Source organism: Sus scrofa, chromosome 9 (assembly GCF_000003025.6).
Source record: "Sus scrofa isolate TJ Tabasco breed Duroc chromosome 9, Sscrofa11.1, whole genome shotgun sequence".
NCBI classification, from domain to species: domain Eukaryota; kingdom Metazoa; phylum Chordata; class Mammalia; order Artiodactyla; family Suidae; genus Sus; species Sus scrofa.
Window position 1 is genome coordinate 129,263,063 of NC_010451.4, and position 144,179 is coordinate 129,407,241.

A 144,179-nucleotide genomic window follows, 5' to 3' on the forward strand; every position below is an offset into this window, starting at 1 on the left:
TCCACAGGTTGCTGGGTCCAGGCCGTGGAAGCTGGATTCCTGCTGGCTACTGGGGAGAGATCAGCGTTTGCTCAACACCATGGAGTTGGTAAGGAAAAAATGTTTTTCCTGTTGAGTCTTACTCCAGAGTACTTCCAACAAGGGGAGTACTACAGAAAACAATCACTGTGCAGTGACAGGACACCAGACACTGGACAGAAAAACGCAAACTGACACATCCTCCTGCCAGGGAGGGGTACCCAGGTCCTTTAATTACTCTCTGCCACCTTGCTTCCCTTCTCGCACCTCCGTGCTCTCGTCCTCTGTGGGCACTGTATCGGAAAAGCAGCTGCAGGCTAAAGAAGCCACCGGCCCCCACGCCCGGGGGAGGCTTGGGTTCCCTACCTGATGCAGAACAGGTGTGATGTCCACGCCAAGCCTCGGCTCCACCACCCCGCCAAGAGAAAAACACAAACTTCAAATACTCTTATCTTTTTTATTCTGTCATCATTTAGGTTTGTTCAGAACATGAGAGTAGGCATGAAAGGAAAAATAACTGCATGTTGAAATGCAATCTGTCTAACATATATGAAACTGTGCCGTTATCTCGTAGGGGGAAAAAACACATTCAAAAGTTAATTTGATATTAACGATTAAGACCAAGACCAAGTAAGCCATGTAGAAGGTTTAAGTGCAAGTTGTGTTTTCATTCCAATGAGTTTACAGAAATGCTGGCGTGATGAGTACAATCTGAAATAGTCAAATCCTCGAAGTCTTCTGCGCTAGTATTGAAATAAATGCTAACAGGTCAGCAGAGTTTCAGTGGCTTTCAATTTCCTGTTTGATCTCAGAAATGTAAGGATGGTCTTTGCCATGAGCTACTTCCATGATGGCGATGGCCTAGGGGAGAGAGGAAGAGGGTTGAGAGCCCGAAGCCAGCCCCTCGCCCTCCCCCGGCTAACTGGGATTCCGGCCGGACTTCTCGGCTTGAAGGCACAGGATGCAAACCGGCGTTCAGTGCCTGTGCTCTCCTCCTGAGTCCGGCTTTTTTTTTTTTTTCAAAAACAAAAACCCAAAGAAAGCAATACTGTCTCATAGCCGACTAGTCCCCGCTCTCTATGGTTGAGGAAAACATTATTCAGGGGCTGAAGAAATAAAAGAAACACTGATTTAGGGACAAACCCTTTTGATTGCAGTTTACATGGCTAATGTGTAACTAAACTTTTCCCCCCTTTCAAATGTGTATGCTTACCTCTTAATGCATATTACTGAAAAACTTAAAAATAGGCACGAAGTTCAGGTAAGGAATCCAGAGAGAATATATTTAATAAGGTTTAAGTGGAAGAGATGCCGGTGGCTCTATTACTTTCTAGCTGGGTAACCTCTGGCCATTTACTTAACGACTGGATGCCTCATTTTCCTCATCTGTGAAACAGAACTCATGCAAACCTCTCAGAGTTGTTAGTACGTATCCAGTGTTTTAGGACAGCGCCTGGCATATAGGAGTTATATATCTAATGGAATCCATAATAATTTATTTTGCTCTTTTGTATTCAACTATATTATTCACAGACTGAAAAAAATTATTCTCACTCCTCCCAAACAGGGAATCGTGGAGGGCCTGTGACTCTGGCCTTGCTTTCTATTATACCATTCTCTTGCTAGATCTCCAACCAACGGGAATGCCCACGTAGAGGAATCACCTGTAGGAAATGTCTCCTCTCATCCCCTGCCTTCGTTTCACGACTCCTATTCCCTCCTCGGATCTACTCTGGCCTCCAATGATCTGCATTGAATTACTTACCAGCACTTTGCAATGGTGAGCTAATTGGTCAATTTTCTTGCAACCTCACTAAGGCAATAAATGGTATCTTAGAAGACAAGTTCCATGGTTTAAAAATAGAAAAAAAATTTTTTTTTGTCTTTTGGAGGTTCCCAGGCTAGGGGTCCAATTGGAGCTACAGCTGCCAGCCTACACCACAGCCACAGCCATGTCAGATAGGAGCTGCATCTGCGACCGACACCAAAGTTCACAGTAATACCAGATCCTTAACCCACTGAGCGAGGGTAGGAATCGAACACACGTCCTCATGAACGTATGGGTTCATTAACTGCTGAGCCATGATGGAACTCCAAAAAACAGAAAATTTTAGTTTTATTTATTTATTCATTTTGGCAGTACACAAGGCACATGGAAGTTCCTGAGCCAGGGATCAAACCTGTGAGGCAACAAGGACTCGAGCCGCGGCAATGACAATGCCAAATCCTTAACCCACTGAGCCACTCCAGAAAATTATATTTTTTAAAAATACTTTATTTATGTGTATATTTTTTCTGAAAATTGTATTCTTAACTCCTACTTCTAGGCTGGGTGGGCCCTGGCCCTTCCCTCTGGGATGCGGGACTTGACTCCATCTACCCGAGTAATCTCTGGGGAAGGTGTGGGGATCTGCAGAGGTGGGCATCCAGGCTCGTCCATGGTGCCAACTTTCACAAACACTCCCTTACAGGGGTAACAGACTGTCTCAAAGATTCTATTTTATTAACTTTTGGCTCCCACATAAAGAACAGCCGTTCCAAAGATGATATTTTATCAACTATTGCCTCCTATATAAAGAGCAACAAGAACCAATACTCAGGATGGTTAACCAGGCTTCTGTGAAGGTGAGGGGCAGGGCCAGGCCCACGGGGCAGCTGCAAACGCTGCGCCCAGGGTCCTGGTTCACCCTATGGGTTAGTCACAGTGTGAAGCATCCAACTCGGAAAGACCCCACGTGACTGAGAGCCCTACCTACCACGTGCCCTTGGCACGTGGCTTAACCTGTTCAAATCTCAACATACTCATCAGGAAAGCCTGTGTCGTTTTTCATGAGAATTAAAAGAAGGCCACATGCTCTGTAAGTGTCCTCAAAGAATGCTGACAATGATACTAGGTCCATTTCAGAAGCTGCAAATGCATCCTCCTCACGCTGAGAGACACGCCAGATCCACCTGCTGTGATGCCACAACCAGGCAGCATGAATCTGCAAACCCTCAAGGGCAAAAATGTGGGGAATTCCCTTACCAAGGTCTCCTGGCCTATCCGTGGCCTCTGTCCACGTCCACGGACGAGGGCAGTACCCCCTTCTCCACGGCCGTGAGCCTGGACTGTCTGAGCAGGACACAAACCTGTCAAAGGCTCCATTACTTCCTTCCACCCGCTCCCACTCCCATGGCTGGAAGGCAGCCAAGAGCGGGTCACCACCCACTACCGCGTCCGTCCCCCCTCCCCGTCCTGTAGAGAGAGTGTGAGAAGGCCGTCGGGCACCAGGCGTCCTACCTCATGGCACACACGTACCTTCCTCAGGGCTCTCTCCCCAGCAGCTTTGTTCTCCAGGCCCATGTACAGCCTTCCTAGCTTCAGCCACATGGAGGCCACGTTCAAGGAGTACAGCGGATAGTGCTTACTAGAAAGCGAAGAGACAACAGGCCGCCTCGTCAACAGCCGCCCAGCCTGTGGCCACCGAGCTGATGGCCACATCTCCCAGCAGCCAGGCTTCTCCCAACCCCGGCAGGCTCTGAGTGGAGGGCGTGGATGGTTCAACCCCATCTAACCATCGCGGAGACACTTCATTTCTTTTTCTTTCTTTTTACGGCTGTACCTGTGGCATATGGAAGTTCCCAGGCTAGGCTTCAAACTGGAGCTGCAGCTGCCAGCCCACGCCACAGCCTCGGCAAGGCAGGATCCAAGCCGCATCTGTGACCTACGATGCAGCTTGTGGCAAGGCCGGATCCTTAACCCACTGAACAAGGCCAGGGATCGAACCTGCATCCTCATGGACCCTATGTTGGGTTCTTAATCCACAGAGCCACAACGGGGACCCCAAGGGATGCAGTTCATTTCATGGAGTTTCTGTGTTTCTGAAAAATGACATAAAGACTAGAGGGGAGATCCTATGGGGAAAAAAACATGTATAAACACAACATTCAATATGAGCCCCAGATTCTTGAGTTTTAGGTGCACCCATCGTAGGGCATTGGGAAAACATCTTTTAAAGTAAATTTCCTATTTATGAGGATATCAGGCCTATCCACTATTTAAAAACCAGTGTACTTAGACACACACACACACACACACACCAGTGTCTCAAGACCCCAGCTTTCAGTCACACTCTGATGTCAGTTGGTCTAGCAAAATTATAAGCTCTCTGAAGGCAGGAACACACCTGCTATTTCTTCGATATTCTTCCTCTAGTGTCCAAGAGAGGGCTTTGGAGACAGTAGGTATTCTCTCTCTGGTTTTAACTGAAGGCTGACTGATGGAGCCTGACTAGGAAAGAGCTGTCTCCCTAGGAATAGAGAGGCTGTGTGTGTGTGTGCCTACGAGTGTGTGTGTATAGGAGGTGTTTATTTACAGCCTGGTCTGTTCTACCTGCTCCAGCGTCAAAGTCCATCCCAAAGAGACACCTTCTAGCTGTATTCCTGGCTTGGGGGCAGGGGGCAGCATGTGCCCTGGAGGAGTCCTGGGCCAGTGGTCAGAGGAGGCCAGGGCTGGGCTTACAGGAGGGGCTCCCTAGGTCAATGGAGGATCCAGCAGGGCTTGCCAAAACCACAAGGCTCATTCTCATTCTCTCTCTCACTACAGATCTCACCGAGGGCCTTGTGCAAGGACCAGAGTCCTTCCTCACCCTCTTAGGAAGGACAGGCTTGGCCATTATCTCCCAAGTACCACAGTCTGTTTCTAGGAGCCGATTTTCCGAGCTCGCTTCCCCATGGGCTCCCCCTGCTGGCTAAACAGGGCACTGAGGGGTAAGTGGGGGCTGACTGACTAAAGGGAATTGAAGCTACACAGACACTATACAGTCCCCAGCCTCAGGACTTGAAGGAATGCTGAAGGCTTCTCAAGAGCACTGGTTGCTTCTGGAGCACGGAGATTTCAGGTCCAATGCCCAGAGAGTCTGTAAATGCATAATGTAAATGTGTTTAACAAGTGCCCCAGTGGTCTGATCTAAGCCAACCTGGACCTGAAGTGGCTCATCAGAGCCTCCTTCTGTCACTTTAAGGTTTACTAACCTTCTTGACAGGAAACGTCCCCATCGTTAACATTTATTATTACTACAAGTTAAATTCCAACGCACTGGAGTTCCCTGGTGGCCTAGTGGTTAAGAATCTGGCATTGTTACGGCTGTGGCTTGGGTCACTGCTTTGGTGCAGGTTCAATCCCTAGCTTGGGAACTTTCACATGCTATGGGAGTGCTCCCCCCAAAAAAAAGGTAATCTAAAAAAAAAAATGCAACTTATTCAAATATAGGAAAGGATACTAAATAACCACAGACAATACACAGGTCCCAGAGTCTCCCTGAGTGCAGCAAAGTATAGCACGCTGAGTGTAGCAAAGTGCAGCACATTTTGCAAAAGACGGAAGAAGGGGATTAAAAAAAGCAAGTTTTCTGAGACTACTATCTACTGCTAAGTGCCATTTAACTGGGACGGTATGGGAAGGAAAAGGAACAAACTGGTGGCTTTTTAATACGGATGTGAATTAACTACCACAGACAGAGCACCCTGCATGGGTCCTGAGAGGGATCCTGCCCCAACAGCGTCTGCATCACAACCTGCCTCCCTGGGTGTCTCTTCTGGGTGGTGGAGGGCACAGGCTGGGCTCCGAGGAAGCACCCTGCCCCTGCACCTCCAGACGTGGTGCAAAGAAGAGAAAGCTGCTCCTGGCAGCTCCAACACGGGTGGGGCCGAAGACAGAAGAGCTAAGGGGCATTCGAAGCCACCGAATTCCGTGCTATGATAATGGGAAGAGCCACTGCAATCACCTGTAGGGCTGGATGATTTTCTGTCCGTACCGCAGAGCTCCCTCCCAGTCCTGCATGTACAAGCAGACGCCCATGGCCTGGTACATCATGTGCAGCATGTACACGTTACTGTCCTCAAACACGCAGCTCATCTTCTCCTGGCTGAGCTCGCAGATCTCCAGCAGCTCACTAGGGGGTGCTCTGGAGTCAAGGAAAGAACAGGCCAAACCGCTGGGCTAGGAGGCTTCGCAGGGCTGCAACGCCCAGAAACAAGGAGTCACTATTTTCTCTACTCCAGCCCTACCCTAACCTTCTGAAAAAGCAAATTATGCAGAGCTGAGCGAAAGTGAAAAGAGTCACATTTTTCTTGAAGGAAAAAAAAAAAAAAAAAAAAAAAACACAGGAAAAACTGGAGACCTCAGCTGTTCAGCACAACTAAAGAATTTTAGCCACAGGGAACAGAGTCTCCCTCCAGCTGTAAACGCTGATTCAAATCACAAATCTTCAATCTTCTGCTTAACTTTAAATCCTCACCCAAGCTGAGAACGTTAGCTAAAGCATTTTTAAGGAAGACGTTCAGACCATGGGAAAGCCCTTTTTTATACTCAGAAAAAAAGGGGTGTCTTTCTCCAATTTCCTCCACTGGTTTTACTTTTTCCTCCAGTACGAATCCAGGGCCTTTGCAATATGCGAGAAAATGCTATAGGGTAGCAATTAAGCCCATGGGTTGTGGTAGTGGACCTGGGGCAAAATCCTGGACCTGTCCTGCTCCACTGCGTCCCTTTGCTGCCTCTGGGCTGTTTCCAGCTGCTGCAGGAGCGCCCGTGTGAGGGTGAGGCAACACAACAGGAGCCACATCCCTGCCCTAAGGAAGACACCCGAACAACGAGGCTCTTCAAGGAACTGCTCTCCAGGTCACGACAGCAACATCTTCCACCAAGAAGAGCTCCTGACCCAACTAGTCCAACAGGGAGAAACAGGACAAGGTCAGCTGAAAGAAGACAAGGTCAGCGGACTCCAAGTCCTGGGTGGCCAGTAGGTCCTTCGTACTCAGCCTCTGAAACCCATCCTTCTCCTCCTCTCCCCCTGCCACTCCCCGTGCACGCCCTGCAGGGAGGGCGGTGGTGAAGGATATACTTGTAGTGCTTGGCCCTCCGGAACTCCTCGATGACGTTGCGTGCGTATCTGACCATGTCGCGGATGGCTTCTGCTTTCGGGGGATCGTTGAGCTTCCGGATTTCCACCTTGGCCTTGTCCTGAGGGAAACAACCGCAGGGGACGTCCCACGGCCCCCATCCTGATGGGGGAACGTCTCCCACCGCACCCTGTCCCCATGCAGGGGGAGAGGCCGGCCCAGTCTCAAGTCACAAAAGCATGAAGGGAAATGGAAGGAGTGGATCTAAGAGAAATTCAATACGCGTGACCTTCTTCCAAAAACGTGACTTTTCTCGACACCCCTTCTTTAGGCAGGACACCTGGAATGTGTCTGCTCTGGCAGATATGTGTGTTCACACATCTATGAAATCAGGAGAGTGGACTGAGGAGCGGGGCAGGGGCACCATCCGGGCAAGGCCAGGGAAAATTCTGTAGGTTCTGGTGAAAAGGGCTGAAAGCCTGAAAATGTGCTTTCTTGGGTGCTTTCTCCCCTCCCTCTCTTCTGAACAGCCGTTTCTTTTCAAGACATGGCCCTCTGGCAAGTCCTCTCCTATTTCCACAACGGGATGGAAAGGTTTTCACGCCTCCGAGGATCAGGCTGGAACAGAGACCTGGTCTAACTGGACTCCCTCAGGCTGTGCCAGCCGGTAAGGTGGGTTTAAAAGCTTAAAAACACGACAGGAGGGGGCACCCCAAATCAGATGGGGGGGGACATCCCAAGTCAGACAGGGGTGCTCGCTTGGCACAGGGTCCCGAGAGAGGACAGTGAGCCCCTGTGCTGCGCTGGGCGCTTACCTTGTCTTTGGTGGTGCACTCCTGGCACTCACAGGTAAAGAAATAGGAATCCCTCAGTCGGTCGTTCCGATCTTCCGTTGGGTACAGGAGGTCAATGTAACTGGTAAAAACCTATGGGGTCCAACACGGTGACACGGCGCCAGTTTGCTACAGGCCAACTTGAGCCTTGCCCTCCTGAGGGCTCTGCAAACATTCCTGGTGGTGACCTTGCAAGGACCACAGCTCAGGAAACACGCGGACCTCCCTGGGCACCCACCAGTGTGGCCCACCTCCTCGTGGTGGGGAGAAAGGGCTTCTCCTCCCACTTTCTCTGGAATCAAGGAGTCCCTGCAATGGAGCACTGGAAGGTGAAAGCACCCCGCCCCCTCCTCCCCGGGGAGCGAGCCGTGGATCTGGTCCAGGAGTTGATGCCCTTGTCCGGCCCACAGACGCAAAGGCCCCCCTGGGCGGAGAGTCCACTCGTCCTTCAGACGGGCCCTGAGCTGTCTCCTGCTGGCCTCAGTTTAGCGCCTTTATTTCACAACCCAGGATGGCTCAGCTGCGCTGTCCAGTGGGCAGAGGGGGAGCTCGCTCACACACACACACATACATACACGTTTCTGTGTATCCTGCCATTCTGCCAGCCACTGGCAGTGGAGCAGGATGCTCAGCTCGGTGGGCCAGGCCAGGCCAGCGTAGGGAGGATACAGCTCCCAGGACACCAGCGTGCTGATGCCTTAACCCAGTGGGGCCAGAGAACTTGGAGAAGTCATAGCTCTGGGCTCATCAAGTTCTCCCGTCTTTGCTTTTTCCTAGTGGGGTCCGTGGCTGAGCCTCGGAGCATATGGAGGAGGCCGGCGTTTAACTGTTCATTATCTACTCACTGGGACGGCTCTCGCCGCTCATCCCACACCATCAGGCAAATGTCTGACCGAACAGATGGATGTCCCAAAGCCGTCACCGTGCCAGGAACCTCGGGCACGGGCAGGCAGGAGGGGTGGGGACCCACACTGGCTGGGTGCTTGCAGGCGCCAGGAGCTCTCCCTGACTCAAAGGGCAATGGCCTCGCGGCTCACCGGACACCCTGGGGAATGGCCTCTTCCTCTTCGAAAGGCAGGTCACCCCCCCAACAGTGACTTCCCCGAAAGGAGGAGACTGCATTTCAGATGTGCGATGGGAGGTGGGCAAAGCTACAGGAGCAAGCCCCGCCCTGCCTCAGCACCGCAGCCCCTCACCCCTTAGAAACGACTGACGGGCTCCCAGTGCAACAGACAGAAGGGCCCAGAAGATGGCGACAGAGGCCGCTCAGTGTCACCGCTCTGGGGCCAGGCGGAGCCCGTCTGGGGGACAAACTGCTCCGGGCAGCCCCCCAGCACTGGGGCCTGGTGACTTGGGTCAACTGACAGCCACTGGCTGTTTTAGCAAAAGAGGCATCAGGCAGCCTACACAGGACATCTGGAAATCAAGACATCCCCGACCCAACGCAGGACGTCCTCCTCCGGAGGCATCTCCCAAGAGGCGGAAGCACACCAGGCTCGGGGTCCCAGTGCCCAATGCCAGCAACGCAGGTCTTTAACATTCCGCACAAGTGTCATTACGCCGTAAAGATCCTAAACATCCAGACACGCGACTTAAAACAGCATTGAAGGGTATTAAACCGAAGCGTATCTAGAGTAAGTGAGCACATTCCCTAAAAATTCATGCGTCTTGCTAGGGATTCAGGATTTACTTTAAGAGCCTATAGCACACATCTGGCAAGGCCTGGCCAGCTTTCTCAGACCACATAAGGTGGTCGTGGATGCACAGCACAGGAAAGGAGGAGCCGCTGAGCAGGTGACAGAACACCTGGTTCTCTCCATGTCCCCAAGTTAGGGATGGAAGCTAACAGTGGCCTTTAGGCCACAGACCACCTCTACCTGCCCCACCAGTGTGTACACCTGGCCATATGCCTTCCATTCCTGGGCGTGAACTCTCTCAAGTTCAGATGTGGAATTGATACGATGCGAAAGATTTGGAGTTGAAACTTTCTAGCTATTGCTGGCTTGCTTTTCCCTTTTAGGGGGAGGAAAAACAGGCCAAAATTCAGGAATCGAAAATAAAGCTCTGCAGTGCCCATCGTGGCGCAGCAGAAACAAATCCGACCAGGAACCATGAGGTTGTGGGTTCGATCCTTGGCCTCGCTCAGTGGGTTAAGGGTCTGTGGTGTAGGTTGCAGGCTCGGCTCAGATCTGGTGTGGCTGTGGCTGTGGTAGAGGCTGGCAGCTATAGCGCCGATTAGACCCCCTAGCCTGGGAACCTCCACATGCCATGGGCGCAGCCCCAAAAAGAAAAAGCCAAAAACCAAAAACACCTCAAACTCAACTATTTGGTAACAGGAATAAACAGACGCTAAGGCTTTTATTTTGGTCATTTTGGCAGTCTCATTTCTGAGCAACTTTACTCAAATTTATTCTTCCCTGGTTTTTTTTCCTTGGCCGCAGATGGGCCAGGGGGAGCGCCAAATGGAAGCCGGAAGTGCGGGCTTCAGGCCACAGGTTGGGAATCTGGTCCTTAACCCGGGAGCACCCACCGCCACAGCCACCTGCAGCCACACACTCACCTCCTCTCCAGGGTGGATTTCCTGTACGGCTCTGACTTCTGCCAGGGTCCCCTTGTAGGTCACAATGACATTGGGACAACAACTATGATTCATCAGTGCAACACTGTCAATCAGAAGAGAAAACCCATTGTTGTCAGGCAGGTAGGCAGACTGTGCAGGCAGCTCCTTGGCTACTTGCTTGCTAAGTTACAGAAAACCGGATGTTTGCAGGCTATCAAAAAAAATAAATCAAAGGGGTGGCCATCACAGTCTAAGAGGCTGTTCTGTATGCACCTGTAACAATATTAATACCTGAAATTCCAACAACACTGACCGTGAAATCTGCGTTCAGAAAGGTGCATCTTTGCCCCAAAACAAAAAAAAACACCACATGTTGGGAGGGACCAACAACAAACCCCACAAAAATTGCTCCTGTTGGATGTGGCACCTACAGCCAACTGCTCCTCCACTGGACACTGTACAAGACAGACGGGCTGTCGCTGCCAGGCGGCTCTGGACATCAGCGGCTGGTTCCTAACACGCCTCCCTTAGATGTGGAGAAATCACTGCTGTGGGGACGCCGCCTTCCTGCGAGGGTGTGTGATCCCCCAGAGACTCCGAGGAGCCTGTCTGAGTCTCTGCACCTCAATCTCCTCATCTGGAAAATTGGGCCATCGCCGCCTCCTGCTGCTGGAGGGCTGCTTTACTGGGAGAGCGGGGACAGAGAGAGGAGCCGACGCCAGGGCTTTGAGCGTTCTGATTATATCCAGGTCAAAGTTCCGAGAACAGAAATTTCTAAACTACAGGGGGACAGTGCTTGATCTCTGAAAATGCTGCCTTTGAAATCACAATGCTGATGTGATTTCAGCCCAAGAGATTCTTCTCCCCAATTATAACTGCCTAGAAACTGGGGCTCACATGGGCACTCCCATCTGTATGCACTGCAGCTCTGGGGGCCAGTGTCACGTGCCTGAAACCTCAAGAAGCAAAACCCCTCTCCTGGTTGCTCCGAATACAAAAAAGCAACTGGGCTGGGAAGCCTTAAGCAGGGGAGCTGCCCCAAGCGTGCCGGGTACGTGTCGGGTACCAGGAGGAGCTGCTAGGTCTGGGTGAGGGGCGGGGCTGGCCTCGGGTCAGGCCCCCACGCAGCGGCTTCCCTGTCTTGTCCTTGGGGAGGGGCACCTCTGCCCTGCTTCCCAGCAAGGGGTGCCCAGGGATTTGGACCCTAGGAATCTGATAGACAAACGTACCGGAAGCTGTTTCTAATGGAGAAGCAGGTTTCTAGAAGGTCTATGCAGGAGAACCCCTGGGCTGTCTCTCTAAGGCAGGTGGGGGCTGCAGGAGGCAGAAGACGGGACCCAGCTCCCGCTCTTGGCAACCACTGGACCGGGTGAAACCTCACACACCAGCACCCGCCTTGCTTGCCGCCCCTCAGATGCTAAGAGCAGAGACATTCCAGAGCTCATTTCCGGTGTCTTGAGGGGGTCAAGACGAGCCTTCTAAAGAGGAACGAGTCGCCTGTTCCCTCTTCCCTTTCCCAAGGGCAAAGGTCCGAGAGCACCTCTCCGCAGGCCCCTTCTTTCCTTGCGATGGGAGCTCAAACCGCAAAGGACACCCTTTTGGCCACCAGGACAGGGACACTACAGGAACATACGTCTTGTGTCTCCGGTTCAAGAAAGCCTGTGATGACTGCCCAGGAGACAAGGACCGGAAGAGATGTTTCTTGCCCTTTCGGGCCCGTGCCATGCACAGAGCTGGCAGCGGCAGACAGGCATGGAGGGCTCATGTGCCATCCGCGGCCACCGCCTGGGTGTTAAGGGTTTGCAACTGCTTCAGCCTAGAGGCAGAGGCTCCTGGAGGGGATACTCAGCAGCATCACTTTAGAGGAAGCTCATCTACAGTGAGGACAGATTCAGACAGGGCGTGCAGGAAGGGCTTCTCTGCTCCATCTGGGAAGTCTGGGCTGGGTGGCAGGGGACTGAGGCGTCGCGAGACTACCCCTTCCATCAAAGAGACAATGGCAAAGCTGCTCCTGGCATTCCATTAGTCAGAGCTATAACCATCTCCGCTGTCAACTGGCTAACTTTTTTTTTTTTTTTTTTTTGTCTTTTTAGGGCCGCACCTGCGGCATACGGAGGTTCCCAGGCTAGGGGTCGAATCACAGCTGTAGCCCACGGCCTACACCACAGCCACAGCAATGCCGGAACTTAACCCACTGAGTGAGTCCTCATGGTTCCCAGTCGGATTCGTTTCTGCTGAGCCATGACAGGACTCCGTTTTAAAAAAAAATTTTTTTAACCTTTCTTCAATTAGTGTATTCCCGAGTGAAGAAAACTCCCACCGTTCTTTGATATTCTTCCCCAGTTCACCACTTCAGCATATTTTACCCCCCAAACTGTGTTGTTTCTATACCGGTATTTTTCAAAAAGGACAGATGGAGAAGCAGCTCATAGAGTGTAAGTCCACAGCCAATTCTTGGTTGGCGATTAACGTTTCACTCGGAGTGTAAGAAACCCAAAGACTTCCAGGACCACAGATACGCAAAGAAGCAAATTTCTCAGCAGGGCCTGGGCTGCTCCTTCTATGCATACTCTAAAATACCCTTTCATAACAGCTCCCTACCTAGCAGGACTTAAGCAACTGTTCTCTTAACTAGGACCTTCAGATCCTTAAATGCAGGGGAAATATTTTGAAATCTGGGAGAATTTATAAAAGAGGACTTAATTCACTTGGAGATTCATGTCTGCCACATGCAGTGAGGGAGGTTATTTCAAAATCACACACACAAAAATTCAAATTAGTGTTAAGTAAAAAGAAAAGAAGTCAGACTCAGCCTACTCAGGAAATATTGCTGATCCCAAATGAGAAAGCTCCTCGTCTTCAATTGTGAAGCCGTTACAGTTCACCTGCACAGAGAAAGCGGGGAGAGGGAGGGGAAAAAAAAAATGAGCTCATGCTTCTCCCTGGAGAGAAATCACTGCTTTACTTTTGAACTTTACCAAATTAACTAGGAAGACGTTCTGGTTTAGCGATTTGAAACCCTTCCTTTTGGCCAAGGTCTCCTATGTTCGAACCCAACTCACCCATCGGTCTCCTGTATAAACAAATATCAGAAGAGCCTTCAGGGCTGAAGCATCCTTAGTCTAGGATGCCCTGAGATCACAATGGACCCCTAAGGCTCCAAGGATGGCGTCTGCAGATCAGCCTGGGAGCGAGGACACTTGCGCTCTAATGCCAGTTATGCCCGAGACCTTGAGCCCAGCCCTGTGTCCCTCTGCCCTTGGTTTTCTTCCATTAAAGAAGAAGTCACCTAATCCAGTACCCAGCTCATAAGGTGAGGTGGCTGATATGAAAGCCTTTACACAGCTAAGCCAACAGCTGTCCATCCCCTTGAGGCAGGGGGGCAAGGCCCTGAAGCTAAGGGGCTGGGAACTTCCTTTCATGTCTCAGCCACATCAACCACTGGCCACTTTCTCATCGCTGAAAAGAAACAGTACGCTGAGAAACACCAAGGGCAGCTCTCGCTGGCCGGGAAGTCTAACTTAGAGCTGGTAGGCCGAAAACGAGGACTCCACACGCCCAATTTTAGGTTGTTCCATAAACTCATTCTTTCCACATTCAGTGGGGACGCTTCCATGCTGGGCACCATGCACAGGAGGAGAGACAGGCCAAAGGCGGTGCCCTCCGGGATACCCAGTCTGTTGGGAGACAGTTTGCTGCGTGTCATTCATTTGTGTCCAAACCTTCACAGCTGGAAGGGGACTCTGTCTCTTTACTTTTCAGATGATGAAACGGAGGTCACAGAGGGGCAGTGACTTGCCCAAAGCCAGCGGCGAAGGCTCAGAGCCCGGCTCATCCCCCGCTGCGTGAGGCTGTCTGTGAAGCTATGAAGCAGACCTGCGGAAGCCCATGGGCCGCCACCAGGCTCTTCCACACCAGACACACCACGTAGGTGCATTTCAGGCCAGCGGATGGGCTTTTTAACACTAGCATCTGCTGACCACTCACTCTGTGCTAGGCACCTGGGTGCTGCGTATTTACCCTCTCATAAACCTGTGACTCTGGCATAACCCATTTTACAGATGTGAAAACTGAGGCTCAAGGTGATCTCTGATTAAGTAACTCACTCAAGGCCATATAACTAATAAAGGGCAGAACAGGAGTCAAAATTCAAACTACACAACCCAATAGCAAAGCCTTCAGAAACACAGAAAGTGTCTCTTACATTACACTATATTTCTTCTAAAATTGTTCTACCCCTGATTCTTTTTTTTTTTTCCTGGCTACACCCATGGCATATGAAAGTTCCCAGGCCAGGAACTACATCTGAGTCACAGCTGTGACCTATGCCAGGCCTGGCCAGGGATCGAACCTGCATCTCTGCAGTGACCTGAGCCATTGCAGTGGGATTCTTAACCCACTGTGCCACAAGAGGAACTCCTGATCTCTGATTCTTACTGGGGCAATTTTACTTAGAATTCAGAGCCACTGTCGAAGGCTTGAAAATCTTGGTATAAGAAGAGCAAAAGATTTGATGGGTTTGTGTGACTTGCAGTTTTTATAATTTAAAACAATTTTTTTTTTTTTTGCTCTTTTAGGGCCACTCTTGCGGCATATGGAGGTTCCCAGTCTAGGAGTCCAATCGGAACTGCAGCCACCAGCCTATGCCACAGCCACAGCAATGCAGGATCCAAGCCTACACCACAGCTCACGGCAACGCCAGATCCTTAACCCATTGAGCAAGGCCAGGGATCGAACCTGAATCCTCATGGTTGCTAGTTGGGTGCGCTAACCAGTGAGCCAGAACAGGAACTCCAGTTTTTATAATTAAACACATTTACAATCAGTGTATACAATTCTCAACCTAAAAAGAGATGACTGCAGTTTAGTAGAACAATATGTAGGCTTTGAAATCCTGAGGTGTTGGGCATTTTTATGCAGAAGACTTATCACACTTTTTTTTTTTTTGTCTTTTGTTGTTGTTGTTGTTGTTGTTGTTGTTGCTATTTCTTGGGCCGCTCCCACGTCATGTGGAGGTTCCCAGGCTAGGGGTCGAATCGGAGCTGTAGCCATCAGCCTACGCCAGAGCCACAGCAACGCAGGATCCGAGCCGCGTCTGCAAACTACACCACAGCTCACGGCAACGCCGGATCGTTAACCCACTGAGCAAGGGCAGGGACCGAACCTGCAACCTCATGGTTCCTAGTCGGATTCGTTAACCACTGCGCCACGACGGGAACTCCCCTTATCACACTATTTTTTGTGCCAACTTCAGGTCCTCTAACCTATTCTGCCATTAGGACGTCAACCAACATTACATTAAGAATAAATGCAGATTTTCATTCATTCAATAAAAGTTACTGGAGCATTGGTGTTCCCATCAAGGTGCAGCGGAAACGAATCCAACTAGGAACCACAAGGTTGTGGATTCAATCTCTGGCCTTGCTCAGTGGGTTACAGATCCGGTGATGCCTTGAGCTGTGCAGGTCACAGACTTGGCTTGGATCCCAAGTGGCTGTGACATAGGCCGATGGCTACAGCTCCAATTAGACCCCTAGCCTGGGAATCTCCATATGCCACGGGGGGGGGGGGGGCCTAAAAAAAAAAAAAAAAAGGTTACTGGAGCCTGAACTATGCATCCTGCACTTTACAAGGAACTGAATGCCCTATGTCCAGTCTCCGACTGGATACTAACGTTGCTCGGCAAGTGTCTGGGACCCACGAGACAACCACAAATGTCTGCAAAGTGCAAGAATGAGAACTGAGCAAAGTTCACAACTGATCTAGGATCGGCAGCTCCTGACTAGCTTTGAGGGGGGTGGGTATGACACTTGCTCCTTTGCTCCGTAAGCTCTTCCTCTGCATGGTCCTCAACTAGACAGTCTACGACTGCAACTTCCTTCGGGCTGGAATGTCCCATGGCCACTGGTCCCTTTATTCCCTGTGCCGCCCTCCTCTTACTGTGGAGGAAACAGTATGTTTCTTCGCCGCAAAGAAAGGCTCCTATAAGCACAACGGTCATCACTGTTCCCTTCCGGGAGACGCGGATGCCGTTTAAGCCAAACCGCATGGCAATCTGCCTGCTGTCTTTCTCCCCTTCTAAAATATCCCTAGAGAAGAAAAGTGAACTTGCGTGCTCAGGAAGATGCATGGGCCATGGTCCCTTTTTTTTTTTTCCCCAAGTCAAATCAGGCGTAAGTGCCCTGCTGAAGCTATTCTCATAATTAGCATTTAGACTAGATGTAGGCTGCACACCAAAAATACATTTCCTAACCCTGCATATGTTCCCAGTGATTAAAATGCACCTCAGTGCTGTTGAAGGAGTCCAGCCACCTTCTGCTGCCAGCTGCGGCTGGGCCCCAAGTTAACCCCCAACACGCTCCCTTGAGCCCGAGAGAGGAGAGGGCACAGAGGCTGGGCCAGCGGACAGGCAGTGGGTGTGTGTTGCGGGGCAGAGGGGGGGAGCTGAGAGGCAGGACTGGAAGGTGGCTTGGGGCTGGAACAGGACTTTCCAGTTCTGCTTCAGAGTTTCCTTTGGGGATACTGTATGTCCCTGTTCAAGTTTATATATGAAAAAAGATATGTATGTGCATCAGTGGGTATGCACACAATCTCAGAATGGACGCTGTGATCTGAAAAATGGAAAGTCTTTAAAGGAATTAATTACCTAGAGTTATAGATGTGTGTGAGTGTGAGAGAGAGAGGGAGAGAGTGTGAGTGTGAGTGTGTGTGTATCTCTAGCTCCTAGATTTTCTGAGTCAGTCCAAATTTCAAGGACTCTGAGTCATCTTCACCACAAATACACTTCTTTCTGCCTGTGACGTCAAGCGCTTTGATTTGTGCTTATGAAAATAGGATCCCATATTTCCTATGTCAACAGAGAAGTCCTAGCAGCATGCATTACCGTGTTGGAAAAAAAGTTAAGCAGTGAAAAGCCAGCAGTGAAAAGATGCCTTATATTTCTTCCATCTCTCTTGCGTCCTCATATAACCATGCCTCATCTAATCCAGAAAAAAAGACTCATCTATCTGGTTTTTTCCAAAATGTGAGAGAAGTCAACTCCTCACTCCCCTCTCCTGTCACTCAAACCCACTGCCTTAGGACATCAGGAAAATAAGCTGTAATCTTAGGATGATATAATGAAAATCGGGACGGCTTCTCATTACTTACACTTCCGCACGCGTAACTTGAGCCCAGTTTTCCTTTCACCAAAAACAGCCTTTTTTTCCTGATTCTGACAGTCACGTAACAGCCTATATCCATAAAGCCCACCAAGGAATTCATCAGACTGCTAACAGTGGTTCTCTCGGGGGAACTGGAGTGGCTGGAGGAAGTGATGAAGACTCCTTTCTTCATATGCACATTTTTTAAAGTGGGAGAATTGTGTGTGCTTTTTATCTTTTCTTTTGAATGTTTTAAGTTATACATGCTCGATACAGAAAACCCAGAAACAAAAAATATCCCACAAAAAAAGGAAAAATTTTCCACAACTCAGAATATAACCAACAGTGAACGTTCACTTAAACTTTTAATTATACATATGCAAATTTTCGTACTATACATCTTCCCTTGCTTTTACACTTTTTGTCTTTTTGCCATTTCTAGGGCCACACCTGCGACATATGGAGATTCCCAGGCTGGGGTCTAATCGGAGCTGTAGCCTCCAGCCTCCGCCAGAGCCACAGCAACACCAGATCCGAGCCGTGTCTGCAACCTACACCATAGCTCACAGCAACACCGGATCCTCAACCCACTGATCGAGGCCAGGGATCGAACCCGCAACCTCATGGTTCCTAGTCAGATTCATTAACCACTGCGCCACGACGGGAACTCCCCTGCACTTATTGTTATGTCATCGTTTTCTCCATCTTTAGACATTCTTGAAATATAACTTATAAAGGCTACATAACCTTCCATTATAAGCCTAAGCCATAATTTACGAAACTCCTAACTGCTAACCATTTATAATATGTATTTCCTTTTCTTTTTCTCTTTTTTATTTTTTAAATTAATTAATTTTTTTTTTTTTTTGCCTTTTTTTGTTTTTTAAGGGCCACACCTGCGGCACATGGAAGGTCCCAGGCTAAGGGTCGAATCGGAGCTACAGCCGCTGGCCTACATCACAGCCACAGCCACACCAGATCGGAGCCGCATCTGTGACGCCACGGCTGACGGCAATGCCAGATCCTTAACCCACTGAGCGAGGCCAGGGATCAAACCCAAGTCCTCGCAGATACTAACTGGATTTGTTAGTCCTCAGCCACAACGTGAACTCCCTCTCTCTTTTCTTAAATAAATAATTTGCATGTCAATCTCTGTCCATAATCTCTGATGACTTCCTTCAGAGAGATTCCTAAAAATGGAATTACGGGATCAGAGGGTACGTAAGTGCTCCCTCTGTTCTAAGACAAAAATGTATAAGGATCCACCAAAGCTCTTTGCTCTGTCGAGACATGGGAGGCTCTGGCAGGGGGATGTGGTTACTTGCACCCACGCAACAATATTCCAGTAATTCTCCCTCTGGGAAGGTCACCTTCAACTCCATGTTCCGCTCGCAGGGAAAAACGCAAGAGTCTGTTGGGGGAGAAATCCGACCTAGGAAGTCCGGTCAGTAAGAGCCACCCTCCCAGGAACAGGATGGCTGATGCAGCCAGGCGGCATGCAGCGCAAGGCTTCTCCTGCACTGGCCATGCCCCACCCAGCCTTGGCCTTTCCAAAGGGCTGGTGGCCAGCTCCCTATCGAATTTAAGCTGCATTTGTCTAAAAGGCTCTCTGATTTTTTTTTTTTTTTTTCGTTAGTAGTATCTGGTTTTAGTAAACCTAGGCTTCTCTAAATAGGACTTCTTAGCAACCATCCAGAAAAGACTTCCTGCACCTAGGCTTCTCTCTGTGGTGACTGTCCTTGCTGGGGCCATCAGAGGGCCTCCTTCCTGGGGACATCTGTATTTGCCTCTGCTTTATTAATACAGTGTTGGTAAGCAGTGAAAAACAAACAAAACGAAATAAAACAAAACCCACCACTACTGTCAGAAGGGAAGGTTTAAGAGAAGAAGAGTCAAATTTGATGTCATAACCTCAAATGGTCCTTTCCACGCATAGAGGTTCCACGATGCCATGATTCTGGGGTCTGGCTGTTTTCATAAACTCTTTCTGCAGCAAGAGGCAGGATGAATGTCCTATGCTCCACCTGTTTGTGAGGCCCAGTACAGATGGGCTCTGATCTGCTCAAGGTCACCCAGCAAGGTTACCAGACACCAGGTCAAGAACCATGTTATCAAGCAGATGCCATCCTTCCACTTCTGCTCATCTTTGCTGACTATGCGCTGGGGAGAGGCCCTTGGGCAGGGAAAGGCTAGACCAAGTGTCACCTGACGCTCGCATGCTTACCTGTGCAAAGAGTACCACCAGGCTATCGCTGTCGGGGAATTCGAGGTGCTTGGAGTAAAAGTGATGCAGAGCAGCAATGTCACTCTGAATCAAGTCCCTCTTCTCATTGTCTAACTTATCCAGATCTGTGAGTAAACAAACCATTATTCACCAGGTAGAAAACTCTGGACTTCCAACTATATCCTTCTGGCACTGCCAAGGGCATGGAGCAGAAGCAAAAAATATGCGGAGCCCCCAGGAAATAGTCTCCTCCTTGCTTGGTCTAAGCGAGAAATCTAAGGGCAAGAAAAGCATGCCATCTCTCTCTTCCCCTCCTCTGCCAACTGGAAGTCACTCTGGACATGGAATTACAGCTGACCACTGGCAATGAGGTCGGGAATGAATGGCAATGACTGATAACCAGCCTGTCAGTCAGGGACCCCCCCACCACCACCACCACCAATTGGTCTCCGTGTCTGTGCCATGATCGAGGAAGTGGCAGCCCCTGATTTAATGCCTTTCAGTAAGGACATCAGCTGTTTACAGAACCGCAATTGAGCAAAGATCCAAAAATATTCAGCATGCCAGGAGAGCCAGCAGGAGACAACTCGGGATGTAATAATTCATCCTGCAAGTTTCTACTTCCTCTTAATTATTTCCTAGCAATCCCATCAACTCGGAAAACAAAACAAAACGAACTTGGAGTTATTTTTCAAAACAGCACACTCGTCAAAATAAAAAGGTAAAAACTGACCACTGTAAAACCCCGCCCCACCACTAAGACTCCGTATATTCGCCTTCCTTTCTTCGGTCGGGTCTAATCCACATGGAACGTGTGGCCAGGGTAGCACCTCACCCAGACACAGAAAGACTTACGTGATTCAAACTCCTTCACGGCCAACAACTTCTCGGAAGGGGTTCTCTCCGGGTGGATTTTCTAGTAAGTGGGGAAGAAATCACACAGACACAGATTTCAACAACTGGTGCAAAAAGCAGTGCTCTCACTTTCACGCTGACACAAGGGAAAAAGCAACAATTCTCAACAAAGTAAAGACAGCTGGCCAAGGAGTCTGCCACTGGGGCTCTGAGAGGGTGTGCCCACCTTCCGGATCCAAGACTCTTTTGAAAAGCGTTTAGAAGCACCTGCCTCATTCCTGACACCCAGATAATGCTATGCACACAGTAGGCTCAAAAATGCTTGTTACAGGGAAGAACAGTGGCTAGGAAACAACTTTTCGGACCCTGACTTAAAAGGGCTGCATCTACAGCTAAGCCATCCCATTTATTAGTTCTCCTTCTAAAAAGGAACAAAATCAAACCCCCATCCATTTCACACTTTCTTTAAGCATAGGCGAAAATGATCTCAAATTCTGGGGTTTCAAAAAGAACACCTTCGGTGGTATCCGTGAGCCCAGATTCACTTGAAACGTGTTGCCGGCTTTGTTCTAGACACCCCAAGAGGAGCTGACAATAGTAAACCCGCCAGGCTTTGAGGACATGAATAAACTTGGTGTTGACAAGAGTTCAAACGCAGAGCTCAAGAGCTGGCCCAAGGCCGTGTCTTTGTAATCCGGCTATTCAATTTGGGGATACAGGTGGTCCAGCCAGGCACGCGCCCCTCCCTAGTGAACATGTTACACTTCCCCTTGGTAGTTGGGTAGCTGGTCTCCCTGAATCCTTTGCAAGCAACTAGCATGCAAACGGTCTGGTTTTTTTTTAATCATCAAGTCCTAGAGAGATCAAAAGATGGCCAGGTAACTTTTCATTTAATAGACTGTTCGTAGTAGTAGTAATTACAATAGAAGTTGAATGAAACTGGTATAAACTCATCAGAGCATTCAGACAACCCTCCTGGTGCCGAAACACCTCAAGAGTTCTTGTTTGGGAGCAGAAATCTCCCATTCACAGGATCCGTTTCTCTAAGATCTGTCAGTCATTTTGCCTGGGGAAACTCTTCATTCAGGCAAGGGCACCAGTTTCTTCTGAATTCTTCACCACAGCTCTTTGAATCATGTCAGGTGGTAGGGGTAAGAGAGAACCAGCAGACTGGTCCTCCCGAGATCTTACAGATGGAATCTGATGGCCTATGTGCCACCTCACCCGTTTCCTCCTACCCTTTCCTTCCGTCCAAGGACTCGGCATATATTTAAATTGTTACTAAGGCTCCAAAAGCTAACCTCCTCCAGGGAAAGCAATTCTGATGTTTCGGTCTTGCCCTACAGGCAAGCCTTGAATGCCTTCGGTTACCCGGAGCTGGTGAAGTGGCATTTCAGCAAGCACCTGACCCGAGCCGAACAGAACGGAACGATGATCTCAGAGGTCGGAAATGTCCGCCTTCTGTTTACGATGCTGAGGCTCCTAACTCAGTCCAGGGACAGATCTGAGCTAATCGCAACTATGGCACCTGGTTTAGATTTTTTTTTTTTTTTTTTTAAGAAATAGAGAATTTTAACGGAGGGAGGTGGGGTGGAGGAAGCGATCAAGATGAGGAAAATGAAATTTCAGCTTTAAAAGATTTCCAGCACAGAGGCCCTGCCACCAGCTTATCGCTAGCTGGCAGCCCGGGCAGCCTGTTTCACCAGGTCACAGGGACACGTCCTATAGGGCTTTTCCTCCCCTCCTTGCAGTGTGGTCCTGTGCTGATCTGGCATCTACGAGCATGCAGTCGGTAAGGACTGACCGAACGAGGGGAAAGGCTGGCCGGCCCTGGCTTCTTCTCTGGAGGGAACGGTCGATGGCTCTCAGGGTCCCCGCCCTCCCCTCCTCTCCACGGGCCTTGTCTCGTATGTACTCTTCCTTCTCCTTCTCCTCGCGTATGCCATGCTTGTCCCTCCACCCCACTCCCCGCCTGCTGAGCCAGGGCAGGTAAAGGACACAGAGAGGAACAGGGCACCGCACAGGACGGGGGGCGGGGGCACGCACTGTGTGTCAGGAGGAAAAGAGGGCACATCCCAAAGCATCCACGGCCAGCCTGGGTCCCTAGGTCACTCAAATTTACTGTTCCGTTTTCACACGGTAGTTTTCATTTAAAAATATGTATTTTTCATAAAAAATAGAAAACCTATGTACTTTTTCCCAAAAAAGCATCAAAAATAGAAAAACTACAAGCCCAGAATTTCGTTGTTGTGTCTCTGTTCCTGGCCTGGGATAAGCGACATCCTCGCTGCACAGGGCAAACAAACCAGCTGATGACGCCTGCAGGGTCGTTCGCGCCCCTGTCCGAACGGATGAGATGGGAAATGGGGGTCCCCAAACGCTTGGTGAGAGATGACCACCAGGGGTCACGTGCTCATCCTTCTGACCTTTAAGAAAAAATAAAATAAAACCCACTTGAACAAGATCCCAGTTCCTCACCTGTTTGGCCAGAATTCTTGCCGTCAGCCTTACAGTCTCTGAGGGATTCCAGTTTTCCCCGAAAACAACCATGGGAGAACATTCCAGCTTGTGCATGGGCCAGTCTTCTTTCTGGGAAAGTTAAAAATATATATACATGTTACACACACACACACACAGAGCAATCAAGTTCAAGAAGAGAGGATACAGTAAGTCCTCTTCATCAAGGTCAGGTGAAATATGTTTCCTTTTGGAAGACACGGTGATGCTCACAAAAGCTAGAGCTGAAAACATCCTTTAAGACAGACGTGGTGGTATCACCTTGACCCGGGCCTGGCAAGACTGTTGGCAAGAGGAAATCTCCTCTGTGGTGTTCCACCGGGCATCTGGTATCTCGCATCCCCTCATTATTCCTAACAACACATACACCTTTCCATTATCTGCGGATGCTGTCGAGTCATAGGGCGAGCGACTTGGGTACGGGCCACGGATGTGGCTCTGCTCCCTACGGTTCTGTTCTGGCTCTGTTCTCGCATCGGGGTAAATAACTGAGAGGTGGCCTAGTGCCCTTCACAGGCGATACAAATGAAACACAAAAGGGCTTTGGCAAGGGCCCTCAGAGCCTGCCCAGGGCAACTCTTGGGAGTATTTAGGAATGCAGACTTCCTAGAGACATTTTGATAAAAGAGGAAAGCTGGACTCCTTTCTATCGGCTGCCTTGATGTTTTCTGCCCCAGGCTGAGGGAGGAGAAGCACACGGGGTGCCGTGGAGGCCAGGGAAGAAGGCCCTGAGGGCTGGGGCGTAAAGGATGATGCTGATGCTGGTGACAGGTTAGCACGAGGTGACTGGGACCTGGCTGGACAGTATGAGCTCTGATGAAAACCAGGTGTGGTGGGAGGGCTGAGAGGCCGCCAGGAGCGGACTCAGTGGCACACATTCTTTGCCCTGGTGGACCTGGGTACCGCGGAGTTCTTCCTTCTGCCTTTCCTGCCTCACAAAATGGCCCGTCTGTTCTTCCAGATGCTCAGGCCAGATCCCGGCCCCCGCCAAGTCCTCCTGGGCTCCTTCCTCTCCCTCACACTCCACAGTCACCTCTCCCGTGAATCCATCCTGTCTGCCTTCAGAACATGTCAGCACTGGAGTTTCCAGTGTGGCTCAGTGGAAACCAATCTGACTAGCATCCATGAGGACGCAGGTTGGATCCCTGGCCTCGCTCAGTGGGTTAAGGATCCAGCGTTGCCGTGAGTTTCAGTGTCAGTCACAGACGTGGCTCAGATCTGGCATTGCTGTGGCATAGACCAGCAGCTACAACTCTGATTTGACCCCAGCCTAGCCTGGGAACCTCCATATGCTGCAGGTGCGGCCCTAAAATAAATAAATAAGTAAACAAATATTAAAAAAAAAAAGAACACATCAGCATCTGATCCCTTCTCACCCCCTACCTTTCTACTCTGTGGCTGACCTGACACCCGCTTCCCGTGGCTGCCCCCTCTCCTTGTACCCAGACACCTGCTCCTGTGCCTGCTCCCCAAGGGCTATGCCCCTGAGCAGCCAGAGTGATCAATTCTGCAAGACCCAGCTCAGAGCCTTCTCAGCCCAGCACAAAAAGCAGAGTCTTAGAGATGACCCACGAGGCCACACGTGGCAGGAGTCCCCTCCGCCACTCTGAGCTCATCACCCCTACCTCGAGCCCCTGCCCCAGTCCACACATGGCTGAGAGGTCTCCTTGCTGCTCCCTGGACAGACCGAGCTTGCTCCTACCTCGAGACCTCTTGCACTTGCTGCATTTCCTGGCCAGACGCCTCGTCCCCCAGACCCTCGCCTCGTTCCCTCCCGCCCGTCTCCATGTCTGGGCTCACACGTTGCCTTCTCAAGATACCTGCCGTGAGGTGCCGTCAAAGCAGCACGTCCCCGTCAGCCCCCTTCCTTGCTGTATGTTTCTTCTTAGCACCTCTACCACCCGGCATACGACACACTAATCAGCTTTTTGGTTGCCCATGTTGGCCCCGCCCCTGCTGAAATAAAGGGGCTTAACAGTCTGTTTTGAGGATGCCCGTGACCCCAGAACCTAGAACAGTGCCTGGCATTGACTAGGCAGCCAATAAAGTCGCTAAATGAGTGAAGCTGTCTCTGTCCGCCTGCCCCCACTCCAAGAAGGGAGGACACACGTTAGTCAGCGATGCGATGCAGAGTCCGGAGCACAGACCCTTGGCTCAAGTTCCATGCCAAGATGTTCTGCTGAGTTAAGTAACACTGTGCTGACCAGAACTAAGAGCAGGAAGAGAAAGAAATGACAAGATATGCACAGGGGAGAAGTGAGATCTGTTTTTAGCCAAAGCCTAAAATGAGAGCACAGTGATAAGGCAACAAGGCAGGAACAGGTGGGTCCTGCTCCCATCAGACAAACAAGCTCCCTCCCCAAATGCAAAGCAAAAAGGGAAAGACAAAGAGAGCTTCTGGCCTTGGGATGTCCAAGGGAGGTGAGGTCCACCAGCTGGGGACAGCTGGATACAGGTGACAAAAAGAACACATCTCCACTGTGACCCCAGGAATGCTAAGAAAAGGCCTTTGCAGGGCCTTGATGATGCTGTTTTCTGAACCGTAGGTAGTGTCTTTGGTGTTTGACAATGAGATCTGGGAGTAAAGTTTAATGTTAACTTTCCTTCCTTTCTTTTTCTTCTTCTTTTTTTATGGCTTTATAGGGCTGCACATGTGGCATATGGAAGTTCCCAGGCTAGAGGTCGAATCAGAGCTGCAGCTGCCAGCTTTCCCTAGAACCACAGCAATGCCAGATCTGAGCCGTGTCTGGCACGGCTACTCCACAGCTCAGGGCAACGCTGGATCCTTAACCCACTGAGCGAGGCCAGGGATCGAACCTGAGTCTTAAAGGATACTAGTCGGATTCATTACTGCTGAGCCACAATGGGAACGCTTAACATTTCTTAATATGATTAATGCATTATTACGATTTATTCCTAGAATTAACAGTGACTTAATGTGAATATAAGTAACACCCAATGTTGACATGCACTGATGCTAACGTCCTCGAAGGGAAGGGGACCTAACCACAGGACAGGCTCTGGGGGCAGAGCAGAGAGCTGTCAAGTAAGAGGACACTGGTCTGGGGCTCGGGGAAACCTGCATTCTTCACCCGCCCTCTGCAGCGGAGCAGCTATGTGACGCCAGGCAGGCCTCTTAATCCCTCTGCATCTGCATCCTTGGCTGTCAATAACATGATCCTTGAGTTACTTAGCAGGTCCAGAAGTCTAAGTCTATGATTTTACACCTTCCAGCAGTGATAATCAGACACAAAGCTTCAAGACTGCCCACAAACACAGGACCTTCAGAAGGCATAACGAGGCATTTGGGCAACCACAAAGGGCCGTCCTGAGGCTCCAATAAATGAGAGAACCCCAAGAAGCACTCAGACCAGTGCCTGGCACACAGTGCGCTCTCAACAAACGCCGGTGACTGCTCATTTACTGCTTCCTTCATTCCTTCACTGAGCCTGCAACGGACCCCGAGACAGACATGGGAGATGGCATCTCTGACTTCAAGTAGTTTATGACTACATCAGAACCCAAGGTCAAAGCAAGGGCATCTAGGATGTGATACAGTCACACACAGAGCAGGGAGGTCAGAGAACCGGCTAAGTTCAAGAAGTGCAGAATCACATAAGCTCCATCGAGGGTGACTTAACCAGGTAAGAAGTTTTCACCTGCTGTCAGAAGGTGGAAACGACAGAGATGTACCACAAGGCACTACTCGCCTTTAATTCTTTTTCTTTCTCTTTTTTTTTGGCCAGGTCTGCGGCCTGTGGAAATTCCTGGGCCAGGGATCGAAGCCATGCCAAAGCAGTGACCCAAGCCACTGGAGTGACAAAGCCAGATCCTTAATCCGCGGAGCCCTCAGGGAATTCTTCGACTTTCATTCTTCAACAGCAACAACAACAACAACAAAAGTTGAGGGGAGAGGAGCCTGCAGTAGAAGTGTCAGCTGGGTTTGAGCACAGCCTGATGCACTTCCTCTGTCACAGACATGGTCCACACACCTTAGAGAACCTGGCAGGGGCAATTTGCCCCAATTTTGCCTAGAAGAAATTATAAACAATCAGATTGGACAAAACTGAAACCAAAAAAAAATTAAGCTAACCTAACAGATAGGAATAAGGGTTACCATGAATAGCGGTTTTTTTTTTTTGCTTTGTGCTTTGTTTTTTAGTATTGGCAGTTCCACTATACACAGAATGGTTCTATAACTATACGCTTTTAAAAATGTTTTCTCCCATTTCCTCAAACTTTTTCTACTAGTGTTCTTCAAATTCAAGCTGTTATTCCTTCCCTGATTGCAACCTTTAAAAATTTAATGTAAACCTCAGATGGATCCCATTTTCCAGGAAAGTAATACACAAATAAATGCACAGGAAAGATTCAAAAGGACATATGCCAAAGCATTACCAGTGATTTTCTCTGGAAGGATAAATTTATAAATTATGGATACTCTTTCTGTTCTTCTTTCAGTCTGTACTTTGACTGAGCATGGATTATTTGTGCAATAAATTTAAAGAATAAAATCCATGCAGCAGTAAGATAAGGGAACTTCTGGTACCTTTTTAAAGTTCTGGTTCACTTTCAGCCCATGTAATAATGGTTCTGCATGACTCTCCTTTCTCTGCATGGACAAACACACCTAAAGAGGGAGAAAGAGCCGCAAAATGGCCTCATGGTGCACCTGCATTTCCAGCACTGGAAGAAAAGAGTGACTGTTGTGTCATCCAGTTTTCTGCTGAGCAAATGATACATTGTCTCCCTGCATAAAGAGACGGGACTGTTGTTGTGAAGTCCCCTGTTCGGACTCTTGCATTTGGTGTTTCTCTTGCTCTGAGCTTTCAACCCAGACCAGGTCCACTTTTACACATGCTGTGTGATTTTCTGAACTGTGGAGCAGTATGCCTTGGTGATTTCTTCAAATGTGCAACGGTAAGAAAATGGCACAGATTTCTGCTCTCCACGACCCTTCTCTGCGAGAGGAAGAGGGCAAAAGGAAATCGGGGCTCAGTGACCCCCTTACACAAAGATGACGGACACTGCGGAAACTGTCCCCATCCCAGGCACATCTGCTTTGTTTCCTGTTTCTGTAAAAGAGGGATGGGATGCACTCATTTATTCTTATACACCTTTTCCTAGGGGTCATGTTAAACACGCAGAAAAAAGAGTGGCTCTGTGGAAGGTGCTTCCTGTGTCTGCGATAAGAGAGCAAAGTGAACTTACCCGGGACTAAACCTACGACTCTGGTCCCATTCACTCATCACCCAAACGACAACTGGCCACGGGAGGATTTCTTAGACATCCTGTACACTTCGGTTACTTTCTAATCAATGATGAAAGTCAAGAATATTCTCGAGTCTTTGATCACATGCTCCTCACACGTGCTTTGGAAAATCTCCATCAGGATAGGCTCCTTCCCACTTTCAAAAGCACACTCCTAGTCCCATCGCCTCCATTCATAAAACATATCATCTTCTTCTATTTCTTGATGTTGGGAAATAATACTCCAGAAAGTTCGACTCCACAATGCTTCCCCTATGAAATAACTTGAAAAACAAAAAAAACAAAAAAAAACCCACTCTTCCTCTTCAAACGTGTCACGATTTAATGAAAAAGTCTAAGTGGGTGACTAATACACTTAGCTTCCCAGGCATGTTTATAAAAATAAATATAGTTCATTAAAACTCGCAGGTGACACACCAAGCCTAACTAAAAAGGAATTCTTCTTTCTTTTATATTTCCTCTCATTACCTTTTCATGCATCATCAATTAAAATCTTTCCTCTGGCAGGATCCCACTGAGTCAAGGAAGCCAACAGGAGAGGAAAGGGGACAAGACAGAGCCAAATTTTATAACATAAAGCATGACCCTAAAGCCCTGCAATCAGAGAGGAGGGCTCGCGAGGACCCACAGAGAGCCGAGGATCTCCCGAGATGCTGTGTTCCGTGGAAGGACAACCCAGGGAGGAATGCAGGCCTTAGGCTCTTGCAGAGGTTTCTGGAAAGACAAGAGCACTAGCAGGGGTCTTCCCTTTCACCTCCACGAAAGGCCACTTCTCCTAGAGGGTCCTCAGGCCCCCTAGCACGGTGCTGGAAAAGGGGCAAAGGCCACCGCCGGCCGTCTGCGGCTGTGTGACCGTGGGTGGGTTACCCGACCTCCGTGGGTGCCGTTTTCTTATCGATGGGTGACCTCCTTTCCAGCCCCCGCCCCCATCTGCTGTGTGGTACTGGTGGCCCCCTGGGGACTCCCGGCGGGAGGGGTCTGCCTTTAAAGGAGGCCCAGCTAAGGACCAGCGGCTGAGGGCCGTGTCTCAGGCAGAGAATCGCTCAATCACCTTCCCCGTCTCACCGCTGCGCTCACTTGTGCCACGTTTCATCCTGTAACACAGCTTCCACCTTGCTCCCATCCAAGCACTCCCTCGGGTGAACCCCTGAACACGTTATTTTTTTCATTTTTGGCGAGTCCATGGCAAATGGAGTTCCCAGGCCAAGGATCAGACGCAAGTTGCAGCTTCAGCAATGCCAGATCCTTTGATCCGCTGTGCTGGGCTGAGGCTCGAAGCTGCATCCTGGTGCTGCAGACACCGTGCCAATCCCGTTGCATCACAACAGGGACACTCCTGAATACATTTTTACGTGGAGCAAATGCCAGGTTCCTCCCTGAGGATTTTAAGACGGAAGCCCTGGTACAGCCAGTTATTTCTAGGCACATACTTTGACTAAAACTTTATGACCCTTCTGCCTTATTATCAAACAATGCCCTGCACTTGTTAAGTTCTTCGGTGCTAAAGGGTGAAAAACCTCAATGGTGATGAGCCTCCGCCTTCAACAGAGGAGACGGATGAAACAAAAATGAAACTTACAGGTCACATCCAGCCTCACCTCCAGAAGTGAGTGGCTTCAGGAACTGTGGTATCACTTGTCCTCGAGAAGGAGACTTTGGTCCGAGACACTTTACAGAGCATAAAATAACTGACCTGCAGAAGCACTCTCTAGGACCGAAGGTGCCCTGGCCCACGAACTGGGTGGGGGGCAGGGAAGACTGCTCATCACAAGGCTGGACACGGCAAGCTTGGCCCAGACCTTTTACGTGACTTAGGATTCCAGAAGCAGACCCCCCATCCCGGGGTTCCCTGCTACAAGCCATCTCATTATGATCGGACCTGTGCAATTCGTCTACAGGAGGAGAATGTATAGGCTGTCGAGCTGCTTGATGTAAAGCAGTAATGAAGGGGCATTCTGGGAGTTCCCGTCGTGGTTCAGTGGTTAACGAATAGACTAGGAACCATGAGGTGTGGGTTTGATCCCTGGCCTTGCTCAGAGGGTTGAGGATCCGGTGTTGCCATGAGCTGTGGTGTAGGCTGCAGACACGTCTTGGATCCCGCATTGCTGTGGCTCTGGCGTAGGTCGGCGGCTACAGCTCCGATTCGACCCCTAGCCTGGGAACCTCCATATGCCACGGGAGCGGCCCAAGAAATGGCAAAAAGACCAAAAGGGGGGGGGGCATTCTGTTCGCGCAGGTTGATGTCCTTGGTAACTGTGAACCTCCCAAGGCACAGCACCCATCACTGTGAGTCTGCAAATCTGGGAGACTAGGTCCTAACAGCAAGAGACCCACAATGGCCACCCTGAGACCCCAACCTGGACCATGACTCCTCAAAACAGTGCCACTTGGAAGACAGCTCAGTAGCACACTCGGAGACCCAGGGGCAGCTCGGCATCTCACTGATTCCCATGTTCTAGAGTATGCAGAGTTTACAATTCCGAGAATTAAGACTCACCCATAACAAGCATGACTCAGCGCACACCACTGGGGAGCTCAAGTTCTTAGAATCCATCTATTCTCTGAGGTGAAAAACAAACCTTCAATAAAGTATGCTGTGTGCTTTATTCTCTGCATAAAGCTAAGCTTCAGTGCAGCCTCAATTGCTGTACTGATATTATTTGTAAGCCCTCACACCTGCGCCTAGCATCACGGATAGTATAGAACTGTCACATATCCATCACATCATTTGGTCCTTACAAGGCATCACGATAGAACCACTGTCCTCGTTGACATTTAAAGAAACCGAGACTGCGATTTCCTCTGAATTGAAGAGCTCGTCAGATGCAGAGCTGGGCTATGTCCTCAGTCTTCTGGGTTATAATATAATACTCTGACCCCATGACATTTACTAGTTTGCCTCTTTAAAGAACCAGAACATAATGAGTTACTTTTTCGAGAAGGGTTTAACTTAAACATAGAAACAGCTAACTTATCAGGCCTGGAACCAAATCATGCCATTCCCAGGGCTCACTGCTCTCTTAAATTGCACAGCAACCTAGCCACGGAATTCTCTACCCACGATCGACAGGAGCAAAGTATGATCCTCTTCTTCAAAAGCAGCCAGAGTTCCCTTTGTGGCTCAGTGGTAACAAATCCGACTAGTATCCATGAGGACGTGGGTTCGATCCCTGGCCCCACTCAGTGGATCTGGTGTTGCTATGAGCTGCAAGGTAGGTCACAGTCACAGCTCAGATCCTGAGCTGCCGTGGCTGTGGCATAGGCCGGCAGCTTCAACTCCTAGCATAGGAGCCTCCACATGCTGCAAGTGAGGCCCTAAAAAAGCAAAAGCAGCCACACTCCCTGAAGGACAAGCCCATCGCCATCCTCGCTGCCCCACAGGCTGACAGCCTCGGGAAGCCTGCCGTGGAGACACAGGGTGGTGGACATGCACGTGGCCTGCAAAGCTACGGCGGCTGTTCCCATGCCAATGGCTCGGCCTATGCTTCCTACTGGCCAGGGGTGCCTGTGACAGGAGCCCCAGTGGTCAGATGAGACACTGGAGCTTAGCCACCTCTCCCACTGGTAACAACGCCCCGAGACCAGATGCACAGAAAGAAGACAGGAAACAATGAAACCTGGGTAATGAGAGGTGGACCCCGGCTGGGGCGGGAAGAACATCAGGTCTGGGAAGAACAGCAAATAAGAGGTGCAGATACGGACAAACCCTGTCACTTAGAGCCACCATTTAATGGCATGAGCATTTCTAAGGAGTGTTAGCAGGTTTTCCTTTTTAAAATAGACTGGAGTTCCCTGGTGGCCTAGCAGCTAAGGATTTAGCACTGTCACTGCTGTGGTAATGGGTGGTTCTATCCCCAGGAAATTCCACATGCCAGGGGCATGGTCAAAACTTAAAAATAAAATAAAAATTAAAATAGACTGGGCAGGGTATACAGAGATTGACGATCCTATTCCCCCAAATTCAAATTGTTGGAATATGGGGAGTTCCCGTTGCGGCTCATCAGAAACGAATGTGACTAGTGTCCATGAGGATGCAGGTTCAATCCCTGGCCTTGCTCCGTGGGTTAAGGATCTGGTGTTGCCATGAGCTGTGGTGGAGGCTGGCAGCTACAGCTCCATTTCGACTCCTAGCCTGGAAACTTCTATCTGCTACAGGTGTGGCACTAAGAAGACAAAAAAAACAAAAAACAAAAAACAAAAAACCGAATTGTTGGAACATGGAACGCATTTTCTGTAAAATACCAGGAACATTTTGTAGACCTACATAGTCAAATAGAAAAGGTGGGAAATTCCACTCCTTGACCCTCAATGGGTCCACCAAGAGCCCCTCACACTCCCCCTGAGCTTCCCATCCCGGGGTTACAGGACTCCCCTGAGACGTATCCCTCAAGCCAGCTGGCCTGTGGCTTATATGCATCCCGCCTCCCCAACGCGTTCAGCCCCAACCGCTGCTGAGGCACCACCCCTAGGTCTCCAGGTCCAAGTTCAGGGAAGCCTCCCCCACCCTCTGGCTATACACGAGCTGCGCCAGGGGCTCACCTAAGTCTAGCTGGAATCAGACTGGGTTAGAACAGCCTGAGGGTGACATGTGCCCTGCAAGAGGAATATATACATATAAAGACCAGCGAGAGCAAAGATTAAAATGCTTTAAGGACAGCATTTAAACACTTTCCATTGGTCATCTCTGCATGTTCCATCTGTTGCTGGCAGCCTGGAGGGCAGACCATCGACCTTGGCCATACACCTGCTGGTACCCAACATGGCTCTCTTTGGGTCTTTCCCACTTCACCAGTGCCTCATTTCTGATCCCATAGGTGGCCCCGAAATGATACTGCCCGTCCCTGGTTGCCCGTCGGTTCCAGGCCAGCAGACAGGGGATCCAGCCTCATCCTACGCCACAACGAGGGTTTCCAGCCCTGGCTGCAGGAGGGCACGGGGACGCCCTGACAAGGAAGAGAAGGCCCCTGGGGTCTCTCGATCTTCAGAGGAAACGAGGCCCTCCCTGCCAGGTGGCCCAACACCTACCTGACACTCCACATTGCAGTAAAATGCCTGCTTGCATCTTCCACATTTGGACAATCCTTCTTTCCTTAAAAACAGAAAGGGCACTGTAGTGGCGAGAGGCAGAGAAACGTGAAGCTGCACAATTTTATCATGCAATAGCAACAGCCATCTGGTCTGAAAGCAGAGCCAAGAGTCACCTTACCTTGCTCTCCCACTGATAAGTGGCATTTTCCCAAAGGAGAGTTTGACCAGATTCAACCCTTGAGTAGTGAGTGAGGCAAAGGTACACGTGCTAACATTTACCAACCCCGACAGGGTGAAGGGCACTTTCCAAAGAGACCAATGACATACCCTTTGACTCATCAGCCTGGCCTGGGACACTACAGCTGTGAACGTCACCTGTGCTATTATTCATTCGTCGGGGGTGAGCCAAAGGCTCTTATGTCCTGATTTTCTCACCTGCTAAAAAGGGACAGAAATAAACAAAGTCATCCTGGAAGCTGGAGCCTGTAAAGACGGAGGATGAAGGTCCACCTACTTCAGTGAAAACGCAATGTGAGTGACAGCCTCTAGGATTTAGAGATGCCAGTGATGCCGAAGAGAGCATGGAGCACATCAGTAATGCTAATGAGATCTGGAAGGCTACGTTTGAACACAGTGCAGCCCACAACAAGGACCTTCTGCATAGTCCAGGGAACCGTAGTTAAGAGCTTATAATAATCCATGAGGGACAAGAACCCAAAAAAGACTAGTTACAGATGCATCTGTATAACTGAATCACTTGGCTGTATACCTAAAAACTAACACAACGTAAACCAGCTACACTTTAATTTTTGAAAGAGAGAAGAAAAAGGAAAAAAATGCAACTCAGCAAGTGGGAACAGATTCTTGAATAAACTATTACTGGATCTGACTGGAACACATCTCCACCTCGCCCGTGTACTACTGAGCGATTCTTCTGCCTCGTCACAATTCCCTCAGTCCTCCCCGTTCACTGCCACAGAGCCCACGGATATCGCTGTTGCCAAACTGTTAGGTGTTGGTGCACTGGTTGACCAACCCGAGTTTTTCCAAAAACTGTGAAGCCAGTGAAATAAACCACCGATGACAGAACTCCTAAAACAAATTTTTGAGGTTGGGGGGAGAACCCCATGATTCAATCAGAGCACTCTCTGCAAAGCGGATTCTCACCCACCGTGCCGAAGCCAGTCTGCTGACTTAGAGAAATGCTGATGCCGTGAAGGGCATGCCCGCTGCTGCCAGGGCTGCCCCCAGCACTGCAGCGGTGCCCCGTCATGCCCAACCCCCGTCTTCTGCAGTGCACCCGGGGAGCTGCTGTCTTATGACATACACACGATCACGCTGCAGCGTCCGCCTCTGCTCTTTGTCAGCGAGTGGCAGTCACCACACTCCTCCCACGGAATCAGGAAAATGTTCCAAGAATGCTACTGTTGGAACAAAACAGACGGCCTTGCAGTTTTCATGACAGCACTTGGATTCCAAGAAGCAGACTGAAGAATGTGTGGGAGAAAAACGCATCTTGCAGTTGAGGTATAAATAAATATTCCAAGTTTGCACATCTCCGTGGTTCAAAAAGGAACCCACTAATTTGGCTGAGTGGAGTCTCTGGCCTGAAATCCCCTCGGAGGGTGCATCTGGGCGAGAGGCACGGTCCCTGCTCTCCTGCGTTTTATGCTAAGGGGGAAAGGACGGATGATGCGCCCAGCAACAACTGTGAAGTGACTGGTGGGCAAGCGTGAAGTGCACCGACCGCGAAGAAATGCCAAGGGGATGGAAGACAGAGACGGGCAAAGCCAAGGAGGGAACTTCGAAAATTCTCTCCAAAAAGAAGTGCCTTTGGAACGGGACAAGGGAAGGGGAGGCACCACCATTACAACAGCCCCCCCAAGACAGCCACTTGCTAACGCAGGGTTTGCAGGGGGAGAACCACGTAACTCAGAATTTCACTGAAGCTACCAACTCTCTCCAACCACCCATCGTCTGCCCAGATCCCGAGCAACCACAGAAAATTCTGTGTAATCTCAAGGGTCATGAGCCCCTTAAGTCTACACATGGACCAGTGAAGAGCCTCTGAAACCAGAATTAAGGACCCCTGACAAAAAAGATTAGGAAATTATCACAAAAATGTCTTGATGAGCCCTATACCACACCCAAAAAAGCAAGGATTAAATAGAGAACTCTTCTTGCACATGTGCCAGCAGTAAAGCTAATACTGAACCAAGGTTTATTTTCAGCCTCAAGGTAGCACCTCAGGGAAGAGAAAAAGCAATTGGGTCCTGCTGAGCTCAGGAAGAGCTCCAGTGGGATTTCAGCAAAATAATAAGTCCCTGGAGGCCGGGCTTCATTCAGCAAGTCACCAAGTCCACAGCCACCAACCAGGATCACCAGGGAGAATGCGCTAACCTGTCAGACTGGTCATCAGTAATTCCTACTACCAACCCCGGTTCTTTGCCAGCTGTGGTCAGTAGACGGCCAAAGGTCTGGAGACCCTTGCGGGAGGTCCATGAGGTGAAAAAACTATTTCCAGAACGAAACTACTGCTCTCCTATCTTGACGTCTGGGCTCCACGTCCAGGGTGTGAGGTGCCTCAAGGGTGAAACCTGGGATGCTTTAGTGCAAATCAGAGCAGTGGCACCAAGCAGTCCCAGCAGTCCTCACCCCCGCACACTCCCAGGAGCGGGGGAAAAGCCAGTTTCACTTGACAATACCCCGAATGAAGCGGGAACCAATACTGACGTCGCTAAATCTGGACTCTTTGGTTTTTTTTTTTTTTTTTTTTTGTCTCTGTCTTTTCTTGGGCCGCACCCACGGCAGGTGGAGGTCCCAGGCTAGGGGTCTAATCGGAGCTGTAGCCACCAACCTACACCACAGCCACAGCAACGCCAGATCCAAGCCCCGTCTGCGACCTACACCACAGCTCATGGCAACGCCGGATCCTTAACCCACTGGGCAAGGCCAGGGATTGAACTCGCGACCTCATGGTTCCACGTCGGATTCGTTAACCACTGCGCCACAACGGGAACTGCGGAATGTATCTTTTTTGACATCGTGTAACGAGATGGGAGGAAGGCAGGAACTGTGCTCCCACCGAAGGATGGCGGTTGTCTCACGGAAGATCACCTGCAGCTGTAAACGGAACCAGCCACGGTTGTCTTGAAGTACCGCTTTTACTTTAGACAAACTGGTCGCTCAGACTCGCGTGTTTGCAGATACATTATGGGAATGAATGACGCGAGCCCATTACGTCAAGGAAAACAATTGGTATTATCTGCGGCTGATGATAAATGTGGGCTTCTGAGCCCGAATGAGAATTCTGGAACATACATAATCTGCCACCCTGAGCTCAACAATCTCTCATCTGAAGAGACTGGTGGTGGGATTAGCAACTGTGATGCTTTGATATGGTTTGATGAAATCAAGTTTTAGAAAGTCTGTATCATTTACTGAGCCAATGTTTTCCAAATGACTAGTGTAGGATATTTGAAAAATTATACATGGCTAAAGGAATCAAAGTGCAAGACAGACTAAAGAATTTTAATAGAGCACATAAGTTCACAAAAACGGCTTCAGATTGCACGTTACCACTAACTTTTGAGACAAAATTACTTATTGAGTTCTGGTGTTGAATTGAAGAATACCCCCAATTGGCTGAGAAGGCTATTAAAATACTCCTCTCCTTCCAATCACATATCTGAGGCCAGATTTTCTCCGCATACTTCAACCAAAACACCGTAATACCCCAGACTGAATTCAGAAGCATATCTGAAAATCCCCTTGTCTTCTGCAATGCAGGCATTAAAACCATTTCAAAAACTGTAAAACCACACTGTTCTAATTCCTTTGTTTTGGAAAACAGGCCTCTTTAAAAAAAAAAAAAAAAGTTACATTAACAGGAATGGTTGTCATTTAAAATGAAATACCTTATAACAGTCTATTTTTAACTTTGAATACAGTAAATACTGATAAATACTACACCCCAGGTGAACAAAAAAAGCTCTTTGGAGTTGTCAATTTTTAAGGGTAGAGAAGGGTCCTAAGACCAAATAGTTCGGAAGTTACCGATCTTGCTTAATAATTCCACGACTCTATGAAGACGTTATCATTCCCATTTTTCAAATGAAGATAGTGAGGATTCCAGAGGTGAAACATCTCACCCACTGTGGTCATTTGCTAAGCAGGGAGCAGAATCAGAATTCACACATCAAGGTACGTATTTTGTCTCTTATGCTGCAAAAAAGTCCTTCCTTGAGTACTGTGACATTATCAAGGAGGACACACTACACGAAACAAAAATAATCTATGTGTCTGAAGAATACAACAGTAATAACGAGGCATAAGCGAAGGCCTTCTTGACTCTGGTCCTACCCCGTCACTGCTCCTGGGCTGCAAAGATGCAGCGGGACGCATCCGGGCGAAAAGGAGACCTGGGGAGGGAGCATGACCACAAAAGAGGGTCTCAACCAACTATGACAGAGGCGTCAATGTCACCTGAGGCGGACTGGAGTGAAAATAAGGACTGATTTTGTGTTCCGCCTGTGCAGAGAAGGTCCCTCTGTCTCATTCAGTGTGGTAAATCCAGATGTTCCTCAGACACTGGGCCCGTCCCGGGGGGGCGCGTCCTCTGGGAACTGGGTGAAAAGAGAACACGGCCGCTCTCGCCCACAACAGAAAAGCCTGGCCTGGTTCGGAGGCGCATTTTGCTGGATAAAGATGCTCATGGGCTCATCTACCTGGCTGGGTGCGAATGTTCTTAGCCAAGAGTCTCCTGAGCCAGGCTGCCTTCAGAGGAGCAACGGAGAGAAGCCAAGCCAGTGGCTGACCGTGAAGGGCCTAAGAATCTACTTTGATCTACTTTGGTAATTTGTAGATGAAGCGGGTAGGATGGGCGAAGAGAGGGTGGTTAAAATTACCCAGGTATGTGATTCGTACCTTCCCACAGCTTGGCCTGGGGAGAGACGTTTCCTAAGTCTCATGGCTGAAAGCCAAACTAAAATTTGCTGAAGCTGGTACCCGCCCTGCCTGTGAATGTACCTGAAGGAGAAAGGAGACAGATCCTGCGAGTGTTGGACTCTTGCTGACTGAGAAGTGTAGCCAGAGAGACACTTCACATGGGATATCCATTTCAACGGGAGGACTACACAGGGCTTTCTCAAGCCACTCTGCTCGGGCAGCAGACACAGCTGTCAGTCGTTCATGTGCAAAGCAACCTGATCTGCATCATCCAGGAGGCTGGGGGAAAGACGGCAAAATAAAGAAAACTGCCCTCAAAGATTAAGGTCACGGAGAGGGTGAAATGAGGACGTGAAATAACCAAAAGGAAAGGAACCAAAGACGTGGACGGTGAATCACTTGTAACCTCCCTGAATGGTTCTCAACCTCGGCAGCCTGTGCCTGCATGGGCTGGGCTTGGCAATTCTCTTCAGGTTGGTCTGTGCTGGGACTTTCAGTGAACGACCCAGCAGATCTAATGCGCCTCCAGAAAGCAGAGCCACCAGCCTCAGCCTAGGCTCACCCCTTTGGGCTGAGTGGTTTTTTGTGCACAGAATTTGCTGAAGACTCTTCTCTGCAAGGAGACGTAACAATGTAACTCTTCCTACAAATGACTGGCTTGCACAGGCTCTAGCAGGCTGTGTAGCTATCCGGAGGGACGATGAAGGTTTAGGTCAGAAGAAAGTGACAGACACGGCATTTTCTGACTGTGCCAAGAAAGTATTCTTAGATCCCAGGTGCAAATTGTGCAAAAGCAAGCCTCAGCCTTCTTCTACCTCCTCCGGATGGCGGCTTCACAATGTAGGATGAATAGCTCCCTACCCCAAATCCTTTTTCCTTTCTGGCGCTCAAGATGCTGTGTGATCTTAGGAAAACTATCCATCGTTTCTGAACCTGTTTTCCCCACAGGTAGTGGGGAAAGGGTTTCCACTGCATAGGTTTGTTATGAAAATTAAATGAGAAAATAGGTATGAAGCGTAGCTAGCACGACTACATTTTTAATTAGCCTTCATTTTTTTGTGTGTATTTTTAAGTGAGGTCAACTCCTGAAATCTTTTCAGGACAGTCTCACTCAGACTTAGATTTAGAGGATTTGTTTCTAAAGCCTTTGTTTTACGGGCAAATTTCCACCCTGCTGTGAATGGAAGGGCTCTTTGAACTTAAGAAATTGTTCCATCCACAAAGGGAGGAAAGAGACGTTACAGGAAAATGCAAGTATCTGGTTATCAGTAACTGGAACGGAACTTTGAAGACACGCTCCCATCATTTTCTACTGGAGGAGACACACGCAGTGATTAATTTTCTTGCTTTTAAAATTCGGGCGCCGTGAAGATCAACAAGTTAGGGTTGTAATTAACAACTCCTGCTAGTTAACGCGTCGCCGCAGGTGCTGTGGGTCTAGATAAAAAGGATTTGATCCTGTAAGCTCCCTCCTTTCTGCTGCTGAAATGAATGCTTCGTGGGTTTTCCCCATGAAAGAGAAATGATACTGGCATGGAGGGGGTTTGCCATAACAATTACTTTTAACTAACGGTGACAGAAGAAGTGACAAGTAGGCGCTGTGGAACAGAGGCAGCCCCAGCGAAACGACAAAGAGAAAAGGAAAAAAGCCCCAGCGGCGCAATATAACTTCACCGTGGGTTGAAATAAGACAATCAGAAACAAAGTTAGCCTCCCACCCAGAGAGAGTGGTTACACTGGCAAATTCCTATTTGAGAGAAATAAAAATTGGAGGAATGGTGGCCGAACCCTATTGTAACCCTGGTCAGGGGACAAGGATAATACTAAGGGTATGGGTTTTTGTGTAACCGTCAAAGATGCTCCACGTAGCACTTTAATCCACAATGTAACAGTGAAACGCGACCACGTACTGCGGATGCTTCTTCCCAGAGCAGGGGCGGCTCTTCCCCCTTGGCACCCGGCTTTGTTCTGAGGCTTGTTAAAAGTTAGAGCCCGGGGCCTCCAGGGGAGGCAGGAAATATTTAGGGCAGGAAGGTAGCAACTAATAGGTTTTCCCAAATATTGGGAGAGGAGCTGTGATTTACAAGGAGAAAGCTGGGCTTGGCTGTCAGCCCTCCGTGGTTGGCCTTGCCGTAAAATGAGGACATGGGACCACAAAAGGTACAAAGTGTCCGTTGTCAGAAGAATGAGGTCTGAGGAGCGACGCAGTTAACAATACAGCGTTGTGCGCTGCAAAGGGGCTGAGAGGAGAGCTCCAGCCTTCTTGCCACACAGAAAAAAGTGTCCCATGTGAGGCGCTGGATGTGTTAACTTCGTCATCAGGACACAGCGTCCATGTGTGTCAGATTACCGCGCTGTACATTTAAATGTTCGCAATCATGTTTGGCAATTATTCCTCAACAAAGCTAAAAAAAAATCTTGCAGACCTGACTCTGTACATCACTGATTCATGAAAAGTCAAGCCCAGCAATGCAAACACCACGATGACGACGCCACCAATTCGGGATTGGTTTTAATGCAGGCTGCAGATGAGATGAAATTTACCTCTGCCTTAAGAGAAAAATGCATGGGGCTAATGGGTAGAGGAGAGAACTACGCAGGCTGCAGAAGAGTGAACATCATCACTCGTTTAAGCCTTTAGACAAACACCTACACAACCAAACCTTCTCCTGCAGGCCTGTCAAATCCCTAACAGCCGGGGCCTGCCGGGAGAACAGATGTATGTGCTTTTAAATTTAACATTCTTCTCTGAAACTCTTTCTATCTTAACTTTTGTGGGAGATCAGGACTGACACTTCCTTGCCGCCTGTCTTTAACTTCTCTGATGCCTACCGATTGGGAAGCTCACAAGGAAAGAAACGATGGATGTGTTTTTAACCCAGTTTTCTCAAAAGAGAACCGACAAGAAGTAAGAGCCACTATTTCCTGCAAGGGTACAATAAAGGACAGGTGTTATGGCCAGTAAGGAAGATGACATGAGCTTCTCCTATGACTGCTGTTGCCCGACCGTCCACAACACCTAGGTAATTACCTGGCAAGGAAACAGATAAAATCTAAGGTTATACAAATGTAATTACTGAAAAACTGAAAATGCTGCTAACTTCATTCTGTGCACAGAGTAGAAATGAACCATGTAAAAATACCCTTATAACCTAATGCCAAACAGGAGTTCTGGAACACTGTCCGGCCCTTTGCAGCCCAACACCGAGTATCATCGTCCTGCACAAGAAGCACGTGGCCTGTTCTCTACCTTACCAAAAAATGCACCTTAATTGGTTACAGAAGAATTTTTTTTTTTTTTTTTTTTTTTTTTAGGGCTGTCTCCGAGGCATATAGAGGTTCCCAGGCCAGGGGTCAAATCAGAGCTACAACTGCCACGTATGCCACAGACATGCCAGATCTGAGCCACATCTGCAACCCACACCACAGCTCACAGCAACACTGGATCCTTAACCCACAGAGCAAGGCCAGGGATTGAACCCATATCCTCATGGATACTAGTCAGATTCACTTCCGCTGCGCCACAACAGTAACCCTGGGTACAGAAGAATTTTAAGAGGTGGCACTCTCATCCGCTTGGGTTTATGTTCCTACAGACAAACAATAAAAAAGCGAGCTGCCAATTTCCTTAGGTGAATTATCCCAATTTGGGACTTGACTTGGGTCACGCAAACTTAGCTGTCGTTGGATCAGATTCTTTCAATCTTTATTGATTTCATTTGCATTTCTCCACGAAGAACCCTTTTAATACTAAAAAAACCTGTCCAGGAGGCAGGAAAGAAATATGTTAATCGACTTCAGCCAGGTAATTTCTAAACAAAAGGCATTATTTCTTCTGTGCAAAGTTCTGCACTAGGCTCGGGAGGAATGACATTTTTGTGAAAAAGAAAAAAAAAAAAAAACGAGCTATTTGGGGAATTGAGCCCTACCTTCCTAAGGCTGGTAAATATAAATCTCAGGCAAAATGATTCCGCAGCCAAATGGTCCAGATGACACTGAATGGAGAGCAGGAAGCTACTCCTGGGACTGAGCTGTTTAAAGACACAGACGGGAGGCTGCTTACCGAGGATGCTGTCATATCTCGGAATCCCCAGGGTTAGAGCATGGTGCCCTTAATACTAGGATGCTCGATACATGTAAACAGTACACTTGCAGAATAAGTATTAAGTAGTAACTAAATAAAATGAAGAGTTTTGTGGACTGGCATCTCGAAGAAGCAGCATCATAAAAGAGTTGAGGGCGTTCCTTTGTGGCCCAGCAGTTAAGGATCCGGCACCGGTACTGAGATGGGGAGATGGTTCAGGTCGCCACTGTGGTGGTGCCGGTAAGAACTTCTGCATGCTGTGGGCACAGCCGAAAAAAAGACAGAGAGAGGGAGATGCAATGTGAGCTGATCTCTCTTGAGGCCAGACTTCGGGTAGAAGCCCTTACCCGGGATGGAGACAGAGGTTAAGGAACAGAATAACGCACAGAAAAGCAATCCGGGTTATGAAGAGACAAAGGGAAGAATGACGAAGGGCAGAGCACCTTACTGAGTGCTGCAAAGGCCACTCAGCTTGTGTTTAGGGCTTAAGTGAAAAGGCAGCGGGGGGGATGAGGCTAGACGGGGCGGGAAGGGCACTTAGCAGGGAGGACCTGGATTCTGTCCTGAAGAAAACAGGGATCCATGAAGGAGTCCATGAGTATTTATAAGGATTCATTTTTTCAGAACAAACAGAGCTGTATCATACATAGATAGGTGACAAGCCCTGTCCCAAGAGCTGCTAGTAAAAATAAGATGCAAAAATGAGACTACTTTATGCATATTTACTGAGGTAATGGAGAGAGCCAGGCCTCAGGCTCAGTGCTGGGGCTAACATCTGCTTCTTGCATTCAGCGAGCACGTCTGACAAAGGAGGTGTGCACGAGGTGCTATGGGTGCAAAGGTGTGTGTGTGTGTGTGTGTGTGTGTGTGTGTATTATGCACGTACCACTGCAAGTAATTTGGGGCTGCAGTGGAGCTACCTCTGCAGAGCGAGCTGGCTCCAAACATCACCCCTGATGCCCAGCCCTGGGGCCTGGCCAGCAGGCAGCCCTGAGCCTACAGCGGGGGTCCATCAGGGCTGTTCCCTGGAAGTTCACAGAAAGCAAAGGTGCCTGCTTTACCCCCCTCTGTACCTAGAAAATATCCAGTGGTTGGGTGTCGTGGGAGGCCTGATCATGAGCTGAAATCAATTAAATACTGAGTGAAAGAAGTAAACTGTTTCTAAATCTCTGCTTCTATGTGAGCCTCAACATTTTTACGATGGGGGGAAAAAAAAACCAAAAAACAAAGGTCTTTATTTTTTTTTTTTTAAGTGGTATTTAGAAATATTTAGTCAGGCATAGGTATAGGTGAAATTCCATCAACTTCCCAAAAAACACCTACCCAGAGTGCTGCCATCTTAACCCAAGGCAGGAGCGCTACAATTTCACTCAATCTAAACATTATCTGATCCAAGTTCTCCCTCCGTGTGCCTAAGTCAAGAGCCAGGGTGTCTTCTGGGTCAGCAGAGTTCTTCTCTACGACATACTCGGATTATGAGTATTCATTCAACTAATAAAAGAAAAAGCATATACTCAACCCTCAACCTTAAAGCCTCAACAACAAACTGCTGAGATGACAAAGTTCAAGGCACTACAGTGTCAACTAAAAATTGTCACTCATCACCTGGCACGACAGGAATGAAGTCACTGGCCGCTGCAGCCACGGACCTTCAACACACGGTGACAGCTCAGGAGCGAGGCATGCATGCGGGGCTCTGGGAAGAACTGGCAGAACAGGCCTTCGGATGGTCAAGAGATTTTGCAGGAGGCTTTCAGAGCCCAGAGGCGTGCCTCTTCTCCCATCTCGAAAAGCACTGAAATCATTCATGGAGACACGTGTTCCTCACGATGAGCAGCAACCTTCTGCCAAAACGTGTGCCTGATGGCACTGTACCCCTCACCCAAATCACAGACACCAACCTCCCCACCCGCCTCTGTGGAGGGAGCGGTTCCTCGGAGCCCTCTAAGGGGCTGGCTTCCGGCCTAGAGGCCTTATTTTGCCCCAATGAAACTGAACTTGAAACTCTCACGTTGTATTTTGTTTTTTTTTTCTTTTTCAGTCGACAGGGGGTAAAATGATGACAAAAACCTACGAGAACATAAGCTCTGTGCTGGCAGTGATTTTTTTGATCCTTTTCTTTAGAGCTGTTTCCAGTAAGTTGAGAACACAGAGCATGCGCCATAAATAGAAATACTTGCTGAATACATTAAGAACAGAACCCCTGCTCTCAGGGAGTTTATCCTCTGCTGGGAACGAAAGGTCTCTTGCCGTGGATTTTTTTTTTTTTTCTTTTTGTCTTTTTGCCATTTCTTGGGCCGCTCCCAAGGCATATGGAGGTTCCCAGGCTAGGGATCGAATCAGAGCTACAGTTGTCGGCCTACACCACAGCCACAGCAACATCAATCCCAACCACATCTTCGACCTATACCACACTCACGGAAACACCGGATCCTTAACCCACTGAGCGAAGCCGGGGATCAAACCCGAAACCTCATGGTTCCTAGTCGGATTCGATAACCACTGAGCCACAATGGGAACTCCGCCTCCCCCTTTTTTTTGGCCATGGAGGTTTTAAGAACACGGGGGCTATATCAATGTGGACAGCAATCACCACTCTGATACAGATTTGTGCAACTGAGGGGCAAGAGATTTTTCAGGGGGCACACGGGCACGTGTTTCCTACACACACAAAAGCATTGGGAGTTCCCATTGTGGTGCAGTGGAAACGAATCAGACTAGTGTCCACGAGGATGTGGGTTCGATCCCTGGCAACGCTAAGTGGGTCGGGGATCCAGCACTGCCGTGAGCTGTGGTGTAGATGGCAGATGCGGCTTGGATCCCACGTTGCTGAGGCTGTGGTGTAGGCCGGAAGCTGCAGCTCTGGTTCGAGCCCTAACCTGGGAACTTCCATATCCGGTGGGTGCGGCCCTAAAGAGAAAGAGAGAAAAAAAAAAAAAAAAAAAAGACAAATAGCAGCAGGGTGAGGAAAATCAACAAAATGCCAGCCCAAGAACCCACATCCCTTGAGGAGTCTTTCCTGGTCCTCACGGACTGAAGAGGAAAAGCTCTCCCGTCCAAGACCTTGTCATTTTGTCACAGACGGCAACATCATCCCTTTCGAGTGCCTGGATATAAAATCCTTGACATTTTTATACGGCTCTGATGAAAAACCTGCAGCTCGTTGGTCAGCCAGATATTTTTTCTACCTCTCTTCCCCCAGATACGCCTGTCTTCAGGCCTGGGTATGAAGTCCGCTTCTCGGTGAGTGAGCGGTCCCTGTTCTTCCTCTCGTCCAGGGCAACTCCGTTCCCTGGGCACTGACCCGCCTAGCCCATCCGAGGAAACCTGCAGATACACACGGGTGTCTTAGCACAGCATTCATTTTGGTTTCTAGGGACTTACAAACTTGCCAAAAATAAGCACTGATGGGTTCTCGGATCCACTCCTCTAAAAAGCTACTCCAATCCACTTTGATAATGTACATGCGATATTTCCACTCAGTCATCGGAAACCTCCTACTTTGTCCCTAAGATTTTATGTTAATCAGTTGGCACAGGGAGTTTCAGGGTATTTTCACATTTTTGATTGAAGAAAAAGCTGAGACACACAGCTGGATTCTCAGTAAATGCATGGACTAGAAAGATAAGTTGTTTCCTGAACCCTCGAGACTTTGGGGCATTATTTTCCCGCTAAATTGCATATTTCTGTCCTTCAGAGAAGTCTAGAAGAGATCTGATTTCCTTCTGTTCTATTGTGTTGGTGTGAACGCCTTTGCAATTGAAAAGGAGGCCTCTGAGGGTGGTAGGAACAGAGTCAGCAGAAGTTACACAAAGTGAGGTGTGTGGCTTTGTGACTGGTTAGCACGCCCGCCCGTGCTAATGAGGCCAAGGTCATGGGTTCAGCCCCTGAAAAGGCAGCTACTTCAGTTAATTCCCTGCCGGAGGACTGCACCCCTAAACTACCACAGATTTGCTAGAAATCCAGAGAGGTGACCCTTGGGGATGCGAGTGGGAGGGTGATGGTGACACAGAGAGGCTGAGGATGCAAATCAAATCCCTTAAGAGAGGCCAGAGACCTCAGGCCCCCAAACTGGCAGCTCTTCAGAGGACTGCTCCAGAAACACCTGCTGCCAGGCTGACCAGAAGAGGGCTCAAAAAGTCTGCGGCTGGTCAAGTACAATCAGGGTGCTCTGTTCCAGGTCTGTCTGGTTCCCTGGGGGGGGGGGGGGGTGATCTGGACAGACATATTCCCACGTTCAAAGTCAAGGAGGCAAACCCAGAGAGGGGCTGCTCCTGAGAGCAACAGGAAATGGGAACGCAGAATCAATAACACAGGAGAAATTCGTTTAAATCAAATTGGCCTTGCACAGATCAGATGAAAGCATGCCTTGAACTGAGAAATATGACTACTTCACTCTGCATCTGATGACCAGAGGAAAAAAAGGTGTGTGCGTGTGTGTGTGTGTGTGTGTGTGTGTGTGTGTGGTGGGAGTGACTTTAGTTATTGATGACTCTGGTTATATAAGGGATATTTGTAATTACTGATTGTCTTTTTGGGAAGCAGAAATAAAATGGCATAAAATCCTAATTATTTTTGCATTTTCTTCATAGTGACAAGAAAAGGAAATGGGATATTAACCTCAGGCAAAAGAGCTAAGTCTCAAACTCCCAAATCAGGTTGAAACTTTCTTTGCAATTCTCTATTTCAAGTTCTGTAACAGCCAACTTTGCTGTCCCAGGTTCACACCAATTTTGAGACCTCCTGAAGACCCGTTGCTGCCCAACTACAGCCCCGAGCGCTGGATCTTCCCAAAGAAATTTAAGACATTTCTGAGCATCTTTTAAAAAATCTTCTGACAGTGTACCATCTGCCTGTTCTGCAGGAACCCTACCCGGTAGCCTGCACTTGAATAGCTGCACCATCAATGGTTTCCAAACCGCACCCATGTAACCAGGCACAGAACAAAGTTCTGAAAAACGGGTAGGTTTAAGAAAAAAAAGAGGGGGGGTTATACTCTCAAGATGCCCTACCAGAGGGCACAGAAACAAATTCTTCCCATGTAGCTATAAAGACTAAGCTGGCAAACTTGACTCAGTCCAAGCATATTTAAAAATATCCCGAACCCACAAAAGGACCAAAGCCTCCTATTTCTTTTTACATTGTATCAGGGATTAATGGGTAATACAAAAGAATACATGGAATTCTTATGTAAATTCCAAAGCACTGCAATCAAAATATCTCTGAACCCCTCGCAGTGTGAGATATAAATCCAAGACCACGGACTCAATTTATTTGTTGAACTTGTAAGAAGCAATGCTTTAATTTATCGAATTATCTCCTGGGAGAGGGGGAAGCAAAAGAAAAGAGATGATAAAAATTGCACTCGCTCGAGGCAAAATCAGAGGTGAATTAAGTCCTGGTGTCCCGGTGTGAACCACACAGTAGAGTCAGGTCAAAGGGGGCAGGGAAGGAAAAACCACACTCAGAAGAGAAAGACACGGTTCCCTCCATGAAGGTCACAGAGACTGGCCCTTAGAAGCCGCTCGATAAATATCTGACCCCCCAACACGGGAAACAACCTAACCCACCCTACAGAACAGGGTTTCTCCTACAGAAAATGAAGTAAGGTCCCCTCAACACAAGCCATCCTTGGGAGGCTCAAAATAAAAAAGGATCTGGAAATGCCTTATGAGCTGCGAAGAGCAACATGATTGAAAGGAATGCCATTTTATACCAGATTTTCAAATTTTTTTGATTGCGCGGATTCTGTGCAATTGCTTTGGGGAGGGAAAGGTGTTAGACGGTAGTTTTTAACTCGCCAGGGTTTGGGTTTCACTTCAGGAGAGCCTGCTGCTGTTCTGTCTCTTTCATCTCAAATCGTTTCCAAATGTGCAGCGTGGTCACTGAGCCCCGATACACCGTAACAGAAATTACCCTCCCTGCATGTGAAGAATGTGTGTGTTCTGGCCCCTGGCACATCTGACGTCCTACTGGACTGCTCCTTGCCACAGCTGCAAGAATCATGCTGCAAGCAGAGTGCAGAGAGGAGCCACAGCCTCCTTGCTAGGTGGAAAATTGTTTTCCTCCGTTTCTCTTTGCAAACATTTGTTTAAGCCTAGGGTAAAAAGAGTATTAAAGGAAGCACTTTGGAGCTAGAAAAAGCTCTTAAAAAAAAAAAAAAAAAAAAAAAAAAAGGCTTTACCCATATAGGCTCATCAGATCATTTTCCACAGGTTTTGAAAAATACTAAAAACTGATTCCCAGACACCTATGATTAGACGGAGGGACCTGAAGTTGAGAACTGGTCCTTTTAACCCCGGGGTCAATGTGCCACTTGAAAGGTGACTGCACTGGCCAACAAGTTCTGGTGTTTTCTTCCGCGTACTGCCCACCCCCATAAAACATGTCCCTGAAATGAGAACATTTTATCACACTATTTAACATCTAGCCAACAGGGCTCATCGAACCAGTCTGCCCAAGTCTGCCCCCAGGCCAAGTGGGACAGCTCCCGAAGGGCTCGTGCTGGGCCCACACTTGACCTCTGCTCTCTGGGGACCAGCTCAGTAGGTGGGTGGTGATGTGAAAAGCTTACAGATAAAGGGACCTGGGATTCCAGGGAGGTTAAGTAATTTGCCTCGAGATACAAACCGTCAGGAGGGGATGAAGCCAGAATCCAAACCCAGTCAACCCAGCACCCAGGTCCCTCCTCTGCCTTCCCTAAATACACAAAAACCCTGAAATCCTGTAACGCTGAAAGTGGCAACACGCTATCGTGTTATCTGATACACAGGTGGCTAACTGTATACTCTCTATTGCAACTTTCTGGAGGAAATCTGTATATTTTAGTCTTCCCCATCCATTACTTAAAAATACATGCAAAAGATGGAGGGGATCCTTTATTAGAGCCTGTGTCCAATCTGTCATTCAGAGAGAGCAAGACCATTTGAGAGCATCTCAAGTCCTCTCTCCCCTTACAGACTCTCCCGTTCTGGGAATCAGCAGACTCACAGCAGCCCCTACGGAAAACAAGCCCCTTCTGAGCAAAGCATCAATGGGCCAGGTGCAATTTTATTTATTTATGTATTTATTTTGCTTTTTAGGGCCGCACCCACAGCATACGGAGGTTCCCAGGCTAGGGGTCTAATCGGAGCTGTAGCCACTGGCCTACGCCAAAGCCACGCCAGATCCGAACCTCATCTGCGACCTACACCACAGCTCACAGCCAGGGATGGTTCCTAGTCAGATTACTTTCCCCTGTGCCAGGACGGGAACTCCAAGAGTTCCCAGCTCTTAATAGTGACTGAGAGCAAAGCAAGATTACTGCAGTTTGGTCAAACAAAGGTGAAGAGATGAATACTGCTACCGAAAACACCTGGGGGCTATTACACCTGCATGACTGCTGAATGAGGACGTTTCGAGCACGGGGTTTTCCTGGGGCAAACATCGTAATATATAAACCACTCTGAGTGTGTCAGACAGAATATACATTCCCTGACACTGGGTGCCCACAGCTATCTTCCCAGGCAACTAAGTGGGCCTTCCTACTTTGCCCCTATAACCTGAATAAACTAACAACAAATACAATCTTCCTGCCTTTAAAGGACCCATGAACCGAGAGAGCACATCTGTGCACCTGAGGAACCGCACACACAATGAGGACTCAAACGGAACACGGGGGTACGGACTGGTTCCTTTCGGACACAAGTATATCAAGTGTTCAGATATGTCAAATACCAAGTGAAATATAACATCGAAAACGTGCCGCAAAAATTTGACCAGGCCAACGTGCGTGTGTGTATATGCACATAAAATGCATCTGAGAGGTCTGATGAGAACAGCCCCCCAAGTGAAAGACAGATGTATTTTTAGGACCTGCCTTCTGGCAGCTAAAGCAAGACACACGTCTTCCCAAGTGTCACCCCCCGAACTGAGAAAACATGATACAAATCTGAAACTCCCAGAAACAAACCTTTGTCTGAATTGCCCTGACAGTAAAACCTAAGAGACCTTCCCGTTATATTTCAACTTAGAGAACATACTTATTCCTGAAAAAAAAATCACTTATTTTCCTTCAAATTAAGTCAAACCCTGATACAATGAATGTAAGGAAAAATCTCTAGGCTCGTTTGGCTTAAGCAATATCGTGCACCTGCAACGTCTGGCACAAGAAATGATACGGTGTCGTTTTCCTTCTATGGGATGGGAGGAGGGGGGTTAATAGTGGATTTCTGCCCTGTATGCTTCACTATTTGAGGATGCTGCTCTATCCCCGGGGGAACAGTGGGGACACAGACACAGTAATTTGTGTCTAGCCCCGCAGAGTAATTTGTCCTCGGTCACATACAAACCATTGACAGGGGAAATGGTGCTCAATCTGCGAGAATGAGTTACCCACTAATTCTAAACCCATCGGAGTTAACAGAAACCAGAGTGCAAAGCTGTTTCTCATTTCACAAGCATCATGACGTCATTATTTCCCGTGTACTATTTTAGTTGATTTCAAGCGAGTCCTTGGGGAGAGAGAGGAAAGGTGCAGTGGGTGCTGACAGCAGTTCACCTGAGGCAGAGGGGGCGGGGTGCAGGGGTCCTGCTCCAACGCCTGGGGCAGCCCTGGCGAGGGGTCCAAGGCAACAGGGACACTAATGAATGTCATAGGAAAAGGGAAAAAGGCCAGTGTCATCACACATGGCTGGGTGATCTGTGAAGTGCCATCTGACTGCACCCTCCTGATCTATGGTCGGGGGTGTGCGTAGTAGATACCGTTAAGGAGGCTCACAGCGAAAGACCAGCATCTCAGCTCTGCTGCTCCACTGCGAACCCAGCTGGAGCTGGTCTTTAATGCACCGGAGGAGTGGTCTGGTAACGACCATCTGAGCACCTACCATGTGGCAAGTACCACCTTCTCTTCTCAAACAATAGAGCCCAGGAATCACCAGGAGCCCGATGGAGGGGGGCCCCTTCCGTGCTGGGTGACCTTGCTTTGCTCCTGCCACTCCAGACACCCACACTGCTTCAGACTCTGAGCCACAGCGAGGCTCAGAAGATCAAGGGACCAGACACAGCAGCCTTTTTAACTTTGGGAAAACCCAATGCTCACTTCACTCAAACGTCGCAAAGTGGTGCCATGACCCTTTAGCTCTTGGCTCACCAATTCAAAGAGCCACATCACATACAGCCCTTAAGCTGCCCACGGCATGATTCTGTGTCTAGTTCCTTTCCAGGTCCCCCCAAGCGGAAGACAGCTCTGGCAGGGAGTCTGGGCAAGATGACTATAGTATTTAGCTTTTGTCCCTTCTTTTGCTCTGTCTTATCGTGGAATAAGATGAACACATCTCAGAGATGGAGTACGCCAGCGTATGTTGGGCTTGCCCGGGCTGCAGACAGACCTGTACGCCAAAGGTACCTGCAGACCTCAGGTGGGCTTAATCTAGCCCAGGATTCTCCATTTCAAAGATGAAGAAACTGAGGTTCAAAGAACATAAAGTACCGGAAGGCCCTGTACAAGCTTAACTCCAAAGCCAGGCTTCCTGTCTCAGTACTACTGGGAACACTCAACTCGGGAGGAAATGGGTAGAACTGAAGACACTAGATTTCATTTTCGGAACGACAGACGTGAATACACATACGCAGTCGCACTCTCTCGCTCGGGGCATTAGTTCTCTTGCCTGTAAAACGGAGAGTGTTTCATGGATGATTTCTAACCTGCCTTTCAGGTCTGAAACTGTCATGGGGCTTTAGGATGCTAACTATGTGTTGCTGTATGTGAATACAAACACGAACGTATATACAGAATATGCCACAATTAAATACCAATTCCAACCACATGGTTTGCCAAATCCTGCCCCAGCAGCCGTGTCTTCCCAATCCCAAATCAGGGTTAGATACATGGCACCAGTGCAGCCCCTCTGCACCCCAGGTGTGTGGTCAGTGCTCCTCTGGCTTCTCTCCAAACACCAAGCGCAGGGTGAGAAGAAATAAGAGGAACCAGGTACTTTACATGAAATATTAAGTGGCATTAAGTTCCTTGGAGGAAACGCGGCACGTGTGCGACACAGCCGGCCTGTGGGGCACAGAACACACCGCAGAAAGCACAAGTTGAAGGTGACAGACTGCATGTAGCTGCGCGAACCTGGGGCCCCGCCAGCCACGCACCCCAGTGGGCAGCGTGTGCTGACGCTGGGAGCAAGGCCGGCTCCGCGCCCACGTTTGAGGGCAGGATTCTGCCCTCGCGGGTTTAGCATATTCCGCGGGAGCAGCTCGGAAAGCGTGCCGTGCAGGGCGTGCGAAGGGAACTTGGCTCCTCTTTCCTAACGCACGTGGCACAATCAGGCCTGGGGTTCAAGGGCGCCGCCCGCCCCCTCCCCCGAGCCGCGGGCGCTAGGACCCCGCGCGCCGCGCGCACTTCCTCCCGCCGCGGTCCGCCCGCCCCGGCGGCGCCCCGGCTCCCGCCCGCCCGCCCGCCCGTCCGTGCGGGCCACCCTACCTGGCGAAGCAGAACTCGCAGTGGTTGCCCCGCTCGTTGACCGTGAGCACGTAGGCGTAGGCCGGGCAGGAGAAGAGCAAGTCTCCCACCTGGAAGGGCTGCAGGGCCCGCAGCCCCCGGCCCTTGCCCGGGCTGCAGAAGCGCTCCAGCCCGCCGTCGCCCTCGGCCCTCATGCTGGCGGCCGGGCTGGCGCGGAGGGGGCCCGGCGCCGGCGGAGCCCGCAGCGGCGGCTCCCCGCGAGCTGTTATTGGAGAAGCGTCACCCTGAGCGGCGGGGGGCGGGGTGGGAAGCCGCCCGGCGGACGCGGCGGCGGCGGCGGCGGCGGCCACCGCTCCCCGGAAGGGACGGCGGCCCCGCCCGGTCCTCGCACGCCCCCGGGAGGCGGGGGAGAGGCCCGGCGGCCCCGCCTGGCGTGCGGGACCCTCGGCGGCCGCCCCGCATGCCCCCGGGGCCGCTTCCGGTGTGGCCGCCGCCGGGAGCGGCATCTCCCGCGGCTCCTAGAAGGAGGGCGGGAGGCGTCTCCGCCTCCGCGGCGTTTCCACGGAGCGCGCGGGACGCTGCCCGCTTTCCGGTGGGCGGGATGGGGTCGCCCACGGGGGCAGCTACCCTGCGCCCGTCCCGGGCTTGGCCTGTAGGAAGGCCGGTGATTAGGAAATTGAAGGAGGCCAAGATGCTTTGCAACCTTGCGTGTGTCCTTGACAAGGACCGTAGAAGGCGTCCTCTGGGAACACGGAAGAGAAACCGCCGTAAAAAAAAGTTTGATGTACTAAGATTAAAGAGTGCTTCCCCAAGGTTAAAAGTTTTTCAACCCGATGAGGCTTTAAACCTTCTAGGGAGTCTTCATCGTGAACCTACTCTTCCCTCTGCCCCCCTAGTGGAAGTTAATTACGTGGACGGAAAAGGAACTGCACCGGTCACCCTAACTCACTCGAAGCTTCTGCATACACGCAACGATGCGGAGGAGGCAGGAGACAACCTTGCCAGCAGGGAATTTAGACTTGTCGGGGGCAGTGGCGTGCTGTAGCCAGAGCACCCGGCTAGAATTGTGGTGGTTCTAATCGATTTGACCAGGCACTGTCATCTTAGAAAAATCTGTTAGGTTTTGAGCCACATAGAGGATTTAAAACAGGTAAAGCTCAAAGAACAGTGCTTTAGCACTTAATCCTATACACTTGTATACTATTGGAGTTTTTCGTATGAGAAAGATATAATCTGTTCCATGTAAAGGCTGAAATTGATGCACATGCAGTTAAGGACTCAGTCGTGAAGACAGAATTTAGCAAAAACACTAATATTTCAAACTCAAGTTTGACCTCAAACTATGGCACATGCCTAAGTTCAAGACTAATTTAACAAAGGGAGAGATGAATATGATTTGGAGTCATGAGATTATTAGAATTTTTGACACTTCAATAAAGTTCTAAAATGAATAAGCCTCTAGTCCTCCTGAAAAGAAGAATACATCATGGATACTCTCCCATTTAGGCATTTTAAGAAGCATTCACTGAGCACCTACTATGGCCAGTCCCTGGCATAGAAAGATGGGCAAAATGTAGGCCTAGGTCTTTGCATGTGACACATTCACAGCCCAACAATAATTACCAATAGTTAGTGACTATTATGGACCAGGCATTGTGCTCTGTACCTTAGACACAGTATCCCATTTAATCTGTAATTCCAACTGCCCAATGAGTTAGGTGTTATGTCTCCTATTTCCAAAACTAGGAAATCAAAACTCAGAATATCCAAGGCCACACAACTGAGCTGCAGAATTTGGTTTCAGCCTCCAGTCAGTCTGAACTTGAGGCCCATACTCTTAGCCCAAATGTCCCCCTGCAAACAAAGACAGCTCTCTGAGGGAAGTGTCATTATGGTGGCTTGTACAAAATGTTCTGTGACAATACAGATAGAGAGTGACAGACTTACCCTGGGGAGTGAGGATTTGGTCAAGGCAAGTGCCATATTCAAGTAACACCAGAGTGGAACCTAAAAGACAGATGGGACTCTACAGGTGCAGGAAAGGAAAACAATTTTCTGGGCGGAGAAAATTGGGTGTAAAGACAGGGATTTGAAAAAAAAAAAAAAAAAACAGTGGTGTGGAGCTGTGGAGCCCCGAGTACTGAGTAGAGCGTGAGTTCTCAAGGGAGGGCAGGAGGTGAGGCAGGAGCAGTAAAAGGGCAACCTTCTCAAGAGGTGAGTTTTGTCCCAGAGGCGGTGTGGGAGTCACTGAAAGTGTATAAGCAGAGGGTGCCATGATCAGCCCATAGACAGTTCTGTTGGCAGCTTTGTAGATAGACTAGAAGGGGACAGGACTAAACACAGGGCCGCCAGGTAAGGGAGCACTTGCAATATTGTAAATGAGGGTTGAGGAAAGCTGGAATCAAGGCAGAAGCATTAGGGAAAAGGGCAAACGTGTCCAGGATAATTCCACTTGCTTGCTTGGCATATGGTTTCACCACACGGGGAGAGATACGGCAGGCAGATAGTAGTGCCGGCTTTCTAGCTTTAGCCCGGTCAACCTTGAAGGCTCAAGACAGGAACCATAAATATCCTAGAATTTGGGGAACAAAAGAAGAAGCATTTTCTTGCTAATGAGGAAAGTGAGGCCCTGTGAAATTAAATAACTTGCCTAATAACCCAGTGGCAGAGCTGGCATGACACTGCACAGCATGTTCCTTTGACATTTATTTTCATTATTATTATTTTGCTTTTTAAGGCAACACTCACAGCATGTGGAAGTTCCCACGCTAGGGGTCAAATCGGAGCTACAGCCGCCAGCCTACACCACAGCCACAGCAACGTCAGATCCAAGCTGTGTCTGCGACCTACACCACAGCTCACGGCAACACCGGATCCTTAACCCACTGAGCAAGGCCAGGGATTGAACTCACGTCCTCATGAATACTAGTCGGGTTCGTTAACTGCTGAGCCATGAAGGGAACTCCCTCCTTTGACATTCACAGGCTTTCTGTGTTCCAGCAACAGTGATAAAGGCTGGTAATAGAATGTAACAACAAAAAAACCTGACTTATTCCCTGTCCTTTCGAAGCTTTGTACAGTCTGGCAGAGAAAGCAGACATTAATCAGATAATCACATAAACAAATACAAACTGTCAACAGTTTCGAGTGCTAGGGCAGTGCTTGCAGGATCTGACCTAGTCTAGGAACATTTTTTCAGAGAGAGTAATGCCTAACTAAGATCTGAAGGATGAACAAAACTTAAGAGGAGGAGGGACAAGCATTCCAAGCAGAGGGAACAGCCTGTGTAACCAAACAGGACCCTACCATGAGCAGACCCTTCCCCCACACATCCTTCACCTGAGTCTTGTCTGGAGAAAAACTTTAGTCTCCTAGGCCTTGCCTGAATTCCAGAGAGTGAATCTAATCAGAGAAGTGACAAAATGCGGAAAGGAGAAAACAGGCAAGCAAGAGAAAATCACAGCTTAGCCATTAAACCAAAGCCAAGGCTCTTCGGTTCCTCCTCAAGGGCTATAAGGTAATATTCTGAGCCGCATCCTTTGAGCTGCTTTGCAGATACTGAAGCCCTCACCAGGTGGACAAAGTTAACTACATGCTGCCCACAAGCAGGTGGCCCTCAGACCTGTTGGAACCAGAAGGTTGATGATCTTGACTCCTGATGACCTCACCTCAAACCCCCGAGAAGAATGTCCATGGGCTGATTATGCACCCCCAACCCCCTCCTGCACCCTGTCTTTAAAACCCTTCTCTGAAAGCTACTGGGGCGGGGGGGGTTGGGCCTTTGGAGCCCTAGCTGCCCGGAGTCCTTGCCTGGAGCCCTGCAGTAAATGTTCACTTTCCTTCACCACAACCTGGTGTCAGGAGATTGGCTTTACTGCATGTGGGCGAGCAAACCCAAGTTTTGTTTGGTGACACCTGCGCAGTTTCACTGCTAGGAAGGAGTATGACCTGCATGAAAGGGTGACTAGAGCAGAGATAGAGGAAGTGTGCTCTAGATGATTTTAGGAGGTAAGTCGGTCTTGCTGGACAACCCACAGGACTCTATTCTGATCAAAAAAGGCCTCTGGCCGATGCCAGACTATGTTAGATGAGCTTTAAGCCGGTCACCATACCTAACTGGATCTGACGATTGTGTTTGATTACAGGTGGATATTATAGACTAATGATACAATTTTCTTGAAGTTCCTGTCGTGGCACAGTGATTAACAAATCTGACTAGGAACCATGAGGTTGGAGGTTCGATCCCTGACCTTGCTCAGTGGGTTAAGGATCTGGCATTGCCGTGAGCTGTGGTGTAGGTCACAGATGTGGTTCAGATCTGGCGTTGCTGTGGCCCTCGCGAAGGCTGGCAGCAAGAGCTCCGATTAGACCTCTAGCCTTGGAATCTTCATATGCCGCAGGTGCGGCTCTAAAAAGACAAAAAAAAAAAAAAAAAAAAAAGAATTTTCCCAAACCTCAGAAGCTTTCTGAGTACACATCTACCTAGGCAAATCTTGGATAAATGTGGGGACTCTATAGTTTTTTAACTTTCTGATTTCTGGGGATTCCAACCAGCATAGAAGTAAACAAACAATTAGAATACAGTAAACAACTCACTGTCAGGGATTAATTGGGCAAAATCATCTGCTTGTTTACGCTTTTCTACTGCAAGGCATTTTTTCCTCTTTCATTGAGAAAGATTTCCAACCGCTGAGCAAAACAACTGTCTAACTGCTGAGATGTCTTTCCAGGTGAGTGGTGGCTGGAGCAGATGAATTCCTGTGATGCAGGCAACTCTGATGTAAGAACAGTGGAAAAGAAACAGCCTCATTTCAGAAAAATGCTGGGGCCGAGCTCCAGTGACTCGAGATGGAGAAATGGTCAGTGAAGCAACAGCCGTGCATTTAGGAGCTTAACTTCACGAAGAAAACTGTGTTTAAAATAAACTGCCAAGGAATGGCAACACACCAGCCCAGCAAACCAAACCGATGACAGCACTCTTAATGCAGCTCATACTTGTCAGCCAGCCACCCTGCGTTCTCACATTCTGGGAAAGTTGCCTTCCAGCTGCCAGGGCCCCTCCACCTTGCCCGCTGCCTTCCACCCGGGGCTTGGAAGAAATGGAATTTGGAAGAAGTGTTTCAGCCACTTCATCTCACTGTAGCTCGAGAGAGGAGGACGACGAGCGACCCCCTTTGCTTAGCTTTTCTAACCCAGGGGTTGATCGAATGCAGCAGTGACACCTGCCAACCGCAGATCGGCACATGATAGAAAAGGCTCTGGCCTGGGGAAACAAAGCCTCCACAGAGAAGGATACCAGTGAACCCAGACAATGGACCCTTACCTGGGGTCTGTACTTATAGGTGCATTTCATTGATTGATTTCTTATGATGGGCTTACACTGCCATAGACCCTTGTCATACAAAGGTGAAAAGACCAACACACACGCAAGCAGTCATGTAGTAGCCGAATAACGGCATCCAAAGATAGTGGCCCCAAAGCCCTGGAGCCTCTAACTGTTCCCTTCTCTGGTTTAAAGGCATCTTTCCGATGAGTTCAGTTGAGGGTCCTGAACGGGATGGTGTGGTTAGCCTGGATTACCCAGGTGGGCCTTCAGTGCAATCACAGGTGTCCTCACAAACCTCCAGAGATTAAACACAGACCCAGAAACTGGAGGGGTGTGGCCACAAACTGGGGGACCCGGGACAGCCACCAGAAGCTGGAATAAGCAAGGAACCGATTTTCCCCTAGAGCTTCTGGAAGGAGTATGGCCCTGCTCAGACTTAGATTTCCAGCCAGGGATACTGATTGCGGACTTCTGGCCTCCAGAACCATGAGAATAAATTTCTGCTGTTTTAAGTCACCCAGATTGCAGTAATGTGTCACAGCAGCCCTACAAAACTAAAACAAATTATAATACAATAAAAGTTTTAGTAAGGGGATGAACTAAGCGAAGTAGAAAGCCTTCCTAGAGGACAAGATATTTTAGCTCCTTCTAGAAGGAAGATTAAAGAGTGACCAAAGGAGAGGGGGGGCCCCCAATTGGGATTAAGAACTTGAAGATGTAAATTTACCCAAGGAGGAGAGAACTTGACAACCCAGGGAAGCATTTTTCTCTTATTTAACAGACACTTGCATGGCTCTTACTATGTACCAGGTGAACTTCAAAAATATAATCTTGGAGTTGCTGCTGTAGGAGTTCTCTTCGTGGCACAGAGGTTAACGAACCTGACTAGGATCCGTAAGGATGTGGGTTCGATCCCTGGCCTCGCTCAGTGGGTTAAGGATCTGACATTGCCATATTGCCGTGAGCTGTGGTATAGGTTGAAGACGAAGCTCAGATCCCAAGTGGCTGTGGCTGTGGCTGGTGGCTACAGCTCTGATTCAAACCCTAGCCTGGGAACTTCCATATGCTTTGGGTGCAGCACTAAAAAGCAAAAAAAAAAAAAAAAAAATCCGACTGCTGCAGCTCAGGTTACCATGGAGAACTTCCATCTACTGCAGCTGCAGCCATTAAATCAATCAATCAATCAATCACTGAATCCTCCTAACAACTTTAATAGATGAAGGCACTGACCCATTATAAAAGAATAGTGGGGTGAGGATTGATTCTAAGCAGCCTATGTGTAATGAGTCTGTGCTCTGGACCACTGCATTGCCCAAGCTACAGCCCAAGGCAGGAGATCTTGGGTGAAGCTGGACTAGCACGAGTGGCCCCCTGATGAAGATCTATAAAGTCCTATGCATGGAAGTCAGGCCAGGGAAGGAATTTGGCTGCCATGCTCCAATTGTTGCTTTGGAAAGTCATTTTCATGGCTGAATGGAGGATACATCACAAGAGGGTGAGGACAGAGAGACAAATAAGGAGTGTAATGCATTGCTGGTCCAGAAGAGAGATGTTGCTGGCACAAACGAGGGCGGTGACCATGGTGATGCAAAGAAGGGATATGGATTTGGAGAACTTTTCATTAACTGGACCTAGTGATTAAAATGCATGAAAGGGAAAGGGGAATTTGAGCCATGCAAAAGTCTGTCCCATGACAGCTGACATCACTTCCATCCATCCCTCAAATTCATTTATGTCCTCTGAGTATTCTGCAAACAAGGTGTTGTTATTTCTTCCTTCCCTACATTGCTTGTCTAATCTCACTTCATTTCTATTCTTGTGATATTTGGAGCTGATGGCTTTATTCCTGGATTATTAAAGTAGCAGTAACATTTTGAGTTAGCCAAAGATCACACACAGCTCTGCATTTCCCTCTCAGCCCCTTACCGTTACCGAGGCACTGACTCAGAGAACAAATGACACTGTGGAACAGGAGGGAAAGGACTCTTGGGCTTCAGAGACCCAGGGCTCCAGTCACAGCAAATCCATGATGATGCGGAAGCAAGGCCACCCTCTGCCCAGGAAGGATGCTTCAGAGCTTGGGTAAGAGGGAGAATTGGAAGGAAAGCCAGAGGGAAGTTGGGGCATTTATCTGAGTGAAGGGCACGCAGCTTAGTTTCCTTCCCAGGCTGACCCCTGGAGGAATGGGGTGACTCAACAAAAAATCCCATAGGGTGGAGGGCATTCAGAACAGAGGTAGCCTATGTTCTAGTCTCTTGGCCCGAGTTTCTGGTGTATTGAAATGGGTACGTGGGAGAAATGGCTCAGAGGTCTCCCTCGGGATGCAGGAGAGTGAGCCACCCCCCAGGAAACTGATGTGACATTTCTACCACCCAGGGAAAAGGAAGGCGCATAATGAAAACTGCTCCAGTTTCTTAAGCACGTGCCTTTATTTATTTATTTGTTTTTTTTTTTTAGGGCCACACCTGCATCATGTGGAAGTTCCCAGGCTAGGGGTCAAATCCGAGCTACAGCTGCCAGCCTACACCACAGCCACAGCAATGATGGATCTGAGCCTCGTCTGCGACCTACATCACAGCCCATAGCAACGCCGGATCCCTGACCCACTGAGCAAGACCAGGGATTGAACCTGCATTCTCATGGATACTAGATGGGTTTGCTACTGCTGAGCCATGACAGGAACTCCAAACAGGTGCCTTTATAAAAGAGCTTCATCTATCTGGTCTCTCCCTATTGTGTCTACCTTAGTTACTAATGTCCAAGACACTATCTTAAAAGAACTGCTGTGTTTAAAAACTTTCTTGACATATAGTTGCATGAGAATGTCATGTTCATTTCTGCCGTACGGCAAGATGACTCAGTAATACATATATTCTTTTTCATATTCTTTTCCATTATGGTTTAATCACAGGATATTGAGTATAGTTCCCTGTGCTGTATAGTAGGACCTTGTATATCCATCCTCTATATACTGGTTTGCATCTGCCAATCCCTAACTCCCTAAAATAACTGCTTTAATAATAAAAATTTCTGTTGAAGAACTTTTAGTTGCTCTGTATATCATCAAGGTATATCATCAAGGACAAGCTCTTCTTTTTGACTTTAAAAAACCCTACTTCTAAGTGTCATACTCAGCTTGAGTTCTACCTATTCTGAGAAGCCTTCTCCCAATATTTCTGCCCATAATGGTTTCCATTTCTTTCTTCTTTTTTTTTTTTTCCCCCTAGGGCCGCTCCTGCGGTATATGGAGTTCCCAGGCTAGGGGTCTTATCGGAGCTATAGCCACCGGCCTATGCCAGAGCCACAGCAACGCAGGATCCGAGCCGTGTCTGCGACCTACACCTCAGCTCACACAGCAACGCCAGATCCTTAACCCACTGAGCAAGGCCAGGGATCGAACCTGCAACCTCATGGTTCCTAATCGGATATGTTCACCACTGTGCCACGACGGGAACTCCAAAATTTAATTTATATTTTTGTGGTCACACCCAAGGCATGCAGAAGTTCCCAGGCCAGGTATCGAACCCATGCCACTGTGGTAACCGGAGCCACTGCAATGACAACACCAGGTTCTTAAACCCATTGAGCCACAAGAGAACTCCTCCATTTCTTAAGGTAAGTTTTATCTATCTGCCTTTCTTGGCATACAGTCAATGACTTTATATACACAACCCCATGTAAGTTAAAAGGTCTTTAAAGGAAGACTCTATGTATCATATTTATTTGTAGTCTCAGCACTTGTTATGTATTAGATTCTCATGTATTTTCTGGAATCACACGTGTTGGCTTCGAATGCTTACAAAGCCCTATGGCCAGAGGCACGCATGTAATATGCTCTGTTGTCTCACTGGTAAGCAAAGGTGTGCACTGAACAGAAACCACCCTCTGCCTCCAGGCTGGAGCGCAGCGAGAACTGTCCTAATGCATAATTTACAGCCCTAACACCAGCGCCTTAGCTGCACTGCAGCATTTTTACTAGAGGCAGAGTCACAGAAGACACTACATCCGTGGGAGGAGAAAGCCAGCCAGAGAAAAGTACCTGAATAACAATTTAAGAGTCAGATCGATCAGTTCTCATACCATCAACCACATTCTTTTGTATTTGGAGAGAAGGGGGGCGGAGGTTTAAGCCAGGTTTGTTGTCATGGTGAAGGCAATATAATAATTTTAACTGGATGCTAAAAATTGAATGAAAAGGCAGCAAAGGCCCAAGGAAAGACTCATTACTGACATAGTTGGTCCTGAACTAAACGTCTAAGCTTTTTTCTTTATCTCTGGAAAGTCTCACCACCTTTTTTTCCCCATTAAAAAAAAAAAAAAGTACTGACTGAATATAACAAGGTTTAGAGGTTTTGGATACTTCCATCTTATTGAAAACTGTTAACAGCTTTCTTCCTTGGGTGGAGGCAGTGTCACTAACGGCTGAAGGAGCAGGGCTGGCACAGGATTTGACCTTGTTACCAGAGGTTCATAACCTTGCCAGATCTTCAGTGCTTTATGCTCACCGTGAAATCCCCACTGATTTTTGTGAGAGCAGAAGAGATGAGATAGGATATTTAAAGCTTGAGTCTACTGGTTTTACAGATTTAATGTTCACATAGAATTTGAATATATCCTCATAGTTTATTTTCTAAGAGGGAAGGAGAAACACAGGAGGAAAAAAGTCAATAGCTGTGAATTGAATTCTTGAAGAATCCATGCAAAAACAACTGGCATCATCTCGACTGCAAACTATGGCAACACTTAGAAAAAAAAACCTTTTGGTTTCATTTTCTTTCCTATTGAGGGTTACAAATTAGTTAACATTTAATGTTTATTTGGGAACTTATAAAAGTTTAAGGTAAATACAGTATTTTAAGCTGGGAAAAGAGGATTTGAATGTTGCTTGATTTAAAAAAATGAATGTATACAGGAGTATTTTTAAATACAGCAAATTTTAAAAAGAAAAACAGAAAAAAAATAAAAAAATAAATACAGCAAATTTAAGAATCCAATAAAATTTTTTTTCTTTTTGCTTGTTTTTTTTTTTGTTTTTTAGGGCCACACTTGCGGCATATGGATATTCCCAGGCTAGGGGTCAAATCGGAGCTGCAGCTGCCTGCCTACACCACAGCCACGGTCATGGGGGATCTGAGCTGTGTATGTGACCTACACCACAGCTCACGGCAACGCCGGATCCTTTAACCCACTGAGCAAGGCCAGCAATCAAACCCACATTCTCATGGATACTAGTCAGATTCATTATTACTAGTAATAAATTGGGGGATGGGAACACCCCCCAATAATTTTTTGAATGATTTTGGAAAATACACACAGGTAAAAAAAATTCTTGTCTAAACAAGCAGCCATTAGAAAGGGTTACTTTTAATAAAAATTTAAACATTCAGCCAGTTATTTCCCTGATACATTTCTAAAATATAGCACTTTGAATGCAGCAGATGCAATGTTCTTTTTTTGCTTGTATCCCCTGCTAGTTTTCCTTTACCACAAGCTCTGTCTTTTCTCATCTTCAGGATTGTGCAAATTGAAATCAAAAAATTTGAAAACTGAAAAAAGAATAGATTACGTGGAAGAAAGGGAAAATGATTACTAAGTGTGGCTCTCAAGGTCAAAAGATAAACACACCAACGGCCGAGGCATGTTTTCCTTATTCACGCATTTACTGAAATGACAGTGCAAAGCACTCTCCTGGGTGCTATTGAGCAATCAAATTAGACCCAGATCTTGTCTTCCAGGGACTTAGAGCCTAGAAGGGGAAACATGATATATGATTAGATACGAAAATCTATTTAAAGTGTAAGCCTCACGTGGGCAAGGAATGTGGTCTGTTCTGTCCATTGCTATTGTCCAGGCAGTGCCTGCCACAAGGTGGGTGCTCAATAAGTATTTGTTGGATGAATGAATAATATGCAATGTAGAGAGTGTTGAGCCATTTAAGAACTGTAAAAAACAAAAATTGAAATTGGTAATAGGAGAGATAGGTAACTTCCAGCATCTTTGAAATTACCCATATATCTTATAGATAATTAGGCTGACAGGCCCCCCAACAGAAAATCTCCTGTGCATTGCCATTGTTTTTCAAATTCATCAACTACCCTGCCGTCCTCTTCAAGTAAGATCATAAACACTTAAGTAAAAAAAAATGCATTATTTAACATGCTGCTAACGGAAACAAACCATAGAAAAAAATGTCTCTAGGTCCACTGATTATATAGGTCTATAAGCAATGTGTATTAACTTCGTAAAGTTTAGAAAACACATTTAAGCCCAGGGATTGCCAGGTAAAATTTTTGCTGCAGATCCTCCATACCTTTAAGTACATATAAATATATTACAACAAATATGACATCATATTGAAAATATCATTTTATAACCTGCTTCTTCCGCTTAACATTTTGTACATCTCTTTCCATGACAAATATTTTTCTACATCATTTTAATGACTTGGTATTGTGATGTTTTGTAAATGAACAGTAATATATTTAACTAGTTCCTTGTTGGATACTGTTGATGTCCTTTTTTTTTTCTATTATAATGTTGAAATAAGCATCTGTGTCAAGTTACACGATCCTATACATTCTTGAATAATTCATTAACACAAATCCTAAAAGTAAAATTGCTGGGTAAACTCTACACAAATTTATGACTTTTGATACATTGCATGGAACCGATATAAAAATATATGTATGTATTTATTTGGTTATTGACTATAACAGTTACCATCTGTGAAGAGGATAGAAAAATAATTTAAACCCTTGCATAGCACTTCCTGCATTTCACGTACTTTTCAAAAAACTCGTTCTGGCTAAGATGAGATGTCTTAGATAAAATCATCAGATTTTGGATAAAGGATCCTACATATCATCTGGTCCCTAGACTTTATCCTAGAGTTGAGGAAAGTGAAGCTCAAGTTGTTACATATCCTGTTCACAGTGACAGTTAACAAGGAGAGAGCCAATCCAATCCTGGCCCCAGGTAGTCTTCTGCTCCCAAGATGCTCACTGAAATTCAAGTTGTTCTTTAGATATGCAAATTATCACAACAGGAATGGGGATTTATGGAAATAAACAGATTATAATGTATGAGTTTTAACATGAATTTTGTTATGGCTGCTATTAGCAAGATAGACTATTTTAAAACAATTTTGTGGTGAAAGTGTTCCCCTTGGAAATGCTTTCTATAAGACTGGTTTATTATTTGCAGTTTTATACTGATGGTCACCAAGTGCTGTGTAATTCTACTCAATGCTTATATTTCTTTATTATTTAAATACCGAAATAGCTTTATTGCTTTTTCTAAGACATATTCCTTGCACAAACAATAATAAGCAATAATAAAATATATAAAATACAAAGTGCAAATTATATATAATGGCACCAACTAAAAATAATTACTATAAACTTTTTGGTATATATCCTCATCTCTCTATCATATAGATATAATTTATATATAATTTATACTATATGTAACTAATATCTACCTGTCAACTTACACAGATAGCATACAAAATTTCAATATTCTAGAATCCACTTTTTCTCACATGTCACTGACATCTTTTAATGTCAATAAATATTAACCTTTTATTGCAACCAGAATTCATTCAATCCACCTTGATGGATGTTAGGATTGTTTAGAGCTTTTAATTACTCAACGATGCTGCAAGAAATAATCTTTTAAATAGTTGTTTAAATATCTCTAATAAATAAGCCGCTTTTCTTTAGGGGAAATGTTACATGTAGTATTATTTCCTGGAGATTCACGATGCGCAGTCATGTATTAAGCAAATAGTTATTGTGCACCTACCAACTGTGCTAGGTGCTGGGATTAATATGTTAAAGGCTCTGAAAATTCTTACAGGAAAGAAACCTTTTAATTTTTTTTTTTTAATTTAAGGCTTTCCAACTTTTCTTTTTAGTAATGGAAATCCTTCCAACCCCCTCCGCCTTTTTAAAATAGAACATCTACTTGTATTTCACTAATTTTATCTGGAGCAGAATTTGGAAAATGCTAAGCTAGTATCTTGCTGAAAACTACTAAGTGCCTGTACCTATGAGTCACTTTCCTAGGAACTCTGAAAAAATTGGAGGAATTATTTAGGGGAAAGATATATTCTGGGCATTTCAAAACAATGCATCCTTAATGTAAACTGCCAGATTATCTTTTAGAGTAAATAGTATTTTGGTATGAATAACTAAGTGGGATAGTGGAGTTTTGTTTTCTTTTTCTTTTCTTCTTTTTTAGTATGGCCACACCCACAGCATACAGAAGTTCCCAGGTCAGGGGCTGAATTTGAGGCGCAGCTGTGACCTATGCCACAGCCATGGCAATACTGGATCCTTTAACCTACTGTGCTGGGTTGGGGGTCAAACCTGGTGCTTCTGCAGCAACCTGAGCTACTGCAGTCGGATTCTTAACCCACTGCACCACAGCAGGAACTTCTATTTTGTTTTCTTAATAGCATTCATATCATTAGAACAAAAGCATACTTAAATGTAAAAGGAGAATGTGGGATATACAGGCAGTTTGGTTTATCAGCAGATCTGTGAGGGAGAGGAGTAAGTCCAAGAGAGGGAAGAAATTATTTGAAGGAAATTAAAGGTAGAGGTTATGGAGATCATAAGGCAACATGTAAAATGATTAAAATAAAACATTTAAGAGAAAAAGGATACAAAATCCTCTTCCTAATATGTGAAAACCAATAAGAAAAAAAAAAAACGGGGAAGGTAGAGGCATCCAGTGAAATAACAGTGTTTGGGTTGGGGTGCTTTTTTTCCCCTTACCTCTAATTGTCGTTTTCATTTTTATTTTTAAAATATATAATAAAATTGAAAAGAAAGGAAATACTAAAGGATCAGACAAAATTAGGAGAAGAGAGGCTTATGGAGGAGGAGGAAGATAGTGGCTGAGTTGAACAAAGGCAACAAATAGATTAAAGTGAATAAAGGTAGACGAGAGAACATTCCATTTGTCCTGGAGGAGATCATTAATGGCTCAAGTGCTGTGAAGTGGACAAAAGCCAGTCTGTAGTGGGGTCAGATGAGAGAACCAGAGAAGAATAATTTTTGTAGGACCTAGGATCATAATAATTCACTTAGAGGTTCCCCCCCAGCAACTCTGACTTTAGTTCTGGTTTTATCATGTTGGGATTTTGCCTATATCAGTTTTTTTTTTTTTTTTTTTCCTCCTAGGAGCTGATAAATGAAAACCATTAAAAAAAAAAGAAATCCTATGAGTAACTTTCTTTGCCCTTATATTTGAACTGAATAATAAAGAAATGGTAAATGCTCTTTCTGAGCTGTGCTAGAAATGCTACCATATAGAAATCTTAATAATATACCCTGCGCCTGCCATTTCAAAACATAAGAACTTGGTCGCCCAAGGTCATTTCAGATGCCTTTTTTCCTAAGTGATTTGTGTATATTTTATCCATAAAAGACAAATTATTATGAAAGGATATGAAATATAGGTTTAAGAAACTCAAAGAACAAAGTGAATTCTTTGCTCTTTGAATTTCTTAAAATTAAGTTCTTAAGACTCCTGCTGCTTACCTTCAAACAAGCAACCTTGAAACTACTCCATGAAACCCAGTTAAAGGACGAACCAAAGACTTTTCACTTATAAAGAAAAAAAACTAGCACATGGGAGAGAGAACGTTCAAGTCTTCAGTATCCATACTTATTAACTAAATTGAATGCCTGTGGTGGGTCTCATGGGAGCACACAGTGGCAGCCTCTTTATATTACAACTCAGCCAGAAGTACTTATTCCCTTGTAATTAAGGCCAAGGGTGCAACCAGCGATGCAAATGAAAGCAGTTATGTGAATGATTCCATTCCCTCAACATTTCTCAAGAGCTTGTGTGTTTGTGGCTGTGGGTTTGTTTGAAGTCCTTGTGTGGCTCCCTCAGTTCTCCTTGGTACTAGAGGTCCAACCTCAGAAAAGAACAATAGCTAAGACTTGTACAGCACTTACTATCTGCCAGACACCGTTTTAGATGCATTAGGTGTGTTAGGTGTGTTATTTTCATCGATGCTTCCAAAATTCTGCAAGGGTTCAACGTGAAACACTAGGTGCCCAGAAGATGATACTGAGGTTCAAATGCAAGGGATTTATCCCTGAGGTGGCCCTAGAAGAGACCCGTGTGGAGCGGGGGCGGGGAAGGAGGACAGGAAAGGGGGGCTGAGCCAAGTAAGGATGCATCAAAATCCTTCAGGGGCAACTCTGGGGTGCAGGTGAGGAAAGGGAGCATGGCTAGGAATGGGGAGTGGAGAGGGAAGCCCGAAAGATGAGCATACATCAGGGGCTTACCCAAGTTGACGGGTCAGAAACGCCTGCGTTGTCTGCTCCAGGTAGATACAGAGGTACCTCGGAGATGTTACAGGTTCGATTCCAGGCCACTGCAATAAAGCAAATATAGCAATAAAGTGAGCCACACAAATCTTTTGATTTCCAGTGCACATAAAAGTTATTTTCACCCTCTACTGTAGTCTTTTATGTGTGCTGTAGCATTATGTCTAAAAAGACAATGTACAGACCTTAAGTAAACCATGGTACTGTTTAGAAAATGGTGCCAATAGACTTGCTTGATGCAGGATTGTCACAAACCTTCGATTTGGAAAAAAAAAAATACAGTATCTGCAAAGCTCAACAAAACAAAGAACAATAAAAGAAGGTATGTCTGTGCTATTATCTCTACGTATCAGTTGAAACCACTGAGTCTAGCCCAAGATCTCGAAGCTTGTAAGTGGCACATCTGGGATTTGAAACTCAGCATTTGGATTCCCAAATGCTATGTGCTCAAACCTCAATGGATGGGATTAGAACGATCCTATCTTGACAGTGTGACACGCTATCACAAAATTTTCCACAGTTTTCACAATGGACTGTGTAGCATAAACTATTTTTATTTCATTGGGTTTCTAAAAATGCTGCAAGTATGTCTGAGGAGCAATCACTAATGATTTGTTGAACTAAGCTTCAGATACCCAAGCCCTCAAACCGAAGGTAAGATCACAGAACAGACTAAAAAACTAGGCAATTGGTATACTTCAAACGTACTGCTCCCGAGCCACTCTAACCAGTTGAAGCTGTCCAGTTCTCAGTGATTCCACAAGTCCTTCTTAACAAGATGTATTCACACAGATCCTGTTTTTACATAAGATAATATCAGTTTTAAAATGCTGATCTGATTTTCTATATATTCATCATCCTCTTAATCTCCCATTCTTTCAACAGTTTGTTTTCCTCTCCAAATCACCAAAGTGATTTTTTTGTTTTGTTTCGTTTTGTTTTGGTATAACAACATCTGTTTTCTGAATATTCATTTTTAAAAAAACTTTTAAAGGAGTTCACTTTATTTTTGCTAAAGAAATTCTTTTTCTGTTTTAAAATGTGGAGTATGAAAAACAAAAACCAAAAAAACCAAAGACAAAAAAGAAGGCGTTCCCATCTTGGCTTGGTGGAAACGAATCTGACCAGGAACCATGAAGCTGTGGGTTCAATCCCTGGCCTCCCTCAGTGGGTTGAGCATCTGGCATTGCCATGACCTGTGGTGTAGGTCACAGATGAGGCTCAGATCCTGTGTTGCTGTGGCTGTGGCATAGACCGGCAGTAGCTCCGATTTGACCCCTAGCCTGGGAACCTCCATATTCTGTGGGTGTGGCCCTAAAAAGCAAACTAAATAGATAAATTAATTAATTAAATAAAATGTGGAGTATGTATTAGTACTGTCTCTTTCCATTTCGTTAAAGAGGAAAAGCTGGTGCATAGAGGTGGGTAACCAATTAGGTCATCTCAAGACACTGAGAACAGCTGTGCTCGAGCAGGTGCTCAAGAGAGAAACAACCCAACCTGCATCAAGAAAATCAGCCAAAACTTGCTGATCTAGAGAAGATGAGGCAGAGTTATAAGAGACCGGCTGAGCAAGGGCACTTAAAGGGGAAGGCTTAGAGGATGCAGACATTGTTTCTTCCTGAGTGTTTTGGGTGAAGAGGGAAATAGTCCTTTTGTTGTTGTTGTTGCAGCTGCTAACGTTCTGTGGGTGCCCTGCATCCTAGTCTCTGCTGCGCCACCATGATTGTTGAGGAGGGAAAGACTTGAATGCTCGCCCAAGATTCTGAGACCCTAGACAATGAAAGCTAACACCTCTATGCAAAGGACCATTCAAAGAGTCTCACACATAGGAACGCCTTAAATTCTCCTAACAATGCTATGAGGTAGGTACTGCCAATACCCCCATTTTGCAGAAGAGGAAACTGAGGTCCAGAGAAAGGAACTTGTTCAAGACCCCATGGCTCGTTAGCTGCAGAGGCGGGATTCATGCCCAGGTTATCTGCTTTCAGAATCTATGACCTTACCCTCTGCCCTGGACTGAAATGTTGCACAGGTGCTAACAATGTTCCTGATAATTATTTGTACTTTATTTGTGAATGTGCTGAACAAACTTTCGGAGACCTCTATTTCAACACTTGGTGATAGCTAAGCTCTAGGAGAAAACATGAATCCTGAGTGTTAACGAGAGATTTACCAAAAGGTCTTAAGGGTCGCTGAGAAGTAGAAAGCCTTGGTACGCGTTTGGAAAGTGAAGAGGAGGAGGTGGCAGCCGCCCAGATGAGCTCTCTGTTCTGCTTGGAGAGGATGGTATTCCCTGCCCATGGGGAGCTGGCACTGGCAGCAGTTACATCAGAGTCACTCTCAACACTCAGCTTCTTGCTAAGAATTAAATCGCTGGAACCAGATCCAGTGAGTTTCACGTTACCATAGTTTGGATGAGAAGCGCACACCGATGTGATATATTTAGTTTTCAGAAACAGTGAAACCTCAGATTAGCTTTCTTACCAAAACGATGTTGTACGTCGGTATTCCTTGTGGTCATTTGCTTCATCTCCCAAAAAAGAATCGCACACCTCTTCCCTCCGCTGAGTAAAGCCCACCTCCTACCCGCTTTATGGAGCCCCTCGCTCGCTGGGGAGGGTTCCCTCTCCTGGAGCCCAGAGCCGCTAGGACCTCTGCCGCCCTCTAGAGGCGAGTCAGATCAAGACAGCTCATCTCTGAACCTTTCCCGTGGATTGCGCGCAGGTGCCACCCCTACTCTTCTTTTCAGTCTCTAATCGATGCCATCTGTCAAGAGGGGGGATGAGGGGAAACACTCTGAACTTCCAAAAACAATAATGGGACTTTATTGCATTCTCAGCTAGGCCTTTCATAGTTAGCCTGTGCCCCTTCCCCCCACCCCCTGAACCAGCCACTGGACAGAAATCTGTCAAGGTTATTTGAAAACTGTAGCGTTAACACAGAGCATTTGCCAAATGCCAGGTACTACTGAAGTGCTTCCCATACACTAACCGGCTTAATCTGCATAACAGTCCTGTGAGATGAGTTGTAGTTATCTCCATTTAATAAATTGGGGAGCTGAGGCCAAAAACTACTAAATATTCCTCACAGTACATGAGTAGTAGAGCTGGATTTAAACTCCGGTGTGTCTAGCTGTGGACTAGGCTTGAAACTGCTTCATTGCACTGCCAATTTTATAGCTATTAATGTGGCAAAAGCCTAATTTTAAGGGGAAAGTTTTGGTGAAAATCTTTAGCCTGAATCTAATAATGAGACAATGATTGGGCTGGAAAATTCAAAATGTCAATGACACAACAGACAAAAAAGGAGAAGAAGGAGGAGAAGGACGGAGAGAGGGGAGGGGGAAGAGCGAGGGGGAAGGGGGAAAAAGCCAGGGGGCAGGGGAAGAGCAAGGGAGGAGAAACTATTTAAGAGATACAGCAAGGAAAAATAATACATAGTCTATGGCTATATCCTAAATATAAAAAAAGGCTGCAAACATTGGGAAATTGAAGAATTTCAATATGAACTATATTGAGTCATCATATTATATTAATGTTAAATTCCTCGAATGTGACTCATTTATTGTGGTGATATAGGAGTATGTCCTTATTCTTAAGTGATGCTCAAGGATTTAGGGTGAAATGTTAGGAAATCAACAAATTGCTATCTAATGGTTCAGAAAAAAATTAAAATATATGTGAGAAAGGGAGAAAGCAAATGTGGCAAAATGTTAAAAATGATGGTATAGGATGTTCATTACACTGTTTTAAAAACTGGTTTAGAATTTGGAGAGTGAAAATTAGAGGAGAAATTGACTTCATCTCAAGATAAGAGCCAGCTAAGTATATAGCCAGTGTATCTGCCTAAACCGCCCCAAGTTAAACAAATGTAGGAAGTGTGCTGGGGCTGGAACCCAGGAGCAAGCTTTGAAATCTGTAGATGTGTGTTATGTGTGAGTGTATGAGATGCTAAAACTTATTTACTTATTGTTACTGTTATTTATTATTTATTGGTCATGCCCACAGCATGGAGAAGTTCCCAGGCTGGGGACTGAACCCAAGCCACAGCAGTGACACAGTGCTGGATTCTTAACCACGAGGTCACCAGGGAACTCCTAAAGCTTATTTATTAGTGTATTTCTATTAGTACTAGGTATTACATGCATTAGTCTGTATTTTAAAAATATATTCGCCTTTCCAACTAATGGAAAATAAAGAAAATTGTAAAGCCCTTTATAAAACTAAAAAAGGACTAATTTCAGTCCAGAATTACTCTGTTTTTGTCATCCACAAGTAAGGCATGCATAGTAGTCTACCTTTCCCATTTATTTATTGAGGAATTATGTATGGAATGTTTACCACATCCTGGGCACTGATGGATGTGTTTTGAGATACACACACGGACAAACCAAGATCTCCAAATGCATGGCGCTTAGCTTCTGGTGAGACAGAGAGACAATAAATATGATAACTAAATATAGTACAGAGAAGGCTGGGAAATGATCGTTGCCAAGGAAAAGTAGAAAAACAAAACCGTGTGACAGGAAACTGAAACAGGTGGTTACAGAGAAGAGGGTTGGATCCCCAGGGTGGTTTCATTCAGATCTGACCTCGTGATGATCTGGAAGGAACAGGGAAGAACGATCGTCGAAGGTGAGGGATGTCTGGTGTGGCTGGAGCTGAGTGATCAAGAAGGAATGTGTAGACGGATATGAAGTCAGAGAGGAGACAGAGGGCCCTTCGCAGAGGTCAGCATGAAGTTGCTGGTTTCCATGTTAAGTAACAATAGGAAGCCATGGATGATTTTGAGCAGAGAAGTGATGGGATATGACTTCATATTTAAAAGAATCTGTCTCATAAGGAGACCGATGTGGGGGCAGGGTCCCCAGTTAGGAGGCTACTGCAAAGGTCCAAGCAAGACGTGACAGTGACTCCACCTAGGCTTACAGAATCGGCAGTGGAGAGACGTGATCAGATTCTAGGTACGTTTTGATGGTAGAGCCAACAGGAAAGATTTACTGATAAATTAGATGCCGTGTTTGAGAGAAGGAGATGAGTCAGGGTGACTCAGTGTTTCGTCCTGAGAACCAGAAAAATGAAGTTGTCTTCCACGGAGGTAGGGATGAGGAAGTCAAACAGATTTGGAAGGGAAAGACCAAGAGCTGAGTTTTGGACAAGCTGAGTTTAAACTGTTAGACATCTAGAGAGAGATGTCAGAAAGGGGGTTGGAGATAGAAGTTATGAGATTATAGAGAAGTCGGGGTTGGAAATTTAAAACTGGTCATAGTTGCAGATGAATGGATAGAGATGTGGGGAGTGTGTGTGTGAGTGTATTCCTATATATGAAATATTACTCTGCCATAATAAAGAAAGAAACAATGCCATTTGCAGCAACGTGGATGGACCTAGAGATTATCATAAGTGAAGTCAGACAGAGGAAGACAAATATCACATGATATCATTTATATGTGGAATCTAAAATACAACACAAATAAACATTTGTGAAACAGAAACAGATTCACAGACATAGAGAACAGACTTATGGTTGTTAAGGGGCAGGAGGGGTGGGAGAGGGATGGATTGGGAGTTTGGGTTAGCAGATGCAAACTATTTTTTTTTTTTGTCTTTTTGCTATTTCTTGGGCTGCTCCCACGGCATATGGAGGTTCCAAGGCTAGGGGTCCAATCGGAGCTGTAGCCACCAGCCTACACCAGAGCCATAGCAATGTGGGATCAGAGCCACATCTGCAACCTACACCACAGCTCAAGGCAACGCCGGATCGTTAACCCACTGAGCAAGGCCAGGGATCGAACCTGCAACCTCCTGGTTCCTAGTCGGATTCCTTAACCACTGCGCCACGAGAGGAACTCCAACAGATGCAAACTATTATAAATAGGATAGATAAACAACAAGGTCCTACTGGGTAGCACAGGGAACTATGCCCAATATCTTGTGATAAACCATAATGGAAAAGAATATATGTGTGTGTGTGTCTGTGTGTGTGTATAACTGAATCCCTTTGCTGTACATGACATTGCACATCAACTAAACTTTAATAAAATGAAAATAAAACTGGCCATAATTTGTGTACAGAAGGTATTTGAGGCCATGAGCCTGCCTGGATAGGATGGCTGAGACAGTGAGTGCAGATAGACAAGAGAAGGTGATTAAGGACTGTACCCTTGGAATTATTCTGTTGTATGTATTTATACTTGCTATATTTCTCCTTTTGTTTAGCAAATTATTACACTGCACAAAATAAAAGAGAAAGTTGACAGTTACCTAAATAACTGAAGATAATCATCAAGTAATTAAATTTGCAAAGTGTATTAATTTTCCTCCATTATCTGGTCTGAGTTTCTATAAATGTCTGCATTATTCAGACACTAGGACAGCTACAATTTGAGCTGCTTTATCCTCATGTTATTTAATCAATATTATATCACTCTTTAGGACAATAAAGTTCAAAAATGCTTTCAAGTAATTCTCTAGGTAATCTTCATCTGTATTTATCTTCTGAATTTAAATAAAATATTTGGTTGGAATATGGTTATTGTTTCCTTAATGTCTATGCCTGGGACTTGACAGTTCTCATTTTGGTGAGGTGGTAAACGGCTTTTAAAATTTTTGCCCAGGCAGACTACTATAATCAAGGGGAGAGAGGGAGAGGGAGAGAGATGGAAAGGCAAATTTCCAGGCAGAGATAAAGCTATGTAAATATATTTGTTGTTTCATCTAGTAATGACACTTTTTGAAGGTAAGGGGTCTTCTCTACTGCAGATAAGCCCATGCCATAAGTGCATTCCATTCAGATGTAAATTTTAGTGTCAGAACCCTTTTAACACTATTCTGTAGTTAACTGGGTAAAAGTGGACAAGTTCAGGAGCATTGTTTTTCATACGGAACTCTGTAATGGTGCTTAGGCAATTTAGAAGATATAAGCATATAAGATTTGTCAGTAAAGATAAGACCAAATTAACCCAACTTTAAAAATAAGAGAATTTATTGACCCATCTATAATAGAAAATATGGACCTAGTCAGGCTTCTGGGTTTATCAAGAATCTAATGGGTTTTTTGTTTTGTTTTGTTTTGTTTTTGTCATCTCTCTGCTCTGTCATCTAAGCCATCCACTGTGTTGTCTTTAGTCCAAAGTTGGCTCTCTTGGCAGGCCTAGAGAGGCTGCCAAAATAGCCAGGCTATTTGCTTTCTTGAAAATGCCCAAGGAGAAGGAATGCCTTCTTCATTTATCAGGCAAGTGATCTGAGTTTAGTGCCAATCCTTGTGGCCAGTAGAAGGCCATGTGCTGATGGTTTTAAGGTCTGGGTCACTCAGTGACCCAAGGATCGGATTCCCTCGACTTGCTTATATCTTTGGAGATGACAGCGGGGTCAATGTCCTTGGAAGCATGTGGCTGCTCCACAGGAGGGCTGGACGGGCACGTTGTTGGGGAAGCAGTCATCAGAAAATCTATGGGCCTGAATCATCCAGGTGATCAAAACTCAACTGACACTCGTTCCAATTTATGGTTTAGACTCAGCTTCCTAATCTGGATTCTATTTCTCTTGCTCAGGGCCCTTCTCCGTTTGGTAGTGACAGAAAACTAGCTATGTCGAGTTAATGAAAAAAATTTAACTGAAACTCAGGAGACACGGACAGGAGGAAAATCTTTTACTTTACCTCATCTTTTTTTTTTTTTTTTGTCCTGTCTTTTTAGGGCTACACTCACTGCATATGGAAGTTCCCAGGCTAAGGGTCAAATCAGAGCTGCAGCTGCTGGCCTACACCACAGCCACAGCAACATCAGATCCAAGCCATGTCTGTGACCTACACCGCAGCTCACAGCAACACCAGACCCTTAACCCATTGAGTGAGGCAAGGGATCGAACCCGTGACCTCGAGGATACTAGTCGGGTTTGTTACCACTGAGCCATGATAGGAATTCCTATTTCTCCTCACCTACTAGTCAATGTAAGCAGTTAATGTCTTGTTGCCTCTCTGGAGAATGTCTGTTTCCCCCCGTTACCAGAGCAGCTATACAGCAACACATGCACAAACACCATTTTTATGTGAGCACTTCTCTGTCACTGATGTGGTTTAACAAATTTTTATGATAGAAGCTTATTTCGAAACACCTACAAGTTTCATTATGTAGGTGATTCAGAGAAAGATGTATTTATGTCACTGTTCAGTGGGAGAGACGCGGATTCAACAAATTCAAATTAATGGATTGAACATACGTGGCTACAACAGCTTCCTCCTAAAATCATACTAAAGTGAAAGTAAAGGTTTTAGGGCATAAATCATCAAGGAAAAAGAGAATATGTGGACAGATAACAACAACAAAGTGTTGGAAGTAGGAGAGACAATGAATACGTACCAGACTGTGAAAACTGAAAGCTTGCAGTAGGAAAAGCACAGAAGCCACCTGATTTGAATCTCTAAACTGCAGAAGGCTCAGAAGCTGGCAGTCTGAGGTGTCTTTGAAAGTGAAGATATTGATGGGGCTGAAAACAAGGCTGTTAAAGAATCAGAGAGGCCCCAGATCAGTATTCTCACCACTGCCCCTTTCTCCATTCCTCCACCCCACAACATGAAGGGAAGCAATTTATTTTCTGGAAGGTGAAAAGAGGACCTCTGGACTGGAGAACACCTGCACAGCTGAGAGCAGGAGCAGCCTCTAAAAACAGGATGGTTAAAGTGATCATAAAAAAGGGAAGAATCTCAACTTTATCCTCTCAGCAAAGCTTCCAAAATGCCAGAAGCCAGGCAGGAGATCAGAGGTCCCTTCTCTGAGCAATCTGACTAGCCCAAGAGCATAAACTTAAAAGTACTGATAGACAAGGAGTTTCCATTGTGGCTCAGCAGTAACGAATCTGACTAATATCCATGAGGACGCAGATTTGATCCTTGGCCTGGCTCAGTGGGTTAAGGATCTGGTGTTGTCGTGAGCTGCAGTGTAGGTCACAGATGCAGCTTGGATATGATGTTGCTGTGGCTGTGGCAGCTGCAGATCCGATTTGAACCCTAACCTGGGAACTTTCATATGCCACAGGTGCAGCCCTAAAAAGACAAAAAAAAAAAAAAAAAAAAAAAAAAAAGGTACTGACAGCCAAGCATCCAGTAGTGAAAAGACCAAGCAAAATTATCTTAGAGTGAAATTCATCATTCACGAAGCCTCACTCCCTTACAACTTCCAATGAGCACTTTTAGTTATCCATTTTTTTTTTTTTTTTTTTTGTCTTTTGTTGTTGTTGCTATCTCTTGGGCCGCTTCCGCGGCATATGGAGGTTCCCAGGGCCTAGGGGTTGAATCGGAGCTGTAGCCACCGGCCTACGCCAGAGCCACAGCAACGCGGGATCCGAGCCGCGTCTGCAACCCACACCACAGCTCACGGCAACGCCGGATCGTTAACCCACTGAGCAAGGGCAGGGACCGAACCCACGACCTCATGGTTCCTAGTCGGATTCGTTAACCACTGCGCCACGACGGGAACTCCTAGTTATCCATTTTAAAATATGAGCAGATTACCACACATTTAAGGACAAGCTCTAATAGGAAAGACAGAACAAATAACCAAAAAAGAAGTTTTGAGATAATAGAGACCACGTGTAGAGAAGAAAACTGTGAGGAGAAAAACTAGCATCAGAAATATGTTTTTTAAATTACTCAATGAACTTTATTACATTTATAGTTGTACAATGATCATCACAAAGAAATAGGTTATTATATCTAAGAAACATGAACATGATGCTATGAAAAGAACATTCAGAAACTATAAAGGAATTCTTAAAATTAAAAATATGATTGCAGCAATAAAAATAAAGGAGAAAGTTAAAAGAGTGGAAATATCCAATTAGTAAAATAATTCGACAAAAATAAAACATAGAAAAAAATTTAATTTAGAATATCAGTCTAGGAATTCCTATATTTAAATAATAGGGGTTCCAAAAAGAGAAAATACACAAACATAAGGAATAGAAGTCACCAGAGAAATGATTCATGAAAATTCCCTATTACTGATTGAGTGAATCCACCAAGAGCCTAGCATAATGGATAAAAATAGATCTATCTACCTCATGAGAGATCACCATAAAGTCTTACTGCACTGGAAACAAAGAGAAAATCATAAAGCTTCCAGAGGGAGCGAAAGGTGGGGACCGAATCACACACATAGAATGTTCTAATAGCACTTGAGTTAGCAATAACAACACTGTAAGTTAGCAGAGAATGGAATAATGTAATTCTGAGGGTAAATGATTTCCAACCTGGAATTTTATATCCTGCCAAACTATCATTCAGAGTAAAGATATTTTCTGACATACAACTTCTCAAAAAATATGATTTCTAGGAATCCTTTTCCCAGAACTCACTATGGGATACTGTATACCAAAATAAAGAAATAAGTCAAGAGGAATGATATGGTACTAGGACACATACAAAAGCAGAAAGAAGTTTCCTAGGATGCTAGTGATGGAGGATCATAGGACATCAGCTGTGCAATAGACATTAGAGCACCCAGTTCAGAATGGAATGAATCAGATGAAACTGGGAATATTCCTGATCTTGCTTTCTTTCAGAGATTTATACTTTTGGAAAATAATTTGCAGATGAACCTAAATGTGATAAGCATTTAGAAAACATACAGATGAAAAAGTCAAATAGTCCTAGGAAAACAAAATGTTCAGAAAAGTAAATAGAATCCTAATATATTATATTCCATACTTTACTGAGTCTAAGATGCTATCAATTATAAAAGTTCCCAATATTTTAGACTACTAAGAAAGAAAAATCTCTGCAACCAAATGACACAATTACTTAATGTTAGTCTTGTGTGATGTGTGAATCAATGACATTAGTCTCTTGTTGCTTTGAAATTTCTTTCTGTACTGAGATATTTAGTATATTTCCCTGTCTTCAGTTACGTTGCTATGATAAGGTACCTTTCCATATTCTTATCAACCAGCATAAGATATCTTCTCTAGTCGTAGGTATCATTTTTTCTTAGATCTATACAAAGTACTTGGTTATGTTCTGCAAGAAAATACTGAATTGCTGTCATGCCTCCAATGACAAATACTGGCTTTATTACTAATAAATTTATGCTCCACTACTCTGGGGTTTTTTTTTTGCCTTTTTATGAATGCAATAACATTTTCTTTCAATATTAATTCATAGTGTAATCTTTTTGAAGATATTGTGTATGGCAGTTTAAACTCAGCACATGTAGTGTCTATCATGTACAAACTCAGCTGAAGTGATGATTTTATTAATAGCTTTGACCAAATTGTGGATATGCAATAACAACCCTACTGCCATAACTGTCTGGCTAACCATAAATGAAAGACATATCCATATTTCAGAGATGTTAAAATGTGAGAAAAAACTATTTAATAAAATAGCTCAGCTATGATTAGGGTAAACATAGGATAAATAGTGAATATAAATTAGTCAAATGTTAAGATGTAACCATTTTGGGGGAATAGTGATGGGTGCAACATTGTTGAAAAAAAGCCAAGTTATGAATTTTTGTGGTGAGGGAGCAATCGTTTATGCCTAATCTTGAAAACCCATGATGTACAAGTAAACACATTATTAAAGATGATATTAACATGTATTAACTAAAACAATTGAGAGTGGTTGCCTCTGGATAGCAGTTCTAGGGTCAGGGGACTCTTTTTTTTTTTTTTAATAAAGCTTTGAACTATTCAAAATATTCTATGATGTATGTATAACTTTGATAAATATAAAATTTAAATTTGAAGTAAATCATTGACTCCTTAAGTAAATCAAGTAAATCATTGCTAACATAATTTTCCATTCTTAATAAATTATTTTGAAGTTTACAAGTCTTATTTGACATTTAAAAATCTCAGAAAGGGGAGTTCTCGTCGTGGCACAATGGAAATGAATCTAAGAACCATGAGGTTGCGGGTTCAGTCCCTGGCCTTGCTCAGTGGGTTAAGGATCCAGCGTTGCCATGAGCTGTGGTGTGGCTTGCACACAAGGCTTGGATCTGGCGTTGCTGTGGCTGTGGTGGAGGCCGGCAGCTGTAGCTCTGATTAGACCCCAGCCTGGGAACTTCCATATGCTGCAGGTGTGGCCCTAAAAAAAAGAAAAAAAGAAAAAAGAAAAAAAATCTCAGAAATAATTTCCTAGTGGCAGACAACACACCAGATGTGATATAAAGTACACTGTGGGCCTATTACTTTAATGGAATTAGACTGAACAAGGAAAGAGACCCCTTGTGTTGTTACTGAAAATGAATTTTTGTATTTTGGTTCAGATATACTCTTACCCTGTGTGGAAATGATAAACTTCCTGTCTAAATATTTTACTGAAGAGGGCATTTATATCTAGAGTTATTTCCACCTCTGCATGTTGGTAATCCTAGCTGGCTGGGCTTTTCACCATCCCCACAGTTCTCTGCTTCATATACTTTGCAGATCAGTCTTTGTCTCGTGATGGATTACTGCTTTGTGAGTTCTTCCTCTGCTCGCATCTCAGATTGGTTGTGTGCTGGTGGATCAGATTTCTTAGTGAAGAGTCAGTATTTCCCATTTTTAATTAATCCACACACTGTTAATTAGTAACTATCAGAGCAGCATGATTTAATGGAAAAAACATTGGACCAGGAATCAAGAGACTTGATTTCTGTTTGAAGCTGGGCCATTTGACTGTCTCATCTCTCTGTGCTTTAGTTTTCTCACTTGTAATGGAACAATTTAGAATAGGAACTCTCTAAGACGTCTTACAGGTATAATATGGTATGATTCTGGGCATATGCATTTATCTAAATGCTTGGGTACGAGATTAAATCACAGTATGAACAAATTGGGACTTTTTCTTACAGCTCTGAATATCAATGTGTGCAACAGGTTGACAAATAAGGACTTAAAAGAAGGAACTAGAGAGACTTAAGTCACTGAACGAAGGAAATAACCAGGTAAGGAGCATACACCCTTCTTTAAAGTAAAGAACAAAGTTAATATCACCTTCTATCTAGACTGGTGGGTCTAGCATGATAGTCTAGGGATAAATGCTTCTTGACTGGTTGATAGGGCATATATTCCATATTTCTACACATTGCATCTAATTAAATCCACCACTTTAAATATGAATCCATTGGATTTTTATCCTGTTCGTTTTTATTCACTCTATGACGTCGCCAGCCAAGGGAGAGGCTGACTTTGCAAAAGGCAGATGAATAACTGCCTTGAAAACATATGTCGTCTATACCGCATAAACTAAAGAATTAGGAACTTCCTGAAAATGATTTCAGATTACAACATAAAAATACTCAATGGATATACATAATGCACCGTCTAAGAAAAATATCCTCATTTCAGTTCTCATATTTAATAAAAACACTGATAAACATTGCCTCTAATAATAAGAGTTACGCCAGCTCCAAAGGCCTTAAAGGATGAGGCAAGCACGCTGCGCTTGCTTTGTTCAGTGATTTCAGGGAGTAGTGGGCAGATGACCTGCAATTAGAGGACAACCAACTTTTCCTGTCCCAGTTCTACTGCCTCTAGCCAGTGTCATGCCATAAAGGGGAACCAGGTGAAAACACAGACTTATGGGAGTTCCCGTCATGGCTCAGTGGTAATGAACCTGACTAGGATCCATGAGGATGAAGGTCTGAGCCCCAGCCTCACTCATTGGGTTAGGTATCCAGTGTTGTCGTGAGCTGTGGTGTAGGTTGCAGATGTGGCTTGGATCTGTAGTTGCTGTGGCTGTGGTGTAGGCCAGCAGGCCAGCAGCTGTAGCTCTGATTCGACCCCTAGCCTGGGAACTTCCACTTACTGTGGGTGCGGACCTAAAAAGCAAAATGATGACAACAACCAAAAACAAAACAAAACAAAAAAAAAACCTCACCAAAAACAAAACCAAAAAAACCCCCACAGACTTATTCCTGTCACTAGGAAAAGTAACCTGAAATGTCAACCATGTGTTCAAGCAATCAAACCTGACTTGTTATTTAAAGCCCTGAAATTGTACATGGGCCCAGTCACTACCTCAATGATTTTCAACATTTGATATACACTGGCACAGTCTGAAGATTTTTATTTTCAAATACATGTGCCTGAACCCTACCCCTTGATATTTTGCTCAATCTGTCTACAATCTATGCTTTTTGAAAACTACACTAGATTCTGCTTCTCATATCAGTCAAAGATGAGAAAGACTGGTCTACGTGACAAGTAACCCCTTCAATGAAATATTTCTGACGTGACCAATTTCCTTTAAAATCTCCCTGAATTCTAGACCTTTACTCTAAGATCTTTGGGAGGAAAAGGTTAGTGACCTGCTGTTAGCTTACCAAGCCATCGGCTATTTGATTTGACAGTATTTCATTGCTTCAAGGAAAATAACTAGCTATAGTCTATTTTCATCATCTTCGTTCTTTTTCCTTTTTAGGCGGTTTTACTGAATTACTTATTCTGTATCCCTCAACGGATGGGGACTAGGAAGATGCTTAAGTCTTGGGACATGACATACAAAAAAACAATAGGTAATATTTTACCAACACTTTTCAATATCTTATTTCCCCCTTTGGCTTCCCTTCATTTATACGTGGGATCCATATCCATCACATGTCATTTTCCAGAGATACTGTACGGTTTCAGAATCTCACATTTTTGGGGTTGATTTTTAGATACAGTAGGTAAGAAAAAGTCTAAGGGAAATACAAGTTACAAGTAGATTTTCTTGGCTCCTCTTTCATTTTGTTTTCTATGATTCATGTCGAAAGGGTCATGAGAGTTGGGAATGGGGGGCAAAGGGGCCAACGCTTGGAAAGTTTTGACAGACTTTGTTTAGGTAAGTCTTCTGCCCAGCAGCTCTCGGTGAATGGTGGGTCTTTGACATGGATGGGAGGCTAGGTGATGAAACTCATTGCACAGGCAGTGCGGAGCCACAGGGCAACCTTAAAAGCCGGCGGGCCTGACTTGCTGTCTTCCACGGCGGAGCTTCTCTGCAGGCTCTTCACAGCCTTCGGATGGGCCACCTGCAAGTCTTCCTTCTGTTTTCACTTCAGGGCACGGACAGAGCCCTAGACTCCAGCCCCTAAAACACCTTCAGCCACCAAAGCTTTTCTTGGGCTTGATTTTAGCCCATCTTTCCCTGGACACATCCTTTCACTCACACACACATGCGCATACTTGCCTTTCCAATGAACGTGATGAAGGCAAGAGAAGGGAAGGTGATGGATCCCAGAGAACAGACAGATCCTGTCTTTTATCTCAAGTCTCTTTGCTTCTATGGTTCATGGGACTTTGGTTTTGGAGTCTCAGCCCAGCTCTAACGTTCACGCTGCCTATTACTGGTGGAAAAGGGGGGGAAGAAAAGAGCCGCTTCCCTGTCTCTTTGCCTTCATCTGCTGTGCACGTGGAAGTGTGTGCGGCTGACCCAAAGCTCGCTGGCATGTCAGCGTGCAGCCGCAGGGCGAGGGGCGTTTGATTTATAAATGGAATGTATAATAGGCACGATGCCTTCTGAGGCGAACGTTCATGGAAAAATCACATGCCGCTCACATGAGGGACCAAGATCTTTTTTTATTATTTTAATGAATTGAGTTTTTTCAGGGCACCAGGGAGATAAGAAGATACCTGCCAATAACCCTCTGATTGTGTCCCCGGCCAATGGGTGGGCTTCCACACGGCTACTCCTCTCGTCAATTGAGTTTGTGTGTTAAGTCAAGGTTTAGCTTTGGATGTGAAGCTCTCGCTCAAACAAAGCCACAGACGCTCCGACGGTGGAAACCATCGCATAATTCTCCTCTTTGTTTCTTTAAAGAGCACCGGGTTGGTAAAAAAATCCGTTTTGAGAAGACTCGGTCTGGAGATAATGATAGTGAAGATGAGAAAAGACAGCAGGTTGTAAGTTCTGGCCTAAGTTCGGAAAGAGGCCAAAAAAAAAAAAAAAAAAAAAAAAAAACCCGTTGAAAAGGCAATAAACGACAGCAAGGCCAACAGATCAACCAACATGAGAAAAACCAACAGGTAACAAGGGGCCTCTGGCACTTCTGAAGAATAGGGATCAATAGGAAAGGGTTTTGAATGAGACATAAAATGCTCCTTCCTGTCAGGGAGGAAGGGAGGTGTCTGGTGCTTGAGAAATGGGAAAAAAATGCAATTAAAACCCAGATATGAATAAAGATCAGGTGAGAGAGGATGTCACCCTGCGGCCTCTGGAACTGTGTTTCTGCTGCTTCCCCCACAGTATTTTTTCCCTGGAACAAAGGAACAGTGTTGTGGAAAAGTGGGCGCCAGGTACTTTAGGAAAACAAGACACAGGGAAGCGGATGAAGGAGACAAAGACAATTGCAGTTGCCGTCCCGGGCAGTGAACTGAAGGCAGCTGAGTCCCGACACAAGCGGTGAAACCTCGGAGCCAGCAAGATGACCGAAGCATGGGAAGGAAAGAGGGAAGGTGATTCACAATAGCCTTTGAAAGACATGGGCTTCGGTGTTTATGTGTGTGTTGCACACTGCTTGGCCTTGGGGGACCGCCTTTGTCCGGTGAGCCATTTCCCAGTTTGAAGGCAATAAACAGGAAAAGAGCTTGAAAGATGGCCACGGCCGCCTGATACATCATATTTGAGAGCAAACCTAAGATAAGGCCTTGGCTCTGGGAGGGCGACGGATGGAAGAATTGTCCCGGAGGAGGCTCGCTCATCCATCCCCTCTCCCTGACCCTAAGAGGGGGAGGCATGGCTGAAATGCTCCAGAAAGGGTTCCTTGTCATGAGGCTCACCTTTCCACCACATCTGGGTCTGGGGTAATTTCATTTATGTTTAGTGCAACCCTGGATACAGAGAGGACTAAAGAAATGAGCAAGGCCAACTGAGGGATAACTGAACCGTATAAACCCATGAGAAGTTCACCTTTGGAGGCCTGTAGTCTGAATTTGTATCTATGCTCCTTCATAAAATCAAGCACATCAGGGGCCATCTTAAGTGAGACTTATGGTCCCCTCATTTCGGGAATTTTCTTGGAAAAGAGGATGCGAGATAATTTGTAAAAGAGGGTGATCTTTTAGGGTGCCACTCTTAAAATGTCATCACTGTACCCCCCATGTAAGGTTCCTGATGCTCCCTTACTGAGCATAAAGGCTCTGTCAGCACGGGATTTTCCTTCAATCATCGGCTGTTAACAATAAAACGGATTTTTCCTAAGCCCGAGGAGGACCTACTCATATAACTCTTTGGTCAGATTTTATTCTGGCAATGAAAAAACAGTAGCTCTGGAGGTGCTATGGAAGCATTTATTAGGAAATTCTGTCTCACACAGAAAACAAGAGCCTCTAAATATAAATAAAAAAATCCCCAAGTTATTTGGATCTCAAGCCCACGGAGTTGAGAGACCGTGTCAAATGGCACAAGAAAAGACCCAGAAGAATGAGAAACAAACTTGGCCAACAGAATTGTCTGAGGCACCAGCACGCCCCTGAGTTGGCTCACCAGTGTTTCTGTGCAGTTAGCGGAAAATGAATGCCCTTCCTAATTTTCTCGGGCACTCTATCTATCGGGGAGTCAGTGCTCCCGCACTAGCCTCGGGAATGGAAAAGGGATTCAAGCCTTGTCCAGCTCAATCCCCAAAGCAGCATAGTTTCCACTGTGGAGCCTGGATCACTTGCAGATGAAAGGGTTCGTAGAAATGGGGCCGTTGAGATGACAGCAAAAGCACTGGCACCGACTTGTTGTTGGAAAGGAAATGCACGTTCAGAATCTCAACACATCCCAAGGTTGCTGTGACCTTATGTCTTCTGCAGAGGGCCAGCAGAGCAGCTCCGGAGAGCTTGAAGCCTATAGTCTCTTCCTTTGTTAGCTCAGTGGATATACAGAGGGTATTTATCGGTCTTCCCAGATTGGCGGTCTGGACTCCTTAGGTTGCACCATCACATGTTGAAACTGTTACCGGAATTTCCTGAAAACAAAAAGCCATGCGGAGGTATTTGCTTTACATAGATGTCCGGGGTCCAGATGCAGAGATGCCATAACCACACATTACCTCTCCTTAACATTCGTTATTGGCAAATGCTTTTAAAATGTGTTAACTTGTTTAATAACTAGAGCATGATTATTTTCTTTGACTAGGCAGGAGGATGGAGAACTAAGTTCCTATCTTGTCTGTCGTCAGCCTATCATTGCCTACTACAGAGCAGAGCAGGTGGTGGGTGCGTGATAAATGTTTGTTGAAGAATGAAAATATTGACTTAGGTTCAAAAGACATTTTAAATGTCTCATTAACAACGCATTTAGTTTCTCATGTAAAAAAAAAAATTAGATGTTTAGGCTGGACAGGTCCACCTTGGCTGGATATCGGAGCAACGCTGGGGCTCGTTATAGGAACACATTCCCAGCCTCCTGCCCCATCAGCATCATCAGAATCTCCAGGTGTGGGTCCAGCAAAAGCAAGTGTGAAAACCAGTGAAGTAGACGAGCTCCGAAGGGCCTTCCATCTTCATGATTCTCTAAACTGGAAAGCTGCTTTAACACTTTGAAGTGTTTATTTGTCATTAACTCTCCAACCGATGGTTAAGTAAGGACACAGAGTTTTCAAGATTTTACCTATTTGAAGGGCAGATAGATAATACATCCTTGAAAGGAGCATGGAGGCAAAAAAACCAATCATATTTGATTTTCCAGTACCGCTTTCTATATTTTCCAAAGGATTGTGACCATTGTAATCACTTGCATTTGTGTATTTTGTTGTCAATGGCTTCATCTCATTTTCTTGCGTGGTTTTGCACCGTAATTCCCCCCATTCTCATCATGTTTGTCGGCTGAGACCTACCCTGACGGGTCAGAGAGGAGAGAAGCAGAGGGGTAAAGGCACAGAGAGCAAGAAGCAGTAAAAGGTAGCTTGTTGACCCTTTTGGTCATTCTGGGATTTTTGTATTGTCTGTCATCTGGCTAATTGCAATTTGGGAATTTATGGTTGTTCATCTTCCCTGAGTGAGCCACGTTTACTCTGCTGCTTTCTTGCCATGACTGATAATTAGCTGGTGACTTCTGTCCTTTGGAAATAGGCAAATTTGGAGTCACACTAGGTTGTTTTCACCACAGGGACGCTGCTGGGCCTTCCGCTGGTGGACAGCTACAGGGAAAGATTCCAGACAAGACCTGATAAAGTCTTGTGGGGGTGGAAATAACTATTCCTGAAGATTTTTTAAAATATACAAATCAGAGATGGGAAAGGACAGTTTTTCCTTTATTTTTAAGTGACTATAGTGTGGACCACTTTGGAGTTAAGACCACATGAAATAAAAAACAAAGACTAGAAAGAAGCTGCAGCCAAGAAGATAGGAAACAGTTTTTATATCACCGATGGCAAAGTTGGGTGAGAATGTTTCTGAAGGAAAAATGAAGATTTGGGGGGATATTCCCAGAGGCAATTAATTAGACCTTATCTTGGAAAATTGTGTGTGTGTGTGTGTATGTTTGGGGGTTGGAAGTGAACTGGGGGTGGGGATCAGTCTTTCTTAAAACTCACACAGCTACAAAGGAGGAGGAAAGGGTTATAAAATCACCTTGGCTAGATGCACCCAAGGAAAATCCCCAGGCCACCGTAAGGCAACAGCAACAAGCCCATTCCTCTCTTGTCTGGAGATAGGGTTTTGTGGAGAAGTATTCTGAAAGCCTCGGGCTGTGGGCAGGTGGATGTGAGCCTCTCGGAGACCTGGAGGAGAGCAGCATCCCGTCCTGGGGGCGGAAGAGGCAGCTGCGGGATGGATGCGGGAAACGAAAGGCCTCCTGGAGCCACGAAGGACATTCGTGGTGGAGAACAAACTCAGGTGCATGAAACACACACACACTCAATTACAACCCTATGAAAATATCTACCTCTGCACTAACAAGATGGGAGAGTCTTAGGATGGTATTAAAAGTTTCAAATTTCCTGTGTGTGTGTGCATGTGCAAAGTTGGTAAACATTTAAATTCTTTTAGAATAAAACATTAACAGCCAAAGGGATCAGAGTTCATTCATTCCACAAATATTGACTGAGAACCTCTTATCGTGCCAGGCGCTTTTCCAGCCTTTGGGCGGGCAGCAGTGGACAGGTTCCCCCTGTTCCCTCTCCTCAAGGCCGAAACACCAGCTTCCCTCGGGTGGGTGCTCAGCCCTGGCCACCCAGAGCCTGGACACACGCAGCCTCCACAGCAGGGAAGCAGAGAAACGCCCGCCCGACGGGCTGACATCCTCAGTGGCCTCTGAGTGAATGTTTTTATAGATATACATTGTTTTCGGGCTGTCCTTGGAAAAATCATCCTTTCTAATGTAAATTAGCTTATTTACCGTCAGGAAGTAGAACCAGTCCCAATTCTTCCCCTTTGACACTACTTTGAATTACTAACGTGGCTGGTGAGGGTGCTTTCATTTCCCTCCTGCGGAGCTGTCAATTTGGGAAGCGCGTTGCTCCTCCCACAACACCAGGGGCAGAGAGAGAGCAGTCCAAATGCAAAGTCACACGGAACCAAGGTGAAGGGACTCTGAAGAGCTCACTGCGCTCATCTCTTTACACACACACACTCCTGGAAATTGACATGAGGCTTTCGTGTCTGTGATAAAGAGATTTTGATTTCCTAGGTTACGTCGTACAGATCTGGAAACTCTAAAATGTGGCACCCATTAAGACATAGCATGACATTAAAAAAACATGCTGGGGCCATGTCTGCAACACTTCTTCAAGTGTTTAGGCCTTTGGCGTCAAAATCATCTGGACGGGTGGATGAAAGGGCAGAGTCCGAGAGACATTCCAGACCTGAGGAATCAATAGCTGGGGGTGTGTGGGGTGGGGTAGGTTGAGGGAAAGGCAGGGAGTTCTTAGCAATCTTCAGTTTCAATAAGCAGCCTGGGAAATTCTGGCGCACCCCCTATTTTATGATCAGGTGTTTTAGGGCATGAAACAAGAAGGCTCTGACACCTATTTCCAGTTGAAAGGTAGGGCCAAGAACAGTTTACCATCTGCCAAGAACCACTGCATCTTGTTGATGCTGCTTTTAGGCTGGTCCTTGGCATGGAAGCTGCTATGCATTGGAGAACGACCATTAACTTGGTTTGTAGGGTGATGGTAGGGGGGCCTAGCCCTTTCTCAAGGTCAAAGGGATCCTACACATTTGTGGGGTAAATAAGAACTTAGACTCATGTTACCTGGGGAAGGTTTGCTTTGGTGGTTAGTCTGTCCTGCCCTGCGGAGCCATCCGACCTAGACTGATAGTCATTGCCTGATCGGCCCTGTTGGCCACGGAGGCAATTCCTAACTAAATGAGGGCTTTTCTCATTTACAAGCAGCAAGTCAAAATCCCCAAACATTTTCTTGTACAATTTTAGACTCAGTTTCTATTTAAAATTATTTGAAAATCTATATAAGAGAGTGTTACAGATCTAAAGTAAGACTTCTGAGGGTATGGTGTGACAATTACCCCACGGACGTCTCATTTTGAACAAGCCAGTCAACACCGGCGTTAAGACCCCGGAAGAAGCCTGCAAGCTGATCTCTTGGGATTGATGCCTCCATCGGCCCCCTTCCTGCACAGGTTCCCGACTGTACCTTTCTTTCCTATTCCCTTGGCTTTCTCCCTCTCAATGTCTTCTCTTAGAATGTTCTTGATCACATGATTGGCATTCTGATTTCCAAATGCTTCCCCCCCCCACAACTTTATATTTTCTCACTTTCCCCTCATCTTCTAGGCTTTACCAATTCTCAGAGGAGGAGTTTTTGAGGATAATTCTAAAAACCTTGGAGAAGAGGTCTGACTATGGGTCTGTCTTCGTTCCATGACCTTCTGCCCGCACCTCCTCCCTGAGGAGAGGAACGCAAATGAACAAAACAGACCTGTCTTAGAACAGTGCACTCAGGGAGTTCCCAGGTCATTATACTTGATTGAATAATGTTGATGATGATGACGCTGATGATGGTAAATGTTTATGACCCCATCAGGTCTGCCTAACGCCACCAGAGCCTCCCTTTAATTGTTCTAGACGGAGTTCGGTTCTTTAGCAGTGGTACCCTCCCATCCAAAATGGCAGCATAAGTCAATGATGGTGATTCCTCTCCCAACATGCAGCTCATCAGCATCCCGTTAGACATGGGAGGGAGGAAGTGATACACTAAATACAAGACAGCTTGATAGAAAACGGGAATAGAAAGGCACCGAAAAACATTTATGAATGAATGAGTCCAGATGCAATCTTTGTAAATAACAATGGTCTGGAGGAAAAAAAAAAAAAGAAATGAAAGATTTGTACCATTTAGATTCACGAGATTAGCTGAATTGAATTAATTAGCCTACTAATATTGTAGCATCGTAAAACAGAAAGCACTCAATAAATATTTGATGACTGCCTTGCAGAAAAGTGTGTTTTTGTTTTCCTCATTAAAATGTGTGAATAAACAAAGCTAAAAATATATTGTTCTCCATGTGGGAAGGGCATGATCACTAAAAATTAATCTGTTTCAAATATTTCCACAAATTATCAGCTACTCTTTAAGGACTCTAGGGATTGTTGACATTAACCAGGATTTCCAGGAAATCAAGATTTGATTCAAATTGAGAGATGTAAGATTTTATGAACCCAAAGATTTAAAAGGCATTAAAATAAATATTGACTAATCCCTCAGGGAAATCAGTCTAGGATTAGATTGTGTTCCTATGACAAATCAGAAATTCTCAAGGAAATGGATTAAAACACCATGCACATATTAAAATCTGCGTTTTATCCGGCAAATGTGAAGAATAATACTCATAGGTTGATATTTTGTAAAATTTGTAATTCTTGTTTGCACAATTTACTCAATTATATTTAAATGTATTTTAAATACGATATATAGTATAAATAGGAATATATTTAAATGACATTTAAATATGATATCATGCCAAGAACAATTGGCTATTCTGTTGATTTTTCAGGGGAAAATAATGCTTATATCTGAAAGTATATGATCATAGAATGACATGGTGATAAAGATGTTTATAGACTTTGTAGAGAAACCCTTCTCTTTTCATAGGGGAAACAGGGCTGAGAAGGATGATAACTACTCTAAATCGTCCCCATAGTTCTTAGCAGATATGGTCGAAGTTTGAGGCCCTGGATTTATATCTTCCCCACAATCACCATCTTGGACCAAGGGCCCTTCAAAAGAGAGAAGCAACCAGCTGAGCTGCCTCTTGAAACTTCTCCTGATTAAGTCACTTTAATGCTAAAAATGTAATAGAAGAGGAAGAATTAATTCCTTGCAGGAGAAAGAACCAACTGTTCACTAAAGCCTAACGGAGTTTAGGGAAAAAAAAAAAGACCCCATGGAGGGATCTGTGTAGCTACCAACAGACTCAAAAATAACAGTAATGATAACTAAAATATTTTCCGTGTGTTAACCATTTTAAATGTTTTTTACTTCATTCACTTTTTTTTTTTTTTTTTTTTTTTGTCTTTTGCCATTTCTAGGGCCACTCCCGTGGCATATGGAGGTTCCCAGGCTAGGGGTCTAATTGGAGCTGTAGGCACCAGCCTACACCAGGGCCACAGCAATGTGGGATCCAAGCCGCATCTGCAAACTACACCACAGCTCACGGCAACGCTGGATCCTTAACCTGCTGAGCAAGGCCAGGGATCAAACCTGCAACCTCATGGTTCCTAATTGGATTCGTCAACCACTGTGCCATAACGGGAACTCCTTTCATTCACTTTTGAGTAGCATGATTTCACTTAATCTTCCCAATAATCTCCTAAGATAATCAGTATAGTTATAATATGTGTTGTTATCTGCTGTAGATGAGAAAATGGGTTCAGACAAGGTAAGTATAACTTGCCTCTGGGTTTATAGCTGGTAAACCAGAATTTGAAAGCAGGCAGTCTGACTATAGACCCTCCACCAGGCTTTTCATCTTTCCACTCACAGCCCACGGAGGAGGGAAATTTACTAGAAGAGATAGAGGAGAAGGTCTGGGTGGCCTTGCTCCCAGAGCAGCTCATTTGGCGTCCCCAGGATTCAGTGAAAATCTATTATGAAACTACATCTGAGAAGCAACCCACCGTTTCTTGTCAACCGTGAAATGAAAACTCCCACCCCGTAAAATACAACACAAACCCTGTGTTTTTGTTTGCTTACTTTGGTAATACCTTATTGACGAGGTTTCCTTAGCAGGGTCACTGTTTTTTTTTCACTGGGCTACTTTGAAATATGAAGTTGGAGTATCTTCAATCTGTGGAAGATGGTCCAACACAGTGCTGTTTCTCAAACTCTGTGGTCTCAGAACTGCTTCGCACTTGAAAATTGTTGAGGACTCCAAAGAAATTTTGTTTATGTGGGTTATTCCCATGAATGAAAGTTAGAAATGAAAAGTGATCCATTTTTTTTTTTAGCATTCCAGAATACACCAGCCCACATTCTAGTAGCTGTCAGAGGGCTGCTGTCAATGCACGGCTTCGGGAAAACTAGATTGTATATTCATGAAAGAGAAAAACAAAGTGATGGTATTATGAAAATAGTTTTGGTCACAGAGAAGCTCGCTGCTATAATGGGCATCTGTTATTATTGTTCACATTCTGGCTCTGGCAGTGACTAACTGGCCAAGCTGCTCCATCGCACTGGGATTCAGTTTCTTCATCTTTAAAAAAGATTAAAAAAAATGGGGGGGGGGGAGGCTGCACCCGCAGAAGTTCCCAGGCCAGGGATCAGACCTGCGCCACAGCCACAGCAGTGACAGAGCCAGATCCTTACCTGCTAGGCCACCAGGGAACGTCTCAATTTCCTCATCTTAAAATGTGTATAACAGTGTCAACACTAGGTTTGGTGTTAGTGTTCAATGACTAGTGTACGTAAATACCATTGCAAGGCTCCAGGCGAGCCCTTGATACCGGTAGCTGTTATTAACATGGGTTGTGTACCTGACTGAGACGTCCTGGCCCCCCAGCATCATTATGCAGCAGAGCAGAGAGGATCTGCCCCCAGAGAGTGTTACATTATCCGTCCTAATGGGGTCCTATCCAGACTGTTCTTCCATCCCCACGGTTTCCACACATTTCTGAGTCAAGTAATATTGTTTTAATAAAAATGCCCGTCTTCTAAAATAAATGTGACTGACAGAAAAAGATAACATAAAAGTTATTTAATATTTCTGTAATTTATGAGCAGAGTAAAAAGGAAGATTGACATATGTTGTTGACATCATTTAATTTTCATTACAAAATAAAATCTATTTTTGCAGAATGAGCTATCCCATAAAAATGGTATTTGCGCAAAGGAAAAGTTTGAGTCGAGAGCTATTACAACAAATACGACTAAAGTTAGCATCTCTGACATCCAAAACAGATCTTCAAGTGTAAGTTAATGGCATCCTTAAATTTAGGACCTATTTTGTGCATTAACATTCCAATAAAATAGGGAGTTGGGAACTTGCTGAGACCTGATTCGATTCGGTAACTTAAGAACAGCAATTTTTTTGTGGCGCAATGAGTATATTGTAAGGAACGCCTTGAAAAAAATATGGGGAAATGTTCAGAGGTGTAAATCTCATTTTGGCTCTATGTGTAATTAAGGGTAATGTGATAGTGATTGAAACTGAAATCCCCAGGAGCTGCTTTTTCTTATTCTTGCCATTAATAAGATGTCCATTTAATTAATTTAGTCACCAAAGAGCTGTGTTTATACATATATTAAGATTGACACATTGGGATTGAAATATGCACAGAAATTTGTAACTGAATTGGGGGAAGGGCTAAGGATCACAAAAGTACCTAGATTTTGGAGAAAGTTAAAGAAAAGGGGCAAGTCAAAAGACTTTAAAATTTGTTCTCTAAAGCGGTATCTGTGGTGTGTCAACTAAATGAGTTCTAATAATTGCTTCACCGTTCCTAAGGGTCAGTGTTAGAGCCAGGCTCTCTGGAAGACCTAGAAACACCTGCTGGATGAGCCTAGCGAGGTTTGCCTGTGCTCACAGGGCTTCTGTATCCAGTGGGTCTCGATTCTACCTCCTTAAACATCCATATTTCAAGTCACGTGGGTGAAGCTAGAGGACATGCTAAGTGAAATGAGGCAATCACAGATGGATAACTACTACATATTCCACTTATATGGAATCTAAAACAGTCAAATTCACACAACTAGAGAGGAGGGGTGGTTGCCAGGGGCTGAAGTGAGGGGGCAATTGGAGCGCTGCTAATCAACGGGCACCACATTTCAGTGAAGCAAGAGGAGTGAGTTCTAAAGATCTACTGTGTAATACTGAAACCACGGGTATCATATCATACACTTAAAATTTGAGATGGTAAAGTGTTCTTATCACAATAAAATAAATATTTTTTAATTGCTTCTTTTCTCTGAACATTCCAGATACATGTACTGTCTCCTGCCTCAGCCTAGGCAGACCTGAGCAAGGCACTTGCAGGGATTTCTTAGATTTGTGATCAGATATGAGGGATCCAGGGAGATCCCACGGAGTTTCCCTGTTACATGTTTTTCTAGTTAAGTAGTGTTTTGAGGAGCAGCTTAAGACCCCAACTAGCTGTAAATTATGGAAGCATGCGAGATTCCAGAGGACATCTTGCAAACAGATGGTAATGTTTGCTCTTATCCTATTGTTTTTAGAGAAATCTGCAATAGCAGGAAAAGCCAGATTATAAGCCAACAATGAAGGAGAGTCAATAATGAGTTACTCCAGGCGAGGAGCCTAAAATGACCCCTGCCAGGTGCTCCAGATGTTTCCTCTCGCCTTGTATCATCTCTTCAGTTTTATCTGGATTGAACTCAGGCCAGTTTCTTCCACCTAACAGCACACTTCCCTCACCCCCCAACCAATACTCTCTATAAAGCCTTTACATAAGCCAGAGGCGAAGGATGGAGAAGGGACATGTGGACAAAAGTGCTGGGTACACTCCAAGCAGTGTCTGTTTCACAAGTGTAAACACACGTCCTTACCTGTCCTCAACTCACTGGGTGATATTTCCACACCATCTCCAGAAGATGTTTGTGTACCCATGTCAATGGTCTTTCTGAAGCTATAGAGTAAAAAAAGATTTTTTCCCAGAGGACAGAAGATTATTTATGTTGGAGCCAACCAGATATTTTGCAGGCTCCTGAATGTCGCTTTGGCCAGTAATGAGCGGATGTGAGCTTCTTCTGATATGCAGAGAAGAAGAGTGTAATGTTCTCACCATCCTGATGTCATCTCCGATTGTTATTTTTGTTGTACTTCTAAATAATAGGATTTCTGGCATAAAGACTTATCTCAGGAGTCAGCACAGTAGTGTTCTGAGATCAAGGGCCCTAATGATGATAGATTTAGACAGGTTGTGATTCTCTGACTAATTTGCTTTGAACAAAATGAACACTTGGGAAAACCAAAATGCTATTCCCAAGATTTTACATCCTAACTGGAAATATAACAGGAAATACAGTGCAAAAAAACCAATTTATTCCCCACCTCTGAACGTCAAAATGGACTTCTTCAATTGTCCCTCAAGAGAATTAAAAAAAAAAAAAGTGGTGACAGATAACTCATTATATTTCCTCTTTCTTTACACAAAAATTGTGAGACCTTGCAGTACCCCCACTTCTTGCTAATGTAAATGATTTTAAACTCTCTATATCATTGGGAATAGAGAATAATTTTCACGGTTTCCTTCTTTGTGATATATGTATGAATGTTAGTGTTTTTAGTCTCAACATTAGGGAAGAGGTAGAAATAAAAACAAAACTAAACAAATGGGACCTGATGAAACTTACAAGCTTTTGCCCAGCAAAGGAAACCATTAAAAAAAAAAAATGAAAAGAAAACCTATAGGATGGGAGAAAATATTTTTAAATGATGCAACCGACAAGGACTTAATCTCCAAAATATACAAACAATGCATACAACTCAACAACAAAAAAACAAGCAACCCAATTGAAAAGTGGGCAGAAGACCTAAATAGACATTTCTCCAAAGAAGACATATGGAAGGCCAGTGGGCACACGAATAGATGCTCGCATCACTAATTATTAGATAAATGTAAATCAAAACTAATATGAGGTACCACCTCACATTGGTCAGAATAGACATCATTAATAAGTCTACAAATAACAAATGCTCGGAGGAGTTCCCGTTGTGGCTCAGTGGTTAATGAATCCGACTAGGAACCATGAGGTTGCGGGTTCGATCCCTGGTCTTGCTCAGTGGGTTAAGGATCCTGTATTGCCGTGAGCTGTGGTGTAGGTTGCAGACTCAGCTCGGATCCTGCATTGCTGTGGCTCTGGCATAGGCCGTGGCTATGGCTCCGATTTGACCCCTAGCCTAGGACCCTCCATATGTTGCAGGAGCAGCCCAAGAAATGGCAAAAAGACCAAAAAAAAAAAAAAAATGCTGGAAAGAGTGTGGAGAAAAGGGAACCCTCCTACACCATTGGTGAAAATGTAAATTGGTACAACCACTATGGAAAACAGTATGGAGGTTCCTCAAAAAACTAATAACAGAATTGCCATATCTAGCAATCCCACTTGTGAACATATATCTGGACAAAACTATAATTAAAAAAGATACATGTACCTGTATGTTCATAGTAGCACTATTCACAAGAGCCGAGACATGGAAACAACCTAAATGTCCATTGACAGATGACTGGATTAAGAAGATGTAGTATATATATATATATACACACAGATACACACACACACACACACACACACACACACACACACACACACACAATGAAATACTACTCAGCCATAAAAAAGGACAAAATAATGCCATTTGCAGCAAGTAGAGATTATCATACTAAGTGACGTAAGTCAGAAAGAGAAGGACAAATACCATATGATATCACTTATACATGGAATCTAAATATGACACGAATGAACCTATCTACAAAACAGAAGCAGATCTCGGGCATGGAAAGCAGACTTGTTGCCAAGGCGGAGGGGGAAGGAGAGGGATGGACTGGGAATTTGGGGTTGGTGGATGCAAAATATTACATTTAGAATGTCTAAGCAACAAAGTCCTACTGTACAGCACAGAGAACTATATCCAGTCTCCTGGGTTATATATATAACTAATCGCTTTGCTGTCTAGAAGAAATTAGTGTAATATTGTAAATGAATTATAGTTTTTTAAAAAATCATGGAGTTTCTTTTGTGGCTCAGTGGTCGACAAACACGACTAGGATCCATGAGGATGTGGGTTCGATCCCTGGCTTCGCTCAGTAGATTAAGGATCCAGCGTTGCTGTGAGCTGTGGTGAAGGTCGTAGATACAGCTTGGATCCTGCGTTGCTGTGGCTGTGGCTTAAGGCTGGCAGCTACAGCTCCGATTAGACCCCTAGCCTGGAACCTCCGTATGCCGCTGGTGCAGCCCTAAAAAGCAAAATAAAATAAAAGAAAAATAAATCAGGAAGGGAAAAGTTCAGGCACAGTGGGGATGATTATTATTCCCAGTTGGGGTTAGCATTATTAGCTGCTATAACAAAGGACTATAGATAGGGAGCTAAAGCAGCAAAAATGTATTTTCTGGAAGATCTGGAGGCTAGAAGTCCAAGAACAAAGTGTTGGTGGATTTAGTCTCTCCTGAGGCCTTTCTCCTTGCAGATGGCCTAGTTCTTCCTGTGTCCTCAGAACCATTCCTCCACGTGCACACGCTTCTGGTGTCTCTTCCTCTTAGAGGCTCAGCTGTCCTATTGGATTGGGGTCCATAGGTAGGACCTCATTTAACCTTAATTACCTCATTGAAAGACTTACCTCTAAATAAAGTCTCAATGGGGCTTAGGGCATCAACATATGAATTGGGCAAGGGTGGGGGGTACAATTTGGTCCATAATAGGGATGTTTCCCCTTTGATATATTTGACATACAACATTGTTCAAGTTTAAGGTGTACAATATAATGACTGAATGTATGTATACATCGGAAAATAATTATCATGTTCGTTAACATACATCACCTCACAGAGTTAAGAGCTCTTTTTTTAAAAAATTTTTATTTATTTAAAATTTAAAAAAATTTTTTTGTCTTTTCTAGGGCAGCTCCCGCAGCATATGGAGGTTCCCAGCTAGGGGTCCAATTGGAGCTGTAGCCACCAGCCTACACCAGAGCCACAGCAACGCAGGATCCGAGCCACGTCTGCAACCTACACCACAGCTCACGGCAATGCCAGATCCTTAACCCACTGAGCAAGGCCAGGGATCAAACCGCAACCTCGTGGTTCCTAGTCGGATTCATTAACCACTGAGCCACGACGGGAACTCCAAATTTCTTTTTTTTTAATTGATGTATACTTGACATAGGACGTTGTTTTAGTTTCTGGTGTAGAGCAGAATGATTCAATATTTGTATACATTGCAAAACGATCGCTGCCATAAGTCTAGTTAACATGCATCACCATGTATAGTTACAGAGTTTTTTTCCTTGGGATGAAAACTTTTAAGATCTACTCTCTTGGCAGCTTTCAAGTATACGATGCAGTATTGCTGACTGTAGTCAGATGCACACATTACATCCGCCAGACTTACTTACGTCATAACTGGACGTTGGGCCTTATGACTCCCTTCATCCATTTCACCTACTTGCCTCTTCCTGCCTCTGATAACCAGCAATCTGTTCTCTATATCTACGTGCTTTGGCATTTTGTTTGTTTGGCTTTTAGATTCCATATATAAGTGAGATCATACAATATTTGTCATTCTCCGTCTGACTGACTTAGCGTAATGTCCTCAAGATCCAGCCCCATTGTCACAAATGGCGAAATGCCATTCTTTCTTCCTTTTTTTTTGTTTTTGCTTTTTAGGGCCTCACCCACGGCATATGGAGGTTCCCAGGCTAGAGGCCGAATCAGAGCTGCAGCTGCTGGCCCATGCCACACCACAGCCACAGTAGATCCGAGCCAGCTGCGTCTGTGACCTGCACCACAGCTCAGGGCAATGCCAGATCCTTAACCCACTGAGGGAGACCAGGGATTGAACCCACATCCTCAGGGATCCTAGTCGTATTTGCTAACCGCTGAGCCAGGAAAGGAACTCCTCTTCCTTTGTCTTTTTAGGACTGCTCCTGTGGTATGTGGAGCTTCCCAGGCTAAGGGTTGAATCAGAACTGTGGCCTCTGGCCTACATCACAAACACAGCAATGCCAGATCCAAGCCCCACCTGCGACCTACACCACAGCTCATGGCAATGTTGATCTTTCACCCACTGAGCGAGGCCAGGGATCAAACGTGCGTCCTTATGGGTGCTAGTTGGGTTTGTTTCTGCTGAGCCACGATGGGAATTCCTTTATTCCTTTTTTTTTTTTTTTTTAATTAGCTGAATAATATTCTTTTCTATATATGTCTGTGTGTGTATATATATATATATGTGTGTGTGTGTGTGTGTGTATACATGAAAAGAGGCTCAACCTCCCTGTGTGTATATATATACATACACACACTGTATTTTCTTTTCTTTTCCTTTTTGTCTTTTTGCCTTTATCTAGGGCCACTTCCCATGGCATATGGAGGTTCCCAGGCTAGGGGTCCAATCGGAGCTGTAGCCACCAGCCTACACCAGAGCCACAGCAACGCGGGATCCGAGCCGCGTCTGCGACCTACACCGCAGCTCACGGCAACGCCGGATCCTTCACCCACTGAGCAAGGCCAGGAATCGAACCCGCAACCTCATGGTTCCTAGTCGGATTCGTTAACCACTGCGCCACGACGGGAACTCCGTGTGTGTGTGTATATATATATGTGTGTGTGTGTGTGTGTGTATACATGAAAAGAGGCTCAACCTCCCTGTGTGTATATATATACATACACACACTGTATTTTCTTTATCCATCTATCCATCAGTGGACAATTACGTTATTTACATACCTTGGCTATTATAAACAATACTGCAATGAACATGCACTGGGGTGCGTATATATTTTTAAGTTAATATTTTCATTTTCTTCAGATAAATACCCAGAAGTGAAATTGTTGGATCATAAAGTCGTGATCCCAACTTTACAGACAAGGAAGCTTTGGCTGGGAATGGTTCGGTAAGGAGCCTAAAGCAACGAGTCACAGAACCAACCGGTGTTGGAAACAGTGGTGGCAAGCTCCCCCTGCCCTGCTGCAGGCATCGCTGGTTGCTTGGAGGACTGAAGAGGCGGTGTGGACAGTTCCGAGGACTGAGAGTTAACCTTGGTGTGGACATTTGGATTAAATGACATAAAACCTTTAGAAGGCTTTGAATGAGTTTCTTCAAGATTGTTACTACCTTTCTCTAATTCCTCAGCCAGCAAAGTTCCCAAGATAGATCCTACTTCAGGGAGCTTGCTCCCTACCTGCTCTTTCGGGGATGGTCGTTCAGAGGGTCTAAGACGGACCAGCTCCCCGGGGCTCCTCCACGAGAGGGGAAGGACCTGGGTGCTGCTGAGACCTCAGTACATCCCCCATCCACCCACCATGGGGGCAGCCAGCCCACGCACTGTCCCCTTCGGAAAAGGCTTCCTTTTTTCTTTAAGCCAGTTTTCCGTATCTGTGTTGGTGCAAAGGAACACAAAGGTGTGCTAGATGCTGGGCCACAGGCCCCATTCCGCAGGCCTGAAGCTGTCAGAGTATGGTAATACGATTGTTAAGAAGGCCATTAGAGCTATACTTGGAAACCATCCTTTATCAGCTATTCTGTTTCCTTAGATAATATAATTTTTGCACGAACAAGCCACACAAACTCTGCAGGACTTATAGGGAACCTAATCTATGAAATGAAGAGAGTCGAAGAAAATAAAATGTAAGGTTTTTAAAATAAGTGCCTGCAAAATCCAAACTGCATTTTTTTAAGGCAAGGCTCTAGAAGCCACTTAACCACACAGACCATAAGCCCCTCAAGGGCAGGGACCACCTCTTTAATTTCCTTTGATTCCCCCTAATGCTCGGTACTTAGCACTAAGCAGGTGTTCAGTAAGACTTGTTGGCTGTCAAGCCAAGTGTTAAGATGCAGAAGCTTTATTTGTGTGCACAGATCTGTGCTGGAGGCCATCCCTGCCAAAATAGGCCAGGGAATGAAAGATTCTATAATTAGACCGACAGCGTTGCACCAGGCACTCCATGTCCCTGCTTGTCAGTGTGTCCCCATGATGATGTAGTGACAGTTGCCAGTCTCTCTAGGGCCTGTGTTCAGCTAATGGGAATGCTAATTTCACTTTATTTATTTATTTATTTTTCTGATGGAGGAAAAACTCATCATTCAAATCCATCACTCAAGGGCTGTTTTGATAACTCAAGAAAGGAATCCCTGCCCCTCTGCTATCCCCACCCCCTTAAACTGAGAGCAGTGGGTTGAGGGTTTAAGTTAGAAAACGGAAAAAAGGTCAGTCTGTAAAAATCCAACACATGTAGGCTGAGTCGCCTGAAAAAGGTAATAGACATACGATTTAATCCCATTTATGGAGAATTTATGATGTCAAAAATTTGGCTTTATCTTCACAAAACCCTCATGGCAATGCTAACATATTCTTTGACCTTTTTACGGATGAGAAAATAGGTTCGGAGAGAGAAAATAGTCTGCTCAAGTTCACATGAATGGTAACTGGTGAGCAAGATCATCTCTCTGATGGCCAAATGGCTACACTTAATCTCTGCCTTCTCCTTTCCCCCACTTCTGTTTGTCTTTCCTGCTCCCAGTTTTATGGGAAGGGAGGGAGCAAGCACTGGTTTCTGCAGTTGCCTTCTCCTTGTCTTCAGTTTGTGCTACACAGAAAAATTAGTAGTTTTCTGAAAAAAACATGCTATGATTGTTCTGTTTGTAGGCAATTCTTTGTAGAGTTCTAGGAGCTGTACCTACTTCATAATTGTTCCCAGTGTTGTCCTCTTCCATCCCTATTACTTTAGTCAAAGAAAGAAAAAGAGCTAGCATTGGGAATAAGAGCAATCAGAAAGACATATCAATGTTTACCATGGAGAGTTATGCTCTGCCTGATCCTCATGACAAACCCTTGGAGGTGAGTAGGTCAGTATGGTTAACCTTGAATTTACACGCCAGGAAGGGGAACCCTGCATTTTAAAGGACATGCTCAAGATCATTCAGATGGTGAAGAAAACACAGCATTCAAATCAGGATCATTGGCCCTAAGTTTAGGATTCTTGAAAATACAGGGGAGTGTGGTGTAAATACTCAATTTTCAGTTCTTTCTAGGGGATTTGGGGTGGATGGCAACCTGATTTCATCCCACTTTCCCATCATTCCGGACTCTAAACCTAGTTGCCAGTCTTGTTTCAAACAGCTGTGGGGCAGGCAGGCTGCTCACAGCAATTAAGACCTCAGTCTCCGTGGGAATTCTGATAGCTGGGAGAAGTCCCAAAGAGGAGACAAAGAAAAACAACCCCCTCAGGGCAGCCTTCAGCCAAATAGATGAAGGTCAAATAGAACAATGGAGCAAAATGGAGCAGCCTGGGAGATACAGATTTGAAGAAAATAAGACCACTGTAGGGAATTCAAGGATAGTTCAAAAAAGAATTTCCACCTAAAACCTGTGATTTGTGAATGAAAATGCTCAGTAGACAATGTGAAGGAGATGGACACTGTTGAAATTCAGATGAATGATTTGGAAGACCAGGTGGAAGAAAAAAAATCTTAAAGCAAAAAACAAAAGCCAACCAACCCAAACAGACAAAAACACCAAGAGAAAACCGTCAGGAGGGTCAAGAAGAGACTTGGAGAATATACCCTGGATGGCAAACATGTGACTAAGGAGTATAACAAGAAAATGAAAGAGATGGATAATAAAATAGAAGAGAATCAATAATAAAACAAAGGAGAGGAGAACTTTTTGCTGAGTTGAGGCTGACAAAGGAATCTAAGAGGAGCCCATGGGTAATGGATGGTTTCTCTAGTCCATGCGATTGAGAGTTTGATCAGTAAGAGTTATTATTTTGACCTGTTTCTATGTATTGAACACCATGCGTAATGTATAAATTTACAGTCTAAGGTATGAAGAGACGTATGGGGAAAAATTTATATATAATTTATATTGCTATATGTGAGTGTCAGTATTTATATGTATATCATATATCATAAAATATTTATATCAATTTTTGTTTGTCCTCTCCTCTCTGTCCCACACCTCTGTCTCTTCTTACCTTAAACTGTAAGTTTAAAGGCAAGATCTGTACTTTTGCGTTCTATGGTGGCTTCTGTCTCAGAATCTAGAAGGTATTTAAGATTGCAGACTGATTTACTCTCATTTTGACCTTTCTGTTGCACTGTCTTTTTGTATTCTGGTTGGAACCTTCAGCCTTTAATAAGTATTTGTTGAATACTGACTGCTGAAGGAGGGAAAGAAACCACGAGAAATGATCCTGGGGAGTAGGACAGGCAAATATTTTTTCTCCTACAATCACAGCTGCCTCCTTCATGGGCAAAGTCGTGAAGGGGTCCGTAATCCCGCACCTACCCACTTACCCATCCTGGCATTCGGATTTTACAGCTGCGCTGTCTAGCTCTCCTCACCTGTCAACAGAGTCACCCAATCCAAGTGCATACAAATGACTGCTTCCAGATGCAAACCCTCCCAAAGCTGATTGCTCTCATTCCTTTGGTTCAAATCTAAAAACAGGAGTTCCCTTTGTAGCTCAGCAGTTAAAGAACCCGACTAGTATCCATGAGGTTTTGGGTTTGATCCCTGGCCTCACTCAGTGGATTAAGGATCCGGTATTGCTGTGGCTGTAGTGTAGGCCGGCAGCTACAACTCTGGTTGGACCCCTAGCCTGGGAACCTCCATATGCCATTGGTGTGGCCCTAAAAAGACAAAAAAAATCTAAAAACAAAACCAAACAAATAAGGAGAGAAAGTGTTTGGGGTCAGGGTGCCTTTGGCGAGCTCCTCAAATGACAGGGATTGACCCCAGAAGAATGACTTAATGGGAAATACTAGCAAGTTTGGAGGGCAGATCCTTCAACCCACAGCAAAGAGGCTGAGCCAATGATCTGTCATTTCAAGCAGCTCCCGGATGGCTAATCAGGCAGATTTCAGTACAATTTCCTCCTCCCAACCCCCGCCCCCCAAATTGCCAGGCCCCAGGGTGCAAACCATGTAGAGGTGTTCAGGCTTCTTTTTAAAATGGAGCCAAGAAAGGGCTGACAGATGAGCACACAGCATTGCCTGAAGGTATTCAACTGGGAGAAGCTGTGCAGAAAAGAAAGTAAGCAAACAGCTGAGAGGGCTTTCCATTAGTATTAGTTCAGGCATCAGAGGGAAGCCTGACAAGGCAATGAAACCAGCAGTTAAAGACCTGGGTTGCAGGAACCGCGGATAATAAGGCAGAATTAAAGAGCTGAAGACACACAGAATCGCTGCCTCCCCAGAGGCAGGCCTCATGGCGCCTCACCGGGAGGATGGGGAGGCGGGTGAAGCGAGGGTGAGGAGAGGGGGCAGGAAGGGGCCATGCAGGCCAGCCTGTAACTGGCAGGAGAAGTGGAAATCGAATTTTCTCCAGATTTCATTTACTCCACGTCCACACGGGAAACCTGGAGGCCAAAGCGGTGAAAGGCCTGCAGGAATGGGTCACGTTGCCTTTCTCTTTCCACCTGCCTCCCTGGGGGTTACGCGTCTGGTGCAGAGAGCGGGGTGAATGTTTGTAGATGCCAGTTGTTGCTACAAAGTGGGGTCCACCTTGAGGGGAGCCTTAACTGATGGTTGTTGCTCTGCGGCTTTATTCTCAAGACAGAGTCTGAAGCTAGTAAGTGACTGGAACTTAGGCGGGTCCTTTGAATTCTCTTCCCGACAAGGGGCTCGCCTTTTCCCATCAGGCTGGTTTAGCAGATCCCCCATCTGCTCACTCTTGATATCTAACCCAATTCCTCCTTCTCCACTGTCCCCCAGGTGATGTCTCATGGCCCCAACCTGCCTTCAGCAGGAATCTTGTTAGGGTGACTTAGCCAGAATCCCCCAAAGCTGTGATGTTCCCTCTTAGTAATGTCCCATCCCCTGACTCTTCCTCCCAGTCCCCGTTCTCACTGACCACACAACCCTCACTTTTCCCTACTGAGTTTAGCATTGAGCTCATCCCCCTCTCCTACCGTAAAACCCCAAGGCAGTGGTCCCTATATGGATCTGAATGGTTGCCCTGAATAAGTCCGCCTTACTGTTTCAAGAGTCATGAATAATTTCTTTCTTTCATGGAAGAGCCAACTTGCTTGGCTTTTCCTTTCTCATTTTCATCTACTTATTTATTTATTTTATTTTTTTGATGGGCGTTATCCAATGAATTCACCCCCTGGAAGACAGTCCACTTCCACTTGCTTCCTCCCCACTCACTTTCTCAGTGCGGTTCAGGCACACTTTGGGTTAGAGCCACATCCAGTATTTACACTATTTTGACGCCATCAGTGCGGTTCAGGCACACTTTGGGTTAGAGCCACATCCAGTATTTACACTATTTTGATGCCATCAGTGCGGTTCAGGCACACTTTGGGTTAGAGCCACATCCAGTATTTACACTATTTTGATGCCATCAGTGCGGTTCAGGCACACTTTGGGTTAGAGCCACATCCAGTATTTACACTATTTTGATGCCATCAGTGCGGTTCAGGCACACTTTGGGTTAGAGCCACATCCAGTATTTACACTATTTTGACGCCATCAGCGGTTCAGGCACACTTTGGGTTAGAGCCACATCCAGTATTTATACTATTTTGACGCCATCAGCGGTTCAGGCACACTTTGGGTTAGAGCCACATCCAGTATTTACACTATTTTGACGCCATCAGCGGTGTGCTCACTCAAGCTAGGCAGTACACCATGACTACGTTTCTTTTCTTGTGTGTCTTTTCCTTCAAGCACATCGGGGGTCTGCCCATTTCTTCCAGAAGACAGCTCTCTGAGGGCCTCCAACCTGCTCCACCCTGAGCTTCAGCAGAGCTCTCCTCCCGGAATTTTCTTTCACCTGCATCTTGGGGGTTCCCTCTGTGTCCCTCCCGAGTTAGAGCTCCTCTTTATGGGTTCATTATCTTCCTTTTCCTTGATCTACAAACTTCCTGAGAGAGGCTGCATGGAAGGAAAGTTCTCTGACCTTGGAGGTCTACATATGCCTTTTTCATCCCCCCTACTGTCATATCAGTTTGATAGTTGCAAACTGGGTAAAGAATTCTGGGTTGGGGACCTTTTCCCCTCAGAATTGTGAAACATTATGCTACTGTCCTACAGTAATTCCTAATCCTTTTGAATAAGTACATACTCTTTTTTTTCCCCTTTCCTAGTTATGTCTGGGTTCTCCTCTTAGTTCCCAATATCCTGAAATTTTACCAGGATGTGCCTTGCATTGCTTATTTTCTTTTACTGTTACTGTCCTGAATTTTCTAAATTGTTTCTGTGATGATTTCCCCCAGGAAAGAACATTTCTTGGAACAGTAGTTTGGAGTTTCACTGTTCCCATAGGGAAGAAAAAAAGTAATTCCTTTTGTTTAAATTCATCTTTATACTACCAGCATCTTAGGAATAGCACTGGGCATTTGCTAAAATGGTACTCAACAATTGTAGTAAAATGAACCCAATGGAAATACGCTTCTTGAAAAGTTTAAGTCTTTGGATTTAATTTTTTTTTTGTTTTTGTCTTTTGTCTATTTTATGGTTGCACCTGCCACGTATGGAGGTTCCTAGGCTAGGGGTCTAATTGGAGCTACAGCTGCCGGCCTGCGCCACAGCCACAGCAACACCAGATCTGAGTCTGTGACCTACACCACAGCTCATGGCAACACTGGATCCTTAACCCACTGAGCAAGGCCAGGGATCGAACCTACCACCTCATGGTTCCTAGTCATTTCCACTGCACCACAACGGGAACTTGGATTTAAATTTATGGTGATGCTTCTTACATGGCTCAGCAAAAGCACAAGATGTTCAGAGAACTGAGTGACTGGCTCTGCGGGTGACCCCTTATTTCATCTGAGGGTTCAGTCAAGCCAGATGGTAGAATGACTACCCGTTAATGCAAGTGCTCCCCAGCCTCTCATGGCTTTCCCATGAGGTATTCCTCCACAGCTAACTCATGCTTCTCTATCTCTTTCCACAACGATGCTGGATTTTCCAAGCTGGGGACATGGGGGAAAGTGGTGGTCAAGGAAGGAGGAAGGACAGGAGTCCACTAGTTTCCTGCTGAGTTGAGTTTCCGGCTAGTTTCCTGTCTAACCTGCCCTTAGAAAGAACTGCCTGCTAAGGATACACTGAAGGCTGGGAGAGACCAGAGCTGAGGGTGGGGCCGGAAATGATGTGCAAACCTTTTGGGAAAATCCGAGGGAATGAAGATTAAGGGCAGGAACTGCTGAACTGAAGTGGAAATCCTTTGGGATGCTAATGAGTGAGGGGTGACATCTTTAACTCAAGATTTAAGTCTGAAACGCACATGGTTATAGAGAAGAAGAATATTCAAACATCTTTAGAAAATGAACAGAAATAGCATTCTCACCATCCCTTCCCAAAAGTTCTGCACTTAATTTTGGAATTAGTAATAAGCAAGACATCTGGAAGGATCTGAACAGAAGGGTTTCTAAAGAATTTTGGCAGCTGGGCATACTTTTCTGCAAATGAACAGCAGGCATGACTTTCAAAAGTATTCTTTTCTGTCTAAAGAAACAGCCAAGGACTTGTCTCCCATTCTCTTCCTTCCTTTTTTTTTTTTTTTTTTTTTTGGTCTTTTGTCTTTTTAGGGCTGCACCCGCATGTGGCATATGGAGGTTCCCAGGCTAAGGGTCAAATTGGAGCTACAGCTGCAGGCCTTTGTCACAGCCACAGCAACACCAGAACCAAGCCGCGTCTGGAACCTACACCACAGCTCATGGCAACGCCAGATCCTTAACCCACTGAGTGAGGCCAGGGCTCAAACCCGCAACCTCATGGTTCCTAGTTGGATTCATTTCCTCTGTACCACGAGAGGAACTCCCCATTCTCTTTTCCTTGGGTTATCTTTACCAACCACAAACTTTTTTAAAAAAAGGACTTTATCTCTGTAGAGCAATTTTAGATTCACAGCAAAATAAAGCAGGGCGATGGAGTGGAGAGCAATAGGGTTGCTATTTCATAGAGGGTGGTCAGGGAAGGCTTCTCTGATGGGAGACCTGAACACCGGCTAAACATTGGTCTGAGCTCCCATTGCACAGCGAGGGAGAGAACATTCTAGAACAGCAAGCTAAAGGCCCATGGTCAAAGAAAGAAAGGAGTATGGAGGATGACTCCTGGGTCTGGGGACTTTGCTAAGTGGTGGAGGGGCACGTTTACTGAGAAGGGTTGGCCCAGAGGAGGAACAGGAGGGGCAAGTTTGAGGAAGGTGGCCGGGCAGAAGAGTCCCAGTGTGGCCTGAAGTTGGTTGTGTCTGTAGCCGGGGGAGGGGCTCAGAAAGGAGCCTGGGGTGCAGAGGAGGGGTCAGGGCTGGCTACCTAGTTTGGGCATCATCAGGCTCTCGCAGGTGTTTATCCTGGAGGCTGAGAATCTCCTGATCACTTAGCTGATTTTCTGGGGGGTTTTCTTTCTCCCTCATCTGAGTTATAGTTCCCTGTCTTTTCATTGTTATGTTTTTGGTGTGGTGACCTTTTTACAGATAACAGAGTTGTAGCCTCTCTTACTTCTGGTGTCTGCCCTCCTTGGAGCTGAAGTTGGTAAGGGGGCTTGCTTTAGGCTTCCTGATGGGAAGGGCTGATGCCTGCCCACTGTTAGGTGGAGCTAATTGTTATCCCTCTGGTGGGTGGGGCTTAGTCTCTGGATGGGATTAGAGGCGGCTGTGTGCCTGGGGGGTCTTTAGGCAGCCTGTTTACTGATGGGGCAGTGATCCCACCTGGATTGTTGTTTGCCCTGGGGCTTCACAGTGCTGATGGGTGGGGCCAGATTTTCCCCAAATGGCCTCCTCCAGAGAAAGGCACGCTGCTGAATATTCTCGAGAGCTTTGCCTTCAATGTCCTTCCTTCCCCCACAACAAGCCACATTCACCCCTGTTTTCCCAGGAGGTCCTCCAAGAACTGCCCTCAGGTTTGACCCAGATTCCTATGGAGACTTTGCTTTGCCCTGGGACCCAGTGCACGTGAAGGTCTGTGTGCGCCTTTTAAGAATGGGGTCTCCGTTTCCCCCAGTCCCGTGGAGCTCCTGCGCACAAGCCCCACTGGCCTTCAATGCCAGATGCTCTGGGTGCTCTTTCTCCCAGTGCCAGACCCCCTCACGTGGGAGTTTGATGTGGGGCTCAGAACTCTTCGCTCCTGTAGGTGAGTCTCTGTGAACCAGTTACTTTCCAGTCTGTGGGGCTTCCCACCCGGGGGTTGCTTATATCACGAAATCCCCTCGCCCCTCCTACCTCTTGGTGTGGCCTCCTCTTTGTCTTCTGGAGTAGGATATCTTTTTGAAGGTTTCTGGTCCGTTTGGTTGAAGATTGCTCAGCCTTTAGTTGTGAATTGTGTTTATTTTAGGAGAGAAGTTGCGCTCCGGTCCTATTCAGCCATCTTAATCCCATCTCTAGGAGGTGTTTAAAGATACGGAGCTGGGTGACTGCACCCGAGTGTGGGTAGCGGAGGAAACGGAGTCTCTGAGCCAAGGCCGTGCAAACATGTTTCTAAGTGTTGTCAACTTGCTCTTGAAAGAGGTTTGCCAATTTACACTTATCAATACCTCGGGAGACGGCTGCTCTCAAAAGCAAGCTATTTAAGTGTGACCTTTATTTAACTGTAAATGAAACGGAGCCAATTTCCAATGTTTTATTGGCTGTTTTCTCTTTTTTAAAAAGATCCTGTGAACTGCATGCCTTTGGCCATATTACTGACTTGAGACGTGTTACTGAAATATACATTTTATTAATTTATGAAGTTATAGCATATCTGTATTTAAGAATATTCATCCTTTGTCATATGTTTTGCAGCTTTTTACTTTTTCTTTTGATGTTTAAAACACTCTTTGGGAGTTCCTGTCGTGGCGCAGTGGTTAACGAATCCGACTAGGAACCATGAGGTTGCGGGTTCGGTCCCTGCCCTTGCTCAGTGGGTTAACGATCGGCGTCGCCGTGACCTGTGGTGTAGGTTGCAGACGCGGCTCGGATCCCGCGTTGTGTGGCTCTGGCGTAGGCCGGTGGCTACAGCTCCGATTCAACCCCTAGCCTTGGAACATCCATATGCTGCAGGAGCGGCCCAAGAAATAACAACAACAACAACAAAAAAACAAAAAAACTCTTTGCATTTCAGTAGCGTAAAATTTTTACATAATCAAGTTTAATAATATACTTTAGAGTTTCTGAGTTTTGCTTTTTTTTTAATATTTAGAGAGGTCTTTTATCATCTAAGATGACAATCGAATTCCCTCAGGTTTCTTTTAATGCTTTTAAAGTTTCCAGGATATCTTTGGTTTCTCCTAATTGCTGGCCGAGCTGCTCAGGAAATGAATCCACAGAACTAGCTTTCCTAGCCCATTTTGCAACAGCTGGCTGCTGGGGAATCAGGCAATAAATAGTGGCTGGCAAGCTTTGGATGGAACCCAGAGCCCGGCACCCACAGGTGCTTAATACACCTTGTTGAAGACTCGCCCTGCGAGCTTTTGTCTTAACGCCACAGCAGCGCAGCTCTTCAGATGCTGCCAAGTACTTTCCAGACGTTATCGCTTGCACAGTCCCAAGATTTCCTGCAGTAGAACGAGGTTGAGACCAAGGCCGGGGGTGGCTTGGTCAGCACTGACCGGAGCTGGACGACAGCTTTATAGAGGAAACTGTTGGGGCGGTCCCTCCTCATGGTACTGGGACTCGGTGACTGGAGACTTTCAGTTGGTTACAGTTTCTCTTGGGGAGCCAGCTCGCTTCGAGGAAGAATTTGTTACTTTAAACGAACCATATTGTAGGCAAAATTCATTTTGTGGCACAAACTGGGAACTACCTGGGTGTCCCGCTGTGGTTTCCAGGTCCTTTTCTGGTCACGTTCTGCCATCTACCGGCCACAAGTCAAATTACTCCGGAGTTCCTTGAGATGATGCCTCTTAAGGAAGGTCCTATACCTGTACCTTCGCTTATCTGAGATGCAGTTTCCCCAACAGGTTGTGCTGTAATTCACGAGGACCCAAGATGTATTTCTCCGCAAATCACTGTTACCTGAGCAATCTTTTTTTCTCCCTTTGTCTGAGAGGTAATATTTGAATTCTGACCATCTGGGTTTAAATCTTAGTTCAGCGATTTGTTGTCTATGTGACCATAGGCAAGAAACTCAACTTCTGGAAGCCTCAGCTTCCTCATTTGTCACGTGGGCATACTGCTAGATCCTGTTTTGGCTCAGACAACAGGAGTTCTCAAATGTAAAACACAGAGTTTCTGGGACTCCGAAACTCTAGATAAATGGCTGTCATTTGCTTGAAATCTGCACAGGTTTAGGCAGGCATTGGAACACAGTGAATTTCATAAATTAGTGGATTTTTAAAGTTAAAAAACATTTTTATTTTTGTCTCGCCGGTGGCATGTGGACGTCCTTAGGGCAAGGACTGAACCTGAGCTACAGAAGCGATCAGAGCAAGAGCAGTGACAATGCTGGATCCTTAGCCTGCTAAACCAGCAGGGAGCTCCATAGAAATTAGTTATTATTACTAACCTATGCCCAATGTTTGTATTGGAATTGTGTTTCCAGACTATTTCCATTTTAACTCTTGAGACTCAGCTCAAAAGCTGCAGCTTCATACCTCCTTCTGGAATAATCCATCTTCCCTCTGAGCTCCCATAGCACAGTATCTAGATCTCTCTTGGACTGATGGCTTTCATTTTGGAAAGACCTGCCTGTATCCCTGAGGGAAAGAGCCAGTCTGATTCATCTTACAATACAATGTAATTTAGCAACTACTCAATAACTATTTGTTGAGAGGATGAGTGAATAATCTACTTTGATTCCCCTCAGCAACAGCAGATAGGAATTGCACCCATTCTACAGATGAGGAACTGACTTTGGAGGCAGAGGCTGTTTAAACTCCCCTTACCAGCTTTGCAGCCTTCATTCACCTCTCTGCATGTGTCTCCTCATCTAAAAAATGGGAATGATAATATATTCCTTTCAGAATTATTATGAGGATGTAAAGCCTGGAGCTTAGTACAGTACCTGTTATTATCATGAAACATACATTGTCCTGTTCTCAGGGGAAGTGTGGTCTAGTCCGGAGCTCTGAGGTCAAAATAACAGTCATCACGATAATGATTCTGGAACAAGCAATGCCTTTGCACGTCAGACAGGAGAGTAAAGTAGAGAGAGAATCATCCCACCCAAATTCCATTACATCTGTTCAGTTTTCTTCAATGTACATTTATTAAGTGTCTACCGTGCCCCAGGCTGCATTATCAGGGTAGTTCAATTCACAGGTTCTGGAGTCAGAGAGATCTGGGCTTCTGTCCCATCTGTGCCACTTACTGAAGTGTGACTTGGGGCAGTTACTTAACAAACACTCAGAGTTTGTCCCTGAATGTCCTCGGTTATAGAATGAGGTTAATAGCACCTGCCTCACAGGTTGCTGTGAGGAATGAATGAAGGTGGTAGCAAGTCGCTGGCACATTGTAAGGGCTGAAGCAAGTACAGTTGCTGTCACCACCTCCATCACCAGCAGCCATGGTATAGCGTCAGGGATTAAAAAAAAAGAAAAAAAAATATGACACATTTCCTGCCTCCAAGCACCTCCCAGTTCCGTCCGTCCTGGGCCCATTTCTGATCTTGGAAGCCTTTTGTATGTGATCCAGACAGAGTACTGCCTCTTTGCCTAGAGTGAGAGTAACATTTTTCTTGGGAACTTTACTCTCCCCTAATGACACCCACTTTGAGAACGTGTTTCCCTAGAGGCCCATGAACTTGGGACAGAAGTCTGAGGGTTTTACAGGACTGAAACTTACCTGATTGGGTCTTTAAAATAACACAAATGGACAGACTCAGAGATTAGGAGTCCCAACTTGCTGTATCCTTTAATATATATTTCACGTGTGGTTGTGGTTTATATAGTCGAGGGTATTCTAAAGGTCCATAAAATAAAATATGACAGAGCTGCTATTATATGGCATAGGAATCACCCAACGGAAGTAGCATTGTTAGCATGAAAGTGATACAAAAGTCATGAAGTGGGCTTCAGTAAAAGGAGTTCTTAGTATCTGAACTCAGGATAATGACTTTCACTCCTGGTTTATGAGAAAGAAAAGAAAAGAAAAAAGAACCCAAATAACCAACTATGAGATCTCATCAAGCTTCTTTAAGCTAAGAACTTTTGTGTGTGTGGTTTTTTTTTTTTTTTTTTTTTTGCCTTTTCTAGGGCTGCTCTTGCGGCACATGGAGGTTCCCAGGCTAGGGCTCGAATTGGAGCTGTAGCCACCAGCCTACACCAGAGCCACAGCAACGCAGGATCAGAGCCACATCTGCAACCTACACCACAGCTCACGGCAACACCAGATCCTTAACCCACTGAGCAAAGTCAGGGATCAAACCCGCAACCTCATGGTTCCTAGTTGGATTCGTTAACCACTGAGCCACGACGGGAACTCGTAAGCTAAGAATTTTGAATGGTGAAGGGTAACTGCTCAGAGGCAAGGGCTAGACCATCGGGCTTTCAAGTTTCTTTTGCTGTGTGTTTAGCTCCTTTGGTGGAAGGATGAGCAGGGCACGGAGCAGTTAAATGGGGGCCCGCATCAATTACAGGCCAGGCAGAGTTCTCCTAAGACTTTTTCCAAAGCTGTCCCCTACTATCAGCATCCACCAAGGAGAAGGACATCTGCGTATTTTTAGATAGAAAAGCGCTGTCTCCTTGTCATTTTGTAGGAGACGCTTTTCTCTCTGCTTCCCTTCATTGGGTCTGGTGGTATCTCCGAAGAGAAAGCAGCTACCTGGTAAATAAAGATAAGCTGTGCTTATTAGCAGAGATTTGCAAGGGAAGAGGCTGTTTAAAAATGGATAAGGAGGCAATTGTGCTTCTCTGGCTCCAAAGCAGGGACTCGCTTTCCTCCGTCGGGACCCCACAGCCAGCGAGGAGCTGAACAAGTGTGCTGGCCACCTTGGGGTGACCTGGAGTCCGGGGCACCTGGCTGGGCTCAGCCGTGGGAGCCCTCAGGCCTGCAGAGTTGTCCGAGGGTAGGTCTCTCCCACAGAGAGCAGGCGGATACTTGCCAGGAGCGTGAGATGCCTTGGTTGTCAGATGGCCCTTTGGAAGAAAGGGGACAGTCGTGCGGTGCAGTCTCGGTGCCAGGCTCACTTCTGACGGAGCCACCTGTGTGGGGCTCCCCAGCCTCTCCCTCCACACAGCGGGCAAGGACTGGGCTGCTGCAGGGCCCCTGTACCAGGTCCCTCGGAAGGATCCAGGTAAATGATCATTTACGGAACGGAAGGATGGTGGTACCTTCCTTGATGTTAGATGATGTTTAACATCTGGTTCAAAACTGAGTTCAATAAGCTCACCAGATGTTTCCACATGCACAGAAGTTTGCCACTGGGAAGACAAAGCTATCCCTGGACCAAATGTCTCATTTCCCGTCTCATCATTCTGGAGACCCTGGTCTGTTCCTCTATCGTGTTTGTATTTTATTATTTTATTTTATTTATTTTATTGCATTTGCTTTTGGATGTGAAGAACTTATCTGGGCCAAACTATACAGGCACCCAAGTTTTCGCTCTGACATTTATCTCCCAGCTTCTCCTGCCAGCTCCATCACAGGCACAGGAGGAAATGAAAGAGCCCTGTGCCTGGGGAACTAAGTCTGCTCTTTGTCCCCACATGAGCTCAGCTTATCCCGATTGTGCTGACTCTGTGGGATTCCCAGAAAAGAAAAGCCGGGGACAAAGCACCGGGAAAATGACCTGGTCCACTTGTGCCTGGCCTCCTTCTCATAGCCCTGCTGCTGCCTGTAAGTAGCCCCCGGGGCAGAGCAAGGCAAGCTCGGAGAGGAGATATGCTGAGAACGTGGACGCCTTTGCAGCCCCCACGTTTTCTTCTCAGGCTGATTTTTGAGGCAGAGCGGATGTGTGCATCACACCTCAAACAGAGTCAGAACGCAGAGCACAAAGCCTGAGTCCTAGGAGTTGGAGATGAATGGTCAACCCTCCGACCCGCGTGACATTCTTGCTTATGGCATTTTAAACATCCTCTGGATTTCTGGTTCTATCTGAGGAAGAGCTGTGAACTGAATGTTATTAAACTATCCATTTTCAGCTGTGATTTTAATTGCTTGGAAGTGTTGCAGTTCAGTTTTAAAATTTCCAGACTCTGTCTCTCTTCCTGGCACTTTCTCTTCAGGCTTCCTTTGCAGGAACAGTCAGAACTTAAATACTTGTAGAATAAACTTGCAACTCAAGAAACCCCTCAGGAGTTCCTGTCGTGGCACAGTGGTTAAGGAATCCGATCAGGAACCATGAGGTTGCGGGTTCGATCCCTGGCCTTGCTCAGTGGATTAGGGATCTGGCATTGCTGTGCGCTGTGGTGTGGGTCGCAGATGCGGCTCGATCCTGAGTTGCTGTGTCTCTGGCGTGGGCTGGTGGCTACAGCTCCGATTAGACCCCTAGCCTGGGAACCTCCATATGCTGCAAGAGTGACCCTAGAAAAGGCAAAAAGACAAAAAAAGAAAAGGAAAAAAAAAACCAAAAAAACCCTCAGTTAGAGGTGGATTTATCATGAATGAATTTAGCTTAAGCTCCGGGGCTTCTCACTTTTATGGACGGCTTTCAAGAGTCCAGAGAGGGGACCTACTAGTGTATTCACCTGGTCTCCTATTTCTGTGAAATTTGTGCAAATAGGATCTTTTAAAAATAGAGTTTTTCTTAAGACCATCTCAATGACAGAAGTTTAGATTCCTGAGCAAACTCTCATAGAAGGGTAATTCCTTATAAATGCCCATTTTCATCTTGGAAGGTATTCCAAGGTTAACTTGGAATAAAGAGAGAAATTTGGGGGCAATTGCTATTGTCCTCTCAATATGCAAAACATCATTTATTATAGTTTGATTTGTCTTGAGGGAAGGAGCTGCAGGTGAAAGAATGGTTTCCAGAGGGTTTCACAGTGCTGAGAAGAAAATAAGAGGTCATGTCCTGACAATAAGGGGTACCCCTTGATAGTTGGTAGGACATTAGCTATTGGCAAAAGGACCCCATGGCACATCTTCTGGACCCTTTTTTTGAGGACTGGAGAAATGAGAGGGATGTTTGATGGCTTAAGGGGTCTCAGATTTCCTTTCTCCTTTCATCGTCTAATTTTTTTTTTTTTTTTTTTTTTTTGTGGCAAAGCTTGGGCCTGGATGTTTTCTCTGATTGGCTTTGGTGAATCAAGTGGTTTTTAGAGCCACAGGAGGAAAAGAGTGTCCTTAGGGCAGTTTATGGGTTCAGGAGAGGGTTCCGTGAAAGCCTTGAGGCTGTGTTGCCTGAACCCACCTCTGGTCTTCATAAGCACATCACAACGGGGGAAGCTTGAAGCAGCGCTAAAGGCAGGACATGGGAACTTCAAGTGCCCCAGGATTTAGTTCATATGGTCCCAATCTTTTACAAAAAATTTAAAGAAATTAAATTTTTTTTATCGAAGTGCAGTTGATGTAGTGTTGCATTAGTTTCAGGTGTACGGCACAGTGATTCAGTTATCCACATGCACAGACCCATCTTTTTCAGATTCTTTTCCCGTGCAGGTTAGTACAGAATACTGAGTAGTGTTCCCTTATGCCATCCCAATCTTTACCCTTTCTCTTTTCTCCTTGCTTCTCGCTGTGTGTTTGAAATTAATTTGATAAACCACATGATTGGAGCGTGTTAGTTTGCTCGGTGAGCCTTTCAGTCCTGTGACTCGGAGGTAGTTTGCCGGGTAATGTGCTTGGAGGCTACCATTGCATCACAGTAATTTCCCTGTAACAGGACAACATTAATCAAGGTTATTTAATGCTGGTAATGACTCCTCAATTTAAGAGGCTTAACAAACTCTTTTTTAGCTCAACCACAATCCAACAGGGAGGTTGCTTTTCAGGCGGCGTTCCTGGGTCGCTTTCCTCAAAGCTCTGACTTGGGGACATGGGACTCTTGCACTTTGTGGTTGTACCTCCTTGAAGTCCTTGGAATTCTCTTAAATAAACAGCAGATAGAGTGGAGGGTTACATGTGGGAGGATTTTATGGGCCAGAACTAGAAGAGGCACACACTACACTCACCCATGATCTTGTTTTTTTGCTTTTTTTTTTGTTTTTGCCACACCCGTAGCATGCTGAAGTTCCCCTGGGCCAGGGATTGAACCCGTGCCACAGCTGTAACCAGAGTTACAGCAGTGACAATGCTGCATCCTTAACCTGCCAAACTACAAGGGAACTCCCTACACTCATCTTCTATTGGCTGAAATTAAGTCACAAGACTGTGCCCAAGTGCAAGGGAAGCTGGGAAATGAGGAGTTGTGATCAGGATGAAAAGGGGTGGTGAAGGATGAGCTAGCCTGTGCTGAAGTGTGATTACAAACCAATTATGAAGCAAAGGTGTGAAATCTTTACTCTCGAAAATTAGCATTGCAAGCTTATTCTGGCTATTCACTCCAGGGCCTGGATGTTGAAGCCAATGGTTTCTTAGGCCAATTAAAAATGACGTAGAGCTCATTTTAGAAAAATTAGAGGAGTTCCCATTGTGGCGCAATGGTTAACAAATCCGACTAGGAACCATAAGGTTGCGGGTTCGGTTCCTGCCCTTGCTCAGTGGGTTAACGATCTGGCGTTGCCGTGAGCTGTGGTGTAGGTTGCAGACGCGGCTCGGATCCCGTGTTGCTGTGGCCCTGGTGTAGGCCGGTAGCTACAGCTCCGATTCGACCCCTAGCCTGGGAACTTCCATATGCCGCGGGAGCGGCCCAAAGAAATAGCAAAAAAAAAAAAAAAAAGAAAAAGAAAAATTAGAAAAATCTGATTCAGGTGACTGCTTGATATGTGTTGTAATCAATGGTATACTATAGTGGTAGAATTCTGCTGAGTGGTAAGATGTGTGTGGCTCTCACAGGAGTTTCCTTGTGGCACAGCAGGTTAAAGATCCAGTGTCACTGCAGCAGCTTGGGTTGCTGCTGTGGCACAGGTTCAGTTCCTGGCTTGGGAACTTCCACATGCGTAGGGTGTGACTGAAAGAAAGGAAGGAAAGACTATATTGAATCATAGAGTAATTTATTTTTAAATATTAAAAAAAAATCTCTTGGCCATGCCTGTAGCACGCAAAATTTTCCAGGCCACAGCAGTAACCTGAACCATGGCAGTGACAATGCCAAAGCAAGTCCTCAACTGCTAGGCCACCAGGGAACTCCTGACTCAAATAATTTCAAGCAAAGAACTAAATAGAATTTTAGCGTTGGAAGAAAGTTTAGAAATGATTTAATCCAAAGCTTTAATAGATGATGAAACAGAAAGCAAAGCAGAGGGAAAGCACCTTTCCTGAGCTCCAAGAGTGCTCTGAGGTCAGTCTCTCCATGGAGATTCCACAGGGAAGCATAGTGACATGACTTACCCAAGGTCACACAGCTGCTGAGAGACATGAGACTGGGACCCAGAGCTTCGTATTATGGGTCAATGTAGTCTTCACATATGTTCAATTAAAACTTCCTCCCCCACCCCCTGCCTTGTACACATATATACATTTTTATGCTCTTCTTCCAAGTCATTCATGTGGGTTTAACTTACAGTCCACTGAAATGAAAGGAAGACATAATTACTCTCAAAATGTGAGGCCAGTAGGTCTGTGGTGTTACATCTGTAATAGCATCATTTTCACAGCTTGCATGCTATTTTGCAAATAGCGCCAAAGCATTTCACTTGGTGGTCACCATGTTCCAAGAGAAATGAGATATTCTTTCCACTGATCTGGAAAAGAGCAAGTTGCAGTGGCTGACTTCAGAAGGACCCATTGTTCCAAGCCTAACAGGTGCAAGTTTCGACACTAAGGGTCAGATCTCGTTACCACTCGAGTTGCATGGATCACTGACCTTGAAAGGGGTCGGCACACACATCAGTGTGGGACCGTACTTAGGAACCACGATCACTAATTTGAATAGCTGTTTAGAGCTATGAATGGCATTTAACAGGCACCCCTCCATTCTTTGGTGCTCATTGAAGAATCCCAGTCCCTCTCCTCGTGCTCATTAGAACTGACACTTCCCAGGCCAGAGGGATGACCAGGGTGAATCAGAGAGATGAGATCTTCATCCTGCAGGACAGAGTACAGTTTGGGGCCAGCTGGGGATGAAAGAAGGAACTACTGGCCGTTGGGACTTGGAGCTAATGATTCTGTCTCCATTACAACAAACGCAGCTACATGGAATATCGCTAAGATACCTTGGTTTAAAAGTTAGATGATCTCAGAGCTCCCTGGTGGCTCAGTGGGTTAAGGATCCGGTGTTGTCACTGTTGTTGTGGCTCAGGTCTCTGCTGTGGCACAGGATGGATCCCTGGCCCAGGAACTTCCACATGCTGTGGGCGTGGCCAAAAAAGTTAAATGGTCCAATCAAGTCACTGTATAGTAGCCTATTAAAAAGAATGAATCCTTCAGCCTCTGTGCATATACCACCTGCCCACTCTCAATATCGCAGATCATCAGACATTTTCCCTCTGAAGCTGGTTTAATGTTCTGTTTACATTTTATTTACTTCACTTAGGGTGTAGTTTGCTTTTGTATACATGGTGGTCATATTTATCACTTTGGCTAATGCCTTGAAATCAAAATATAAAATAGGACCCTACACAGGTTTTAACCATCCGACTGAATTTTGAAGGTACGTGGTAACTGTGTGGCTATTTCACGGAACAAATTTGTTTGCTGCTGGATGCAGATTAGGCATTTACTGCTCTCGGATGCCGTGATTATAGTCAGTTACTCAATTGATTGTCTACTGATGAACGAAAGGCAGAGGCACTCCATGGAAGCATAGGAATAACTTCCCTTTGGCCTAAAGAGGTGAAATGGAAATGATTTTCTTGGGGTTTGAGTATCTAGCTCGCCCATCTCTTCTGATGAAAGTAGATGCAGTTTACAGCTGCGGATGTGATTGTAAGGACGCATGTCAGTGAGGAGGAAGATCTCACACCTTCAGGGAGATCGTAAATGATCTTTTCCAAAGACAACGCTCTGGGAAGATTGCTATTATTTTGAAAACGTAGCACTGTGGCTTGCACAGGGTAACTATTCATTATATTAACGAATGATTTCATTCATTCATTCAGCAGACTGTGGAGCACTTCTTTTGTTGTATGGAAGAAGGTTATTTTATTTTATATGTGATTTTTATTCTTTCCTCATAGTTGGTTTACAGTGTTTTGTCAATTTCTACTGTAGAGCAAAGTGACCTAGTCATACACACACACACACACACACACACACACACGTTCTTTTTCTCACATTATCCTCCATCCTGTTCCACCACAAGTGACTAGATAGAGTTCCCTGTGCTATACAGCAGGATCTCATTGCTTATCTGTGGAGCATTTAAGTGAAAGATGCTGGAATACAAAGTTGAGTGTGACATGATCCCAGCCTTCAAAGGGCTCACAATTTTTATTTATTTATTTATTTTTTCCGCTGTACAGGATGGGACCAAGTGACATACACATGTATACATTCTTTTTCCTCCCATTGTTGTGTTGCGATGTATCTAGACAGAGTTCTCAATGCTACACAGCAGGATCTCGTTGTAAATCCATTCCTAGAGCAGTAGTTTGCATCCGATAACCCCAAGCTCCCGATCCCTCCCACTCCCTCCCTCTCCCAGGGCTCACAATTTAGTGGAGGAGACAACCTCTGGCTACAATATGATGCGATAACGGTTTTGGTGGCCACATATTTAAGCCTATGTATATGTGTATGTATATATGCCTTATGCTCCCCTTCCCAGACATTCAGGTGAACTTCTTAAAAAAAATAATTTTACAGTATAGTTGATTTATAATGTTCTATCACTTTCTGCTGTACAGCCAAGTGACTCAGTCATGCATATATATGCATTTGATTTCTCAAATTATCTTCCATCGTGTTTAGTCAGGTGAAGTTATATTACAGTTTTCTAGGCGACTGGGTGGGGGAGGGGTCCTGGGAGGGGAGTAGTGATGGGTTTTTCCAAGGAAACTCAGATAAGACACTGGGGGGAGGGGGGCTTTGCCCAAGGAGGGTGGGGAAGGTGTTCTGAGCAAAGGAAGCGCTTGACATGGAGGAACGGAGGAGTGAGTGAGAGAGGATTGGGGCGAAGAATGGTCTTAGTGAAGCCAGAGCACGAAGGACAGGTGGGCATGGTGTGTGACACCAAGATACGTAAACTTGGGGAAGGTGGAGGAGGAGGGTGGAAACCTCAGTCCACATGCTCAAGATGCAAGGGATGGGCACATCTATTCTTCTATTAATTGACTTATTTTTGAAATTGTCTTTCTGCCATTTGAAGGAAGCCTAAGCTTCATCAGTTTGGAATCCTCTTCTCATTTCCTTAGTTCCCCTAAGTACCAGGTCCTTAGGTGACCTTGGTGGGTGTGGAGGATGGAGGTGTCAGGACTTCAGGTGTCAACTCTCCAGGCTGACATCCAATGAGGTGACTGTTATCCTGCCTGAGCCTCAGTCATTGGCTCTCCACGCTGCTGCTAGGTTATTTTCAGCAGGTTGCTCCAGGGGTCCTAGGACTTAACCTCTGGATCTCTGGCATTTTATGAGACCATCTGAAGCCTGCTTGGGTTAATCACACTGCATCCACTTCTCTGAGCTTTAGCTGCCCACGTGGGGACTCTGCTGGGAAATGAGGCATGGAAACTCCTTTTTTAAAAACACTTTTTGAATTAAAAAAAATTTTTTTGGCTGCCATGTGTAACTTCTCGATGTTGGATCTCAGTTCCCTGACCTAGGATCAGATCTGAGCTGCAGTGGTGAAAGCACCAAGTCCTAACCACTAGACCCCCAGGGAACTCCCCTGCATGGAAAAATAGCAGAATATAATGTCGCTGAGAAGAGACAGAAAACTCAACTCCTAAGTGTAAATTGAGTATCCTTGCTATTCCCCAAACAGAATTTTATAGTGTTTTCTTTCCTTACATACTTCCCAGGAAGATCGTTATTTTAATTTCATCTCTGGGTTGTTTCAATCTCTTTTGATGACAGTTATCAGCATGATTGAGATAAAAGTTGCTAATTATTTCCATACTGACTGAATCCACTTTTTTCTTAAGATGAGGATGGACAAAATCCCTTCTTCAAAACTTGCTGCTGGATCATTTACTGGCTCAGAGGTGGCTCACCATTTTATCATGTGATTTTTCTGTGGAAGTGTCGGAAAATCAGATTGCATTCAAAACACGGTTTTGCCTCCACTGGTTATTGTATATTTACTTTTCCTGGGAATCTAGGTCTAGCAGTGCAATTAATGTTGATTCCGACGGGGTTCTCACGTGTTCAACCAGAATGGGATAAGCCAGGTACGGTTCATCACCCGTTGCTGAAATGCAGATGCCAGTGTTACGCATCAGGTGTCCAGAGGTACAGGATTCTTTGAGAAGAATGCGTAACGAATCCCCCTTCTTCTGATGTTCAAGTCACTGCTGCCCAGCCCTCCTGTCCTCAACATGATAGTGAGCTTGCCTTTGATGTCCCCAAATCTCCGTATTTGTTTCATTTCCTTTTCCACAGCCACATCCTTATTTATCTTCCCTGTGTGTGTTTTGGGGATGTATCTACTTAGTGAAATGGCATTTTCAATAACCTCATCTGCTTTTATGATGCTTCCATCAACCTTCCCCTTTTATTACACAAGTTGACCTGGGTACCATCAAAGAAGCCAGGGGCCTTCAACGTACAGGACCCAGGTAACACATGGAGCAGTGGGAGTAAAATTTAACACTGAGGCTTGAGGCAGAAAGGACGAGAAATCATGGCTAGCAGGAGGAATAACAAATGACCTGTGGTCTCACTGAGGCTGTGTTTCAGGAGGGATACATGTTTTTGGAAACAGATTTGATGCAGAAGAAAATGACCTAGGAACCAAAACACAAGTATGGTGGTTCATTTTAGGGAACTGGGCTTGAGAGTAATGGAAACCGTAGCTTTCCAGTCTCAGATGCGTTCACCAGGTTTGTTTTGATTTGACTTGTATTGAAATCTATTACCATTCCTATTATGTATTTTTTTCCTTTAGAAGCCCTCTCTAGTTCTGATATTATGTTGGAATTTGTTTGGGTGGCGAGGGGAGGGCAGATGATTTTGAAAATTGGATGGCCTGATAGGAGGTTGTTTTGAACGGTTCATGGTTAGAGAGGGAGAGGCAAAGGGGAATTTGCCAAATTTCTCATGTTAGGAAAGATTATTTGCAAGGAGTGAGATTTCAGAACCTGCTCACGTAAAGGGGACTTTCTAACCGGCAGAGCGTGCAGGGCAAGAGGAGGCTGGGAGGCAGGAACAGAGGAACTGGATGGAGGAGCTGTGAATGCCAGTGAGTGAGTGGGAACCTGATGCTTGTTTTGAGGAAGCTGCTGCCCTGAACTTGTCCCCATCTGGCACTCTTGGTGTCTTCTGAACTGGTCCATCATCGGTTATGGATAAAAGTCTGTCTTCCTCTTTTGTCCTGATCGATTGCTTTTTCCCTTGGGTGAATGAGGCCTGGGCCAGGTGCAGTAAACAACTGGGTCACAGGAAAATAAGATGAAGGAAGAGAGTGTAAGTCAGTGATGATATGGAAATGGTTTCCCTCAGATTATAGATAGATGCACATAAGTAATGCTATCCCGCTCTCCCAGATTCCCATCCCTGGGAACTTCCTACTCAGTCAATTACCCTTGCTTTCCCATGTCCCCAGCCGTGTGTGAAGTTCCTCTTCCTTCCACTGTGAGAATATGTCCTGCCTTGTCTTATCCCCCTTGTGGGCAGAGACTATGCCTTAGCTCTTTTTCATTTGCCTGTAACAAGTGTGTAAAACATTTTTTTTTTTCCTTTATAGGGCTGCACCCTCAGCATATGGAAGTTCCCAGGCTCAGGGTCACATTGGAGCTACAGCTGCCAGCCTACACCACAGCAACTCAGGATCGGATCAATGTCTGCAGCCTACACCACAGCGCATGGCAATGCTGGCTCTTTAACCCACTGAGCAAAGCCAGGGATCGAACCTGCCTCCTCATGGATACTAGTCTGGTTCATTACCGCTGAGCCACAACAGGAACACCCCTAACACATATTTTTGAATCAAATATAGATTAAAGTGCCTGGAAGATATTGAAGTACGGATTCCATTTGGACTGAATTGTTATGCTCTGCTGCTCTCAGTTTGTAATGATCCCCTAGATATTTCTACACACACACGGGCACTAACCTCTACACATGCGCACATACTTGAAGGCAGTGGTCCGGAGAGGTTGGGGGGCAGGCTTTGGAACTGCCTGCCTGGGCTCTGAATCTGAGGTTGATCACTAGCCACTGTGTGATCTGGGGTGAGGTCTCCAACGTGTCCTGTTTAGGCATTCGCTTGTGTAACTAAGAGATGATGCTATAGCATCTGTATGGTAAGACAGTTGTCAGGATAAAATGATCGAACATATTTAAAACCCTTAGAACAACCCCTTTCACCATGGAAAACATGCTAACTGCTAGCTGTTGAATCACTGCCGTTATTATTACGAACTTGCTTACAAATTCTTTCATCTGTGTGAGTCTGGGCTCTGATGCCAGATTACAGACTTCTTGCTGCGTAGAGACTTTTTCTCTCTCTCTTGCATTTCCTAGTTCAGTCTTAAGCACAGAGTAAACTTTGCATAATTACATATTTCTTAATTGTTGGAATGAGGGTACTACTGAAGCCCAGAGACTTCATGGTGTTTCAAAACATTTCCCTGAAACATTCCAGGCAGTAAAAGTGTAAAGGTAAATGATAGTTCTGAACTTCGAAGAATCCCATATTTGGTTGGAAAGGCCAGGGCCTCTGGAACTTTCTGAGATGGTAATAAGAAATATTTATAGCTATAGGCAAACACTTTTTCAACAAATAGCATTAAAAAGAAACTATACATATTCCAAGTTCTAGCCAGGTTCATGTTTCAGGAGTGCTCAAGACTAGCACTGTTGATGAATTTAGGCAGATTTAAGTTTTTTCTTTGCTCTTGACTGTTTTCTTCTTCTTCTTTTTAAGTGATGAGATTTGAACTTAAGTTCTGCATCATTGCTATGTCTTGAAATTTCTTATTTAGGTTAATGATGGTTTCTATCTAGATGGTGCAGAAGCTACCCTGGGAATGTTTAGTGTACATTTTCTGACTTTCTATTCACAGAGGAAAAGGAAGAGAGGGCCAGCAAGATTGCAGTATTGGAAAAATATCTTCGTCTCTTTTTCAAACATTTTGAGATGATGAGATTCGTATACATATTGCTAAAGAGATGCCTCCTTCACCATGAAACCATCAAATATTTCAGGAGAAATTAAATCCTTTAGACTCTGATTCTTTTACACTTGACTCATCAGAATCTTCTTTTGTAAGAGCAACTTGATAGCCAAGAAACCCCTGGAGGCTTTACTCTTGAACTAGGAGGTCATGATTTTGCCAGTGCTCATTGCAACTTGAACTGAGAGAAGCTCAAGTTCAACTTCAAATTTGGAACCCACAACCTTGAGTGAGTTATAGTGTCAGTAAAATCCATTCTCCTTGCACACTCACTCAGAAGCCATGCTTGGAATAGGATGGTCAATTTTAGAAAAGTATATGTGAGAAGTAAAAGAACTGTCAGGCCAGTCAAGAGATGTCCCGTGGGCCAGTATTCTGGGAAAGCTGAGAAGTGGAATTCTGAAGTCGTGGACACATGTGTCAACATGGGAAAAGGGTTCGATCCCTGGCCTTGCTAAAGAAATGCCTCCTTCACCATGAAACCATCAAATATTTCAGGAGAAATTAAATCCTTTAGACTCTGATTCTTTTACACTTGACTCATCAGAATCTTCTTTCAGGAAATTAGAGAATAGCACTTGAATCAAATCTTTAATTAAATCTTTGAATATCACTTTATGGTAAGAGTGCTGGTTCTAGATCTCAGATGCTCCTAGCAAGATGAGTAAAGAGGCAACCTGTCATGAAATTAACAGGGAAATTCATGCAAGGACCACTCTGAGTCAGGTGTAACATGTAAACGAAGTTTGTCTTATTTGACTCGTTTGTTTCACTGTCCTCAAAACGTCTAAACTTTTTGTCTGAGCAGTTTACCATTCTTTTCCTTTCTTTCTTTTTTTTTTTTCCTCTATACAGTCGCCCTGTGGCTCATGGAAGTTCCCAGGCTCGGGGTTGAAGTAGAGCTGCAGCTACCGGCCTACGCCACCACCACAGCCACAGCAACACTGGATCCGAGCTGCATCTGTGACCGACGCCTCTTGTGGCAACACTGGATCCTTAAACCCACTGAACGAGGCCAGGGATCAAACCCACATCCTCATGGACACCATGCTGTGTTCTCAACCCACACAGCCACAGTGGGAACTCCCAGTCTACCTTTCTACTTGACATCCTGAGATGAGCTATGTATGTTGTATTCCGGATGTCTGGATGCTCTCAAATCCATGTTCGGATAAGTCATTTCAAATATGTGGACAAATCTTTCTTTCCCTATTTGGATTATGACAAGATGACTTGGACACTGTCAGAACCAACTGCTGCCCCAAGTCTTGAAATCACTTCTCAGCTTGATCAGCCTTGCAGCACTACCTTCTTACTATTTTTGTATTTTCAAACTGGGAAATTCATCCTTGCAGGGGACAATAAACATATGAGCAAAAGGAGAACCTGAGTTCTGGTGCCAACCCTGTCACACTCTGTCTACGTCATGGGACAAGGCAACTTTCTAAGGCTTCAGTTTCCTGCTCTCTGCTCAGCAGGACACAGCCACTTCAGCTCTGATTCAACCTCTGGCCCACGGGCCAGGTGGTGCCTCCTTCCATGGGGCCTTTGCCTGGCATGATGACTGATAGGCCCTGATTAGGGAACCTACATGTCCAGAAGAGCCTTTTCTCCTGGAGCCATGATGTGTCCAAAATGGATCAAAATCTCATTTCTTTTCTCCCTCTTTCCTTAAAAGGTTCACTGGAGTTATTTGTAAATTTGACAACGACTAAGGTTCAAAGTCCTGTTACGCCCCAGGCCTTGACTTCTTGTCTCTTCTGGCCCCTTATCAATACTCTCTGGAGCTTGGGGCTTGGGACAATAAAAAGGAGCCAGGCGACACAGTCTACCTCTCAGTGAGGTCCTAGGCATTCTAGACCTGGCGTGCCAGGCTGCCTTCTCCTCCAACTGCTGCCTCCTGATGAAGTGACAGCAGAGGGCTGAGTCACAGTGAGGGCAAAGCAGCTGAGGGGACAGGATACCTGGTGTCCCCAGTCCCTTTTCCTCTAATATGAAAATGACGCTGCATCCCTGCATTTGCAACCTCATAAGGATGTTAAGAACAGAAACTCTCACTGAAAAGACACATTTGATGGAAATTCTAGGCCTGATTTTCCTTTGGTTTGAAATGCCTGCTGTTGCAAAAGGAAGTGACCTTCCTTTGTTGATGAAATACCTTGAAAATTTCTTTCAGAGTCTGTAGCTGCCATATCCGACCAGGTACCTCCTGTTCTCTCCCTCTGCTTCCTCGAGGAATGCCTCAGGACCACACTGGAAAAAGCAAATGATAGGTTAAGGATGAAATTGGCCACCTCGCCAATATCGATACATGGCTTTGTTTTTTCCCACAGCAAGGATGCCAGCTCAGTGTGTAGCCTGTGCCTGGAGACCAAAGGTGGGAGCCCTGGTCAAAGTGAACACAGGTGAGCTTTCAGATCCCAAAGGAGCACAATGACAACAGTAAGAGTGGCTCACGTGTCTATCTTTCTTTTTAAAAATGATTTTATTTTTTAAAGCTTTACTGAAGTGTAGTGGATTTATAATGTTGTCATGGATGGACATGCACATTTTAACCTGTATGAAATGAGCTGGAGACAACAAAAACAAGAAGACCCACTAGGAATCTGCTGTCCTCTGGAGGAAATAAAATACGCACATGAAACACTGTGAAAATAAGTGCAAAACAACACACAGTCATGGACAAATGGATATATGGAGTCACTATTTTAATACTTTTGAAATCACAGAATTAATTGCTTTTAAGAGTAGCATGAATTATTCTATACAAATTTAAGAAACACATAAAATAATGAAGATAAAAATAATTATTAACTGCGATCCACCATTCCGGGAAAAGAAAAGCAATCACTTAACATCTTAATGTAATTATTTCCGATCTGTTTTTTTAAAGCTTGTAGACTTTCTTCATAGACGAGTGATTCGCTCATTCTCTATGTACTCTTTAAAAAAAAAAAAAACAGGGTGCAGTAAGTACATTCACATTGTTGTGCAGCCAATTCTGATCTTTAAAAAAAGACGTACGCAGCTATAAATTTGTGATTATATTTATTTTTATAAGTAATTTTTTGCCTGGCATCAGAAATAATCCATGTTCAATACAGAAAACTTAGAGAATATCCATTATTCTAACACTAAGAAATAATGGTGTTAGAAGTTCCTGCTGTGGCTCAGTGGAAACGAATCTGACTAGGAACCGAGAGGATGTAGGTTTGATTCCTGGCCTCACTCAGTGGGTTAAGGATTGTTGCCGTGAGCTCTGGTGTAGGTCGCAGACGAGGCTTGGATCTGGCGTTGTTGTGGCTGTGGTGTAGGTCTGCAGCTGTAGCTCTGATTTGACGCCTTGCCTGGGAACCTCCATATGCCACAGGCATGGCCCTAAGAACCCCCCCCGCCAAAAAAAAGAGTTAAATTTTACTGGTTACCTTCCAGCCTTTTTCCATGTGAATACAAGAATTGTGTAGATATGTATGTAGACAGATTTAGCATTTGAATTTATAAAGACAAAATTATATCCAAGGTATCAAATGCCTTTTCCTTTCAGATTATTTTGTGAATTATCCCATGAAAATACACCTGTACATACAGTCTTGTTGCCTGATTTTCTTTTCTTTTTTCTTTATATTTTTGGTTTCTTGTCATGAAAAGGCTGGAGTAATTTAAGGTAAAGCGAGGGGTCCGATTTATCAGGGAGGGCTTTCTGGAGGAGGTGAGCAGGAGGCTGGGGGAGAAGTGGGAGCCAGCCCTGCAGCCCCTTCATCTCCTGCCAACCTGTTGGCTCTCTGTCCTGCTGCTCTGGCCTCTGAGGCATTTACAGATGGCAGGCTGCATTCAGTATCTGGGGAAAGTTCCCTGGGTTGTAATGAAACGGGCTGGCCCAACTGTAGAAAATTAGGCTTCCTCCTTCCTGCTTGCTGGCTGAAAATGTCTTCTTTTCAGGTTGGAAGATAATGATGCTCTCGTTGAGTGCTGAGGGCCAGAGGAGATGAGATTGAAAGGCAAATATGTATTTGCTGCCTCTAATATTATGTTTCAACGTACACAAGGGGGTTTACACATACTCCTTAAAATAGGAAATAATTTCAAACAAATTAGTAATAAGTAGGAAGTAGGCCAGGATACTTGAATCGCATCCTGGAGTCTGACAAGTGGAGACCCTGAGTTCATTCATAGTAGTCCTCTTTAATCAGCGATTCATATAGATTGATATATATCACTAATCATTTTATCTAGTAATCACACATTTTATCTAGTAATCAATCAGACAAGCTGAGAGAATCGCTATCAGGGTATTGGGGGCAGTTACAATAGTGTTACATGTACACTAAGACCATAAAAATTCACTTATTTTATTTAATGAAAAACTCTAAATATATGCATTTCTCAGTGGGAAGAGATGTGAGTATTAGATTTAGCCTTAGTGGTTTTGTTTGTTTGTTTTTTGCTTTTGTCTTTTTAAGGCTGCACCTGAAGCATATGGAGGTTCCCGGGCTAGGGTTCAAATCAGAGCTGTAGCTGCGGGCCTACACCACAGCCACAGCAATGTGAGAACTGAGCCGTATCTGCGATCTACCCCACAGCTCATGGCAATGCTGGATCTCTAACCCACTGAGCAAGACCAGGGATCAAACCCATGTCCTCATGGGTACTATTGGGTTCGTTAACCACTGAGCCACAACAGGAACTCCTGGTCTTGGCGGTGTTTTCTATTTTGTCCTGATTGATTGGCCGAGTGATTTTAGATAATCCCTCTGCATTCTCTGTTTCTGGGGTTCCATTTCTGTGTAATGGGTTTAATTCTTTCCAGTTTACCTACTGTGAGTAGGTATTTGTGAGGCTCCAACATGTTAAGAGATAAGAAAACACTTTGAAAATTAAAAATGCCATGCAAAGATATTAATTAGGTGTGCAATTTTATGTTACAAGAATCCCATAAAATGGATTAGAAAGTGAATTAAGATTCACCACTCCAAAACTGGTTTTCTGTCTTGTCTGAAGTGGGTGACTAGCTATCATATTTGGAAATATGTGGAAAATTTTTCCTTGGTTCAGATATTTACATAAATTTATTAAGAACTTGAACACCTTTAAAAGGATACCACCAAAACATGCGCATCGTTAAAGACAGGAAAGTTATTCTCTATATAGCCTAATTTCATCTTTTTATGATGGTGTTGGAATTTGCATTACGGCATCTGACTGCTGTTTGGGGCAAGAATTTGGTCGTAGCCCCATCTCTGGTGCCTAGCTCAGGGTTTGCCCATGGTTGGCAGTCAATGTGTGTTAAGTAAATGAATGAAAAGTAGTGCTATCCATGGGTTTTAGGTGTTTAGGAGGTAAAATAGTAAGTTCCTGATATCTATTAGGGAAATTTCTATATACCAGTTAGAGTGCTAGGACTTCAGCTCTGTATGCATAATATTTATCAAAAATCCTTGATTAAGGAATCTAAAATATGGCACAAATGGTCTATCAACAAAACAGAAAAGATTGCGGACCTGCAGGACAGGCTCATGTTTGCCAAGGGGGAGGGGGAGGGGTTGGGATGGATTGGGAATCTGGGGTTAGCAGATGAAAACTCTTGCATTTGGAGTGAACGGGCCGTGAGACACTGCTGTGTAGCACGGGGAACTATATCTCTAATCACTTGTAATGGAACATGATGAGGATAATGTGAGAAAAAGAATGTTTATATATGTATGACTGGGTCACTTTGTTGTACAGCAGAAATTGACAGAACATTATAAATCAATCATAATAAAATATTTTTTTACATCCTTGGTAAAATGTCCTATAAGCCATTACGTGATAATAACTATGCTTCCCCATAAATGAAACATGGCGGGGGGGGGGAGATGCAGACCACAGACTCTTTTGCAAAATTCATCCAAGCAGTGGACATATACACCCGTCCACCTGTGCGCCCAGAAAATACCTGTCTATGAAATGAACACATGAACGCCGACACTAAATACACATATACACATTCAACATATATTCCTGCTACCTTGTTCGATTATAAAAACCAGTAATTGTGAGGTAAATTTGGAAGGAATAGACCTTGTTTTACAGTGGAAAAGAGCTATTGAGTGATGGCTTAAGACAACACAGCCGATTAGCAGTGTCTGACTTCCCTGAATGGTTCCCTTGGGGTTCTGGAGCTCTGCCTGGGGCTGGAGTCCAGGAGCCTGGATGGAGTGGCCGAGTGGACACAAGTGGCATGTGTTTGTAGGCCATGGGTATAAAGCCTGAGTCCTAGCGATGCTGGTCCAAATGGCACAGTCTAGGAGCTTGGGGGAAGTTGGGACAGGGGTGGTTTACGAGGCAGATCTTAGGGGGAGTCCCCAAACAACACCGTAGAAAGACTGAAGAGAGAGAGAGAGCGAGGCATTTGTACCAGGGACTGCCATCCCGTCTGTTAAGATGGCAGCTAGCTCTAAGTGCAGAATCATGCCTAGATCTTGGGTGTTCTGACTCCTAGGTAATTTCTAAAGGTCAGCGCAACAAATCAGCACAGTCTGCTAGCAGGGCACTGTCCTTGGCATGTTCCAGAAGTACACACCAAAAGCAAATGATCAGTGTGCAGTGGATGTGGCGGGCACCATGCTGATTCTGGTCCAGGAATAGGAGACTGATTCCCCAGCTAGAAGACCCCAAGCTGTCTGCTGCTTCTAGGCAATTGTCTCAGTTGAAGGACCCTTTCCCAGACTTCTGAATCCAATGACTTAAATAAGGAGAATAAAGATACAGAACCCCTCTGCCCACTGTGAAGGGTCACCTTCAGAATGCCATGTGGAACTGCTGGAGGACAGGATCTTGAACATCCCAGCTCATTTCTGCTTCCTTCCCTTTTCTTCCCTGGGTGTTGATCCCTGCAAGCTAATCCCCATCCCAGAGTCTGCTTCCCAGGCTCTGCTGTGCTTCCCTGACAGTCAGCTTGTCTTGCAGGAGATGGGGTTATAATAGTTTGACAGCATGATGCGAAGGTCATTGTGCTTTATGATGATATTGTCAGCTCTTTAAATTTAAATTTTCAAAACATTTTGTGCCAGGCTTTGATCATCTCAATGGCCTTGAGAGGTGAGCAGGCCAAGTTGTCGTTGTTGTTGTTGCCCATTTTGCAGATTTGGCAATCAATGCTCAACGGAGGGTTAGGGACAGGAGCAAGAATCCATGACTCGTAAGTGGCAGAATAGGGACTGTGAGCTGTGCTCTTTTGATCCCTGGTTTACTATCCTTATAAAATATATGAAAATGGGGTTGTCCTAGAAAAAGATAAAGATTTATGGGGACACGACAAGCAGGGATGCAGGACACTTGTCATAAGGATCTACTGAAGTACAAATGACATGGCTGAGATGCCTAACCATGGAAAACTGCAGCAGCGGCAATGTGAGCTGGGGTGGGGGTGGGGGGGCTCCCGGGGATTGGTGGAAATGGGGGGAGGGGTTGTTGAGGATGCTTCCCTGCCTCTGAGATGAAAAGTGAAAAGGCAGAGCCTTCTGGTGACAGGTTCCGAGACTGGTAGCCCGAACCCCACACTGAAAAGCAAATTTTCTGTGCAGGATTTTGTGATCCTACATGAATCACACCATTTCTGTCAGGATATTAATCTTTTGATGATACAGGCATAATTCTCTCTTTGGTAATTCAAACTATCTGCATATTGTAGAGTTTATATATATAATTAAGTACCATAGAGATGCCATCCCCCCCCACCCCCATCACCTTCTGTGGCTATCCTGCCTGTTCACTCTTTTCCAAGCATCCTCTGTGCTTGGCTGCGTGGCCCACTTCCAGCTTAGTCTCAGATTGCAGTTATTTCTAACGTATTTCTGCGTGTTCTAAACATGCACAGGAGAGCACAGCGCAACCAGCCCAAGTTTTCTCACGGTTTCCTCTGCCGAAGCTGCCTTCTTTTGGGCCCCGAGCTGCAAGTAACAGGCAACCAGGCAGTTTTCTTTCGGGATGCAGCCTGCGCCGCTCGCCTGCTGGTCCAGCTCGGCCCCTCTCTTGCCTCAGACCACACCGATGCGACAGAGAGCAAACACGCTGTGCTCGGGTGTCTGTGACCCGATGGGCGACCGCGGAGCGCGGCAACCGGCTCCACATTCCTATTAGGCAGTTAGCTGATTGCTCGCAGCCCGAGAGCGGTGCACGGGGACCGCGCTGCCTGCCCGCCTCTCCTGCAAATACAGGCATGTTCTCCGACTTTCATAGCTCCCTGGGTTCCCGTGAAAAACAACCACAGCCTTTCCGCAGCGTATTTCTCAAATACCGGCATCAGGGGATCGCAGAATTACAGCAACAAATGTTACGAGGTGCTATTTCCAAATAGACATGCGGAAAAAGATTCCAAATAGGACCATTAAATAATAATCCTCATTAAAAGCAAACCGAACCAAATGCAACCGTCCTTAAAAGTGTGCTCGAGGAAAAACACCAACATGTTTTAGGAGAAGATTAATAATTTGCTCATTAATTTTATTGGATAATGACTCATCATTGGTCTTTCCAGAGTCGCGCATTTTTTTAAATTAAAAATGCCTTTTAGAGTTTGCCGGTGCACTGTGCACATCAGGTGTGCAGAGAGCTTTTTAGCATGCGAAAAGGAATCACAGTATTAGACAATGTGCTATTTTTCTACCACAAGGCAGCCTTTCCTAAAACATTAATCTGCTGCAAAAAGATGCTCCTAATTTAGAAGAAATTAGAGGCAGAGTCTACTCAGCAAATACCTCAGCTAACACTTCATTAGTATGTATTTTCACATAATTCAATTAGCCAAAACACATACGCATGCTAGCAGTGCTGTTCCCTGCTCTGGGAGTGTCAGCAAGACTTTAAGCAGATCTGAAACAAAATTGCATAAATGGCATGTAAAGCTCTGTGCATACAAAGATACCTTCAGGGTTCTAATAAATTCATGAAACTTTTTAAAGTATGATTTCCTAGCAGGCAATCACTTTTAATTAACAGGATCACCTACAGCAACACATGTCCTTCAAAAACTTACATTATTTTTTCTTTTTGAATTTCAAAGTTTCTGTAGTAAAAGTTGAATAGCTGAGTAGCTTAACCTCAAAAGGATTCCAGGCTTTTATGACAGTTATAAATCACTGTGGTGCCTTCTTTATAAGAAGAAAAGATTCTTAACACAACAGAGAAAGAAGGAAATCTCTTTCTAGTCATAGCTAGAAGCAAGCATTTTCTCCAAAGGTCAAAAAACTTTTCCTCAGTTAAAGAATAATTTTAAGGACATTGCAGCTACTTGTTCAAGTAATCTCTTATAATTTACTTTATGAATTAAACATTCAATTTCCAGGATTGTGGTTTGACATGGGATGGACTCACCTCTTTCCGGAGCTGGCTTTGTACAGTTTTTCCTCTTTAGTTTTTAGTAAACAGGGGCGCTGGCTGAATATAGGGTCTTACTTAATGAGGCTTCATCCACGTCCATGAGGGAAGTGAGACTCTATATACTTGCCAAAGGATTCAGTTGAGTGGTTCTTGCTATTTCTTTTTCAGGCCTTTGTTTCAAAGACAGGCATACGCTCATAGAATGTCTAGGGCTGCTGGTAAGGTTGAGGAAATCTGAAAAAGCAATCTGATGATTCTGGGTTGAGGGAGAGTACGGGACACCAAAATGAAACATCTTCACTTTCCCTTCCCTTGTCCTTGTCCTTGTCCTTAAGGAACCTGGGCAGTTGCCAAGTAAGGGTAAATGCCTGGCTATAACAACATCACCTGGTCCCCCTCCCCACCTCCTGCATCCCAGCCCTAATTCCCCTCCCCCAATGCTCTTCTCCTCTTTCCTGGGCGACCCCTTTTTTGTTGTGGTTTCCCCAAATGTGAGGGGCTAATCAGGTGGGAATTCTGGACGTGGAGGATTAGGATGATGTCTTCTGTCCTTCTGCCAAAGCTGGTAAAATAGCTGCAGGGTGGAGGTGGCAGCGTCAGGACCATAGCGGTGAGGGATGGGAGAGCAACCTTTGCAGGCAGATGCAGCAATATATCCAAGCCCTTCTCTCCCCACAGGCACTTCCTAAAGCCAGCCAGCATCATTCCTCACCTGGGGCACCACAGCAGCTCCCCTGCTGCTCGTCCAGTTTCTAGTATTGCTCCTCTCAAACCCATTCGTCATCTAGAGTTCATTTATTGGGTTTTTGCGGAATTAGCCGGGCTGCAGACTGTATTAGGTGTTAGGAACATAAGACCCTTTTGAAACAACTCTGACCATTTGCTTCAAGCTCAATTCTTTCAATAGTTTTCTCCCATCTTTAAGATAAAGTCTAAATCCTTAATTTGGCACAAACCCCTTTCATGATCTTCCCTCTGTTTATATTTCCAGCCTCAACATTTGCCCTTTTGCACCCATCAATCTGATTTCCAGCTATAATGGACTATTTATATAGGTCCACCCTCCACCAAAGGGCCATTTTAGTCCCCATTCCCCCCATCCCACCCCAAACTTGGCTTTTTAGTCCCAGTCTTTGGAAGATCTCTTTCCCCTTTCCCTCAAATTGAGTCAAAAGCCATCCTAGTTAATACCTAGGAATTCATCAAAAACCACCTCTTCATATTCTCTTGGAAGTTTTTCTCTAACTTCCCCAAACCATAGACCCTTCTAGGCCCCCTCAGCACCTGCTCTGTTCAACTTCAGTGACAGGTCTCCCTTTATTCAGTCAATATTTGTTGAGCATTTACTATATGCCAGGCACTGTTCTGCAGATACAATGATGCACAAGAGAGATCTATGTTCTAATGGAGAATATATATATATCTCCAGGATAAGCCACTTTTCTGCCACCATGATTTCAAATATGTAGGTAATTGTAGAACATCACAGACTGGCGCTTATATTTGGAAGGAGGAAAATGAATACAATAAAACTATTCAAATAAATAAGGAAATAACAGGCCTGTCTCGTACTTTCTGTGACCTTAGTCTGGGGTCCTGTTAGCCAGCCCATTTGGCTCGCACACTAAGCCATGTGTTACAACAAAGTCTTCACCATATATCAAGTTGTTGTTTTAGTTTCCATAGGCCATTCCATTGTTTTATTTGTTAATTTGTACAGAGCTGAGCAAGGGAGAGGGCTGCCATGATTGGGCTCCTCAAAGACTTCCACACTGGTGAATATAGGTTGTAAATATTTTTTTTCCAATGCAGTTTGTTTCTTTATGTTGATTATGGTGTTTCTTTTCTGTAGAACTTTTTTATTTTTATATAGTCAAATTTATGATTATTATTGTTGTGATTTATGATTTCTAGGTTTAGGTCTTAATTAAGCTCTTCTCATTCTTAAATTTTAAGAAGTGTCCATTGGTTTTAATTAAAAGAGTTCTTTTTTTAGAGCGATTTGAGTTTCACAGCATAACTGGAGGATACAGATATTGCCCATATAATCCTTGACCCCACACATGCAGGACACCCCCATGTCAACGTCACTCACCCACGTGGTACATTTATTACAGTTGATGAACTTATAGTGACACATCATTATTCCCCAGATCCATAGTTTACATGGGGTTACTATCTTGGTGTTTTACATTCTATAGGTTTGGAAAAATGTATAATATCATGTACCTGTCATGATAGAGTATTTTCACTGCTCTAAAAAATCCTTTTTTTTTTTTTTTTTCTTGGAGCTTATGTTCTGTCTGAGCAGGTTAAGAATCTGACATAGACATAGTGTCTGTGTGGATGTGGGTTCAATCCCTGGCCTGGTTCGGTGGGTTAAGGATCTGGTATTGCTGCAAGCCACAGCAGGGGTGGCAGATGCCGCTCGGATCCAGGGTTGCCATGGCTGTGACCTAGGCTGGCAGCTGCAGCTCGGATTCGACCCCTAGCCTGGGAACTTCCATATGCTACAGTTATGGCCCTTGAAAGAAAAAAAAGAAAAACCTTTGTTTTTCCCCCTGGTACTTACAACATTTTCTTTTTTACGTTTTAGTTATTTGGTCTATCTGGAATTTGTTTTTGGTGTAAAATGGTAGAAATCCAATGTGATTCCTTCCCGGCTCGCCAGCTTCATTAGGTAGAAGTGATACATAAAATTGTTATTTATTTAAAGTATACAATCTGATGATTAGATAGACATAATATACATTGTGAAAGAATTCTCACAACCAAGTTAATTTACACATCTATGACCTCTATTTATTCATTTTTGATGAGAATGTCTAAGGTCTACTCTCAAAGAAAATTTGTTACACAATACGTATTATTAACTGTAGTCACCATGTTATACATTAGATCCTCAGAACTTACTCATCTTAGAACCACAAGTTTGTATCCTTTTATCAAACTCTCACTATTTCATCCACCCCCTAGCTCCTAGTAACAATCATCCTATTCTCTGTTTCTTTAAGTTCAAAAAAAAAAATTCTTTTTTTTAGATTCACATATAAGTGACATTATGCAGTATTTGTCTTTTTCTCTCTGGCTTATTTCTCATAGCATAATGCCCTCTGGGTTCATCCATATTGTTGCAAATGGCAGGATTTCATTCTTTCTGAGGGTGAATAGTATTCCACTGTGTGTATACATCTTTATCTTTTCATCCTTCAATGGACACTGGCTATTGTGTATGATGCCACAGCGAACATGAAAGTACAGACACCTCTTCAAGATTGTAATTTCTCTTCCTTTTATCTGCACAAAAGTGTGGTTCCTAGGTCATATGATAGTTCTTTTTTTTTTTAATATTTAAAGGAAGCTTCATTCTGCTTTTCATAGTGGCTATACCAATTTACAATAGTGCACAAGCATGCCCATTTCTCCACATCCTCACTAGCTTTGATAGCTCTTGGTTTTTTGATAGTAGACATCCTAACAGGTACGAGGTGATATTTCCTTGTGGTTTCAATTTGCATATTACTATGATTAATGACGCTGTTCACCATTTTATGTACCTGTTGGCCATTTGTATGTCTTCTCTGGAAAAGTGTCTATTATCCATGTTCCTTATCCATTTTTAATGGGGTTATTTGTTTATTCTTGATTTTCTGTCTGGATGATCTATTAATTGTTAAAAGTGAGGTATTGATATCTCCTACTATTCTTTTATTACAGTCTATTTCTCCCTCCAAATATTTGCTTTATATATTTAGGTGCTCCAATGTATGGTGTGTAAATATTTACAATCGTCATATCTTTTAATGAACTGACCACTTATCATTATCTAATGACCTCGTTTGTATCTTGTTACAGTTTTTGGCTTAAAGTCTGTTTTGTCTGATATAAGCATAGCTACCCCTGCTTTCTTTAGATTTCCATTTGCAAGTAATATTTTTTCCATCTCTTCACTTTCAGCATAAGTGAATCTCTTGTATAATTGATTCTTATGTTTTAAAATACATTCAGCCAATCCATATTTTTTATTGGAGCATTTTAGTCCATTTACATTTATAGCAGTTATAAATAGATATGACATATTACTGCCATTTTGTTAATTGTTTTATAATTTCTTGGTTCTCTTTCTCCTCTCTTACTTTTTTTCATGATTTGATGCTCTTCTGTTGTGGTATGCTTTGAGTCCTTTCTCTTTATTGTTTGTGTATTTACCCATTAATTTTTGTTTTGTAGTTATCATGAGGTTTACATTAAACATCTTATGGTTATAACAGTCCATTTTAAGCTGATAATGATTCAAATTTGAATGAATAACATTCTGCGTACTTATATTTCCCTGTTTTATGTTTTTGATGTCAATTTACATCTTTTTATATTGCATGTCTATTACCAAATTATTGTAGCTATATTTATTTTTAATACTTTTGCCTTTTACATTTACAGGAGAATTATAAGTGATTTACACACCACCATTATAATATTAGAATATTCTGATTTTATTATATATTTACCTATCACTGAGTTTTGTATTTTATATGTTTTCATGTTACTAGTGTCCTTTCATTTCAATCTGAAAAATTCCCTTTAACATCTCTTGCAAGGCTGGTCTAGTGAGGTTGAATTACTTCAAATTTTATTTGAGAAACTATCTCTCCTTCGATTCTGAAAGACAATTTTCCTAGGTAGAGTGTTCTTGATTGGCAATCCCCCCACCCCTCCAGCATTTTGAAGACATGATTCCTCTGTCTGCAAGATTTCTGCTAAAAAATCTGTGTATAATTTTATAGGGGTTCCCTTGTATGTAACAATTGTTTTTCTCTTGCTGCTTTTAAGATTCTCTGCTTGTCTTTAACTTTTGAAAATTTAATTATAATGTTGTCTTCTTTAGGCATCTTTGGATTCATCTTGTTTGGAACTCTTTGGGATTCCTGGATTTCCATGTCTGTTTCTTTCCCTAGGTTTGTAAAAATTTCAGCCATTATTTCTTTTTCTTTCTTTTTTTTCTTTTTTGCCTTTTTGTCTTTTTAGGGCCATACCAGCAGCATACAGAGGTTCCCAGGCTAGGGATCCAATTGGAGCTACAGCTGCCAGCCACAGCCACAGCCACAGCCACAGCCACAGCCACTTCAGATCGAGCCTCATCTGTGACCTATACCATAGCTCACGGCAGTGCTGGATCCTTAACCCACTGAGCAAGACCAGGGATCAAACCCTCAATCTCATGGTCTTAGTCAGACTTTTTTCCACTTCACCATGATGGGAACTCCCTATCTTTTTTTTTTTTTTTTGATCATACCTGCAGCATGTAGAAGTTCCTAGGCCAGGGATCAAATCTACACCACAGCACCAACCTGAGATGCTGCAGTGAAAATGCCATATCCTTAACCTGCTGAGCCACATGGGAACTCCAGCCATTATTTCTTTGAATAAGTTTTCTGCTACTTTCTCTCTTTTCCTTCTAGATACCTATAATGTCTATGTAAGTCCACTTGATACTGTCTTATTACCTTAAGGTACTTTCACTCTTTTTTCATTTTTTTTTTGTTTGTTTCTCTGAATGAATGTTTTCCACTGCCCTGTATTTGCCCTCACTAATCCTTTATTCCACATGTCCTGGTCTGCTGTTGGACCCCTCTGTTGAAATTTTTTGTTCAGTTCTATGATTTCTGTTTGGTAACTTTTAAAATGTTTTCTATTTCTTTGTTGAAATTTTCACCTTGTTCATGCCTTGCTCTCTCGACCTCAGGGCTCATCTTTATGACCATTCTTTTGAATGCTCTGTTCAGTAAGTTTATCTCTACTTCATTAAAGTCAGTTTCTGGGGATTTATCTTGTTTGTTTGTAACAAACTCTCCTGTTTCTCTCCCCCTCCCCCCCTTTTAAACTTTCTGTATCAGTTTCTACAAATTAGATTAAAAAAACCACATCTGCCAGTCTTGACAGATTGGCCTAACATAAGAGATGAACCTAATCTTCTTGGCCTGAGCTCCTAGTAGCCTCTCATTTGTGGCCAAGTCACCACCTTTGTTCTTTGTATTTCCCAGTAGATGTATCCCAAAGATATGGGACATGCCCACACAACACTGAAGCTCCCAGAGAGCTACTAATTATACCCTTCTTCACCTCCCTGGTGTAGGCTAATTAGAAACAAGTTCTTCAGGCAGCAGCTGGGAAAGTCAGAACATTAGGTAGGCTGTCTGGTCCCTGTTGGAAAGAAACCAAGAGCTAAGTGGTTTTGGTTTTTTCTTTTCCCCATTCTGTGCTGAGTCAGAGGGGATAGTTACAGAGAGTGCTTGTGCATCAAATAGAACTGCCTCTTTATTTTGAGTGGTCCAGGGGATTCATGCGTGTTGATCCCCATCAGCTCCCAGAGCTAAGTGATTTGAGACCCAGGTCTCCAGGTGGAAGCTGTAAGTGTTAGAGTGGTAGAGTATGGATAAGGTCTTTCCAAGGAGAAGCCAGAGAGTTGATTTTATCATTGGAGTGAACCAGGAGGAGGTGGTAGGCAATGTTCCCACCAACTCAGGTTCCCAGGGGATCCAAGTCAGCTGTTGGATGTAGGCTATGCGAAGCCAGAAAACTCAGGTAGCAGCTGGGAAAGTATGTGGTCAAGTCTCTTACAGGAAGAAGCTGGGAGATGGGCACTTTTGCCTGTTGACTCTGTATTGAGCCTGGCAGGGGATAGCTGCAGGAAGCGCCTGTGCTCCTCTTTAACAACTGCTTCTTTGTTTAATATGGGCTTATGGGACTCATAAATGCTTAGCTCAACTGGCTATTGGAGCTAGAGGATTGAGGGTCCATCCCTCATGTGACAGTTGCAAAGGTTAGGGTACTAGATGTGTGGACAACCTCCTTCCAGGGATAAGCTGGGGACTTGGTTTTACTGTCGAAGGAAGCTGGAGGGAGAGGGTGAGTAAAGTGCTCACTGGTTCTTCAGGTTCATAGAAGGATCCCAGTCATCTCTCAGATGCATGCTGACTAGAAGCCGTACCAGAATTTTCTTAGATATTTGGATGTATTTACTTTTGTTTTTCTGAAAATGTCGTTGTTCTTCCCTTAAATAATGGTTTAGCTGAATCCTCAGTTATAGCTGACAGTTACTTTCCTCTAGCATTGTGTAAAATAATGTTCCATTGATTTTGGTTTCCATTGTTGCTGTTAAAAAGTATATAATCAGGTGTTTCCATCGTGGTGCAGTGGAAATGAATCTGATTAGCATCCATGGGTTCAATTCCTGGCCTTGCTCAGAGGGTCGGGGATCCAGCACTGCTGAGAGCTGTGATGTAGGTCACAGATGCAGCTTGGATCCCTTGTTGCTGTGTCTGTGTTGTAGGCTGGCAGCCATAGCTCCGATTTCGACCCCTAGCTTGGGAACTTCCATATGTCGTAGGTGCAGCCCTTAAAAAGCAAAAAAAAAAAAAAAAAAAAAGTATATAATCAATCTAATTATCCTTCCCTATGAGTTGTGTGTCCTTTCTCTGTGGTTGCTTTTAAGAATTTATTTTTGCTTCTGATGTTTCGTTACGATACCTCTAGCGGAGGATTTCTTTTTATTTTTGCTGGGGGTTTGTTGTGATCTGAGGACTCATGTCTGTCAATTCTGGAAAGTAAGCAGTCCTTATTGTCCCTCTCACATTGGCTCTACTCTTTTCTTCTGGAAATCTAACCTCTTCATTTTATCTTTCTGTTAATTGCTATCTACTTCTCCACTGGTCCATTTCTAGATTTCACAGTGTTACAGGGTTCAATCATTCATCTTCTCTTTCCAGATGAATTCGTCTATTTTCTGCATTTAATTCCATTTCCATGCTGATAGGTCCTAAATTTTATTTTCTGCTCTTTCTTTCCTCTCTTTTGCTTGTGTATTTATTTTCTTACTTGCCATTTCCCTTTGGATATCTCAGATTTAAGCTATTCCTCTTCTAGTCTTCATCCACTTCAGATAATAGCTCCTTCCCCACCTTATTCATTCTATTCGTATGAGAAACTCAGGAGTCGTGTTTTTTACATCTCCGGGAATACCATATCTGATCAATCAAGATGCTATACCTTTTAAACCTTTAAAATAATGTTCAATCTGTGCTCTTCATTTATCTTTTTGGCCACCACTCTTATCCAAATCACCCTCATACGTCATCTAGGCTTCTGCAATAACTTCTAACTAGACTCTTGCATTCACTTATTTCTCCTTGAATCCTTTCTCCACTCAGTCATAGGAATTTTCTTCAGATGTAAATTAAGTTATGCTCCTGCTTAAAATGCTTTAACACCTTAATATTGCCCTTAAAATAACAATTAATATGTCTTATAAGGATCTACATGATCTGGTCCCCTACTCAGGTTCTGTAACATCATTTAATGCCATTTGACTTACTGTGCTGTAGCCACACTGAATTTCTCTTTCGTCTTTAAACAGTTATCAATTTATTGACTCTTAACTCCAGCTTTACCCTTCATTTCATGCTCTGCAAAAAAGGGAGACAGGACTTTAAAATATTTTTTCCTTGGGCAACTGGCACAAAGTTACATCTTATCCTTGGAGGATGTAGGAAAGTCTTATCAGGCAGGAAGGATTTGGCTTCCTGGTTCCCCTGTTCCTGCTCTCCAGTCAGGGTCTTGCAGGACTTTCAGTTTATCTAGCACTGTACACCTGTAAAATATGCACCTCCCAAGTGCCTCACATTTTCAGGGTGGGGAGTTTCTCCAGGACCAGGCTTCTGCCGTGCTCACAACTTCTTTACTGCCTGGCTCCTTCCGTGTATGGTGGCCAGTGATACTCGGCGACCAGTAGTTTCTCTTAGCACCTCCTTTGGGCCGTCCTGTTTGATGTGCCTCTAATGAAACACTTCCCAGTGGACATGTTTCCATGGTCCATCTAGAAGGTAGATTTCTAGCAAGTTCCATCCGTGTAGCACCACGTGACTTCTCTGCCATTCAGTGAGGCACAAACATGCCCTCTCTAAAAGATCTGAATCTCAGCTATGATCAGGGACTCCTCCTTGGGGGTTCTGTCTCAGCCCTGGTGTGTGTATGTGTGTGTGAGGTAGGTCAGGTGGCTAATGGCTTCTCTTTATATCTGGTGTTCTTATATTCCCTA

General features: G+C 45.0%; 1 protein-coding gene and 3 long non-coding RNA genes across 6 annotated transcripts; 1 reads left to right on the plus strand and 3 right to left on the minus strand.

The window, feature by feature from the left end:
- Nucleotides 462-53,164, minus strand: SMYD2 (SET and MYND domain containing 2). 3 transcript variants are annotated; one of them, NM_001160091.1, is given in 12 exon segments: nucleotides 462-879; nucleotides 3,317-3,425; nucleotides 5,784-5,958; nucleotides 6,898-7,018; nucleotides 7,713-7,823; nucleotides 10,291-10,393; nucleotides 13,108-13,175; nucleotides 19,657-19,781; nucleotides 20,512-20,572; nucleotides 22,990-23,100; nucleotides 33,325-33,388; nucleotides 52,824-53,164. In NM_001160091.1, coding segments are annotated over 12 exon segments (1,302 nt in total). In that variant the 5' UTR covers nucleotides 52,997-53,164; the 3' UTR covers nucleotides 462-798.
- LOC110255528 lies at nucleotides 23,290-30,363 on the minus strand. The gene is made up of 2 exons (XR_002335973.1): nucleotides 25,846-30,363; nucleotides 23,290-24,173 (listed from the first exon to the last, which is right to left on the minus strand). It is a non-coding gene; the product is annotated as an uncharacterized LOC110255528 (long non-coding RNA).
- LOC110262306 lies at nucleotides 63,349-71,738 on the minus strand. The gene is made up of 3 exons (XR_002347125.1): nucleotides 70,965-71,738; nucleotides 68,436-68,524; nucleotides 63,349-63,674 (listed from the first exon to the last, which is right to left on the minus strand). It is a non-coding gene; the product is annotated as an uncharacterized LOC110262306 (long non-coding RNA).
- LOC110262307 lies at nucleotides 72,854-83,159 on the plus strand. Its single transcript, XR_002347126.1, has 3 exons — nucleotides 72,854-73,114; nucleotides 81,313-81,405; nucleotides 82,884-83,159. It is a non-coding gene; the product is annotated as an uncharacterized LOC110262307 (long non-coding RNA).

Coding starts and splice junctions, on each gene's coding strand:
- SMYD2 (XM_021101980.1), bottom strand. CDS start 23,085: ATGCACAAGCTGGAATGTTCTCCCATGGTTGTTTTCGGGGAAAACTGG. Junction 7,824..10,290: donor AAATCCACCCTGGAGAGGAG/GTGAGTGTGTGG, acceptor TGGACCCCATAG/GTTTTTACCAGTTACATTGA. Junction 5,959..6,897: donor GAGGGCCAAGCACTACAAGT/ATATCCTTCACC, acceptor ACTCCAGAGCAC/CCCCTAGTGAGCTGCTGGAG.